The following is a 126099-nucleotide window of genomic DNA, read 5'->3' on the forward strand; positions in this document are numbered from 1 at the left end:
TTGTTTACACTTCATACACTACGCTGACTTTATGTTTGCACCCCTTAATTAAATTATTGTATTTTGAATTTATTTACAATTTTAAATAAAAAATTTCTCTTTTATAATTTTTTTATTTGAATTTGTTTACAATTTAAATAGAGAATTGCTCTTTTATAGAAAAAAAAATCACTTTTATTTTATTAGGGGTTCATTTTAAATGTATCTAGGGATTAGTCATTTCAAACTGAATTTTTCCTAGATACACAATACACGTGTCATGCTATTTTATTTCACAATTGAATCCATTTCATTTTAGACCTATTTTGAATATAAGGATTTGTGCTAAAGATTCAAATTCCATATTTGAATACACGAATGAATGAGGTAAAATCCTCGCATCAAAATTATTGTTATTTAGTCTGACCTCTAATTTAATTGGGACAACCCTGCATTGAATATGTTCTAAATATGTTTTAGCTCCAACAAGAGTGATTTGTTACTTTCCCTCTCAATAAAAATATACCAATGGGTACACGTACACTTTCCTTTTTTTTAAATGCTTGGAAGAAAACAGATTGTGTGGTTGTTGACTTGTTGTGTATTGTGTGAGTGTGGGTCTAGCGGGGAATATTTTGATATGTGCAAGTCATGTGATCAAAATGTCAACATATCTAAGTATAGTATAGTATAGTATAGTATAGTATACATACTAAAAAAAATTCTCCAAAATTTAGTGCAAGGACTAGGGATGGCAATTTGACCCATACCCAGAGGGTACCCGCAAAAATTACCCACAACGGGTAGGATAAAAACCCGCATTTTGGGTACGGGCACGGGTATGGGTAATTACCCGCAAAAATGAACGGGTATGGGTGCGGGTGCGGGTACGGGTACATTAGTACCCACCCCGCCCCATACCCGCATAATATATATTTATTTATTTTATTTATATTATTATATTATAATATATATATAAATCAATTTAAAACAATACAACTCTACTAAACTATTACATATTTTTAATAAAAATGTTTATTTATAACATAATATAAAAATAATGTGAATATTTAACATAAATATGAACTTTAACATAAGGTTAGTAATAATTTTGTTTATAATTTTTATTAGTCAATATTAAAATCTTTGAAATTTTTTTAATTCTATTAAAATTATATGATATTTTATAATTGATCAATTTATTTTTAGTAAAAATGCGGGTAACGGGTACGGGTATGGGTACCTAGGTACCCATAGGGTATGGGGACGGGGCAAAAGTTGTTACCCACGAGGGTATGGGGATGGATACGGATATTTTTTCAATCTGCGGGTATGGGGATGGGTACTATAGTACCCTACCCATACCCTACCCATTGCCATCCCTAGCAAGGACATGCCCACATATCCGTCCCTATAAATAAATATGGTCATATTAGAATTTGACTATACTTATATAAAGAGATGGAATGAATTAATATATGCAATAGAATGGAAATGAATGAACCAATGAATTGGTCCAAGTGGTAAGGGTCTTGGTCCCCTTAAGCATGTGGTCAGGGGTTCGATTCATGGCTCATGTGTATGAAGAAAATTCGGTTGGGAGGGGAGAACCCACCTTGTGTGCCCCACAGGTTCCCTAATGGAGATTAGTCATCGCTTATGGCGTTGGAAACTTCGTACCAATATCATGGTAAAAAAAAATGGAAATGAATGAAACGAATTAGTGTTTCACCAATCCATACAATGCATGGTTGTTCCCTTTATAATTTTAGTGGCAAAGAGGGTAGGTTTGACAATTAAAGAATTGATAATATATCTATATCTATCTCCATCTCATTAAAGAGCTGAGGGGTATGTTTGATGCAACTGTGTATGGCTCACATTTACATACGTTCATGGTGTTTACGTTACGAAAGTTGTGTGGAAAAGAAATCAGAAGGATAGACATCTACATTTCCTTCTCAATAAATGATGATATAAATAAATATCTTTATATAAGTATCTAGTATTGAAGCCACTTTGGTCAAGTTGTGAGGGGTTTGAGTAGTATGTTAGAGCATCCACAATGGAAATACTCATTTTTGAGTACTTAACTGGGTCTCACGTGTACACATCACCCATTTATAAATTTTTAATAATAGTACCTAATAAGTACACAATCCCTCCAACCCGACATCTCTTAAAAGTTCTAAATAGACCATACCAATAACACATCTCACCAATAACTATACATCATTATAAATGAGACTCACGAAAATAAAATAGGTACTAATACTTATTGTAGAACTAGTACCTATTAGGTACTCAAATAAGTATTACTCCAATGGTAGTACTTAATAAGTACTATGAGTACATAATAGATATTACATCATTGGAAATGATCTTATAGGTCATGAGTTCGATTCCCACTCATAATCAAAAAAAAACTTACTAATATGGGTTTCATTATATTAAATCTAGAACTTACTAGTATTGGTTTTGTATCCATTAAGACAGTGGTGGTTGTATGTACCAAAAAAAAAAAAAAAAACAGTGGTCAGGGACGGATCCAGAAACTTATTGCACAGGGGGCCGAAAATAAGAACAATTATTTTGAGCCTTAAACATATTTTTTGTTAGTCATTTTGATTTTCAAATTTATCTTTCCTTTGTTAGTTTGGTCCTCAAATATGTTTTATGTTAGTCAGTTTATCCAAAAATTACTAATAATAGACATATTTGATAATATTTTGTAATTTCAATACATTTTATTTGACAATTAATATTTCATATATTTAAGGACCGATATATTTTATGTTAGTCATTTATTTTTACCATAGTATAATTCATAATATTAAACTAAAATGTTATAGATAGATAATTGAGACATAATAATATATATAGTATATACATATATGAGGGGGAGGGGGAGGGGGAGGGGCCTTGGCCACCGCCTGCCCCCCTTTGAATCCGTCCCTGACAGTGGTGGTTGTTGGATTCTTTTATCGGAGGAAACTATCGTCATCATGTGCATGGTCTCTCTAGGCTCTAGCTCATTGATTGCATTTTATCTTTATTTATTTATTTTATTTTGTGGCTTTATGTAGCTTTCCATTTCATGCTAGCTAGTCAGCCATGATTCATGACCCTACTTTGTGTAATTGTATAGTAGTTTCCAACTTTCCATTTCATGCTAGCCATGGCTTTTTTGTGTTGTATATTTTCCCTACGTGTACTGTATACTTTCCATTTCATGGTAGCCATGTTGTTTTAATAATATGATTTAAAAAAATAGAAAATAGAGAAAATATATTGTTTAAGGCTCACCTTAAACAAATATATGAATGTAATTATGAGTTTATTTAAGGATTTCTAATTTAAATTAAAAAAAATATACTTTTGATACAAGTGAGACATGATAAGAGTGGGTATCAGTGTCCACATTATTCATAAGGGAATAAATCCTTAATAAAGAGAAAATGAAAATTCAACGAAAACAAATATTAGACGTAGTTAATAAAAGGTCAAGAATTCACTTGTGCATAACTCTAAAGTCTACAGCCTTGTAGTGTTGTGCACCAAAAAGAAGTGTGATAAGTTGAGAAATATAAACTTCATCCAACAACCACTCAAAATTATAAGATCAACTCCGAAAGAGTATTACAACAATAATAAACCTATACATTATGGAAAATTCTATGGCGCGGCCACTTATTTGAACCGTTTTGGTGCAGTTTTAATCTGACCAATGAGAATGAAGTATTGACTAACTTTAAATTATATGGTACAAACCACTTATATGGTATCTACCATGTATCTTTATATCAAATAATATTTCAACTAAGTCCCTATCATATTAAAAGTTATAAAACTACCCCAATATTTAAATTATTTTTTATTTTAATTGTGATTGTAAAAAAAAACAACAAAGTCAGTTTCTTCTTTTGAAGTTTCATGACTTTCTACGATATCAAAAAAAGGAAAAGAAATTGAAACTTCTCGGTTCATCATCACCTGCTTTCATCTCTAAGTCTCAAAATCACTGAAATTGAAACTTCTCTGTTCATCACATGCATTCATCACCCTCATCATCACTAAAATTGAAACTTCTTTGTTCATCATCTGCGTTCATCATTGTTTTCGCGAACGGAACTCCATTCGATGGCGAGATTGGAAAAGAAGTTTGTGTGTGATCTATCGAAAAGACAATTGCTAAGGTAAATACGAAACTGACATGTTTGTTATATTTATGTGTAATTATTTATTAAGAATCAATTTGATTTTAATTTGGGAATTAGGGTTTATGCTTTAATTTGTTTTCTGTATATAATTTGTTGTCTTTGGGATTTTAATGGAATAAAAGATTCTCTGGAACAGGAAGAAGAAGACACTTCGCCAGATTATAAATCAGAGGTTGCAGCTTATATGGCAGCGTCAACCGTGACATATATGGCAGTTTATCACATATATTATTTAGGGATTTACGCATGATTTTTTTTTTTAATTGAAATATTGATGGTTTTATTTAGGATGATTTTTTTAATTGAAATAAAATTTGTTTTTTGTTTGTAATTTGTAAATGAATATTTACTTGATGGGAGACTTATATGCAATAAATAAAAGTTTGTTAAAAAAAAGAACTCACCATAGACTTGAGTTGATGTGAAAATTAAAATGAATTCTATTGGTTAAAAAAAAAAACTGCACCAAAACAGTCCAAAAAAAGAATGTACCATGGAATATCAATACGCAACCAAACAAAAATATGATAGATAAACTTTAAATGCTAAAGAGACAAATACAAACCAACACTATCAAGTAGCCATCAATATAGCTAGTGAAACATTAATATAAAATTAAACAACTTTTCAATTCAATTCAATTCAATTCAATTCAATCTCTAACTTTAAACATGATAATGAAAAACAGGACAATGCAATGCAATACAACTTATCACTTCAATTCAATCTCTACTTTTCAAAATGGTAACGAAAAACAAGGACAATGCAACACACCACACTTAAATAAATGTTTGATAAATGCAAAGAACTAAACTTTTCATATATCCTCATAGAAGTACTTTTTGAAAAGCTCCAAATGTGCCATCTGAAAATGCAAAGACACAATAACAGAACCATCTCCATCAGGACTAAGAGTAATGTATGCCCTATCATGTGGAGACACACCAGCATAACCAAAGTAAATAGGCTTCCCATATCCAAAATCAGCTTCATAAAAGGGCATTCCTGTCCAACTAGCTACTTGAAAATTTGGATTTCCAAAATATGGTGCTTTTTCAGTTTCATCACCAAGAAACAATTTCATTGCATCATCCATCTTTCTAAAACTTCTAATAACATCAATTTGTGACTTTATAAAATCATCTTTAACTAACTCAGTTCCTTCCCTTATCTTTTGTGCTACATAGCCTAAAGGCTTTGATGTGATTTCTCCAACACATCCTTTTGTTGCAGTTAATGCCAAAGCATTAGCAAAAAAGTTTTGAGGAAGTGGTGGATTAATTCTTCTTCTAATATCAGCATGAAAACGAACAACGCTTTCTTGATCGTCTTCAAGCCCGCGCGCCTTAGATGCACATCTCCATAGATGTGCACCAATTGCTTCAAATTTACTAAAAGGCCTTGAACCTTTTTTCTTCATTGATAAAAAATCATTGGCTTTTTTCTTTAACTTCTCAACTTGATCATATGAGAGTTTCAATAATGTTGCTGTTGTTTTCTTCTTTCTTTCTTCACTTGTGTCTTTTCTTCCTATAATGAGTGGAAGAGGCTTCAATTCGATGTGCTCGAAACGTGGTACTTTCGAGGGTGTGTGTGAAAATTTGATTAATGTTCTATCAAGAAAAGGTAATTCATTAGGCTCTAAGGTTTCGCCACGTGCTATTTTCGCCCATGAGTTGATGAATTTTACGGCTCCAGTGCCATCTGATAAAGAATGGGAAAAGGCAACACCAAGTGCAAAGCCTTGGTTATTTTTGAAACTTGTGAGTTGGACAACAAGAAGTGGCATTTCTTGAAAGGGTTGATTGTAATCGATTATTGGAATAAGCTCTTTGGTTAAATCAGAAGGTGAAAAGTCACCATAATCATGAATTGTTTTTGTGGTTTCAGCTTCAAGCAAAATGGCTCCTTTGGCATTGAGATTCAATTCAACTCTACAACTATCAACTTCTTCATCTGAGTAACACAATCTACCAGCTATAGGATAGTAGTGAACTAGAATTTTGCTTAGAGAGTTTTTCAGTGTTTCTATGACATTTTCTTGGTTCTGATTTGGTTTGTAAATGTAAATGGTGGGTGTGTGATGTTGAGTTGCTACTTGATCTTTGTCAGAGAGCCATAAACGGCCTTGGGGTGTTGGTTCTTCTGGAATCACAGTGTAAGAATTTTTAATGGTAACCATTTTTGTGCTTCTTGCTTTCTAAGGTATTATGGTTTAAGTTAACATGGCTATAACATTATGCATGCGCATATATATAGGGAAAAACAATTATGTGTCCTTACTTCTTAGGCACATGTTAATGACTTCAAAAAAAATCACCACATATCTAATTCACTTTTTAAATTTTTTACAAATTAATTTAACAAAACTAGCTTGCCTTTAAAGAAAGTGTTTTTACTTTTTGATTCTTAACGTGTACTCTTAGAACACGTGTTAGCAAGACTATATATATATATATGGTACATATATGACAAATACTTGTATGTTTTCTTTTATCGATGAGTAGAGTGCAAACTGCAAAAAAAAAAGCTGATGAGTATAATATAGTCGGTAGAAATATTTATTATATATGTAGGAGTCAAAATTCGAACACAAAGTTATCTACTTATTTATTTTAAAGATAAATTTCTAGTCATTATATATACTACTTAATCACTTAATCAATAAAAGAAAGTGCAAAAAAAGATATATTAGGTAATATACTTGGAGACTCAGACTCTTGTATCAAATTAAATGTTAAAACTCGTATGCGCTAAAACAGATATATGTTAGCTTGAATAGTATGCTAGAGATCATTGGTTCAATCTTCAGCTTTGTTGTAAGTCAAAAAAAATCTGGTTTTTCTTTTAATTTAATATTAAAATATAGGCACAATCTTCCAAAATTCTCTCATGCAAAAACCAACTTGCAAACACCCTTCAATAAATTTTCCTTATCAAATATTGATGTATATTACTATAAACACAAAGTAAAAAATAATGATTTTTTTTTTATTGATTTTGAGACAAATTTTTTATTGATAAAAAGTATTGAATAGATAATGGTACACATAATATTAGTAATTAGATGTACAATTGAAAAAATATATAACTAATATCATTTTAGGACACTCCTAGCCATTCAAAAGAAAAAAGGACACTCCTATTAGTTCTTGCTTGATATTTGCTTCGCTAGCTTTAGAGTTATAAATTTGGGTGCGTAGTGATAAAAGATAGCTAACCAATAGTAATGAACAGTAAGAGGTTTGAGCTCTTAAGTTGGTAGTTAGAAATTTGATTTCTACTCAGGTGTACAAAAATTTAAAATTAATTGAGATTTTCAGTGTCATAAAGAAAAATTTAACAATGTTGGCATTTTACGTATAAAAAACAATTGAATTGTAGTATGAATATTTAGATATTAGTAAATAAAAAAAATTAGATATTTGTTGAGAATTTAATTTTTAGCGTGTGTTTTTGCATGTGTAAAAAAACGTGATTTTGCATGCTGACGCGGAAACAAACAGTAACCAAAATTGTAAATTGGTCAATATACCTCAAAAATTTCAAAAAAAAATTGGCCGAGGATTAGTTGTTTGATGATATTGATATCTATTTCTGCTTCTCATTAAAGAGCTGAGGGCAGGTACGAGTATGATACTGTACAAAGTACGTATGGCTCACAAATACATACGTATTCTCTACCCGACGTTAGGTATGATACAATACATATGTCTCGATTTAACTATGGGTCTTGTTAACATGTGCCGGCACATGTTAAGATATACCAAAATAGAAATTCAATATTTAATGATACAAGAAATTTAATGCTTCAAAAGTCAAAATACACAAATTAGCATTTAATAATTTCTATTTTTGTTTTCTTAACATGTACCCTCCTTAAGAGCACACGTTAACATTCTCCTTTAAGTATTCATGGTCCTTCTCATTAAATGTCCATTAGTGTCAGTCAACTATCAACTCGTCCATAAGGGGACATAATTATATGTGGGCTCAGTGTCTTAAAGAACAGAATGACAACAAACAATCCCCAGTCAAATTTCAATTCTAATATTATATTCTTCGTATCTTGTTACTTTGAGAAAAAAATTTACACAACAATATATGTTGATTTATATTACCAATAAAATATTTAATGTCTTTTTTTTATTATATCCTTAACTATTTGTTATTTTTTTTTTTCAATACTTCAATTTACTTTTTCCATATTATAAATAAAAGACAATTTTGTAAATCAATTCATAATCTCTCTTTTTCCTACAACATTAATTATCTTTTTTAATATGTGTAAAAATGTCAAAACGACATATATTGTGGTACGGAGGGAGTAGTACTGTAACAAGCAGTGTTAAACTGTTGGACAAACTTTACTTTTATCGGTGGTATGTAGGCGACAAACATCACTCTAGTCTTAAATTATCATACTTGATAGTCGAGTCTGTTGTGTTGTTTGAGTATCGACTAATTTTATATTTCATGGTGCTTCTCTGAGGCAATTCAGTTAGGATAAAATCTTGTGTAGAATCGCACCTAACAACACATATTTAGTCATAAGCTATCACACAATGACACCTAATTAAATCTAATAAAAACAGAGAAATGCTTATTAGTACGACTAATAACAACAAGAAATGTGGATGGTAGTTGTTTGGGCGCCTCGGGCAGAACCGGTTTTGGAGGTTTAATCTGTAGAGGCGATGGTAGACTTGGGTTTTTTGAGCATCTTGTGTTATTCAGATTTTCAAACGGTCTTGAATCTTATTTTGAAGGGACATAGCATATATCACTACTACGCTGCTGTTATTAGTTATTACTAACATCCGGGATATGCTGAAGTTGAATTGAGACGTTACTCTATCTCATTCTCTCCGGGAAGAAAACTTCAGTGCTGATTGGCTAGCTAAGTTGGGTTCGGCGAGTGATACCAAGATAAAAATTTGGGAGTCCCCTCATGTAATGGTCCGTTTATTTCCATGGAAAGAAAGTGAGAGAAAAGAAAATTACGCAAATCAATGCATAAAAATGGGAGGAAAGTTCATGCATTAATTTGCAAAATTTTCTTTATTTTCACTTTCTTTCCAAAAAAATCAATCGGATCCTTAAAGAGCATTCTTCTGTTTTATGTTTAAGGGTGCTTCATCATATAGCTTAGTTTTCCTTTTTGCCTTTTTTTTCTTCTTTTTAGCCAATGTACCAAAAAAAAAAAAGTAACAAGAAATCTGAAGAATTAATCCTAACCCCCCATTCAATCACTAGCCTCCTGTGTATTCCTGTGTATCCTAACAAGAATTTCATTTCCTTTTCACTTTAAAGATCAATTATTGCATGTACCAAAAAAAAAAATCAATTATTGCCTTTCGTCGCTATCTGCCTCGTACTCTCTCCGATTCTTATTATAAGAAGTTTATTTTTTAGATTCATAAAATATTGAATGTATCTGATTCATATTATTGACTAGATACATCCAACATTCTATGAATCTAAAAAATAAAAACTTATAATAAGGATCGAATGGACTAATAAATAGCATAACACCCATAAAAAAAATTATCTTTTTGTTAAAGTAAATGAACAAAAATCTAGAAAATAATCTAGAAAAATTATCTTTTTGTTAAAGTAAATCAACATAAATAGCATCACACATTCAAGACTGTGCAGTTACCCCCTTTCTCTGTCAATTGCATTGGTCCACTATCATATTCCAAATTAAAATATTCTCTCATGTAACCAAAAATTTCAAATTAAAATAAAAAAATTGCAAACAAAATAAGAAGCAAGTTTTCTTATTTTATCAACCAAAAAAGTCCAAAACCGTAAAACAAATTATGAGATAATAGCTGTTAAGCTATAAGCTATAAACTATAAGCTCAAACGATACTTGAAATAGCATCTCAAAAAATTATAAGTTAATTAAAAAAAATTTCTACTAAACATATTTATTTTTTTGAACAAGCAAATAAGCTAGTTCAATAAGCTAACACACGCATGATTTTCTTGGTTTTAAGTTTTAACCACGCAACATAAATTCCTGCATGAAAGCATAAATCGATTTGAGAATCTGACACCCATGTTCTCTAAGGTTACTAAAAAACAATATGAATCAATTACACATGTTGTCATCTTTCTATATGGATAGAAGAAAAATTGACATAGAATATAACATTTGTTTCATCCTTCGAGAATTTATTTTTTGGTTATGCTGGTCGGTGTTCCTTGAGCACTTGATAAAAACATAATAATGTAAGTTTTATCATTCGGTGTTCCTTGCAGCTTTTTTTGTTGATTTGGGAAGGACAACTACGAGTGCTTGTTTTCGTAATAGCTCCGGTGAGTTTACTGCTGGATTCACGCAGTGGCAGCAAATGATTTTATCAACGGAGAAGGGTGATTCATGTGCATTATTGCAAGCCATGAATGAAGCTAAGCATAGGGGTTTTGAACGAGTCACATTCGAAAGTGACTCTGAAGTGCTGGTTGAGACATTTGGTACCAAGAGGCGAGGCAACTCAGAGTTTCTTTCAATCGTTAATGAAATTATCTTTGTTATGTTATCTTGTGCAAACTATTTGAAGTTAAGTTTATTATGAAACAGATGAATTTGGTTGCTCATACCCTAGTTAGGTGGCAAATTCTTGGACTAGTTTCCATATAATTGAGATTGTTCCGTCATGTATTGAACTTTTGGTGATTAATGAAATGCATTAAGTTTCTTTCGTTCAAAAAAAGTCAAGAGTCTTGCTAACGAGTGCTCCCGGACACTCTTTAAGCATTCCATTTAAAGAAGGAAAATGTTAAATAGTGCGTTTGGTGCACTAGTTAAACACATAAATAAGAAAATTTTATCTTGAAACTCGTGCATTCAATGCATTGAAAGTGTAAAAAATTGTTTTTATCAACATTAACTTTATGTTTTATTTCTATTTTTGTTATGCTTAATCAGTGCACCGGGTGCACTGTTTAACATGACCCTTTAAAGAAATATTTTAGTCAAAAAATTAAACACTACAATTTTCAATACGTTTGTATATATTCTTTTCTTCTTTTTTAATATAATAAAGAGATATAGACAAAGGATGAAGCCGAAACCTGCTTTGTCCCCTAATGTCTAGATGCTCTTCGCCTTATAAATAAAGGGTCATGCTAACAGTAATTAAATCTTAGAATAAACAATACTTGACTTTTAAAATGATAAAATGCACAATTTTTGACATAAAATTTACTATCTTTAAACACTAACAAGTGTCTTAAGGACATATGTTAACTTTTCTCTAATCAATTTTCAATGAGTTGAGTTTACGTATTCACATAAAAATTATATTACTCGGGAACACTTTTAGCATTTGCCAAAGGTTAATCTTTCATAGATTATAAAACATAAATAAATTAATCTTTGATAGATTTTCATCACGTTTATTAAATTATTTTCAAGTACAATAATTAAAGTTCGTCACAAAAAAGAAAGTAATAATTAAAGTTCGTATCCACATAAATTGAGATTAAATTAAAGCATTAAAATAACGTGACAATTTTTTGGATGCATGAACTGACCCATTTCTTTTTTTCGACTAAAGCTGACCCATTTCTCTAACACACCAATTACGTGACATTTTTTATGTTTACATTTTGATGTATTGATTTGACCCAATCTCAAATTGATGAGGAGGACAAGGTACAATGTCAATACTCAATACAGTGTCAAACTGTCAATACTAGTACCCTCTTGTGAGTTGTGACCCATAAATTGAAGAGGTAGTCTAAAAATGATTATAGAAGAGCAGTAAAAACACTACTTGTATTTTTTATGAGTTTAATCGAGATATACCGACTGTGTAATATAGTTTTACACATTCATCCAATAAAAAATTATCTATTTATCATGTTATATCAAGAAATTGGGATGCAGTGGAAATGATATAGCGAAAAATATAGTTGATATTAGTTGATAGTGTAAAATTATATTACCCCGTTAATAGATATTCATTTTTCTTATCTTTTATAAAAATATAGTTGATATTGGGTTATGATATGGCGAAACTATCTATTTTGTTATGTTCTTTTAATAAAAAAAATCAATTTATTTTGATAAAATTGTTTTTCATATGTATTCTGGAGTTCATCATAAAATATAAATTAAATAACTTCTTATACATTAGAATATATAGAGGATAAAATAGGTTGGGATTTAACAAAAGTACAATATAATCAAGGCTCATCTTATTAACATGCATATATGGTGAAGAAAAAAATAGAGATTAAAAAAGCTTTACCATTATATATAAAAAAGGATAAATATGAATTATAAGTATTTCTCCTTCACACATTCTCTCCAAACCGTTGAAGTAGTACAAAGATTCCAAGGCACATGGTTTCTGAAATGGGGGTTTTGAGTTTCCAAAGATTTTCATCATCATGACATGGTTTGGATTGAATTCAAGAGTTATGTTATGTGAGAATGATTTTTTCAATGTTAATTTTTACTACAACAAATTAAATACTAATGTGAGATGCCAGAAGTTGTTTGATCACAAATTAATCATTTTCAAAATCTTTGTACTAAACCTTGATTTTCGATATTTATATATATAGTTTGTTAGTAACTTAAGGGAGTTAGTTAGGGATAGTTACTAGTTTATTAGTAACTTAACCAACAAGCAACATATTATAAATAGTGGTGTAAAGTGACATTGTGATTAAGTGTGATCAATAACAATAATTTCTCTCTCTCTCTCTCTTAATTCTCTCTCAATTATGTGTGTATGTTCTTGATTTAATTAAGTTCCAACACAATATTCTTTGGTCTCTTTTTTTTTTTTTTTGGATTTAAACATTACCAACTAGAATGTATGAATATGCTACTCTGTTTCATGTGGTGTGTCCATATCAACATGAATTCTGATTAAAAACAGAGGGATATACATAGTTTCATGATATCGGTAACTTAAGCAAGATTTTTCAGTCTGAGATTTGAGATTAGTGGGTGTTTCACTTAGTACTTAATTACTCAGTAGAAGTTCTCGTGTCTTGTGTTGTGTGTGTAGACTAAACACTTCATTTTAACTTCATCATTCTTATTCATTTGTTCTTTGTTGCATGCTGCACCGGGCCTTACATGTGTTGGATTTTGTTAATAGAAAATGTTAGGGTTGTTTCTATGCCTTACATGGGTCGTACTATTCTATTTTATTATGTAAATAATGTATTTAAGTCATTGTTACTGTCAATAATATTTATTATTCTTATTGTTTTCTCCTATTCTTTCATCTAAAACCAACAAATTCAACAAATTTTTTCTATAGGATCAACAAATAGAACTTCTGTTGCAACTACGGGTCCTAATCTTAACAAAACCAATATTTCAACCATATTGCATCATTTCAGACTCTAGGTTCCGAATTTAACCGATTTCAGTTAATTTCATTTCGGATGCCATGATATAAGAGTGATGTATAGCCCCATTCATCCAAATGGCTACATGGTACACTCTTACAACCTGCTGAATTTTACTACGGTAAGCAATATGTATGGAGTGGAACATTAATTTTCAAAGCATTGGATACCATTTTTTCTTCTTCACTTCAATGTTCTTTAACTAAAACTTTCATCCTTTCTTTATTTCTTTTATATCACGGCAGTGTTCTTTTTTATCATAGCATTGGCACGTGAATTGACATGAATGACATGAGAAATTTAATATATAGGGAATTTTTATTTTTCGAAAAAGAAGTGAATTGAGATGGTGATGGATCATGGAGTCCAAGTTGAAAAGAGTTTGTATTAGTGACAAAAAATGCATGTTATAAATTGTAATTAAGCTTGATGAGTATCAACATATAGGAAAATTCTAGCATGGTCCATGGGAATTAGTATTTAGAAAATATCTAAAATATTATCGAAAAAATATGTTGATGTTAAAAAAAATAATTTAAATGGTCATTCTAATTAATTGTTGTGTCTTTTAGTACTCCTTTTTATTCTACAAGCTAGAATGTCATATTCAAAATGAAATCATGAAATTAAAGTGATGTAGCCACATTCATAGAAATGGCTATCTGGGATACCACTCTTACAATAGCTGAATTTTACTACTGTAAGCAATATGTATGGAGCCTCAAATTTCAAAGCATTGAATACAATTTTTTCTTCTTCACTTCAATGTTTTTAACTCAAAACTTTTACCTTTTCTTTATTTCTTTTATATCATGACAATGTTCTTTTTTTATCATAGCATTGGCACGTGAATTGACATGAATGACATGGAAAATTTAATATATAGGGTATTTTTATTTTTTGAAAAAGAAGTGAATTGAGATGGTGTCGGTGATGGATCATGGAGTCCAAGTTGGAAAGAGTTTGTATATTGAAAAAAAAAAATTGATGACTTTTAAACCGTTGATGTGTCCTGTATTATATTTTCTCTTATACTAATTAAAAATAATTAAAAAAATTGTTGAGTAAATTCTAATTGGTTAAATAGTTAAAGTAAATGTCCATTTCCAACCTCACTATTTACACACACATGTTCATTTTTATCTGGCCGGTCGTGAGTTTATGAAGGCCTTATGCAAATATAAAAAGTGGCTCTTTAATAAATAAAAATGCAATTTTTTTTTTCAAAAAATTATTCTTGATTTAAATTACAAATAGCAAAAAAAAAAAAAATAATCATCTCTGTAATTAACGTAAAAAGAGTCATAATCTAATCAATAATAATAAAATATTTTCTAACTCTTAAAACGAGTCATTTTTGGAACATTTTTTGAAGGAAATTCGTCAATTAAGTAATGTATTAAATTTTACACTCCATAGTTTATTAAAACTACAACTCCATAAAAGAGATTATGGACCTAACAATGGTACTTTTGCAGTTTGTTGTATAATATATTAATTTTTACACCCCTAATTTACTAATATTAGTATACTTAAAAATATTGAGGCCTTTATTTTTAGGAGGCCCGATGCCACAGCACATGTTGCACATGTGTCTGGGCCTTTATTATTTTTTTAGTGTAAAATCGAGTTTGAAAATCTCTAGAAGATAGAATAATCCAAGATAGATGATGTGCACTTGAAGACAACAAATGGAGAAAATAGGATTCCAAACACATGTGTTCCAAAAATTAATTATGTTCCAAAAATTATCTTATATAAAGATCCACAAGTTGTTTTGATTTTGGTCATTTTAATTATTTATATATAAACCATGATAAAGATTGCATTACCTAGCTAAGCCAACTACTTTCTTAGAGGTACGTACCAGCATTTTTTATTATGAGCCCCCAAATAACTAAATATTGTTCATGCATGCCTATGAGCACAATAGCAGAGTGCACTCTGTTACTGAAACAACATATAAATAAACGGTGAAGGATAACATGAATTTTGAACAGGAGGGAAATCAAATATATAAATTTCCAGCATAATATAATCATATTTGTTCTCTACGAGAATTTATATTTTGAAAATATTGAATGATTTTTTTATTTTCAATTCCAATAAAAGTATATTTCTCTATAAACAATTAGACATTCATATCCATTCAACCATTGATCTCTCATGCGATTTTACAACCGATTCTTAATAGCAGATAAAGCTCTTCCAAGTTCCAACGATTGATTCTAAAAAAATAATTCTAAAAACAAATATACCAATGAGTGCATTATGTTTTCTTGTCTCCAGTAGCTTTATATGCAAAGATCATTGATTCCTCCTAGTTCTGAAAATTTATCTTCATAGCATATTATTTCTATAATTTTATGATATCCACTTTTGCTACGTCAAATTTTTCCAATGGATAGAAAAATAATAAATCAGTTTATTCTTCTATAAAATTCATTTAGATACCTTCATTGAATATGCTCTAAATATCTTTTTAGCTCCAACAAATGAGCAATTTGTTACCTTTGCTCTTAATAAAAATATGGATCATGCTATAGTGTGTTCGAGACATTTGTTAAGCATGCCAACAAAGAAAATAAAAAATAAAATTAATATTAAAAAGATAACTTTTAATACTTTTAAGGCTTAATTAGTCTTTTGGTCCCTTAAAGACATTTTAGGTTTTACAATGGTCCCTTAAAGAAAAAAAAGGTCCGGATTGGTCCCTTAAAGACACATATGTTTCTCAATTGGTCCTTTCCGTCAATTTTTTACAAAAAACGTTAGTTTTAGTTGACTGGATTGTGGATGCCATTAAGTGTAAGTGGTCTACCAAAAACCTTATTAATTTTTAAACTTTTAACCATTGGAATTTTTTGTTATATTTGAAGTTAAAATTTAACGGAAAGGACCAATATGACAAACATATATGTTTTTAAGGGACCAATCCGGATCTTTTTTTCTTTAAGGACCGATCTGAGAAACCGATCTATTTGCTACAATTGAAATTCACACAGATTTCACACTATTTTAAATCTGAACCATTAACTATAGATTAAACGATTCAAACGATTTCACACTATTTTTATTATGAAATCACACAGATTTCACACTATTTCACAGAGATTTTACACTATTTTAAATCTGAACCACACAGATTTCACACTATTTTTATTATGAAATCACTTCAAACGATTTCCACCATACAAATAGAATATATTTCCGAAGCAAACAGGTTGTGTGGTTGTTGTTGTTGTGTACTGTGTACTGTGTGATGATGATGTGGCCGTAGAGAGACACACGTCATGTGATCAAAATGACAAGATATATTTATACTATACTCACTCCGATCCTTAATATAAGAGGAAGTTTTCTTATTAAATTCATTGGAAATATAATGTATCTAGTCTATATTACATACCAGAAACATTAGATTCTCAATGAATCTAAAAAGCAAATTTCCTCTTATATTAAGGATCGGAGGGAATAGTATACAGTACATCCTAAAAAAATTCTCCTAAATTTAATTTTGTGTAGGCACATGCACATGCACATCCCATCAGAGAATGGATTCCCTCCTGGAGGTGGTCCAGTTACATCATCACAGTCATCAATATCTTTTTTGAAAAACATTAAAATTGTAAATGGAATAAAAATTAAAAAAAAAAAAAAAAAAAAAAAAAAAAAAATGGAATAAAAATTGAAGGTCCACACTACCTCAACATCGTACATCCGTTCCTGCATAACAAACTAGGAGTAATATAGGGTCATGTCCTCTAACCTTTTGTTAAGCATATAATAAAAAAAACAAAATATTTGAAAATAAATTTTTACACTTTTAATTTATTTAATGCATAAATTTCAAGACAAAATTTCTTTATTAATATGTTTAATTAGTACACCAGTCGGGAGTCTTGTTTAACATTTTCTTAAGGTCATTATGAGAATTGAGAGACTCATACTTGATAGTTGATAGAAAGAGATAGAATTAATTAATGTTCCATTCTATTAATAGAATGAAAAGAAATGAAATGAATTAATGTTCCATCGTTTGAATTTTAAGATAACAATGGAATAAAATAGGTTGGAGTAGATTTCATCACAATTTAGGAACCAAGACATAAAATGTAAAATATATTCTTTTTTTTGGTTACATAAATGTAAAATATATTGAACTCCATATTAAAATATCTAAACAATAGAATGAAAATTTTATTTTATTCCACTTCACTCCCTTCAATTATATTTAAACAAGTCAGAGTATTTCCTTTATAATTTTATTGGCAAAAAAGAATTTTTGAAATGGTTGTCGGTTGAGAGTAGGTTTGACAATCAATGAAATGGTTGAGGGTAGGTTTGACAATCAAAATAGTTGATGATATGTATATCTCCTTATCATTAAAGAGCTGAGGGTATGTATGGCTCACAATTCCATACGTGGTGTTAATTTATGTTACAAAAGTTGTGTGGAAAATAAATGAGAAGGATGAATCTCTATCTATATCTCCTCATTAGGTGAAGACAGGGACGGATATAGATGGGGAAGACAGTGGCCAAGGCCCCCTCCCTCTCACGTATCATTTATATGTATACATTCCTCCGCTCTAATTATATATATATGGAAAATAATGATATTGTGAATATACATATGTAAGCTCTATATTAGCATAGATTATATACATTAATTAAGTAAAGACAGTTTTATTTTGGTTTGAACTCTAAACTTTGCGATTATGTGTAAATTTCGGTAGCGTTTATTATTTTGTCTAGTGTCTAAAAGGATATGATTATTTGTATTTGATTGACAAAAAAAAATTTACACCAACATCCAATGAAAATAAAAAAAGAAATTGTTTAAAGTGGGGTGTAGTAGAGTGATTTGGCAAAATAAACGGTTGTTATTGTATGTCGGTTCATATCCTATTTTCTCTTAATTTTATTATATATTACTACTATTTTTGGCCCCGGTACGATAACTTTCTGAATCCGTCCCTGGGTGAAGATATTAATTTAACAGTTCTGGCGAAGAAGTCCATAACAGTTTTTAAGAAATAAAACAAATTTTATGATGAGGCTTTTTTAAAGATTATAACAAAAAAAAATCATAACATTATTATTTTTTATTTAAATTAAATTTTTAGACTTTTCAAAACGAAAAATACATTTATAAAATTGTTTTTTTACTAGATTATTAAGTTGTAATTAAAGGCTTGTTTACTTATTGAAAATCAAATATGAAATTAAAATAAACTCAAGCATTCAAATACTTAATTTCGAAAAAAAACACATAGGCTCTTTTTGGCAAAAAGAACGGTTAGCTGATAAGCTAGCTTATAGCTGATGGCTGATGGTTGGTAGCTTATAGCTGATGGCTGATGACTGGTAAGCTAATTGAAGTGTTTGGTAAAGTTAGCGGTTTCAACTAACTGATAAATGTAAAATGACATAAAATGACATCTTTAATTCAATAATATTTAAGATACTTAGAAATTTATTAATTTAATTAAATATTTTAAATTTATTAATTTAATAAATATATCTTTCATATGTTATTATTAAATTAATTTTTATATGCTATTTATCAAAAAATAAATTTATATGCTAAATTTTTATTAAATTTTTAATTCAGTTTATATACTTTATAAAAACTAAAATTAGCAATAAAATATATATATATTCACAATATAGCATAGTGAATGTAAATTATAATAAGCTACCTATAAATTGATAAAAAAAATAAAATAATAATAATAATAGGCGCTAGATATATAGCATAATAGCAGCAATTAACCTCTATAAAAAAAAATATAGCAACAACCTTATATTATACTGTATGGATAACAAGGTTAAATTATACTGTATTAAACTACTTATTATAGGCGAGGCGTGATATATATATATATATATATATATATATATATATATATATATATATATATATATATATATATATATATATATATATATATATATGGGGAGGGATCAAATTACACCGGTGTAACATTTGAGTAATGTTACACCGCTCAATAACGCTTTAACGAATACAAATTTTACAAAATCCACCGTTGGATTGAAAGTTTATATCGTATAGATCATCCATATTAATTTTTACAAAAATCTAAAATCGTTTGGTATGTTATTGAGACCAATCAAGATTAATGGTTTATGCGTTTTTATTGAATACCGTTCATCTTGATCGATCTCAATAACATATCAAACGATTTTAGATTTTTATAAATTCTAACATTGATGATCTATGTGATATAAACTTTCAATCCAACGGTGGATTTTGTAAAATTTGTATTCGTTAAAGCGTTATTGAGCGGTGTAACATTACTCAAATGTTACACCGGTGTAATTTGATCCCTCCCCTATATATATATATATAGCAGCAATCTTAAAACATATATTTACCGAGTTTATTTTAAATTATAATGATAATAAATTACAAAGGGTAAATGTGAATTTTCATTAAAATTATAAGGGTAAAACTTGAAGAAAAAATGATAAGCTAGAAGCTAAGAAGCTACTTGAAATAGCTTCAGTAAAATAAGCTATAAGTCAATAAAATAAGTTATAGACTATTTCTGAAAAGACTGTTACTAAACAAGTCTTTTAGCTTATAAGCCATAAAACATAAGCTATAAGCTAGTTTTTTGGCTTGCCAAATAGACCCATAAATTATGCCCCTTTTTGTTTTTTTAGCTTTGAGATAGTTTAACAATTAATTTTCAAATATTTAATTTATTGAATTGAGAGACTCAAATATTTAATTTTCTATCATTGTCCACTGGTTTACTTGAATCTTGTCCTGAAGGTTCAAATATAAGTATGAAGGTTTACGAGTTGGTCGAATGTAAGCCGGCCCAATTAAATTGTATTGGAAAGAGACTTGAGGCATTGTTGAAGAGAATTTCTTTTGTCACCCATCCATCTTCTCGCGCGCCCTACGAATTTACCAAAATACTTTTGTCCGCTATTTAGGTAGTGGATACACCCAAAGATACCCTACCATATTTTTTTATAACGTCTGCTACTTAAATAGCAGACGGCATATTCAACAAATTTTCAAGTTTTCTCACTTTTATAACTTCCGCTACTTAAGTAGCGGAAAGGTAAAAATGAAAATGTGTAGGGTGCGCGAAAAGTAGGTAGGGCGACAAAAGAAATTCACATTCTTGAATATATTTTTTTGTTTACAATTGAATATATTATATATATCATATGATTATAATTTTTGTTTTTTTTTTCTTATTTTGAAAAAAGAAGTTGTTGAACGTATTTCCGAACAAAATTGGCCCAATAATCTTTAAGTCCAAATCAGGACGTCCATTCAATAAAATCTGAGTCCAATGCACATAGAATGCTTCCAATGGGATTGTAGTTGGCCCATAAGATTCTATATTCGAAGAGAATTACGTTTGTCATTTTACTGCATTTCTTGCGCGCCTTACGAATTTATCAAAATACCTCCGTCTGCTACTTAAATAGCAGATTCTACATTTAAAATCTTGAAATTTTCATGGTAGGAGAGTGTGTTTTTCTCAAAAATCTCATTTTTACTAGTTCTTTACTTAAGTAGTGAATGTTATAAAAATGAGAAAATTTCATGTTAGGTTTTTTTTTTCCTCAAATTTCACATTTTTATAACGTCCGCTACTTAAGTAGCAGATGTTATAAAAATGAATTTTCATGTAGGTGTTTTTTTTCTCAAAATTTCTCATTCTTACAACGACTGCTACTTAAGTAGCGAAAGGATAAAATGAGAAACGCGTAGGGCGGACGAGTAACGGGTAGGATGACAAAAATAAATCTCATATATAAATTCTTGTTTTGCGCATGGAAGTAGGTGTGACAACAATTAAGTATAGTTTAATAGTTTATTTTAAATAAATAGTTTATATTATGTCAATTTATCTTTTTAGTCTTCGTGGTTGTATTTAAGAAGGATTTAGCCTCATTTGAGAATCAATCAAATATTTTATCAAACAACTTTCATCTCTCTAAAGCCTTCGTGGTTGTATTTAAGAAGGCTTTAGCCTCATTTGAGAATCAATCAAATATTTTATCAAACAACTTTCTTCTCTCTAAAAACTCGGAGTCAATACTATGCATACTATGTTTGCATATATAATCTCTCCTTGGTAATAGATTTTATTCCAAATCATTAATTAGAATCCCTACTATATATTGGGACTTTGATTTTATCGGTTCGTCCCTAGAACCCACTTTATCCGTTACAATTGGTATCTAGAGCCCGAAATTTGGCGCGCACCATGGCTGCTACGCACCATGGCTGCTAAACACAAATTGGTGAAAATTTTGAATGCACTTGATGTGGAAGACAAGATGGAGATGGGTTTAAAACGTTTATGCGGAATTTCCTGCCAAAAATAGAACAAATCCGCACCAAACTTTCCTGATAACAATCCGCAGGTAAGTCTGCAGTAATACCGGCATGTAATTCTGCAGGAAACATGTTTCCACAGATAAATCCATAGACTTCCGCAGGAAACATGATTCCACATAAATATCCGCAGGAACTTCCCATTTTGTTTTGGTCAAGAGTGATATTTTGATTTTTTTTTTTACAAAATCAAAATGAACATTAAAAAACTATCAAAATGACATTAAATCACATCAAAACAAAACAGAATAGAGAAATTATTACATTTACATAATCTTGTTATTACTACATTCCATGAACTACACAATAATAGTTGTAAATGAAGCCAAATTTTCGCCCTCAAGACTTGCTGATAGCTTCACATCTATTTCCTTAACCTACAAGTCAAATAGAAAATTATTGAATGCGAGGATAAGACTACCTTCCAGCACCAATAACGCAAATTATAATGTAAGAACTGAAATTCCTACATTGTGTGGATGAATACAAACAATTAAAACAACAGTTTCATCCTAGGATTTGTGTGAATGTCCTTTCGATCAATCAACTAATTTTTAAGTATAATAGTGCACACATGGACAGTTTATTAGGTAGCATGACATGTAGTTTAAAATCATTCCAAACTATGATTTCACATTAAATTTTTTTTTAAGGGACTCAACTACCAACTATGAAATACATAAGGTCCAATCAAAGAAGTACCATGAAATACAAAATTAGTCGATACTCAAACAATACAACGGACTCAACTACCAACTATGATAATTTGATACTAGAGTGATGTTTATCGTCTTCAACCATCGATAAGAGTAAAGTTTGTCCAAGAGTTTAACATTGCTTGTTATAATTAGAATTGAAATTTGACTGCGAGTTGTTTGTTGTCTTTCTCTTCTTTATGACACTGAGCCCACGTACAATTCTGTCCCCGGTTATGGACATCGAAGGAAAATAATGGACAATAGACATTTAATGAGAAGGAACATCAGTAGTTAAATTGATGCATCATCATTTATAATAAGAAGTCCTTTCATCTTGATCTCAAAGTCAATAACAATAACTCACTCCTCTAAAAGTAGAAACAGTTTTTTAATCATTAACATATGCCTAAGAACAGATTATAGTTTTTCCCTATATATAATGTTATAGCCATGTTAACTTAAACCATAATACCTTAGAGAGTAAGAAGCACAAAAATGGTTACCATTAAAAGTTCTTACACTGTGATTCCAGAAGAACCAACACCCCAAGGCCGTTTATGGCTCTCTGACAAAGATCAAGTAGCAACTCAACATCACACACCCACCATTTACATTTACAAACCAAATCAGAACCAAGAAAATGTCATAGAAACACTGAAAAACTCTCTAAGCAAAATTCTAGTTCACTACTATCCTATAGCTGGTAGATTGTGTTACTCAGATGAAGAAGTTGATAGTTGTAGAGTTGAATTGAATCTCAATGCCAAAGGAGCCATTTTGCTTGAAGCTGAAACCACAAAAACAATTCATGATTATGGTGACTTTTCACCTTCTGATTCAACCAAAGAGCTTATTCCAATAATCGATTACAATCAACCCTTTCAAGAAATGCCACTTCTTGTTGTGCAAGTCACAAGTTTCAAAAATAACCAAGGCTTTGCAATTGGTGTTGCTTTATCCCACTCTTTAACAGATGGAATTGGAGCTGGTGGATTCATCACCTCATGGGCGAAAATATCACGCGGCGAAACACTAGAACCTAATGAATTACCCTTTCTTGATAGAACAATAATAAAATTTTCACACACACCATCGAAAGTACCGCGTTTTGAGCACTTGGAATTGAAGCCTCTTCCACTCATTATAGGAAGAAAAGACACAAGTGAAGAAAGAAAGAAGAAAACGACAGCAACATTATTGAAACTCTCACCTGAACATGTTGAGAAATTGAAGAAAAAAGCTAATGATTTTTTATCAATGAAGAAAAAAGAAGGGTCAAGACCTTTTAGTAAATTTGAAGCAATTGGTGCACATCTATGGAGATGTGCATCTAAGGCGCGCGAGCTTGAAGACGATCAAGAAAGCGTTGTTAGATTTCATGCTGATATTAGAAAAAGAATTATTCCACCACTTCCTCAAAACTTTTTTGGTAATGCTTTGGCATTAACTGCAACAAAAGGATATATTGGAGAAATCACATCAAAGCCTTTAGGCTATGTAGCACAAAAGATAAGGGAAGCATCTGAGTTAGTTAAAGATGATTTTATAAAGTCACAAATTGATGTTATTAGAAGTTTTAGAAAAGTGGAAGATGCAACGAATTTGTTTCTTGGTGATGAAACTGAAAAAGCACCATATTTTGGGAATCCAAATTTTCAAGTAGCTAGTTGGACAGGAATGCCATTTCATGAAGTTGATTTTGGATGGGGGAAGCCTATTCACTTTGGATATGCTGGTGTGTCTCCACATGATAGGGCATACATTACTCTTAGTCCTGATGGAGATGGTTCTGTTATTGTGTCTTTGCATTTTCAGATTGCACATTTGGAGCTTTTCAAAAAGTTCTTCTATGAGGATATATGAAATATTTAGTTCTTTCCATTTATCAAGCATTTAGTTGAGTGTGGTGTGTTGCATTTTCCTTGTTTCAGCAGCTGTTTTGATGGTGACTTGCACGGTTTTTTCAATAAATTCAAGATTTGTTATTTACATTGTACTAGCTACTTGATACTGTTGGTTTATATTTGTATCTTTTGCATTTGAGTTTATCTATCAGATTTTCGTTTGGTTGTGTCTTTTATAACATTTATGTATAGGATGGTTATTGTTGTAATACTCTTTTAGAGTTGATCTTATAATTCTCAACTTCGAGGACCCGTTGGTCAAAGGAGGGGGGGTCCTTCTTTTGAGACGGAGCCGTATGACGCGAGAGTCTCACGTACGGTTCCTTTGAGATATCGCACTTCTTCAATATTTAATATATTTTCTTTGCATAAAAAATTTATACTACTCACTAAATATTTACTTGTATATATATATTTTTCATTACATGTCTTATTAATTTTTTTTTGAAGAATATGTATCTTGTTCAAAAATCGACTTATTAGGACCCTAACATTAGTGGTGGCCATTTGAAGACACAGTTTTGCTCTATATGGACGACCCAACACAAGAAATAGCTCTGGGAGAAATTAAACTTAAACCTTAAAAGGAGCGCATTCTAAAGTTTCAAATTTTCACCACCAAACCAACGCTTGTTGGTCACATGGACTACAGTTTAAAAGTTGAAACTGGATTTTTATCATTGAAGCCATTTAAAGCCGATACCAAGAAATGTGCATTATTGAATGTCAAACCAGTTACTAAAACCAGTTTTTACCTTAACTAGTTTCAAAAACTGGTATTTTCCAACAGTTTAAAAACACAGGATCTAAACAAAAACCCGATTTTTAAAACCAGTTTAAAAATTCCTGCATTGAAATTTGAAATTGTTCTGATGACATACCTATAAAGCTGAAACTTTACATTAAAAAAGAAATATATTCAATAAATTCAAACGAAAAAGAAAAGCTTAACATCACCTAATGTTGTATAATTGTATTGTAATAAGAAGAATGATGGAGTTATTATCTTGTTAATTGACTGGGCCTATACATCAATACTATACAAGAAAATAAATAAATAAAAACAGAAGCATTCTCCGATGTCTATGGACACAATCATCTGCAGTATTGCCGAAAGTTGCATCAAAGGGCTCCTTCACAGCCTACAATTAAAATAAATTCAAATACAATATTAAGAAAAAATCAAGAAAGAGTATTTCTTCAAAAACCTGTCTTCCACGGACAAAAGCATACTATAATAAGCATGAAAGTTAAACACCAATATGCCTCCCACCACCAGAACTTTTATGAACTCCCTCTTAAACAATTCAGGTTAAAGTGCATCAACCCTCAAATTAAACATCACATCAAACATGTAACCATTTTATATTTTAACCTAAATATTATCCTAATTATCTATAAAATCATAGATAACTGTGACATGTCTTGTGTAAGTCAAACAAATTGGGACATCAACAACCAAATTTCAGCATATTCAACTATCAATTATTAGCATTAGATCAAAATATACATATATTAGATTATAACATAAAATAGTATCCCTAATGGAGGGAGTTTACCCATTAAGAAATGCAACAATTAAGTACCCCATTGTGGCCTAAGTCCCAGGCACAAGTACCTGCACATGTACTCTTTCTCTTAATCATACGGTAGAGCTTATTGTTCCATTGACAGAAACATGGAAAAAAGGAGTTTTTTCTGGCTTACGTGGAAAATGGATAAGTAGCAGAAATCATATGCGCTTAGACAACCTTAATCCCTCACAACCATGAACTAAATTTCTTAGTATGAACCTGCTCAATGCAAGAAAAATAATGAAATAATGAGTTATTAGAAGAAACAAAAGGCCTTTGTTTCTGTCAAAAGTAAACGAGTTCTAACACAGAATGCACTTTGGCTTACATATAGTGCACAAAACAAGGACACTATCATACTCTCAAGGTATTCGGCTACTGAAAAGATACAAACAGGATCAAGCATCTATGTCATATACCAGAAAAAGATTGAAAGTGAGCCATGACGCAACAAAACCTTAGGCCATTACCTACACATGCAAAGCGGTCATCGTCTCTCGATCACTACCAAGCATATAAGCCTTTATTCACCTTATACTTAAAGTAATTGCGAGCTGCGTGTTTATTGGGATTAGGCTACTGTGGATATAAACTTTGTATATGTCAACTCTTCTAACTGATGCAGCATTAGTTGCAAAGCCATTTTATGAGAAAAATGGCAAAAAATGGCTTTAAACAAGATTATTCCTAATACCTTATACAGAAACTAAGTGAAGTCTCCCAACTCAAGGCAATATATTTATGGAAAATTGTAAGATGGAAGTCAGCCCAGTATCCCGGATGTGTAACAAAAAAGAGCATTTTGGACTTGTGATATCTTGTTTGATTTTGGGCCAATGCATTGTGGTTCTGTTTCTGTATTCTTTATCTATTAAGCTAAAGCTATTTGACTGCGACTCTACGAGGGTGTGAAATGTATTTTAGCCCACGTAACTAAATCTCATTATAGTTGCTGTCTCTCTCTTGCAATTAGTCTCTATTCAACTATCTACTTTTATATGACTATACAGTAGTCAATAATAGGAAACAACAATTGAAAGAGAGCATAAAATACCCAGCACCCAGAAAATGCATTTTTAATTGAGTATGAAATTCTAATTGTTAATTACAAGAAAAAAACGTTCATCATAGCATATAGAATTCACGCTTTCAAAATTGGAGAAAATACACAATATTTCTAGTATTGCTGATAACTAAATAGAACAAAGAATTATAGCAGAGAATGAGAAACATGACAGCAAAGATGACAACAATTCACAAGGAATAATATTGATTTCTAGAAACATCAAGTTGAAACGGGAAGAATCATGCAATTATCGACACTGATGCCTAAAGTCCTTACAGTAAATTTTATGTGATACTTATCAATCCTTCGCTTACTTATAAGTTATAAGTAAGGGAGTCATAAGGGTGGTTGGGAGAGAGAGATAAAGGAAAAGGGTTCATATCCCACTCTCCACTAACATCTAACAATTTATTAGCATTTGCCTTTCCAAAAAAAAAAAAACCCTATAATAAGTAGTATGGCTCAGTTTAGGTTAGTTTACATCTTATAGGAACTTCTCAAGTGAGTTAAGCATTTAGTTCCTAAAGAAAAAGCTGTCATATGTGTATAGTTGCTTATGAACAAGTTAGATAGGACAGTTTCAATTTATACAAAAAAAAATCATTTAAAAGACCAAGAGACATTGTAAGAACATTCCAACATTTCTTTTTTACAAGTTCTTGTTGAAAAACTTATCCACTATAGCAACAGAAACAAAGTTGATGTGTACATTAACAACAACAATAATATAATACAATTTGGAGTTTTTGTAGAAATGCATCTACAACAGTTTGAAATCACACACCTTTCAATCCAAGATTAATGCTCTGTTGTTGTCGACACGCAACCCAACCCATTCCGGAGGTGGCCAAAACAACTTGGAATAACAAGGGAAATCAGACAAAGGTGAGATCCGACGTTGATCCAAGTGAAAAACACTAATCCCAAACTCAGTTGAATGACAATTGCGATCCATAAATATCACACAATTCCCATTGCCATTACATTTAGAAGAAAAAACACAATCTTCCCCCAAAAACAAAACCCTATCCCCCAAATTTCTCACCTCCACCCACTTCTTCTCCTTCTCATCAAGCCTAAACACATCAAATTTCACAGCTCTCTCTGCTACAATATCATTACCTGTTTCTCCATCATCCAAACTATAATTCCCAAGACAAGATAAATATTTATCCACCAGTAACAATTCACCATCACTCTCCACTAAAAATTTCTTATCTCCCCCAAACACAGCCTCAGCCTCCGCCACCAAATCCAAACTTAAATCCGGTTCCACTGCAACAGTCCGACCAGTACCATCAACTGCAATAGGCCGCCCATTAAAAACACAGACATCGTCATAAAACATCGTCGGCATTTCAGGAATTATCGTCCACTGCTCATCACCACATCGGAAAATAGCAAGTTTCCCGGAAACATGAATAGTGAGGAGAACAGAACAAGGATCATTTTCATTTCCGCTATGACACGTGTCATAAACAACGAGTTTTTCCATGTAGAGTGAGGTGTTGTCGTTGATAAAGAGAGGAGATTGAGAAGGGAATTGACCGATGACGAATTCGCGACCGAGATCGATGACAGAGAGATGGTTGAAATCGATCACGTGAGGGGAATGAAGAGGGAATTGTTTGTCACGTGAGAGAGGATGCCAGAGATGAATTAGGTCATGTGAATCTGGACCAATTTTGATTAACCAAGGTTGTAGGGTTTGTTGATTTGGGGGTGGAGTGATGAGGAATAAGGTTCGTTTGGAGAGAGGGAATGTGGAAGCGTTGTTGTTGTTGGAATTGGAATTGGAATGATCATCGATGTTGTTGGAATTGGAAGGGGTTGGGAATTTGGAAGGTAAATTGAGATGGTGATGATGATTTTTGGGAACGGAAGAACGCCATGATGAACAAACGGAACGAAATCGGAGTTGATAGAATTCGCTGTTGAGTTTTTCGGATATGAATTGTAGAAGATCTTTAGGGAGTTGAGTCCAGTCTGCCGCCATGAATGGTGGTGGTGACGGTGGTGGCGGTTGTTTGCCTCTGGAAATTGGAAAGTAGAAGACGGTGATGATGATTGACAAAACAAGGAAGGCAAAAGCTAACATTTGCTCCGACATTTGTTTCTCTCCCTCCTATTCCAAGAAATTTTATATAGAAACACTTTCAAAAAGGGAAAATGTTAAACAGTGCTCTCAGTATACTCTTTAAGCATCTAAGTTTTTGTTAAAATTTTATGAAAATGTGTGAATTCAATTTATTGGAAATCGAAATGTTTCACTTTTTGGATGAATTATTTCTTTGAATGAAATGCTTAAAGAGTGTCCGGTGACACTATTTAGCAAGACCCTTAAAAAAATTAAGCAACCAGAAAAATGCTTCTTTTCGTCCTTTTTATAAGGAATATTTTGGGAAAAAATATTAGTTATTTTTATAAAAACTTTGACCAATTTTCCACTTATGTCCTTATTTTTTTATGAGAGAGAATTTAAAAATAAGTAAGTTAGTTGAATCAAGAGTAATTAAATAAAGGTATATATAGAATAAATTTAAATTTTTATGAGTATTAAATGAAAATAATCATTTACGATGTGTTTCTTATAAAAATAACTGGAGGGAGTACTGATCTTACCTGATCAGAAGAGTGATCGCGTCTGACGTTGCTTCGTTCAAGCCTCTGGAGGGGGTTATGTATTTGCAGGTGCTCCGACGCTCAAGTCAGTGAGAGTGAAACAAAGATTTTCTATGCGTGAATGAATACGTACTTTGTGAGGATTGTAAAAGTTGTATGTATAACCCTCAACGCTGGGCCAAGGCCCTTGACCATCAAGTGGCTGCCGGAAAATGGCTGAAGAACTATGATGAGCAGTTAATGCTCATCATTCCGGTGGTCAAGCGTTATAGTGCGTGGAGACACTGTCACCGTTGACCAGAGTTGGTCTTTGTGGGATGTTCCAGATAGTTTACGAAGAGAAGACAGATGCGAGACAACAGAGGATGTGGGAGCTTGCTATGCCAACTATCTTCCCCTTGCTTCACCTGACAAAATGAATCTAAAGACCACTAAATTGAAAAGTATGCTTAAATCATATATATATATATATATATATATATATATATTGAACAAAACTTAAACTATAAAGGGGAATGAAACTCAATAGGATAGAATATGCTTAATCATACATATGGAACAAACCTTAAAGATGTCCCTCGAATATTTTTCACATGCTTGAGGTTACATACATTGTAGGGATTCCTTCTATTTATGGGACATATGCATAGTTTCTTATCTCTATACTTCATTTTGGTTGTGGTATGATCTTAGGTGTTGTGGTAGGTTGTTTTGTGCTCGATAGATTTAGGATGCTTCAAATATTTTGAAAACCATTTCAAACAATCTTCTTACAGAATTAAATTTAAATCTATTATATAATTGAAGGGAACTCAAAATATTTTACACTTTCATTCAGTGTATACTTTTTGATACTACAACTGTATAGTAATTTGATGATGTTTCAAATTCCATATCTTCATACACACATACATAACCAAGTGTTAGACGATGCAGAAGTTACTTGTGTTATTGAAACAACAATAACAAAATATTTAAGATAGCAGAAATGTATACAAGGATGTGTGGTATGAATAGTTTAATAACAATAAATAACTTGTCCCAAAAAAGGGGAGGTATGTTCAAAATAATAATTATACAAAGAATAACAACCTTAAAAATAATTTGATTCTAATTTGTTCTCTTCTATATAATCCATCAACTGCACAATAATTTAAACGTGCATGAACAAATATCAAAAACTGTAGCATGTAAACAAAAGAATTACATTACAATCAATCACAACAACACAGTTGAGTGGAAACTGACAAGTCATCCAATCTACCAGATTTTATTTTCTCTAGCAGTTGATTCCACACACCTCAGAATCAGGACCGGTGACTCTTGTCGTAAAAGGGTCTATTCGTACCCACAAAAGTGAAAAAATGGAAGCAAGAAGAATAGACCAAACAACCACAATGGTTGGAGTTCGGTTCTGACGTCCCATGAGACCTTTGAGGAAAGGGTAAAGATGGATGATCACCCAAAATGCGAAGAAAAGTTTACCGAAGAGTGGTCCCCATGATTGGTAGCCACTGTTAACTGCATACGAGATTCCTGCAACAACTCCAACTAAGTTTATAATGAGAAGAGTTGTGGGTGGAATGAGAAGTGTTGTCCATTTAAACATGTATAGTTCTGCAGAGTCTCCGTCTTCATCTGATGCCTTCGAGGTAACAGTGAAGTTTGTGTCAATTCCAGCAAGTACTTTGAGTAAACCTTGGAACACAGCAAAAAGATGAGCTGAAACACCACCAATAACCCAAAATTGTTCATTTCTCCACCATTCATCAATTCCAACACCACTCCACCTCATCTCCAGGATACCAGTTGCAAAGATAGAAAGAAAGAGAGATATGAACCATATACTTGCAATGTTACTAATCTGCAAGCAAAATGAAAAAAAGAAGTTATAATATTACCAAAAATAGGCAGAATACTGTGACACAAGATCAAATTGAGAGGTTATACATTTGCATATGAGATTAGACATTTCAAATAAGGACAGTATACAAATTAAGACTACAGAAGAAACAAGCTATATACTATATTTAGTTTAAGAAGAAATCACAAACCTGTGGAATAATGAACTTGTTAGTCAAGAGACAGACAGCAGGTAAGGTACAGTACATGAGAAGGGGAATGGAAGTGATTGGATAGATTGTGGTGTTAATATAGGCAAACCTTTCGAGCCACTTTAGCCTTCCACTATAACCATACCATATGGGGCAATGTCGACTAACTAGAATTTCCACTGAACCTAAAGCCCACCGAAGCACTTGGTTCAAACGATCGGAAAGATTGATAGGAGCTGAACCTTTAAATGCTGCAAGTTTAGGCATGCAGTATATAGACCTCCATCCGCGGGCATGCATCTTAAATCCAGTAAGAATATCTTCTGTGACAGAACCATAGATCCATCCAATCTGTGGAATATAAGACAGATAATGATTATCTTCAAAGATAATTGGATAAATAAGCTGAAAATGAGATGATTGTGGTGTTTTATACCTCCTGTCCCCATTCTGATTTATCTTCGTAACCACAACTGATAACATGAATTGCCTCCTTGAGGAGAGTTTCTGGAGTTGCAGACTGAGGAACACCTCCATTTTCCATAAGTGTGGAGGCAACAAAAACAGCAGACTGACCAAACCTTTTCTCAAGGCTCATTTGTGACATGAGTAGTGATTTCTCATCATCAAATCCAGCACCTGAAAATAATGGTTATTTTAGAAAATTTTATGTACAAAGTATACACCAACGAATTTATAAATAATCAAGAAAAATAGCAGGGTTAATAAAAATATTCAAATTTCATAGTTATACCTTCCACCCCTTCTTCTATATCCTCTAGACTAAAGATGGGGACAGTTGGATCAGCATGCTTGCTAGATTTCTTGTTTTTTGAGCCTTTCTTGCTAGATTTTGAGCTATTTTTTCGATCTCCACAGCAAAGTGACGAAATAATTCCAGCCTTTTTATGCTTGGGTTTAATAGGAGGCTCATAACCATATAAAGCAGTTCTATTGAAGACACATCCAGTACCCACATAAACAGGGCCTTGAATGCCATCCAATCCTCGCAAATTTATCTGTACAAATAGAGACAAGATGGCAAAAATAAGTATTATATATAAAACCATTCATGAATAATGTATTCACCTAATGGCTTAAGCTTTGGGAAAACTTTGTTCATGACAAAGCTCCAAACCAACAAAAAGATAAATTTTCTGAAAAACTTTGTGGAGCAATTTTTCCCAAAAGTGTACTTCCTGGCGGCATAAAAATATTCACATTTTTTCTGGATACGTACATCCAAAGTGATATTGGTAGGTGTAGAAAGTTCCTCCCCATGCTTTGAGCCCAAAGGGCTCTTGCATGAGGGGATAATATTGATATAAAACTATTTGTGTGTCTTTACCTAATAGCTTAAACTTTTGGGATAGAAGGTTCCTTACAACGAGGGTTGACTCATTCAGCAAGAAACTGGATATCATTATGAAAAATCTTTAACCTAAAACATAACAGAAATCAGATGAATATCCTGGAAGACACTTACATCGAAGAAAACCGTATTACGATTGGCATATCGATCATTCCTATCAATACCATCAAATCTCTGTGGAAACTGAACATAGCAAACATTTTTTCCAAGGTTGGGATCCATCATAAAACACATAGCTTCTCTCAAGGCTTTGCTGTTGTTTATGTAATGATCACAATCAAGATTCAATAAGAAAGGTCCATTAGTAAGGACAGCTGAAACACGAACCTGAAACCAATATATTGAACACCAATTGTTAGATAAGTAAGACATGTAGAGAAAAGCAAGGGCCTATTTACTAATAAAAAACATTTTCATTTTAAAAATGTATGTTCATTTTAAATTGCTAACAAGAAAATGTTAGATCTATGTTGTGAATAATTGCGATAGAGAGAAGATAGATGGTTAGCAAGGAAAAGGCAAATTTCAGAAACAATGAAAACAGTATTTTGGCATTTTCAAATTTATTTGAAGATGATAAATCTATTTATGAAAATTGTAAAAGAAGGTGAGGGAAGCATAGGATTTATATTCTAGATTTATATTCTATCAAGTTTATTAGTTGAACTAAAAATGAACAGAAAACATGGAAAATAAAATGGCCCTAAGTTTTTAGAACTTTCTAAGGTTACTCACAAGTGCATTCATGGCACCGGCCTTCTTGTGATGTTGAAACCCTGGACGCTTTTCACGAGAAACATAGACTAAACGCGGAAGTTCGTTACCATCGGTATCAAGTCCTCCACTTTGGCCCAAGAAAACCTGCAGATAGAGAAAGGAATTTAGTAAATGAAATGCTTAAAACTTCCTCAAACTCCCAACTTAAATTTAATAAACTCATAGCATAAAACTTGCTATTTGTCAAAAAGTTGAAAATATACATAAATATTATTTACAAGAGTAAACTCTTTTTTATCCGAAAATCACAAGTGCAAACACTAGAATCGATAGGTAATATACCAAGGTTGACCCCTCTAAAAATTTAATACATTTAGGTTGATGAAATTTTGAGAAAAAAAAAAACAGTTAATTAAGCAGAGAACGGCATTTTAATGATTTTATCTTTGTCATGAGAATTCAACCAAATACATATATAAATAAGTAAACTAACTACCTGGATCATTCCTGGATGGTCCCTGGTGTTGTTTCCAGGCCAAGGTGTACCATCTTGCATCACCCATCCTTCTTCAGGAACTTTTACTGCTTTTGCAACAAGTCCATTGATACGAATTTTGAATTCTTCATATTCTCTCTGTGAAACAAAAAGGAATGATCATTAAAACATTATGGTAAGTGCTGAGAAGCATGGCTTACGGTATCACACACACACACACACATGCCAAGACAAAAGAATAAATATAATCAATTTGCAAGTCAATCTTCTTTACCTTCATTGCTCTACGATCTTTGACAAATGATGGTTGGACCTTATCTTTCAAGTAGTCAATTTTCTTTGAAAAGTACCACTCAGGTGCTCGTGGTTCAATGGCATATTTCTTAGCGAAAGGAACCCATTTCCTTGCAAACTCTGACGTCTCGGCAAGAGATTCAAATGTCAACATAGCAGCACCATCATCAGAGACATAACAGGAAACCTTATCCACTGGGTAGTCAACAGATAGAATTGATAGTACAGTATTGGCTGTCACAAGTGGGGGCTCCTTTAACGGATCAACAGTACTGACGAAAATGTCAACTGCTGCTAGCTGTGACGGTTCCCCTTCCCGATCATATCTGCAACTCACATCAATTATGGCACAGTTTAGATCGGTTTCTAGTATATGAAAGCTTCTCAGATGAAAAAAAAATTGTAAAGGTATTCCCCAAAAAAAAAGTTTATTATAAAGGTAAATGAGAAAGCTTATGAACAAATTGAGATGAAGAAACAAAGTTTAACTTGTGCGATATGAAAAATACTCATAGTGATTACAAAGATTCTCTTAATGTTTATATTTCTGCAAGTGCTTGCTTGTTGAGAAGTTTACCTAAACTAGCTCTATTAAATAAAAGAAATATTATCATAACAAAAGAAAAAGTATAAACATGATTTCCTTATAATATAGAAAAGAGGCTAAAAAATCAAGGCTTTACCTTAGTGAAAGCCTGTCAAGATATGTTTCACGGTTCACAGGAAGCCATTTGGGAAATTGATCCAATATCCAAGAAAATGCAAACCAAATTTCACAAATCACTGATATTAACCACAATGCATAAGCATTGCGTACAGGATTTGTGATTCGGTAGTGCAAGAAAATGCAGAGGATAACAAGCCGTAGAACAATAACCATACGGTATGGATTTATCCTAGATGATGGAATAGAAACCTTCCTGGAGAGAGGTTGCCGAGCTTCATCATTCCTGTATAATGAAAACAAAGTGTTCAGCACTGAAACTAGAAAACAAGGGACATACATTGTGCTCATATAAATACAAAAAGATACAAGTTAATGAATTTGTTAATTTAGCACAAAGCAATAAAAGATACTTTTAGCACAAAGTACTCACAACAAGGAATCATCGAATAGCACATCAGTACTGGCATCAATATCTCCTATTCCTCTTTCAGAAGTAGCCTGGCCCGTGCTCATTGGAGCAGTATTCTTATTATCGTGTTTCATTTTCCAGCCATCAACTCTTTCTTTCCATGCTACATTGCCCAATCCCGGTTCAACAACCCTGATATTTGCTGCACAAGAAATAAAAAGAAACGCCTAAAATCAATATCAGATAGCAAAGACACTATGTGAAAATGTGCATAGTTTGAGAGGGAGAGGAATTACGTGATTGATTAAGATCAGATGAATATGATGGATTATTGTGAACTCGTTTCCCACGAGTATTTACAGGAGATGCCATTGACAACCTCTCAGGTGAGGCTGCAGATAATTCTCCAGATACCTGAAAATGAAGATATAGCAAATAATGTTTAATTCAAAATCTGTTGGGAAATATTTGTCCAAGTTGATATTATGTATAAAATATATTATAGAGGAAACTAGTTGAACAACCTCTTGTGCACCGGTTAGCCGAGGAATGTGATTGTGAGAAACTTCCTTATCATAATTTGGAGCATCAACCTCCTCACCTCGCCCATATGCCATTTGCCAGCTCAACATGCGCTCTGCAATCTTTTGCTTTTGGCTCTGAGTTTCTGAATTGTACTTGAAGTCATTGGTATCATTATCAGCACCACCATCCTCTTCCCGATCTCCAAGAATTGCAGGACTACCTGAAATCAATTAAATAAGCATGGTAATTACCAGTTACATTAGAAATGGTAGAGGATAACAGCAGACGTGATACCATAGAAATATGTTTTGTACATTAATAATATTTATCATGCAGGTATACAATCTTAGTGATTAAACAAAAGGGAAAATAAAAGTATCAGCTTATATTAATCTAATTATTGAGTCACGTATTATAGATCAAGCAGTTGAAATAGGTAATCAAATACACATAAATTTGTCTTTGAACTATCCATGGACTTCAGAGATTTGTCTCGAGTCAAAGGTATTTCACAAAAATAAGAACCTATCGTCTTTCTCACCCATATGTCATGTCATATCATATCATATCAAATAGGTTAATTATGAAGCTTTAACTATATACTTTAAGAAAATTAATATTACATTATGATAAACAATAGATTTTACCTTTATGCTTATTGTACCGAGTTTTGCACTGGGGGCACGACTGATTCCCATCTTTCCTTTCATACTCATAACACGGCCTACAGACAGGGAAGGCACAAACACCGCAAGCAATAAATGGATCACCATTAACAGCGCTACCGATATTATCACCACAAATCTGGCAGATTTGGCTACCCAACGCCTTCATCGGCTTGTCCTGAGTATTGCAAGTAATACCAAAATTCATCAGTAAGAATCAATGATTAAATAGTTTCAAGTCATCCCAATCAACAACTTCTTAAACTATTGAAGTGAAATCACATAAAAAAATTAAACTCACCCCAGCTTCTCCTTCTGAGTCCATCATAGTCAACTACTTAGCTCTTAACAGATCCCAATAAGGAATCAAATAGAGTAATTCAAACTCAACACGTTACACACATCACTTCAAATACTATTACACTTTCTAATCGCCAAGAAAATCGATTTCAAAGATTACTAATCCCACTTCACAAGAAACTCCAGTAAAAGTTCAGATCTGTATTAAGAAAACAATGAATCAGATCACTAGATTCCAATTCAAGTAAGCATTATCAACAATTTGCAAAAACGAGAAAAAAAAAATTAGATCGTAAATTGTAAAATCTTCAACTTCAAATCAATGATACAATTTAGCCAATTAAACAAAACCAAAACAAACATGCATAGAATTACCTCAAATAAGAGCAACACGAAACAGTAATGAATTTTGATGAGAAAAAAATGGGAGAAGATAGAGAGTGTAATGAAAAGAGACTTGGATCCAATATAAATTGACCGACGGAAAGAGAAAAGAGTCGCAACAAAAGAACAAAAATATTGTTTTTCTCTCTCTCTCTCTAGATTCAAGGGATTTTGTTTGATTTTATAGTTCACTATTATGTGTATAGCTGTAAATGAATAGATAAAAGAAAAATACAGAAATGACATGTAAAAGTGATAATGCAACTACCAAACTTATAATAATGGACTAAAATGCTGCACCGACAGGAGGAGAGTGAGAATTGAGAACAAGGGGGGTGTGATGTTGATGCCTCAATAATTATTTAACTTAATTCAACAACAATGCATTGATTTAGAACTATAATAATGATGATTTATACATCATATATTCCTTTGTTGATCTCTAAATTTTATTTTATGGAAAAAAAATAAGATGAGGTGATTGTATCAGAGTTCAAAGTAAATAAAATAATTCGAAAAAATTAACTTATTTTTAAGGAAAATAGCGAAATTTGAATATCGAACATTAGACTTTTAATTCTGTTTTTTTATTATTAGACTAAGCTTTTCGAATTTTGATCGGTAAATTTTTTTATTTTTTATAAAATTGATCCTTAAATATTTAAACATCATCACATTCTTAATAAAAAGTATTCAAAAAAAATTATTATTATTATTTATTATTTTCATAAGGGGGTGGAGAATTTGTCAACAAAAAAAAAAAGAGACTGAGAAGGAAATGGGTGGACAGTGGACTCACTCCAAGTAGACAACAGCTGGAGTTGGAACATAAAATTTGAGACACGGATGCTAACTCAGTAAATGGATGTTCTTTAACTAAAGAGATACTTTGTCTTCAAAAAAACTAAAGAGTTACTGAAAATGGATGTTTTTATTGGGGTGGTAAAGCGGTCAAATTCGTTAATTTTAGGCTTAATTATTAAAATGGTCCCTTAAAGATATTTTTGGTTTCAGATTGGTCCCTTAAAGAAAAAAAGGTCCAAATAGGTCCTTAAAGAAAAAAAAGTCCGAATAGGTCTTTTAAAGACATCTCCGTTAATCAGTTTGGTCCCTAAAAAGAGGTCTAAATAGAACCAAACTGATTAACGGAGATGTCTTTAAGGGACCTATTCGGACTTTTTTTTCTTTAAGGAACCTATTTGGACCTTTTTTTCTTTAAGGGACCAATATAAAACCAAAAATATCTTTAAGGGACCATTTTACTAATTAAGCCTTAATTTTAGTAGATGAAAAGTGTAATTTTTTGTTAAGTTAGATTTAAATAAGTTAATCAAAACGAGCTTTGTCCGTTAATTTTAGATAAAAGAGTGTTTTCGTTTTAAAGAAAATAATGTTTTGTTAATTTACGCAAATGTATGAAAAGTTTTATTTCGTGTTGCAATTTGAAAGTGTGAAATTTTATTTGACCGATTATAATATTCTCAATTATAAGGGCTCAAAGTCCTCCTAATCAACGTAATGTTTTCAATCAGCATTGAATCGAAAAGCAATGATAAGAATTTTATGACTAATAAAAGACGAAAATGCAGTCTTTTGCCCACGAATTTTTGAAAAGAATTGACAAGAAGAAAGTTGCAAGAACAAATAAGATAGTTGAAACTTGAGAGAAGAGAGGATGAGAGTGTGAATGATTCAAAAAATGAAGAGATATTTATATACGAGAACAAACCAACTGATTCGTCGGATAAAATATGACAGCTCTACAAAGTCAATCAAGAAAGTTCACCATCCAAGGGTCAAGACTCCTTGACCACCGACCATCATCGACCCTATTCATATTCTTGGTCACAAGCAACAAGAAATGTGCTTCAAGTTTTAAAACTCGAGCAATATATTTATGTATATTTATGAAAATTAGAGAGTGCAAGAGGCTTAGGGGAGGAAAAAGTCAAAAGATATTAAAGAGGAAAAAATGTCAAACCAAATATAAATAGACTTCCTATTAAAGGTGAGTGTAAGTATTCCAATTGCCGTCGTATTGACAAAAAAAAGAGTAAAATTAATGTTGGTATACAATAACTAAAAAATTACATGAATTCATAAAAAAAAAATTGGAAAAACAAATAATGTGGTATGGATTCGATCGCCGACCGTATGGATTCGATCTTCCTTATCAAGTTTCGATTTTTATTAATGGGTTTACTTTGTTTTTCATACTCATTATTGTTTCCACAACTGGGTCTTTTTCTTATTTGTGTAATTCTGTAATATTGTTTACTATATAGAGTAGAATTTTAGCTCTGTAATTGCATTTGAACTATTAGTTAGATAATTAAGGTTGTGTTTCATCGGATTATGAATGAAAAGGTAAAGGAGAGAAATAGTTTTGTTTTTTAGTGTAGAAAGTTGTGCATTGTGTATAATATTATAATCATAAAAACTAGAATTAGGAATTAGTATTATCAACTTTATTATAAAAGGGTTTAAGGGCTAAGGGTTTATTAAGAGTTTGGGCGTAAAAGGTCCCGGGTTTGAGCTAAGGGTTTAAGAAGGTCCCGGGTTCAAGTCCTGGTGAAGGTGAAAATTACTAATATTAACTGTTAATTACTGACTTTGGCCGTTTCAAAAAAAGAATTAGGAATTAGTATAATAAAGTGAGTATTATTAACTATTGATCGACAAATAAAAAACGAATATTAATGGTATATCTAAACAAGGCTGGTTCTATGGTACACAAGTGAGATAAGTGTTTTACCATGCACGAGTTTGTTTTCCGCCATTAAAACCAGGGAGATATTGTGCGGACTTATTGTTTCTGTGGAGGAAAACAAATTTGTGCATTGTAGGTACAATATTATCTTACTTGTGTATCATAGACTTAGCCTTAAAACAAATCATAAGTTTTTTGAAATAACACCCTTTAAATTTCCGTTGGTTTAAAAATTACTTAAGTTATTGAATATTTAGTTCAAATGACTTTGCCTTACAAAAAACCCTTCATCCAAAACCATTCAAGCACGTAGGTTATGTAGGGTATTTGGAAGATTAAGGGGACCTGTTACTGTTTTATTCTTTACCGTTTCTCTACATGTCCTTGCTTGTTCTGAGGAACTTTTTTTTAGTAGTAAACTGTGTAGGTGATATGGAATTAGAGACTGTAAGTAGTGTATGTAGATTGTAGGCATTAAAGTTATGTATGTGTGAAAAGGTTTATGTCCTTTCCTTTCTTCCCTCTCTTTAACTTGAAAAGGTTGATGAGAATATGCGATACTTCGGTGTGTATTAATAGTTTAGACATGTTATGTAAGATGTCTTAGTCTTGTGTTTGATAGGCTGCTAGAGTTGTATATAATTTATATGCATAAGTTTTAGTATTGAAGTTCATATTTTCCTATGAGGTGCAGACTCGTGGAATGAATTTGACTATTGTCCATTTGGGCCAAATTATGAATTATTCTGAGTTCTTGACAATCAATAACATTATGTGAAAACTCTGTTGGCTGTCTCAATGTTTGTCGCAGTTGATAATGTTTTCAGACTTTTAATTGATATAGATCTACCGATGAGTCACAAATTTGTTGAAGAATCTTGGAAACCATGCAACCTTCCCTCTTGATTGAAAGGGAAATAAAACTACTGTAGTTAGTTATAGTTTTCAAATGATGTTCTGGTTCAAATTATGAATCTTTTCAGATAATGTGATTTGATGAGTTTTTCGGTTGGATTTGATTATTTTCTATTGTGAGAATGTTTATGAAATGCTTCATAATGAAGTGAATTTATAAACTATCTAATATTTCGAGAAGTTCTCAAGCTTTCTGATTACTTTTGTGCCAACTAGTTTTAAACGAACGGTTGAATGGTTTGTTTGGAATAGATTGCATTGAGTTTTACATAGTTTAATGCATGTCTATTGAACTTATGGCTTATTTGTAGAGATAGAAGGTTTGGATTAGTTACTTGAATGCATCATTTGATTATGATTTTGATTGTCAATTTAGTATCAAATATTAACCTCTCCAATTTAGTCCCTTAAGTATATAAAAATAATAAGTGATCCATAAAGTTATGAAAACCATCATTATAGTCCCTATGAAAATCTCTCAGGTTAGTCCCTAATATCATAGCAGGGACGAAAGTGCTAGATTTCACATACTTCAGGGACCACTTTTTTATTTTTATTTTAGGGACTAAATTGTAGTGATACTTTAGAGACTAAATTGGTGATTTATTCATCTACATAATGCTTATTAGATAATTAGATCATCCATGGGTTGTAATATGATATGATTTTTGCTATCTTTTCAGGGTTACAGAAGAACTACAATCAAAGGTTCTTCCAAAAGACATACCTAAGAAGGATAACCACTAGTGTTTATGCTGGGGAATAGGATGTTTAGCAATGAAATTTTCTTTTTATATGGGTTTCTCTTGCACTGTATTTGAAGTTTTGAACACAGTGCTTTTGTTTTTATCTAAAATAAATTTTCCATTGATGTATTATGTTCATATAAAGTAGTTTTTTTTTTTGGGTTTCTCTTTGTTTTCGAAAACCTTTATATTCGGATTAATATCTATGAATAAAAAGGAAATTATGGTTATTCCACATTCTTATCATATAGCATATTTGCATGATTTGCTTGAATCCACTCATTACAACAATAGATTGAACTCTGATGATCCTGTTTCATTCTCTTGTATGGCTTCTTTTGTTATGATTGTTGCATTTTCATTTGCTTAAATTGTTTTTCATCTTATACAAGCTTTTGTGGTCTTGCACTATTAGACTGTCAAGTTTTACTACTTAGCACACAACTTTTTATAGAACTAGGCTAAATTAAACCAGTTTTCCGGAATTCGACAAATTCATAATTTAAACAGATTGAGGGCCCGTTTGAATTGACTTATTATTGAACTTATGAAAAATACTTTATGCAAACAAAGTTTTTATGTTAATTCATAAGTTTTCACTAATGAAAATTATATCTTCATAGTTATTTTTTTTTATGGTAGAGAGGGCCTAAGCCCCGAAAGGAAAGATTACACGGAAATCGTTCTTGGGGTGGTTAACCCCAATTCATCAGCTAACAATAACTCCCTAATTGGAGTAGGACAAAAATAATAAAATATTATTTCGCGATCTAAATGACAGCCAATACTTTGCCAACACGTTTGCACACTTGTTTGATTCTCTGTAATCATGCTCAATTTTGATCTCCCAATCTGATTCTAGCATTCGCCTAATGTGTTTCACCAACAGTAACCCAACCGGGCTACTAACTCTGCAAGTCTTGATTGCCTGAGCCACTACAATAGAATCAAACATTATGCTCGACAGCCATAAAACCCAACCTCTTCGCATAACTAAGAAGAGGTTGGGACCAGTTGTTAACTAATCTTTGGATTGATTAACTAATCTCCACATGTTAAAAACTGCCTCTAAAGTCTGAACTAGTTTTAAATCGAGTCACAATTAAAATCCAATAATTCATTATTTGTGATAAATTCTATCATTAAATATTCACCAAAGGCACAAGCTTTCTAAACGATTCGTCCTGTCAAAATGCAGACGATCCAGGCGTTTGATGATATCTTGGTGCATGGTTTGATCCACTTTTAGAGGAGAAAATAAGTATGGAGGTATTAAATTAATTTTGACATGTTTAATTATTTTCTCCATAAATGATAATTGATTCTACTTTGAAGCTAAAAATTTGAACTTGAATTGATTTTTACACTGAAATGTATTGATCAACTTATTTCACATTAATGTATTTAAACATAAGTCTCTTTACCTTCAACTGACTTTTAGACATAATCAACTTTACAAAATTAATTCATTCAAAATCAGTTTTCGTAAGCCATAACGAAACACACTCAAAAGACAAACAACACTCCACATATGTGATTTAATTTCTGGCAAATGCTACAAAGATAGATCAGTCAACTCCATAACATCAACATGTTATCAAATATAGATGTCAAAAATTGATAATATTTAGAAAAAAATAAACAGACAGCTTACATAACAAGTAAAAAGTATTATCCATACCGATGATAAAATTTAAGTTACAAAATGTATTATCCAACCGATGATAAAATTTAAGTTACTGATTCAAGAAACATCAAACTACACTCAAACAAAATTTAAAACTCTGAAGAACGATCTGATCCAATTAAACAATTGCCTGGGACTTATTTAAAATAACTCCTTCGTATTTAACTTGGAACCATTTCATTGCATCGTCCTTTGTGACACGGTGCTGGATTCAACCACGTGCCTTGCAACGGCGACGACGTCCAACACGGTAACCAGGGCGCTCCAAGACAACAAAGAAATCCATACCATAAATACCAGTAGAAGGATCATACCTGAAGCACATTTTTAAACATGAATATGGTAAATAAATCATCATTTGAATAAGAGAACAGAGATGCAGAGGAAAAGGAATCGATAAACAAAGACAACCATAGATTGAATTCCTTTTTTAAGAGGAAAAAGGTATAATGAGAAGAACCATAAAATCAAACTGAGTTAGAGATGGTTCGGATAAAACATTTCAAACTATTTATACAAAACAATTTGTTGGATATAAATTTGGTATTTATCAATTAAATATAATTGGTGGGTCCAATATTTATTTGGGGGTAATATTGTTAAAATAAAACCTTCAAAGGTGGCGTCGAAAGCCATCTAGGTCGAAGCCAAAAGCGCCTCGAAAGATATGGATAACGCGTCCAATTTTGGTCTTGCCAGGAAGTTATCGAAAGCGCGAAATCGAACCGATGGAGAGTTGGGCCAGGCCCAAAGAAGGAACAACGAATGGCCCAAGAGGTCTTGGCGCGCGCTGAAGGAATGAAAGATGAAAGTGGAAAACGTGGTCGACGTGGCAAATGGAGGAGCGTCCAGATGATCGAAGAACAGTTACCACTTTGTAGTAGTATTTATAGTAGTTTTTCATTCAGAACAAAGGTCACAAAATTTATACAAACATTCTCTCTAAAAATTCTAAGTACTCAGCGATCGAACGAACGGAATTCGAAGGAGAAATGTATGTTTTGTGAACCATCTTTATTTGTAATTGTTTTTCATTCAATGCAATGCAATTTGTTTTCCAGTAATTTTTTCTAAGTCTGAATCCAGATACTTGCTTGAGAAACTGCTACTTCGAGGCGATTCGAATTAGTTTCTCTTGTATGCTTTAAAATATTTTAATTCCTAAATGTTCGTTTCCTTATTCAAACGAACCTTCAAACAGTTTTCTTGAAACGAATAAACACAAAATTGTCCTGAGATTTACTAGTTGATCTCGCGAGTTTAAATACTTAAACTAGCGGTTGTTTACCAAATTCCAACGTAAACAAATTGGCACGCCCAGTGGGACGGGTTTTGTGTTTGTTAAAGTTGTGTTTATTTTTATATTGTGGAATAAAAAAACTTGTTACTTGCATATAACTCATGATAAGTTAGGTTATGGTTAAAACTACTCAGAGATCTAATCCTAGTAAAACTCCAAGTTCTAGTGCGATGAGTAGTGAAGCAAGTTCGAGTGGTGGAGTCGATCCACCTCCACAAAGTTTGGTAACATCTGAGTTAGTGAATGTTCCAATATTCTCCAGTCCAACCATTTCGACTGTGCATGATGTTATTCCAACTTTGCCAATTCCAACTATGGCAATTCCGTCCGTAACTGCTGGTTTTGGACGTTCGAAACCACCATCAGGTCAGAGTTTTATGTATGGGCCTCCCCCTACACTTGGTTTAGGGATGCCAAGTTTCGAACCTGATAGGTATACTTCGTCAAGGGTAACTCCCACACCCTTAACGACTGCATCTGTGTTGTCTTTGAGACAACAAATGGATGAGAGCAACCATGAAATGGTTAATCTCTTAACACAACAAATGGGTACTGTGTTTAATCCATTAATTCAGAATACCAACGAGAGTTATCAAATGTTGGCATTTCAAATGAGTCGAATTGCAGATTTTTTTGGGACACCCCCACCACCTCCTAGAGTAAATCCCATTACTCCACAAGTAATACTACCTGCAATGTCTTCGACTCCAGTGCAGCAAAGGCCAACCTATGTGGCTACTGAAACAGTTCCTAACCCAACACCTACACCAGTTGTACAAGAGGAAACCTATTATCCTCACGAGGTTAATCAAATGCCTCAATTAGTAAATCAAAACCCTCCTGTTATGAACCCAAATCCACAAGTGGTACATCAGAACCCTCCAGTGGTAATGGTTAGGAGGAACCAGGATCCTGACGAGGTAGTGCGAGAGGTGCAAAACAATAATTTGCTTGGCCAACACAATTTGGCTAACATGGTCGAAACGATTTTGGCCCAAAACGGCCTAAACACGGGTTGTCGAAGGCCAAACTTTGTCTCTGCCTTCACTGAATATGTGCTGCAAACCGAGTTACCAAGAGGTTGGAAAGTCCCAAAATATACTAAGTTTGCCGGGGACACTAATGAGTCAACCGTAGAACATATTGCCAGGTATCTAGCTGAGTCTGGGAATTTGGCGAATAATGAAAATTTGCGAATGAAGTATTTTCCTAATTCGCTTACCAAGAATGCATTTACTTGGTTTACAACTTTGCCTCCCAATTCGATCAATAGTTGGGCCCAATTGGAAAGGATTTTCCACGAGCAATTTTATATGGGCCAAACCAAGATAAGTCTGAAAGAGTTAGCCAGTGTAAAAAGGAAAAACCAAGAGTCAATTGATGACTATTTAAATAGGTTTCGTTTGCTGAAATCCAGGTGCTTTACTCAAGTGCCTGAACACGAGCTAGTGGAAATGGCTGCTGGTGGGTTAGATTATTCAATTCGAAAGAAATTGGATACCCAATACCTTCGAGACATGTCACAGTTGGCTGACAGAGTGAGACAAATCGAAAGGTTAAAAGCTGAAAAAGTTAGAAATTCTAAGTTTCAGAAAAAGAAAGAAATAGGTTTTGTCGATTCCTATGATAATGAAATTGATTATGAAATGAGTGATGAATACTTAGATTTCGATGATAGTGATATTAATGTGGCTGAATTAAAGCCTGGGCCTCCTTACACTTGCAAATTGTTGAGGCCGTCGAATGGAAAAAATCCTATCGAACCAAAAAATGATAAGTTTGTTACGAAGACTTATACTTTCGACATCACTAAATGTGATGAGATTTTTGATTTATTGGTGACTGACGGCCAAATTATTGTGCCAAAAGATATGAAAATACCACCAATAGAACAAAGAAAGAAAAGAGGTTATTGTAAGTTTCATAATTATTTGGGACATAAAACTTATCAATGTGTTGTTTTCAGGGATTTGGTGCAAAAAGCGCTGAATGAAGGAAGGCTGAAGTATGCTGATAAGGCAAAGCCTCCAATGAAGGTAGATTCAGATCCCTTGCCACCTGCAGACGCTACCTATGTCGAAGTCTATGACTGCAACATGGTTGAAGTGATAGACGCTGCTGCTCCAATCAAGGCTGTGCCTGAAGAGGAGTATGAAAAGAGGGTACGTGAGGTGTACCCCAATGCTGAGGAAGAATTGGTGGACTTCCTAAATAGGTGCAAGCTGAAGAATGCTGAAGTGATGCTTTGCCCTAGATGCAGTGCTGTGTGTGACAAAGAGGCTACTGCAGGCCTTCAAAGTGTTGTACCTTATGCTGAAAACAAGAGAAAATGGCCAAAATCTAGGCCAAATCAAAAAGCTTGGCCTTACAAAGGGGCCAACTGGGGAAAGCCTATTACCAAAGGCCTTTCGATCCATCAGAGGCTAGGCCCCCAAAACACTTTCAAACCATCTGGGAGAGCACCTGTTAACCAATGGGTGAGTGGACAGTATGTCACTTTTAATCGAAGGATGATGGAAAATGGAAGCTCTAGCAATGTTAATGTGAACATTGTATCTGAACCCAAGGGTTCAAAAGTGGTAGCTGGGAAGGAAACAGTGAATGCTGCCACTGAAGTCAACAAATACTCTTATAGGAATAACTATAAGGGAAAGAATCCTATGACCCGCACTCAGTGGCGAAGGTTCCAGAGGAAACAAAAGTTGACAGCAAAAGAGGCTGAGGCTGGGGGCAAGGCTGTAGCAACCCAGAAGGCTGAAAAGGTTGAAATGGCCAAGAGGCCAGTAAAGGAGAGGCTCTCCATAATATTGGAAGAGCCCATAGCTGAAAATGCCCAAGGAGGGGCAGAAGATGAGGATGACATGGAAGATGATGATCTCCTGGATGAGGGGTCTGATTTTGATGTCATGGTCAATGTGGTGTCGATTCTGCCACTGGAATATGATATACCTACTGAAGTCAATGAATTGGAAGAGGACTTCGAAGCCCTTAATTTGGCTGATCATAAGCCAATGTGTTATTATGTTATGCAAAATGGTTGTGTTGAAGAGCAAAAAGCTGTCTTCGAAAAGCCAGATCTGGGAATGCAGAACCACTTGAAGGCTTTGTTCATTAGGGCAAAAGTCAATAATGTGGGAATCAATAAAGTCTTAGTGGATGGAGGAGCCGTGGTGAATATCATGCCTCACTTCATGTTGAAGAAATTAGGTCTCTATGACACAGACCTTCATTCCCACAATGTGGTGTTGGCCAACTATGAAGGAAAAACTGGTCATTCCCTGGGGGCAGTGCAGTTGGAAGTTTGTGTTGGTAGTACAGTTCGAAAGACCTTGTTTATGGTCATAGCTGCCAAACCTAATTACAATTTGTTATTAGGTAGAGAATGGATACATGGTGTTGGAGCTGTTCCCTCAACCATGCACCAAAGATTAATCATCTGGAGAGAAGATGGTTTAGTCGAGAACGTAGAAGCAGATCAGAGTGCATATGTTTCAGAGACAGGCACCGTGACTTTACAGAATTTCGACAAAAACCTGGCCTCGATTGCTCCTTGTGGTGAGCAAGATGCTGCCTTCGATCCAAATGAAGTGGTATCAAAAAATGTATACCACTCAGTTAAGTTGCATCCAACCCATGGTTTTTGTTGGGAGAGGGAAGACATAGAGAAACCCTTGTGTGAGGATGCATACCCACCAGTGTCTGGATGGGTCAACCATGATGAGTTTGATGATTGAGTCCCCAGCATGGGATCGAATTACGGCTTACGCAGCCGAGAATAGAATCAAAATGGCTCTTGAGGCCATTAATGTTCAAGAAAATATGGCTGTCGAAGCCAATGATAACTTAAGGGACAAACTGGCCTTGGAGGTTAGTGAAGTAAATGATGGAGAGAAGCAAAGGTTAGATTGCATCTATGATGATGAGCCTTTGGGTTTTGAGAAAGATCCACATAGTTCGATTCAGAGAATGCAAGCCCAAGATCCTTTGCAGGAGGTTGATATTGGAGATGGCTCTGTTAAAAGGCCAACTTACATTAGTGCCAATATAGACCCAGCCCTAAAAGAAAAAATGGTCGAGTTGCTTAAGAAATACAGAGACTGCTTTGCATGGGACTATAACGAAATGCCTGGGTTAAGCAGAAATCTTGTGGAGCATAGGCTACCCCTTCGACCAGATAAGAAACCTGTAAAGCAGCTTCCAAGGAGGTTTGCACCGGAAATCATGACAAAGATCAAAGCAGAAATTGAAAGGTTGCTCAAATGCAAGTTCATTCGAACAACCAGGTTTATATTGATGATATTGTTGTGAAATCCGCTTCCCAGGATGAACATATCGAACATCTTAAAAAATCGTTCGAAAGAATGAGAAAATGTGGATTAAAAATGAATCCACTGAAATGTGCTTTTTGTGTACATGCAGGAGATTTCCTTGGCTTTGTTGTGCATAAGAAGGGCATAGAAATTAACCAAAATAAGACAAAGGCTATCATGGAGACAGAACCTCCAGGAACGAAGAAACAGCTTCAATCTTTGCTAGGAAAGGTCAATTTCTTGAGAAGGTTTATATCAAACCTAAGTGGTAAAGCTCAACCTTTTTCTCCACTGCTGAGGCTCAAGAAAGGTGATGTATTTGAATGGGGAATGGAACAACAAAAGGCATTTGATGATATTAAGGCATACTTGTCGAAGCCTCCAACTTTAATGCCTCCTATTCGAAACAAAGCAATGAAGTTGTACATCGCAGCATCAGATTCGACTATTGGAAGCATGCTCGCACAAGAGGATGAAAATGGCGTAGAAAAGGCTATTTATTATCTAAGTAGAATCTTGAATGATGCTGAGACTAGATATAGTCCAATTGAAAAGCTTTGTCTATGTTTGTATTTCTCTTGTACCAAACTTAAGCAATATATCAAACCAGTTCATGTTTATGTTTATTCTCATTTTGACATCATTAAGCATATGTTGTTAAAACCAATTTTGCATAGTCGAATTGGGAAATGGGCTTTAGCTTTAACTGAATATTCATTGACTTACCAACCCCTGAGGGCTGTAAAGGGTCAAGTAGTGGCTGATTTTCTTGTTGACCACTCGGTGACTGAGACCCCAATAACATATGTAGAACATGAACCTTGGATGTTGTACTTTGATGGCTCGAAGCACAAACATGGTACAGGAGTTGGAATCTTAATCATTTCTCCTTTAAAGATTCCAACAAAATTTAAGTACAAGATTAATGGAACATGCTCCAATAATGAAGCCGAGTACGAGGCTTTAATTGTAGGTCTAAAGATTATTTTGGACTTGGGGGCAAAACATGTTAAAATCAGAGGAGATTCTGAGTTAGTAATAAAACAATTGACAAAGGAATACAAATGCATTCAAGAACATTTGATGAAATACTTTGTCATTGCCTTCTCGTTACTAAAACGATTTGATTCGTGTGACATTCAACACGTGCCTCGGATCGAAAACCAAGAAGCAAATGACTTAGCCCAAATAGCTTCTGGTTATAAAGTAACAGGGAAAAAATTAGATGAGATAGTTGAAATTAAAGAGAAACTAATCTCAAGTGAGGTAATACCCCATCAGCTGGGGGCAAATGAACCAAATGGCGAAAGGGAGTCCGAAATGGCTGATGCACACTTTGATGAAGTAATGACTGAAGTCTTTGTGATTGACAATTTGGCTGACACGGATTGGAGACAACCCATTGTTAAATATATAGAAAATCCAACAGGTACAGCCGATAGGAAGGTTAAGTATAGAGCTTTGAATTACACAATCATGGGAAATGAACTATTTAAGAAGACTCCTGAAGGGGTTTTGTTGAAATGCCTAAATGAAAACGAAGCGTATGTAGCAGTTTCAAATGCCCATAGTGGAGCCTGTGGTGCCCATCAAGCAGGCCACAAGATGAAATGGCTTTTGTTTCGACAGGGTTTGTATTGGCCTTCCATGCTTAAGGACTGCATAGAATATGCGAAAGGTTGTCAAGAGTGTCAAAAACACGCGGGGATACAACACGTCCCTGCCAGTGAGTTGCATTCGATTATCAAACCTTGGCCTTTTAGAGGCTGGGCTTTAGATTTAATTGGTGAGATAAGGCCCGCGTCATCCAAGAACCAGCGCTATATACTAGTTGGGATTGATTATTTTACCAAATGGATAGAGGCTGTGGCCCTAACAAACGTGGATCAGGAAACAATGATCAGTTTTATCCAAGACCATATTATTTATAGGTTTGGGCTTCCTGAGACGATCACTACTGACCAAGGAACGGTGTTTGTTGGTCGAAAGATGCAAGATTTTGCTGAACAATCAGGTTTTAAGCTAATGACTTCGACGCCTTATTATGCTCAAGCAAATGGCCAAGTTGAAGCAGCCAACAAGGTTATAATTAGTTTAATTAAAAAGCACGTTGCCCAAAAACCAAAGAATTGGCATAAGACCCTGGACCAAGTCCTATGGGCATGTAGGAATTCTCCTAAAGAGTCAACAGGTTCGACACCTTTTCGACTAACATATGGTCACGATGCCGTGTTACCTGTTGAAATAATGATGCAGTCGATTCGAGTACAAAGGCAATGGGAACTACCTCCTGATCACTATGAGAACATAATGTTAGATGAATTAACAGACGTGGATGAGGAAAGGTTGCAGGCGTTAGATGCTTTGATTCGACAAAAAGAACGAATTGCTAGAGCATATAACAAAAGGGTTAAATCCAAACTCTTTGACGTAGGAGACTTAGTTTGGAAAGTCATCCTCCCCATGGACAGACGAGATCGAGTCTTTGGAAAATGGTCACCCAATTGGGAAGGACCATTTAAGATTTCTCAAGTTTTGTCAAATGGAGCTTATGAGATTGAAGAGTTAACTCCTGAGAAACGTTCAGTCAACATGAATGGCAAATATTTAAAGAAATACAAGCCAATGTTGCAAGAAATAACCATAAAAAATGAATAACGCAAGAATAAAATTTGCGAAATGGTAAAAGGAAATGCCAATAATCAAGTTTTATTTCATATAAAATCAACAATACAACCAATCATTCAAGAATGTTCAAGAAAATACAAGAAATGGTTGAATGTTGAAAGATAAACACTTAGGGTTTACCCTGAACCCGAGTTCCCTCATCCTTTGAATCAGAATTGGAAAGTTCTGAGATCTGAGAGTCTTCATCCTCAGAAGAAGGAGTTGGAGTTCCTGGGTATTCTTCATCAGGCTCTAGGGTACTGAGGAACTTGAGGTAGTCTTCATCTTCATCATCTGAACTAGAGCTTGAAGAATCAGAAGAGAGAATGATGGTTTCTACTACCTTGGCGGGTGCCGGCCTAGGGCGAAGGATTCTAGTGCGTGGAGGTTTGGAAGCTGGAATCTTGATTCGTCCCCTTCCAAGAGGACGTGGTGTGCTTGAGCCCGAGATAAATGGAAAGAAGGATATCCATTAATATTTTCAAAAACGCCACTTCCTCTTGCGATAGACACAGTCGAAAATGGCTTTTTTGGGGGGCAATTTGTTGGATATAAATTTGGTATTTATCAATTAAATATAATTGGTGGGTCCAATATTTATTTGGGGGTAATATTGTTAAAATAAAACCTTCAAAGGTGGCGTCGAAAGCCATCTAGGTCGAAGCCAAAAGCGCCTCGAAAGATATGGATAACGCGTCCAATTTTGGTCTTGCCAGGAAGTTATCGAAAGCGCGAAATCGAACCGATGGAGAGTTGGGCCAGGCCCAAAGAAGGAACAACGAATGGCCCAAGAGGTCTTGGCGCGCGCTGAAGGAATGAAAGATGAAAGTGGAAAACGTGGTCGACGTGGCAAATGGAGGAGCGTCCAGATGATCGAAGAACAGTTACCACTTTGTAGTAGTATTTATAGTAGTTTTTCATTCAGAACAAAGGTCACAAAATTTATACAAACATTCTCTCTAAAAATTCTAAGTACTCAGCGATCGAACGAACGGAATTCGAAGGAGAAATGTATGTTTTGTGAACCATCTTTATTTGTAATTGTTTTTCATTCAATGCAATGCAATTTGTTTTCCAGTAATTTTTTCTAAGTCTGAATCCAGATACTTGCTTGAGAAACTGCTACTTCGAGGCGATTCGAATTAGTTTCTCTTGTATGCTTTAAAATATTTTAATTCCTAAATGTTCGTTTCCTTATTCAAACGAACCTTCAAACAGTTTTCTTGAAACGAATAAACACAAAATTGTCCTGAGATTTACTAGTTGATCTCGCGAGTTTAAATACTTAAACTAGCGGTTGTTTACCAAATTCCAACGTAAACACAATTTAAAGAAACTAAACCACAACAGAAACCTAAACCCAATTAGTGTTGGTACTTTCTGTTGTGGAACTAAATATGGCTTAAACTTTCACATAACACTGTGATGTCGCAGCAAAATCTCTGCTACTGCAGCCGCCACCAGAAACGGATACGGCCATATCAGATCATAAACAACCACAATAACCGTATTACAAATTCAAGTTGTCATCATATCAGAATATACAATCTCTACATATCAACAAATCAAATATGTATATCAATCAAATAAGAAGTCTCTTTCAGCATAAAATAGAAGTGTTTTTTCAGCTTACTTGATTCCCAAATCAATATGTTCCTGAATGCCAAAGCCAAAACAACCAGTATCACTGAAGTTTCTCCTCAACAGCTCATATTCCTTGACCTTCAAACCGCTCTCCAAAAGCTGCATTGCCTTGTCGCCTCTAACAGTGACGTAGCAAGCAATTTTTTCGTTCCTTACCAAAGGAACGGACGGTGTACCTAGCTGTCAATAAGAAAAGAGTGAAAGAAGAAACAATCAGAACACAAACACAGCCAAAAATGTCCAGTACACGTGCAAACTATGTCATGAACTTGTGACTGTTCACTGTCGTGGTTAAGCTAGTCTACTAACAATTTATCATGTATCTCACACGCATCAATTTTTATTATAAATCTGTCATAAAAAAGTTAGTTTAGAGTATTCAGAAACAAGGCTGGAAAAAGAAAGAAAAACATGTAAACAACTGTCCGATTTTTTTCAAACCTAAAACATAATAACTTAAGCAACCATTTCATCGGAATTATTATGTTTCTCGCGCTCTTTGATTTCCAATTATCAAACTGTCCTTAACAAATCAGATAAGAATATTTATAAAAATGTAAAATAACTGGTGAGAAGATAAAGGCCAAATAATAGAAAAATTACCTTTAGAGAAAACAGGAGTTTGGCCACTAAGCTGTTCAAGAACCTTGGCAGCCCTGGTGAGACGATCTCCACTTTCACCGACTGAGATGTTCAGTACAAGCTTTTGCACTTTGATTTCCCTCATTGGATTTGAAAGTTTCTTCTCGGAAGCCTATATCATTTTCATCATTGATTATTATATTTTAAACAAACAGGTTGAAAGAAATTCATTTGTTCATATGGATGTTATCATACAACATTATGATTAAGCATCAAAATTCAATTTGCAATCATTGTTTTCAAATTGAACATTATCTACAAAGTCAGAAACATAGAATATCATATCAAACATTCAAAATATCAAGGAACATGATAGATACCAAAGCAGATTAGCTACTCCTAGACATTGGCCTTGCCATGGATTTAGTTGATGATGTCAAAGCTCGGTTGGCCACATTGAGAGAGAGTGGTTGGGATGATTTATTTGATAATGTCCAAAAATTTTGTATTGCTAAAGGTATTCCGGTGCTAGATATGAATCAAGAAATACCGGTTCGGGGTCGTTCAAGGTTAGAAGGAAAGACTGTCACTAATCTTCATCATTACCGTGCAGAGATTTTTTATGTTGCTATTGACAAAATATGTGTGGAGATGGATCACCGCTTTAGTGAACGAAGTAACATTGTGCTTAGTTCTTTCTCATGTCTTGACCCCAAGAATTCTTTCTCCAAGTTTGATGTTGATAAACTTGCTCGTCTTGCTGATATTTATCATGAAGACTTTTCTAATAATGACCGTGGAACAATAAGGGAGCAACTTGAGACATATATAGTTCATGTTAGAAGACATGTATCATTTTCTACTTGCGAAGATGTTCAAAAGTTTGGCTTTGAAGATGGTTCAAACTGATAAACGTTTCGTATTTCCATTGGTCTACAAACTTATTGAGCTGGCTTTGATATTACCGGTGTCGACAGCATCCGTTGAAAGGGCTTTTTCAGCAATGTCGATTATTAAGAATAAATTGCGCAACAAGATCAATGATGAGTGGTTCAATGACTTGATGATATGTTATACCGAGCGGGAGATATTCAAGTCACTTGATGATATTGATATTATCCGATCCTTCACCGCAAAGAAGTCTCGGAAAGGGCATTTACCTCCTAATTTTATGTAGTATACTATTGGTATGTTATATTTTATCCCTCTTATTTGACTCATGTTTTGTTGGTTTTTTCTAGTTTTTTTTTTGTTTTAACTCATGCTATCCAAAAAAATATTGTGGTTAAAATTGTGCCCAAGCTCCGCTATAATCCTGGCTCCGCCACTGGTCATAGTGATATTGCATTATTGTGTTTAGTTTCAACTGCTATTAGATATGATAAATTTTTCAACTACCGCTTATAGAAATGAGTAAATACCAAGAATGCTTATATTCTTTGCTTTGTCTCTTGAATCAATTTAGTACCTTGCATTAGAGACACTCCAAAATGCTTGCTTGATGTAATTTTAGAGTGATTATAAACTTGGTTGCACTTGTACATTCATTTGTTTACCAAACCTTATGATGCCATTTAAGAGAGACGATTTTTGGAACAAAATCAACCTCTCCTAGTGTTTGAATTTGAAATGCTATTTTCTTTATCTGTTGTCTTAAAGCACAAGCTACGAAACTATGATTGCAAACTCTTTTTTTTCTTGTTTGCTTTATTAGAACTGACATTGTGAAAAATGTTGTTCTGATTTACTTAACTAGGCTTGATCTATCCTCGCTAGGCTATGATAGCTCATCCTTCATCTGTATCTATTTCGAAATTTTCTTCGTTGTGCATAACTCATGTCTGCATTACTTTATTTGTAATTCTCAGTTTTAGAGGTAGAAAATTGATATATTAATTTAATTATATAAAATTTTCCTTGAAATTTATTTATTACAATTTGGTCTTTCATTTAGTTCTTAACAGAAAGCCTTGTCACTTTATGCAGGGGGGAAGCAAAGAAAGAGGACGTGAGTCATGAGACACAACATATGCTCAAAATGCGGCAGTATGCAACAATTTTCTTTTAATTTTTTTCATTGATGTGTGTGTGCCTAAGTTTTGTGCCTATATCATTGTGCCGAGTTAAGAGTGCCTCAAGAGCCTCCACAGGTCTGTTCTTTTTGCAAACCTCTGTAGAAATGTCAATCTCGCAACTCTGACATACTTGCGTATTGATTATACTGTCTACACAACACAACCTCCAACTCGGCCTTCTGCATATTGATTATATTGTTTGCATCAGTTAGTAGTTACAGTCTGTTACCCGCTCGTCAATCTTTTAAGAACCAAGTTTTCTCAGAGTTTCAGTTATTGACAAGGTGCTGAAATAATTCTTTGATATGGGCTTCATAATATTTTGGTTGCGAAGAGATAAGGTTTGATATCTTCATGTGCAAAATGAATTTGATCTTCATTTTTGAACAAATGATAGGTTTTATAGAGGTGTCTTGTTGGACTGGATTTCTCATTTCTGATGCCGTTTGTTATAGCTTATTTTTAAAAAAAATCATTTTTTTATAAAAATAATCACTTTTAATTGTTTTGCATCTGTTTGTTACAGATTTTTAAAATAATCAGAAGCTAAAAATAATCAGAAAACAGCTAAAAATGAGAAGCTACTAAGAGTAGCTTATAAAATAATAGATTTTTTTAGAGGAGAGAGAAAAGAAATATTAAAAGAAAAAAATTATTTATAATTAAAAAAATCACTTTTATAAGTTCTATCCAAACAAACTAAAGATTATTTTATTTTAAAAAAGTGATTTTTATTATAATAAACAAACACAAAGTAAATTCAACTTTTCTAAAAATCTCTAAAAATTAATCTCTAAATTATTTTACATCAAAATCACTATTTTTATTACGACTCTCCTACACTTTCTTAGTAAAAAAGTATCCAAATGTTAGAGTCACAGAGATATGAAAGGAAAATAGATGAAGGGGTTACAAGGAGTTATATATCACTTCTTTGTAAAATCTATCACACATCTTTAATTAGGATCCAATCTTGCTCTTTGTTCGGAGACATGCAAGTTACTAAACATTGACATGCTCTTTCTTATTCTCTAGCTATTTTTCTCTGTTCTTTTAATCCATTCTCTAACTACTTGTATATTTTTATATGTTAAGAGTTTCTTTCATGGTTTAAGGTCCGTTTGGATTAACTTATTTTTGAGTTTATGCAAATAAATAATCTTAGTCGGTCAGCACTAAATTTAAGGTGAATAAAATGGCTATAAAACTAATGCCGGATCAGTTAGAACAGTTTTATAGTTAGAATGATTATGTTCAGATAGATACACAAATACTTAGGTGTAAGGTGAATAAAGCTTAGATTCATGACTGATTTGCCTCACTTGCCTAACTATATACATCATTTTGAGATGGGTCAGGCTGCTACTGCATATTGCCTGCTAAGCTTAAGCTCATGATAAGGGCAGGTTTCAAGGGAAAGTATTGTCCTTCATTTTGATGGTGGGAGACCTATGTTTTGAATCCTAAATCCTAATTGATTCACCCTAAAGTTCTTTCTTAGAAATTTTCACTTCATGTATATGATATATGATATTTTTGTTTCAAAATTTCATCTACAGTTTTTGTAGTGAGAGAATCTTTAGGCAAATTTTTTTTATTTTTTTTATTTTTTTATATTGTAAAAATCTTAACTCATTTTATTCATCAACATAGTTTCAATAATGGATGATATATAATCAAATTCTTGGCAACTAGTAAAAGACAAGCCGCTCTTTGCTAACAAGTGAGCAATATTGTTGACTTGTCTCATAATAAAGCTTATCCTAAAGTTTGATAATGAACTTAGAAGCTTTGCACGTGAATAACATAGTGCCAAATTTCCTAGGAAAATCTAGTTTACCTCTAATGTCATCAATCACTAGCTTGCAATCTAGTTCTATAACAATGTTAGAAAATCCTAAATTTCGTAACCGAGAAATAATGATTTTAAGGCCCCACACCTATGCTTCTCGTGGAAAGAGATTGCCATGATTCCACGTTGTTTGAACACGAATGAATTTTTCTTTAGCATCCCTTTTTCTCCACCATATTTCAAAGAATCATCATTGAATCTTCGACTACGCGTACCATGCCTAAATATTAACATACAAAATAAAAAAAACTAACATTACTAAAAAACAAAAAAAGAAAAGAAAAAGAGAAGTATATGAGACCTCGGCCTCTGAGGCCGCCCTTTTATATGGGGTCATTGATATGGTCCAAAGCCTAATGATTCGTTTGGTTGGTTTTATAGAAAGAAAGTAAGAGAAAAGAAAATTACGCAAATCAATTTCATATATTGATTTGTTTATTTTTCTTTCTCCAATTTCTTTCCATAATACCGAACGAAATGGTCATCACTATATTACTCTTAACAAATTTAATTTTCTTTACAGTAAAAAAAATAATTAATTTTTTTTTCCTCTACTCACAAGAAACAAAAACAACTAGTAGAAGAAAAAAAGAGAATCATGGCGGCGGCAGCGGCGGCAGACTGGTCCAAACTCCCAAAAGATGTTCTGAATCTGATATCGGAACGACTCCCCCACGATATCGATCAGTTTGTTCCCATTGGCGCAATTCCTCGATAAATCGCCATAACACTTTACACTACTTCAAACTCCCAATCTCCAAATACGATATCGATCTCTGGAAGTGTATGTATCACTTTACGCATCAACAACACCGTTTTGGCCACCTCCAGAGTGGATCGTCAAGAGCCACATGGGTAAACCTAAAAAAAGTATGTTATCTTGCATTCAAAGATTTCTAATGTGATAGTGATATTGCATTATTGGTTTCCGTTGTTAGATTTCATAATCTTTTCAACTACTTATAGAAATTAGTAAATACCAAAAATGCTTATATTAGTTGCTTTGTCTCTTGAATCAATTTAGTACCTTGATTAGAGACACTCCAAAATGCTTGCTTGAGGTAATTTTAGAGAGATTGTAAACTTAGATGCACTTCTCTATTCATTTGTTTACCAAACCTTATGATGTCATTTAAAAGAGATGATTTTCGGAACAAAATTAACCTCCCCCAGTGTTTTAAATGTTATTTTCTTCATCTGTTGTCTTCAAGGACATGTTACATAACTATGATTGCAAACTCTTTTTTTTCTTTCTTTCTTGTTTGCTTTATTAGAACTGGCATTGTGAAACATGTTGTTCTGATTTACATAACTAGGCTTTATCTATCCTTGCTGTTTCTTGTTTATTTAGATTAGGCTATGATAGCTCATCCTTTATTTGTATCTATTTCAAAATTTTCCTTGACATTATTTATTACAATTTGGTCTTTCATTTAGTTCGTAACAGAAAGCCTTGTCACTTTATGCAGGGGTGAAGCGAAGAAAGAGGACGTGAGTCGTGAGGTCCAACATTGGGTTCATGCGCAAAACGCGGCAGTATGCATCTTTAATCTTTTAATATTATATCTTGTCAATATGGCAGTGAAATTGCCAAAAGTGTTCTATATATTTCCCACAAGACATCAGTATTTTGTTTCAGCTCATGTTTGATATTTGAAAAGAGTTATAATTTATAATTGGTTATTGATTTTCACCCTTTATTCATGTGATTTTGGTCAATAAATCTTATTATATTTTCTTCTGTACTTTAAAATTTACCGAATGAATGAACGGTCAATGACGCAGAAAATCACTTTAAACGAAAAATATACTTTATTATACAAGTAGGCTAACTTCTGAATTACACTCATAACTCATGAAGGCTAAGTTTAATTAGAAAAGCATAGCTTATCTTGGTACTATAAGGCCCTTTTTCAAATTATTAGATATTAGATGCATTTGTTGCTACTTTTCAAACAAACTCTTATTTAATATCACTAAGTGCTTTGAAATATAAGAAGTCAAAATTAATTATATACATATTCAAAAGATATTTTAGATATATAGATAGTATAAAATACACTATTAACTTTTCTTTTTTTGACTCAAACTAGTAACTTTTCTTTGAGAGTGAAATATGCAAAAAGTAGTTATATTTAAGAGACAATGGAGTAAATCGTATACAATAAACCTGAACCTCACGAGAATCGTCATCTTCTTCACCGACATCTCCGTCATCGTCTTCCCTTCAGATCCATTGTGTTCTCGCCTGGCCCCAGCTCCATCCTTCTCTTCTTCTTCTTTAGTTTCTCATTTCTCCAAACAAGAAGAGAATTGGCAACATCATCCATGGCGGCAGAGGTAGACTGGTCTGAACTCCCAAAAGAGCTTCTCAATCTCATATCCCAACGCTTCGACGTCGATGTCGATCTCATTCGCTTCCGATCTATTTGTTCCAATTGGCGGCGCTCTTCCATCTCAAATCACCATACCAACATTTTACCCTTCAAGATTCCAGTCCCTAAATTATCATTCTACGTTGATCCCATCAACAACAACAGCGACACTTCACCATTATGTTACTTCTCCAAACAAAGTATCTTCCTCATCAAACCACCACAGCAACAGCAACAAGATCAAACCCTACTTCGTCCTTGGTTGATAAGAACTCGCCAAAACTCAATTGGCAAACCCAAACTCATGCACCCATTCCTCCTAGATTCCAATCCTGTTCGTTTCCCTTACGTGCTCGATTTCAACAAATTCTCCGTCCTCCATTTGAGAACCAACTTTATCCCTGACACCGACATCTCAATGTACAGTCAACCCAATGACAGTTACTACCATTTCCCTGAAAAGGTTGTTGTTGTCACGTGTCATGGACAACAACCTCTAGTTCTCGGAACGTTCCCCTTTCATACCCCTGAACCTGTACTGTTCAAATGTGGCGATGAGAATTGGAAGGGCATTCCCAACATGTTGTCTACCTTGAAAGACATATGCCTTTTCAAAGGGCAGCCTTATGCGGTTGACAATATTGGACGGACAGTTAGGGTCGGATGGGACTCAAGTGTCCAATTAGTGGCTGAACCTTTGGTTGGTGGTGGTGGACACATAAAATTCTTAGCGGAGAGTGAGGGCGATTTGTTGTTAGCAGACGTTTATAACTGGTTATATACTGGATTCTCTAATCATTGTCCTGTAAGGATTGATTTGTTTAAGCTCAATGGGAAGGAGGAGAAGTGGGTCAGGTTGACGAGTTTAGGGGATAGGGTTTTGATACTGGGGGAGGGTTGTTCTTTTTCTGCTTCTGCTTCTGATTTGCATATTGCTCATGGGAATTGCGTCATCTTTATGGATAATATTTTCCACCAGTTTTCATTCTTGCCACCTAAGACTTGTATTTTGCACTTGGATGAAGGTCGGCTTTCGCCTTTGTCCGATTATCCTGAATATGACAACTTGTTCTGGCCACCTCCAGAGTGGATCCTCCAAAGTTGAATTTGTTATTGAGTATGTTATCTTGCATCGAGAGATTTCTAATGTGATATAGATTATCGTGCTTACTTTATGTTGTTAGATTGGAATAAACTTTTCAACTAGTACTTGTAGATAAAGAAAAAATTGAAATGTTGTTACATTGACTATGGGTATTCTAACTAATATCTTTGTAAATAAAATTTTCATTTAATTTTGTTTTCCATATGCAACTAGCTTTTACTAAAATCTGGATATGTTTTATGCATTTTGTTTTGACTCATTGGTGGGATGACTTATATTATATATATATATATATATATATATATATATATATATTCGGGACATCACCATGGCAAGTTATTATTATGATGTTTCTAAACTAGATGTAACAATCTTGATGGGTTTGATTTTCTTCTTTTATTGTTCTTTTTGCAGACTAGCTATATGTTTACCAGCAAACTCCTAATTCGTAATTACATATTCAGATGCTGGAAAATGAGGTGGAATTTGGATTGCCGGATAAGCGTTCTAATGGTTTCTTCAACTATCCTATGTAAGAAAGTTGTGGTTATTCAGGGTTTGTTATGTTATTTTGATGTGATGTTGACCACTTGCATTATTATGGTCATGTAAAATCGAAACTTGATTGGTCAGTTACATATATATCTAAGCTTAGCTTACTTAAGGTTGGTCTTGGTTATGTTATTTTGTCGTTGAACGCCTGCATTGTTATGGTGCTGTATAATGTTTAAACTCAATTCATCAGTTATAGTTATGTCTCAATTGAGTTTACTTAATGTTGATCTTCTGTTATGATTTTACAAGTTCTTCGTTTCTATCAAATGACTAAAAACTGTGTGACTTTCTCAATGGATATGGACCAAAAGTAATTGGCTTATTAAGTAATTTTCAGTTTCCACCATACATGGTTGATATATTGAAAGATATAATTTCTAAACGATTATTCTCGCACATTATTTTCTTGACTTTTCTCAGTGAATCTTCTAATATTTTCTCTGCTTGCTAATGTAAATCAAAGCTGACTTTCTTTTACCGTACATTGGTTCTTTAAATTATTCTTGCTTTGTTAGTATGTGGTTTCTGGATTTCATTCATTGTTATGTTATTATTACTACCTATCATTTTCGAAGTTGAACCCAGTAGATATAACCCACACAGCCGACTAATTAATTTTTTACGACAGCACACTGCTGACAAAGATTAATCAAATGAAATTTAACTATCATATTATATTTCAAAAGTTAAAGATATATAATATGATGGAACTAGACACCGCCACCTATAATGTAATGCATGCAGACGAAGGAATAAATACTTCTGTCAATTTTGCTGCAAGTCTTTACCTATGGTACATTTTGATCTGTTTTTAGCTGTCAAGTCTTGATTTTACTGTAGCTATCTAATTACAATATTTTGTGATGGCATGATCTCGTGTTTTGTTATCTAGGACAAGCAAAGAGCCTCCACAAGTGTTGTCACTGTCACTGCTTGAAACTGAGTATTTTATGTTGAAGCAATTTTTTCTTAGGCACAGTCATAAATTACAGGTGTTAGGCACACGTACATAATCAAAATAAAATTAAAGAAACAATGATTAAAATTATTTAAATTGATGTAACTATTTTATTTTTTTCATTGATGTGTGTGTCTAAGTTTTGTGCCTATATCATTGTACCTAGTTAAGAGTGCCTCAAGAGCCTCCACAAGTGTTGTTACTGTCACTGCATGAAACTGAGTGTTTGATGTTGAAGTAATCTCCTCTCTGTATGTCTTAGTTTCCTTTGATTGAAAATATGAAGCAATTTTCTGTTTTTCTTGACAATTTTCAACTGTGTGTCTAGTTAGAAGCCACTTTAACAATTTTCCCTCTGTAGATACCTTAGCCGAAATGATACATGTCTCTGTGTTCGATTTTTCAAAATCTTGGTATTCACAATGTAATTGTTCTTTTAGATAAGGCTAGGTCTGTTCTTTTTGCAAACCTCCGCAGAAATGTCAATCTGACCAAAATATATCGGTGAATTGCATATGCAGCACCGACAATGCTTTTGTTTTCATGCCTTCTTTTTGTATTTGTTTGCAGACATGCAATAAGTTAATGAGTATACAATTCTCATTGCACTTCTAGAGTGCCTTGAACTCTCGTAACTCTGATATACTCGCGTATTGATTATACTGTCCACACAACCTCCAACTTGGCCTTCTGCATATTGATTATATTGTTTGCATCTGTTAGTAGTTACAGTCTGTTGCACGTGCTTGATTAGTTTCCCTCTCGTCAATCTTTTAAGAACCAAGTTTTCTCAGAGTTTCAGTTATTGACAAGGTGCTGAAATAATTCTTTGATATGGGTTTCATAATATTTTGGTTGCGAAGAGATAAGGTTTGATATCTTCATGTGCAAAATGAATTTGATCTTCATTTTTGAACCAATGTTACAGTTTATTTGGTTTTATAGAGGTGTCTTATTAGAATGGATTTCTCATTTCTGTCTCCTACAGACTTTCTTAGTAAAAGTATCCAAATGTTAGTCACAGAGATATGAAAGGAAAATAGATGAAGGGGTTACAAGGAGTTACATTTCACTTCTTTGTAAAATCTATCACACATCTTTAGATAGGATCCAATCTTGCTGTTTGTTCTGCAGACATGCAAGTTACTAAACATTTTTTTGATACATACAAGTTACTAAACATTGAAATGCTCCTTCTTATTCTCTAGCTATTTTTCTCTGTTCTTTTCATCCCTTCTCTAACTACTTGTATTTTTATAAGTTCTCAAACAAAAATTGTATTTTATAAGTTGTTTTTTCATAAACTACCTTGACAAACTTATGAATAATACGAAAAAACTTATTTATTTGCATAAACTCAAAAATAAGTCAATCTTAGCAGGGTCTGTAATGATATTGGTGCAAATCGCACAACACGGACCCAAGAGGAATGTAGAATAAGCAGTCACTTGTATAGACAACATAGAATTAGTTTTGTACTTTGTTGAGTATGAAGTAAAATGGCTGGAAAGTTGAAAACTACTAAAAAATCGTTGCCTAGGTGCGGCTACAGTACCGGTACCTGATCGGGGTACGACATTTTTAGAAAAACTGATATACGTGTATAGACAACATAGAATTAGTTTTGTACTTTGTTGAGTATGAAGTAAAATGGCTGGAAAGTTGAAAACTACTAAAAAATCGTTGCCTAGGTGCGGCTACAGTACCGGTACCTGATCGGGGTACGACATTTTTAGAAAAACTGATATACGTGTATGAGCTTAAATTAAGGTATGGGTATGTACCCGGTATTGGTACGGATACGTACCCGCTAATAGTACTCTTCATCAAATGGAGTACCCGTGCATCAAAGCCAAAAATATTTCTTTTTCTCTAGACTTTCCTCTCTTTACTGGGATTCAATTCTCTTGCTTCACTTCTAATCAAAGGTTGGTTGTGTTTGTGTCTGCTATCATTTCCAATTTCTGCATGTCCCGTTCATCATCCGTTTAGTCATTATTATAATAATCTTATTGTCAAAGTAGGAACCTTATTGTCATGTTTTAGTGATTATAACCAAGCAAACATTTGAACATCACTTTAGTGATTATAACCTTATTGTCAGCCAAAGTAGTCCATATCATAGTCAGTCACCCACTAAACTTAAGGTACATGGAAATAATCTTGTTTATAGTATATTGTTAAAATGGCTAAAACTAAGGCTGGATCAATTAGAACAGATTATCTATACAATGATTAGGTGTAAGGTGAATAAAGGCTAAGATTGATGGTAGTGGTTTAAAGACAATGACTGATTTGCTTCACTTGCCTGGCTATATGCCTTATTTTGAGATGGGTCAGGCTGCTAGCCTGCTACTGCATCCTGCTAAACTTAAGCAGTATTGATGGTGTTGTCCTTCATATTGATGGTGTGAGACCTATGTTTTGAATCCTAAATCCTGATTGACTCACACCGTTAAGTCGTTTCTTACAAATTTTCAAACCATGTATATGATATTTTTGTTTCAAAATTTCATCTACAGCAAATTCTTAAAATGTAATTGTCCATCCAACAAACTCACCAATTTGGTCTACCGATTTAATTTCCTATCATATAAAATAAATTGATGTGAAATAAATTGATGTGACACATGAAGTGACTCCTTAACTTTCAAAATAACACTTTTGACTCATAAATTTACAAATTTGCGATTTTTACCCCTAATCAAATCAACATACATATGACAAGTGACTCACATGACATATCAACATGTTTTGTTAAGTAGACAATGACTCACATTCCACACCAGCATGACTTGCTGCTACATATAAAAAGAATATTTAAGTTTTTTTTTTTTAATGAAAGAATCTTTTAGGTAATTTTAATAGGTTTTTTTTTAATTTATAATAAGAGGATTTTATTAAGGAACTAGGTGGGGAATGGAATAACCACTACAATCCAACAAAAAGTAAAGCACGTAAAAAATCACAAGCAATATCAAATAAAGCAGAAGAAAAAGAAATTTTGTGGCCTTTCTTGGTTAAAAATAGTAAAAGTTATTTTAAATTCATTTTTTTATAAGAAAAAAAGTCACTTTGACATTCAATAACTTAAATATTCATGCTAAAGATTTTAATTTAATAAAAATCACAATTTTTTTAAAAAAATGTATCTCTCAAAAATAATTTTTATGAAAAGATGCCGGAGAATGAGATAAAATATATAACAAAATAATAAAATTCTTAGAACGACATTTTAAAATAAACTATTTGAATCAATTTTCATACGAACCTTCTATAAAAAAATTATTTATTAAATTTACTCCATTTAATCTTAAATATAAGAGAAATTTTGATTTTTAGATTTATTGAAAATTTAATGTATTTGGTCCATAATATATATATTAAGATTTATAAAAAAAATCATTTTAAAAAAGCTAAACAAACTTGCCCTAAATAGTTTGGAGAAAATAATTAGGAGGTTGCAGTTGATTTTTATATATATTGTTTTCTGCAAACCATTGACATCCAAAAAACCTCCAGACCATCATCCACCATGGCGGTGCCAAACTGGTCAGAACTTCCATATGAGCTTCTTAATTTGATATCACAGCGCTTCGACATCGAAATTGATCTCATTCGTTTCCGATCAGTTTGTTCCAGTTGGCGCTCTTCCTCTATCCAAAATCATCATCATCATCAATGCGGTTGCGGTCGTGGATGCGGTTGCGGTTGCAGGTATTGCGATTGCGGCTAATGCGGACACTACGATGCAATTGCGGCTTGCGACGTGAAATAATTTTTTATCCGCACAAACACAGAAAAAATACTATAATTATTGTAATTCCTTATATATCTTTTACTTATAATTCTATATAAATTTTAATTCATTTTTAAGTCATCGAGACATAAGAAGACATAAACTCTAAAATGAAAGGACATAAAGGAAAAAATAAAGGTGAGATTCTCTGAATTTTTACGAAAAGGAATATTGGATTGAACCGTTGCGGCCGTTGCAGTCAAAACTCCGTTGTGTTGCGGTGAAATGCTGTTGCATTGCGGTTGCGTTGCGGCATCACATGTGATTTGAGTTCACACCGCAATTGCGGTCCGATGCGGTTGTAGTGCCTACCGCATCCGCAATATTGCGGCCGCATCAGGTGATGCGGTCCGCAATTTAAAACCTTAAGTCCCTCACTTCCAATTCCCATTGGAGGACAACAACATCACTTCATTGTTTTACCTCTCCAAGCAAAATATCTACCTCATCAAACCACCACCACAACAGCAACAAACCCTACCTAATCGTTCTTGGTTGATCAAAACTTACATCCACGACCACAACTCAACCGGCAAAACCCAACTCTTACATCCACTCTTCCCAACTTACTCACCTTTACCTTTCCACCACGTCATTGACTTCAACAGATTCTCCACCCTCCATTTGGGAACCAACTTCACATTCCCAATAGACAATCCATCCTATGGTGGTGAGGTGATCACTACATTTATCCTAAAAAGGTCGTTATCGCCACGTCTACTTTTGTACTTGGATGGATGAAGGTCTACTTTCGCTTTTGTCTGATGATCCCGAATATTCCAATTTGTTCTGGCCACCTCCAGAGTGGATTTTCAAAAGCTGCTGAATTCGTAATTGAGTATGTTATCTTGCATGGAAAGTTTGCTCACTATATTTGTTAATTAGATTGGAATAAACTTTTCAACTTATACTTGTAGAAAAGAAAAATTGAAATGTTGTTACATTGACTATGAGTTTTCTAACTAATATATTCTTTGTAAGTAAATTTTCACCAGCTCTTTTGTTTATTTATTTTTTCATTTTCAACTCGCATTTACTAAAATATGGATATGTTTGATACATTTCGTTTTGACTCTTTTGTGAGATGACTTATATATGATAAAATGTACGTATGAATATATGCATGACATCACCATGCCAAGTTATTAAAAATTATGTACTTCAAGTTCAACCTTTAACTTTTATCAAAAGTTTGTTAACCTTCAATGGATGTGAGCGAGAGAAGTGAATAGATTGGAAGATTAAAATATAAGATTTGTATTTAGTTTGAGAGTAAGGGCAATTTAGGTATTATGATAAAATAACAATGACTTATTGGGTGTAATCGGATGTTTTAAGGGTGTAACTAGAAAAAATCTTCTTCTTTTTTTTTGACAAAAGCAAACTTAATTCATATCATTCATCAAATAGTTTTCAATACAACGAGGAATCGACTCAAAAATATAGCGACTAGACTTAGAATAGGCCACTCTCGCTAAAGAATGGGCAACCATATTCGCTTTGTCGCTTGACAAACTTGACCTCAAAGCTTGGATTTAAAAGTAGTAATCACTTAATGCAAGAAATCAACATACTAAACTCAGATATTCCTATTCGTCTAGATGAGATAGCATCAACAACAATTTTTGAGTCACTTTCAAAAATGACATGGGATAGACCTCTTTGTATCATTTCCTCCATTGCTTCCTTGATGGCCATGACTTCTCCCTCTATTGTGTTGAGCTTAGTATACATAATATTGGTCCCTGCTATTATGAACCTTCCTTGATGATCACGTGCGCACAATCCCCATTCCGTCGCTTTCACCGTATCATAAAAACTCGCATCAACATTGCACTTAACTAATCCGGGAGGTGGGTTTCTCCACTGCTGCACTGTATGAGCTGTTTGTTGATGCTGAGCACGTGTAAATTGCTGCTGTGTATGCAAGGACTGCTGCTGTTCATTTGATAGCTGCTGCTGGCCATGCCTTTGGTGCCTCTGCTCATGTTGTGACTGATATATATGCTGCTGTGGGGTAGAGTATTGCTGCGGCCTGTGCATTTGTTGCCGCTGTTCCTGAGTTTGTTGTTCTTCAAAGAGGCCTTGTACCATCGCCCATTCGTTCCACATGTGTGCCGCTTGCATACCAATTTGTTGAGAGAGGTGGGAACAGGCCAGGCCGGCCTACATGGCCTTAAGGCCTAGCCTACATAGGCTCAGGCCAGGCTAGCCTATTTCTTTAAATAGAGCAGGCCAATGCTTTTTTATAAGCCTATTTAGCTAAAAAGGCCAGGCCGCAGGCCATTAAAAAAGCCTTTGAGGCCTACTAGGCCGGCCTATTTAAGTTAACATGAATAATATTTTTATTACGATTATTATTTATATATTAAAATTTATACTTTGATTAAATTATAAATCTATTAACTTTTTAAGTAATTTAAGTTTATTAATCTACATTAGTTTTTAACATATATAAATGTATTATTATAAACTAGAATTGAAATATGATGACATATATAGTCAAATTCTCTAAAATATCAAATGGAACATTATTTTATTAGTTCATAAGTATATTTCAAAATAAATATAATTATTTATTTAAATATGTTCATATGAAATAGGCTTTTAAACAGGCTAACAGGTCACATCAGACTTTCAAAAGGTCAGGCTCAGGCCTAGAATTTAAGCCTATGATAGGCCACAGGCCAGGCTCAGACCTTCGATTTTTTGACAGGCCAGGCTCAGGCTTGGCAAAGCCTAGCTCGGCCTAGCCTATTCCCACCTCTTGAGCACTTGATTTGTTATTGTTCCATACATAATTGTTGTGATTTTGCCATATATTCCATAGCAAAACAGCCACTCTCCCAGCCACCTGTGTACTTTCATTCCTGCAAATATCAAAGATTAAATCTTTAAAAGTATGACAGTGATTCAGCCTTGTTTGCATAATATGGTACAACCCCATGACATTCCAAGCATCTTTGATTCCTTCACAACTAAATAACGAATGCCACTCTTCTTCCGGTTCCCTTAAGCATATTGGACACTCTTCCGAACACATAACAAAGCGACTTCTCAATCGCATACGGGTCGGTAGACATTCCTTACAAATTCGCCATAACAAGTGCTTGGCTTTTGGTGGAGCTTGGATCTTCCACAAACTCCCCCATGTATTTCTGTTGGAACAAGTTAACAACTTGTATGATGAACTTGATATTGAAATAAACACAAGTGAAAGAGCTGGAGTGTGTGAATTTGAAAAAGGTACACAATCAATAATTATGGTGAAAGAAGACACGTGTCATCACGTTATTGGCTAGCTACGCCACCCAAGCATTATGTTAAAAAAAATTAACGGCAAAGACCAATTTTGATAACGAAAAAAATGTAGGATTTTTTTCACCATAAAAAAATGTAGGGACTATTCTTAATTATAAAACAAAATGTAGAAACTAAAAACATATTTAAGCCTAAATTTTTAGGCTAAAGAAACACTTACAAACTGAATAAAAAAGTTCTGTCAAAAAACTAAAAAAAGTAAAAGCGCACTCTACAAAGATAAATCATATACTTCATAAATTTTTCAATAATTTAAACATACAGATATAAATAGAAAATAGCAATTAAAATATAGTTTCCATTAATCCGAAAATATTGATATTGTTAAGTTGAACAACTTTACTAGGTTCCAATCCGAGACCTCTCAATGAGTGTGAATTTTAGTGGTATATGCTATTTTGGTTACAAAAATAAAATAATTAAAGGGTTTTCAGTGTGATTGGTTAAGTCTCACATCGACTATGTATGAGAAGAATATTGAATTTAAGTGATCCATTAACCTAATGCCTTAAGTTTTGGGTGTAGTTGTGGTGTCTCTCTCTTGTGGGCCTGGAGCACTGACACCATTGTTACTCCGGAACTCCCTTGGACTCCCCAACACGTGGTATCATAGCCATGGTTCGCTTGGTGGGGATGCGGGAGGGGACTCTGGTACTAGATCAACTAAAGGATGTGGGAACTCACGTTTTGGGGGGAGAATGTTGAGTTTCAACTGTGAATGGTTAAGTCTCACATCGACTATGTATAAGAAGAATGTTGAATTTATAAGACAGGTGACTCATTAACCTTATTATATCTTAAGGTTTTGGAGGAGATATGACGTCTTCCCCTCTCGTGATCCTGGAGCATTGACCCAATTATTTCTCCTGAACTCCCCCGTACTCCCAAACAAAGTGTTTAAGTAAATTGAAGGACTTAAAATCCTGACCAAAAAAAATAAAAAAAAATTGAAGGACTTAAAAGACCAACAAGTGTTGCTTAGTGGAAGACTGGACGATCATAATGTAAAGAATCAAAATTCGAATCTCACAACCAAAAATAATTGTTATATTTAGTATTAGGGGTGGCAAACAGGCGCACCGATCGAACCCCGACTCCTGCACAATGTCTCTACCAACTTAACTAAGCTCACAAGTACAGCTACCCACAAGCTTTATAACCCTTATTTAGCATCTGACACACCTCAAACAAGAAGAAAGAAGAGAATGAGATCAGCGCGAAGAGAAAAATAAGAAAAAAGAGCAGAATCACCATCATCATCCATGGCGGTGGTGGCAGATTGGTCTCAACTGCCGAAAGATCTTCTGAATCTAATATCGGAACGAATCGACAACAAATTCGATTTCATTCGCTTCCGATCAGTTTGTTCCAGTTGGCGTTCTTTTTCCATCCCAAATCACCATCACATATCTTTACCCTTCAAATTCCCAAACCTCAAATACAAACGAAATATCTTTCTCATCAAAGCACCACAACAACAAGATGAAACCCTAATTCGTCCTTGGTTGATTAGAGTTACTCAAAATTCATCTGGAAAAATCAAACTATACGAATCCCCACTCATCTCATTTGAATTGCCTTCCACTTTTTCTTTCTCGATCGATTTGTACAAATCCTCCGTCCACAATCTAGGAACTGATTTCATCTTCGACGAACCCTACATTCAACCTGAAAAGGTCCTTGCTGTTACGCCTCTCACTCTCGCCATATTGCTCGATAACGGCCATCTAGTACTGTCGCGTTGTGGCGATGATTGTTGGACAGGTATCCCCGACGTATCATCGTTCATCGGAGACATCGGAGACATCTGCATTTTCAAAGAGCGGATTTATGCCGTCGAAGAAAAGAGTAGTAAGACAGTTACAATTGGTCCAGAAGACTTGAGTGTCAAGTTAGTGGCTAAAGATGTACATGGAGGACGTCCGGACATACAATTCATGGTAGAGAGTGAGGGTGAGTTGTTGCTAGTAGACGTCTTTGAGTCTTTTACTGATCTCGGCTTTCAGTTGCAAGTAGACGTCGATGTGTTCAGGATTGACGAGAAGGAAAAGGAATGGGTGAAATTGAAGAGTTTAGGGGATAGGGTTTTGTTCTGGGGAAATGGATGTTCGTTTTCTGCTTCTGCTTCTGATTTGTCTGTTGCCAAAGGGAATTGTGTCATCTTTATGGAGAATGTCTTCTTCAAGAAAAACAAGATATGTGATAGTAGCATGTGTGTTTTTGACTTGGATCAAGGTCGGCTTTTGCCTTTGCGTGATTATCCCGACTATCTCAACTTATTCTGGCCACCTCCACCGTCGATAGTCAAAAGCATGCATAAAACTAAAAAGAGTATGTTATCTTGCATTAAAAGATTTCTAATGTGATAGTGATATTGTATTATTGTGTTTAGTTTCCGGTTGTTAGATATGATAGACTTTTCAACTATTACTTATAGAAATGAGTGAGTACCAAAAATGCTTATATTAGTTGTTGTCTCTTGAATCAACAGTCCCTTGCATTAGAGATAATCCAAAATGCTTGTATTGTTAACTAAACCTTATCTTGTCATTTAAGAGCGATGATTTTAGAGAGATAATGAACTTGGGTAAACTACTCCATTCATTGTTTACTAAACCTTATGATGTCATTTAAGAGAGGTGGTTTTTGGAACATAATCAACCTCTCCAAGTGTTTGAAATCATATTTTCTCCATCTGTTGTTGTTAAGCGCATGCATGTTACATAACTATGATTGCAAACTCTTTGTTTCCTGTTTGCTTGATTAGAACTAACAATGTGAAAAATGTTGTTCTGATTTACTTATCTATGGCTTGATCTGTCTTCATTCTTTCTTGTTTATGTAGATTAGATTAGGTTGTGATAGCTCATCCTTCACTTCTATCTATTTCAAAGTTTTCTTTGTTGTGCATAAATCATGTACACATTACTTAAAGTGTAATTCTCAGTGTTGGATATATAAAACCATTTTATCAATTGAGTTTTATAAATTTTCCTGGACATGATTTATTAGAATTTGGATCTTCTCATTATTTCTTAACAGAAACTTTTGTCACTTTATACAGGGGCGAAGGAAAGGAATAGGACATGAAACACAACATTGAGTTCACGCACAAAACATGGGAATATGAAAAGTTAGCCTTTAGGTATTATATCCTTACAAAATGGCAGTGAAATTGGCAAAAGTGTTTCATATCTTAGTTAGAATGTACTTAATTTTTTTGCATATTTAGATATCTTAGCATAAATGGTTCATACATTGTTATTTTCGATTTATAAAATTTTTACCGAAAGAAGGACGCCAATGGTTCATATATTGTTATTCATAGCATGAAAGGGTTTTATTATTATCTAAACAATTATCAAAAACAAGCTGAGTTGAATTGCGTATCTGCACAGGTCAATCTGAATAAGGTTGAATAAGTTATTATTATAGAACCCAATGTAAGGTGCTGCACCAATAATCTTTTAAGAATCAGGTTCTCAGAATTTCAGTTATTTTTCTTATTATGGATAAGGTGTTGATGCTGAATAATACTTTGATATGGGTTCTATAATATTGTGGGTGAAGAGATAAGGTTGAATATCTTCATGTGCAAAATGAATTTCATCTTCATTTTTGAACAAATGTTGCAGGTTATTGGGTTTTATAAAGGTGTCATATTAGCTTCGACTTGGTGTGTGTGTGTATGTGCGTGTGTACTATTTATATAATGAATCATGGATTTCTGTTTCCTAGAGACTTTCTTAATAAAAGTATCCAAATGTTACTATGTTAGAGTCAGAGAGATATGAAAGGAAAATAGAAGGGATGTGAAACAAGCCCCCCTAGTTTTGTAGCCCGAACATGCACAATCTATCACACATCGAGTCCCTCTGGTTTTGTATTCTCTACCTTTTTTTGTTTTCATTCCTTCTCTAACAGAGAGATATATAAGGAGTTACTTTCATCATTTAGTAGGGTCTGTATTGATATTGTTGCAAATAGCACTAACAGATAGACCCAAAGAGGAAAATAGATTTGGCAGTCACTTGTAAAGACAACATCTTAATCAGTCTCTTTGCTATACTATATACATATAGAGTTGTTGGTTGGACCAGACGACTCTGTATTCTGTTAGTGGTTGAACCTTTGGTTGGTGGTGGAAACAGAAAATTCTTAGTGGAGAGCTAGAGTGATTTATTGTTAGTTGATCTATATGAGTGTTTATGTGTTCAGTTCCCTGGTCATGATCATGTAAGGATTGATGTGTTTAATGTTATATTTCCTATTATACTCTTAACTATTTATTACTCTCTTCTTTCAATTCTCCAATTTATTTTTTTCATACCATAAATGAAGGACAATTCTGTAAATCAATTCATAATCTCTCTTTTTTATACAACATTAATTATCTTTCTTAATATGTGTAAAAGTATTAAAGCGACATATATTGTGGTACAGACGGAGTACATTATATGGGTCAATATGTGCTCATTGATTACTGTTTTCATAAGTTACAGTGCAAATGCACATACTAGTTTTTCAAATTTTCTTTATATTGTTGTGTACTTTAATATAGCCTATCAGTCAACTTTATCAAAATTCAAAAGATCTCTTAGAGTATCTATCTTGTTCAAAAACAGCTATAAACTTGTGATAGTTCATATCATTGGTAACTAAATTCTTAACTCACTTGAGAAGCTCCCGTACTTGATTTTCTGTCGAGATTATTACACACTTTACTCTCTAGTGTCTGCACACTTTTCTCAACCCATGATGAAAAAATAACTTTTTTGTTACTTCTGTACTGACTTTTTTGCCCCATAAAAATATGAAATGAATGAGAGAGTACCATGGTAGTGGCAGTACCTGATGGCAAGTTTGAGGGGTGACTTCAGCTGAAGGTTTGGCATGTTTTGGCTGAGAGATGCTGGCATGCTGCTTTGATTGGTCCTTCTGAGAGGAATTGATCCTTCAGAACACCTTCCATTTTTGTGCCAAAGCTGATGATTTATAGATTTGGAATTTGAAGAGACTTTGTTCTCTCCAAAAGTGTGCACTTATGGATGAAAATTTAGCCTCATCTGCATCACAAAATGAACCACAAAATGAAGATATAACAAATGCAAGTTAAGCTAATCAAGTTGAGAATTTTGAATAGTAAAGCCTTAGATGATGATAAAGCGAAGTAGTAAAGTTCACCTGAATTTTGTGATTTTTGAGGTCAGGGTGTTAAAAATTGGTTGGTGTGAAACGCAAACACAATAATCCGTCGTGATTTTGCACAAGTTACTGAGTATAGTTTTTGAAAAATGACGATGAATCACCGTAATTTTGATATATTCACTGTGATACCAAAGATACACTTCCCAATAAACTTAGATTAAATTCTTAGCGTTTTTTAAAAAGTTTAAAGTATCTCAAATCTACCAAACACAGAAGAACCTATCACAACACTTGTATCATTCCCATACAACCAGAATGAAGTAGATTATGGTATACCTCAGATTATTGTCTTCTAAGTAATTCAATCAAAATTGTCTTCTAAATAACCCGAACAAAATTTAAGTTAAAGTTGGTTATAACTCATCTTAATCTATCTCTTACTCTATGTAAAATATGATTGATGGAAAGTAGAAATGTTTTTTTTTTTCTCTTATAATTTGAGACAAAAAAAATGAGTCTTTTTGTTTTAATTTAAACTGTCCAATATAAAATTGATGGTTGAGATTAAACAGTGTCAACTCGTGCAACATAAATCCTATGCGTTTGATTCGTAAAATGATAGGGACTAGACAAGACTATACAGGACAAAACAAGATAATACAGGACAAGACAAAATTGTATTGGAGAGAGATAAGACGATAATATTTTTATATTAAAAAATAAAATGAGTATTTTCGTATTTTTTATAGTTGTACCGTGGACAAAAAGTTATCTTGTTTTTGTCCTGTCCCTTACTTACTACTTAATTTGTCTATTCCCATAACCAATTTCAAATTAAACAGGGTACAACAAAAAATTGTCAATTCCAATTACTTATTTTTTTAACATGTGAAATGCACGATTGATTAGGGTGGATAAACTTCACACACGATTTGGGCGGGAATACATTTTCTTTTTTTTGACAAGGGCGGGAATACATTTACAAATTACAACTACAAACTGTAGTTATGATACATTTTCATTTTCATTCCTTGCGTTGCGTGCTTCATCTTCTTCTCAAATCACAACAGCATCTCTCTGACTGAGTTCCTCTTTCATGGCGGCTGACTGGTCTCAACTCCCTAAAGATCTCCTCCAATTAATATACAAAAAATTGAACAACCAATTCTATCAACTTCGTTTTCGATCTGTCTGTTCACCATGGCGCTCTTCCATTTCCAAAAACCATCTCAACAATTTACCTTCCAAACTCCCATCCTCCTCCAACTCCAACAACACTTCCAGAAAATTTCCTCTCTCCAAAAGATCCATCTTCCTCATCACTCCACCCCCAAATCAACAAACCCTAAACCCTTGGTTAATCAAAATCGGTCCAGATTCCAATAACCAAACTCATCTCTGGCATCCTCTATCACGTGACACACAGTTCCCTCTTCATTACCCCATTATTGATTTCAATCAACTCTCCGTCCAAGATCTCGGACACGAATTCGTCATCGGTAACTTCCCTTCCCGGCGTCCCTTTTATATCAACCGCAACAACTCACTCGATCCGGGAAAGGTCGTTGTTTGTGACACGTGGCATAACGGAATAAATGATTGTTCTCTTCTCCTTACTATTCATGTTAACGGTGACCTTGCAATTTTCCGATGCGGTGATGAGCGGTGGACATTGATTCCTAGCATTAGCGAGTTTTCTTACAGTGATGTATGTGTCTTCAATGGGCGGCCTATGGCGATTGATATTTCTGGTCAGATTGTTGAGGTGAGACCGGACTTAAGCTTGGATTTGGTGATGGAGAGTGGGTTTGGTGAAGAAAAAATGTTCTTGGTGGAGAGTGATGGTGAGTTGTTGCTAGTCAGTGGCCATCTGTCTTATGATTGTGATGACAGTGTTTTGGATGATGATGGTGAAGGAATTTACGATGGGGCTGTGCAATTTGATGTGTTTAGGCTTGATGAGAAGGAGAAAAAGTGGTTGCATGTAAAAAATTTGGGGAATAGGGTTTTGTTTTTGGGGGAAGATTGTGCATTTTCTGCTTCCTTCATTGGCAACGGGAATTGTGTAATATTTAGTGATACTGTTTTTCACAGTGTTCATTCGGCTGAGCTTGGGATTAGTGTTTTTCACTTGGATGGACGTCGTACTTCGCCTTTGTCTGATTTTCCTTGTTATTCTAACTTGTTTTGGCCAGCTCCAGAATGGGTCGAGCTGCTTACTGACAACAGCAGAGTTTGTGTCTTGGATTGAAAGGTTTGTAGTTCTACGAAACACCAAATGATATTAATTTTTATCAATTTTATGTTAATGCTGAAAGGATGAAAATGATGGTGCTGGTGGTGCTACTTAATTTTAGTATTTCCCAAGGAATTGTCCAAAAGTTGAAATTAACACCGCAAGACACTTCAATGTATTTGGTTAAATTAGGAGACCTTAATGCTAAAGAAGTTTGCAAGTAGGGACTGCATGATCACTAGGATTTCTAGAATAGTTGAAATGTTCTTAAATTGACCTAGTTTTTTTCCAATTTATATAATATAGATATATCAGGTTCTTGGATTATTAGGGTACTAGGGGTATGTAAGTCTTATTCAAGTTATATGACTGCCCACAAACATGTTTTGAGCCTACTTGTGTTTGCTACGTCATGTCTCACCTTCAAAACATTTTCTAGTATGTTTGCAGTAGCCGTATATCTTGCATGTAAGACAGTTGCCTTGTTATGTACACTCTAAAGTGCATTTGTGTTGATCCCTTTTACTTTTGCAGAAACAAACTTGTTTCTTTTAATAGCTCATTATTTCATTACTAATAAATTTAGTTCAGTTAATGTTTGAACATGGTTGTGAGGGATTTAGGTTGTGTAAGTTCTTCTACTAATCCATTTTCCATATAAGCCCAAAAACCTTTGCAATTTCTTCATGCTTCTGTCAATGGAGCAGGCTCTTTGATGGGAAACAAAGAATATGTAGTGAGCAACAAATGCGATATGTACTAACATATTTGTTATGAAGCCACTGCTTCTGCTCATAATGTTTGTTGAGTTGCTTAGAACATCTTCACCACAACTACTCTTATATTGCTGAGGTACTTGTTACTTGTTAGGAATCTTAAACAGCCATATAACCGTTCTATTGGTCCTGACAGCAACAATTTGCTATTGGGATCAGTTGCTATATGTTTTTGAATATAGGTTAAGAACTTCATATAATCTTACTACCAAAACTTTTAGAGTATACAAATCTACAGAGTTGAGTCAGATGTTTTGTAATATTTTATCAGTCTTTATCATCATTTTTCTTTGATGTGTGTTGAGTTAAACAAGCAATTGGTAGAAACAATTCTTCCATGTCTTTCTGATCTAGAATCTCTATCTTGTTACTTATTTAGCTGTCTATTCAATCCCTTGTCTTTGGATGAATGATTCAATTATGGAAGTTGATTAGGAACTAAATACTTAACTCAGTTGAGAAGCTCAAGCTCCGATAAGATAGAAAAATGAACCAAACTGGGACATATTACTTCTAAATAAGGGATTAACAAGTATTGCATAAGAACTTAGGTCTTTGTCATAGTTCATTCATTTAAACTTGAAACATGGAATGACCTAAAAAATTATTGTGCAATTTACCTTTACAATGATTATTTTTTGTTCCAATTGAAATGAGGTTGATTTATTCTGAATAAGAATCAACTATCAATAGTACCTCCTGCTACTAAGAAAACGATGTCAATACTTCATAAACATTGATTATTTTTTATTTCAATTGCTTTCAAATCATAGATGTATAATGTATTGAATCATCAGCTCTTAATTTTCCGTCGAGATTATTGCACACTTTACTCTCTAGTGTCTGCACACTTTTCTCAACCCTTGATGAAAAAATAACTTTTTGTTGCTTCTGTAGTAACTTTTTTTCTGCACCATAAAAATATGAAATGAGAGTACCATGCTAGTGGCAGTAACTGATAGCCAGTCTGAGGGATGATTTCAGCTGAAGGTTTGGCATGTTTTGGCCGAGGGATGCTTGTTTGATTGTTGTTTCTGAAATTTTGGATATAGCCAGCCCTTAATATGTCATCCTTTTTTGGTCCTTCTGAGAGGAAGTGCTCCTTCAGAGCACCTTCCATTTTTGTGCCAAAACTGGTTTATAGGCTTGGAATTTGAAGAGACTTTGCTCTCTCCAAAAGTGTGCCCTTCTGGATGAAAATTTAGCCTCATCTGCATCACAAATGAACCACAAAATGAAGATATAACAAATGCAAGTTAAGCTAATCAGCTTGAGAATTAGATGAGATAAAGCGAAGTAGTAATGTTCACATGAATCTTGTGATTTTTGAGGTGAGGGTGATCAAAAATTGGTTGGTGTGAAACACAAGTTGTTCACGTATATAAACACAAGATTAATACAAAGGGTGAATTGTCCTAGAAAATTCTAGGACACTTTAGAAAATGATTATTACAATACACCGTTTTATCCTAGAATGGATACACATTCAATAATATTACTATAAGGACTGTGCATTCACAAACCCACAAAGTTACAACACTATCAAAAATGAACTATTTTTATGAGTGGCCCCAAGAATCTTAGATTAACACTGGCTTCAAAAGTTTGAAGTATCCCAAATCTACAAATCATAAAAGAAAGAAAGAACCTATCACAACACCTATATCATTCCGGTATACCAGAATGAAGTAGATGATGGTAGACCGTACATGATAGTATTGATTAGCCGTGAGTACGCTATACAAATGAAATGAAAAATCATTCATGTCCCATTAAACAAACTTTTACTTTGTCCAAAAATTAGTTGAAACTTGAAATGATTTCAATTTCAATGGTTAAATTAGCGCTCTTATTAATATCAGTAGAGTGGATTCATTTAATAAGAGTATGTCAGTGGTAAAATAATACTAGTACCACTACTAAAGTTGCATTGATATTGAACAAATTAATATGCTGGTTTTTGAGCGTAACTCGTTGTGTCATTGGTCCTTTAATATATTTAAATTGCAAATATATTTACAAGTCATTTTAGATGCTATAACAAAACTTTGTAAGAAAATCTCTCGAGAAATCTATGAAGATTAAATTAATTATCAATGACATAATATGTGTTTTACTACCAACCACAAATTTAATGTTGAACGCATTGTCTTTTTTATTAGTCTTTTTGATGTTAAAATATATATTTTAGATAATCAAATTAATGCTCAAATGTGTGTTTTGTTTGCCAATGTAGCTTATTACTAACTAAAGATGCAATAGGATGCGTTTGCAGTTTCAATAATTCACAAACAAATTATTGTCTTCTTAGTAATCCAATCAAAATTGTCTTCTAAACAACCCGATAAAAATTTAAGTTAAAGTTGGTTATAACTCATCTTTATCTTTTGCTCACCCATAAACAAATTACTAGTACCGTGTAAAAATGATCGTAGGAAAAGAGAAATGTTGGTCTTTTTCCTCTTATAATTTGGGACAAAAAAATAAGTCTTTTTTTCTTATGATTCGGAACAAAGAGAGTACCACTTAAATGATAATGTAGGATAATAGTATGTGCTATCAGGGGAAAAATGATTTCTTTCTCTAATAGCATGACACATTAATAAATCTGAATCATTTGATATTGTTTTAATCTAATTAACGATTGATATTGAAAACCCTGTATAACTACTTGTAACACAATTCCTAAATACTTTATTCGTCCCAAAATAGAAGGGAAAATTTGTTAAATAAAGTTGATGTATTTAGTTCAAATTTTTAATCAAATACATCAATTTTCTTTAAATTTTCCGCCTATATTTTGAGACGGAGCTTCACACAATTTGGGCGGGAGACAGGGGCGGGAATACATTTTTGGTCTTACTTATATAGATAGATAGATACATTTTCTTTTTCATTGCTTACTTCATCTTCTTCTGAAATGAGCGGCACCCTCTGACCGAGTTCATCTTTCATGGCCGCAGACTGGTCTCAACTCCCTGAGGATCTCCTCCAACAAATATACCAAAAATTGAACAACCAATTTTATCAACTTCGTTTTCGATCTGTCTGTTCACCATGGCGCTCTTCCATTTGCAAAAATCATCTCAACAACTTACCTACCAAACTCCCATCCTCCTGCTCCAATTCAAACAACACTTCCATAACATTATCTATCTCCAAAAGATCCATCTTCCTCATCACTCCACCCCCAAATCAACAAACCCTAAACCCTTGGTTAATCAAAATTGGTCCAGATTCGAATAACCAAACTCATCTCTGGCATCCTCTATCACGTGACACACAATTCCCTCTTTATCACCCCATTATTATTGATTTCAATCAAATCTCCGTCCGAGATCTCGGACGTGAATTCGTCATCGGTAACTTCCCTTCCCGACGTCCCCTTTATATCGACTGCAACAACTCACTTGACCCGGGAAAGGTCGTTGTTTGTGACACGTGGCATAATGGAATAGATCGTTGTTCTCTTCTCCTCACTATTCATGGTACCGGGGAACTTGCAATTTTCCGATGTGGCGATGAGCAGTGGACGTTAATTCCTAGCATTAGCGAGTTTCCTTACACTGATGTCTGTATGTTCAATGGGCGGCCTATTGCGGTTGATATTTTCGGTGAGGTTGTTGAGGTGAGACCAGACTTAAGCTTGGATTTGGTGGTGGAGCATGGGATGTATGGTGGAAAGAAAAAGGTCTTGGTGGAGAGTGATGGTGAGTTGTTGTTGTTAGTCAGTGGGCATTTGTCTTATGATTATGATGACAGTGTTTTGGATGATGATGGCGAAGGAATTTACGATGGGGCTGTGCAAATTGATGTGTTTAGGCTTGATGAGAAGGAGAAAAAGTGGTTGCATGTAACAGATTTGGGGAATAGGGTTTTGTTTTGGGGGGAAGATTGTGCATTTTCTGCTTCGTTCATTGGCAACGGGAATTGTGTGATATTTAGTGATGCTGTTTTTCGCAGTGTTCATTCCGCTGAGCTTGGGATTAGTGTTTTTCACTTGGATGGACGTTGTACTTCGCCTTTGTCTGATTTTCCTTGTTATTCTAACTTGTTTTGGCCAGCTCCAGAATGGGTCAAGCTGAATATTGACAACAGCAGAGTTTGTGTCTTGGATTGAAAGGTTTGTTGTTCTACAAAACACCAAATGATATTAATTTTTATCAATTTTATGTTAATGCTGAAAGGATGAACGTGATGGTGCTGGTGGGGCTACTTAATTTTAGTATTTCCCAAGTTGAAATTAACACCGCAAGACACTTCAATGTATTTGGTTAAATTAGGAGACCTTAATGATAAAGAAGTTTGCAAGTAGGGACTGCATGTTCACTAGGATTTCTAGAAAAGTTGACATATATGATGTATATGCTTGATGATCCTGATAGTATGTTTGCAGTAGCCGTATATCTTGCATGTAAGACAGTTGCCTTGTTATGTACACTCATTAGTTCATTTGTGTTGATCCCTTTTACTTTTGCAGAAACAAACTTGTTTCTTTTAATAGCTCATTATTTCATTACTAAGAAATTTAGTTCAGTTAATCTTTGAACATGGTTGTGAGGGATTAAAGTTGTGTAAGTTCTGCTACTAATCCATTTTCCATATAACTTATAAGCCCAAAAACCTTTGCAATTTCTTCATGCTTCTGTCAATGAAGCAGGCTCATTGATGGGAAACCTAGAATATGTAGTGAGCAACAAATGCGATATGTACTCACATGCTTGTTATGAAGCCACTGCTTCTGCTTATTATGTTTGTTGAGTTGCTTAGAGCATCTTCACCACAACTACTCTTATATGGGTTATTAAGTAGGTTTCACTTGCACACATAGCTAATAATTTCTTATGTTTACTTTTTCTTTAAGTTTAAGTGTCTAATAAGAACCTCATCCCTGGAACTCAACACATCCAATAAATTTACTAAATGGACCACACTAATAACTCATCAATAGAAAGATTACCTACTTAGGTTCGGTACCAATTAGGCTACAATGGGGTATTTATATGGTACTATTTCTCATTGTGTAAGCAGAAGTCTTGTGTGGACACGGAACTTAGGCACGCCTTTTAGGTTCACACACAAAAAAGAAAAAATGTAGATGAAGAAAGTACTTTTTTGTGCATGCGCCCAAATAATTTTTATTTGTGATTGTGACCACCCACATATTTCTTTTGAGTAAGCTCCCTCCATTGAGGATAGTCTTATAAGTTATAAAGTCTGTTTGAATTGTCTTATTTGAGCTTATCTTTCTGACATAAGTAGCTATGAAGATGTTTGGGAGATCTTATGGAAATAGGTTGAGTGTCCATAAGATGTTTTCAACTTATTTCTATAAACTGTTCTGGATATCTTATAAAAACAAATTGTATCTTATATAAAAATAGCTTGACATTACATACACTTGTATGATAAGCTTTTATCCTATAATCGCATAATTTAGTTGTTTATCCAAACAGGACCATAATCATGTGTCTTTTGATCTAATGTTAATAAGCCAACTGTTTCTGCTCACCAGAGTAAGTTAGCCAAGTCAACTTGGTTGTTGATGACCTACTTTTCTTGACTTACACAGAGAATGCCACAGTTCTTTTATGATTTTATAGATATTAAAAATCATATGGATAACATTCAGGTTATAACATATTGATGTGTATAAGATGTTAATGTTAATTTGAGAATTGATGCACTTGAACCAGGGAGTCCATGTTTATTCCTTTCTTAAAAGTTTTGCTGATGTGAATATTGGGGTTTAACTTTTATGCTTATCACAATGTAGTATATTTTGTCCGTGGCAGATATATGTATTTAGGAAGAAATACTTTTTCTTGATTATTTTATTCCTTTCTTAAAAGTTTTGCTGATTGTGGTTTAACTTTTATACTTTTTTTAGTGTATCTGTTGCCATCAGTGTATCCTAATTCCTACAGAAGTTATCTTGCAATTAAAATAAAGAAAATTCTATCGAGTGTCCCCGAACACTCTTTAAGGTGCTTAAAGAGTGTCCCGAGGGCACTCGTTAGCAAGACTCACTTAACTTTTAAACGTAAGATTTCAGTTTTGCTAGTATGTCATAATCATAACACTTTAAGTTTTTAAAGATGTTTATGTAAAAAAAATGGTTTTCAAAGTTTGCAGTTTATAAACTGAAACTGATTTTATAAAATGGGTCGATATTTATAAAATTTTATAAATATCAGATGTACTCCATAGATTAATTTTGCCTCAACTCAAAATTTTAAGATCCTATAATAATAGTTATATATTGTCGATATTTATAAAATATCAGATGTACTCCATAGATTAATTTTGATGCTCTATAATAATAGTTATATATTACCAATGTTCATAATATATCATATGTTTAGTAAAAAAAAAATCTAATCAGGTAAAAAAATATAGGCAAAATTACACTACAGGTCCTTTATCTTATTTTTTTTGTAACAATTTGGTCCTTTATCTTTTTTTTTTGTAACAATTTGGTCCTTTATCTTTTTTTTTTGTAACACTTTGGTCCTTATCTTATTTATTTATAAAAAATAAAAACCAACGTGTTACAAATTAAAAAAGATAAAGGACCAAACTGTTACAAAAAAGGGGACTAAAGTGTTACAAATAAAAAAAAATAAAGGACTAAAGTGTTACAAATAAAAGATAAAGGACTAAAGTGTTACAAAAAAAAAAAGATAAAGGACCAAAGTGTTACAAAAAATAAGATAAAGGACTTGTAGTGTAATTTTGCCAAAAATATAATTACATATTTCTTGATTAAGAATTTTCTTTCTTCCAACCGAAGTTTCTCCATATGCATGAACCATGAAATCGAATTCATGATCACATATTTAAGGGAACCAAAACTATTACCATTTGGACCAATTCATTGTTTTTGCTTCTTATGTTACTTATAATTTAAATAGATGATAGATGATGATTCTTTTTAATTTTTTAACATTTTAATATCAGGGTTCATTTCTAATATTGGCTGCCTCCAGACTCCGGCCATGGGTGTGTGATGTGTAATGTTAATGCAAGTTTCTATGGTTCAACTTATGCAACGGATTCGGGGTGATGCATATGACAGGATCACTGCGGTTAGATTCATTCTTGCATGTTCTAATTTCCCCCCCAATAGAGATTTAAAATAATTGAAGGAGAAATTATGATCATAAAAAAGCTATTTGCGAAGTGATTCAAAGATGCATTTCTCATATTTATCAACAAAAATAAAGAGGCATTTCTTGAAGTAATTCTAAAATTGTAGTTGATGCAATTTACTCTAGGAGTGTCGAAATTTTTGAGTTTAACATTTTAACTTCTCATATTAATTTGTTGTTATTGTTCCTTTCCAAGTTTGTTAAAGTTAAACATCGAGTGAATATAGTTGTTCATACCTTAACTAGGGTGACCTATTCTAGGACTAGTTGTTATCTTTATGATTTGATTCTTCTTTGTATTGAGACTATTTTGATTAATAAAATGAATTAAGTTTGCTATTTTTTTAAAAATAAAATAAAACAATTTATACTTTTTCTAAAAATCTCTAAATTATTTAATATCAAAAAAGAAAATAGAATATGCACATAATGTATAAATTAAGTTTGCACTAATGATTGTTGTCAAAAAAGTTTGCGCTCATAATTTTAGGAAAAATTCTCTTTAGGTCCTCAATGCTCTAAGGCCTCTCAACGTACTTTAAAAATTTGAGGGGTCTTAAAGCATATCAAGAGACTTAAAGATGATTTTTCTAATTTTAGAGAACATTTGTTCTGGATTGGGCCAAAGTCCAACTCAAATGGCCCATTTTTTTTATAGATCTGGTCCATATTTTATATCAACGTATCTGTATCTTAAATTTTCTAAAAATATCGTACCGTGTACCAGTACTCGTACCGGATACCGGTACCGTACCCGTATCCGAATATCATGCCAACGGTTACAAATGTCCTTCCTATATAAGGATGAAGACTTTCATGCCAATATACGATTGATTCACTTTTTACTTTACCTTGATCATATATTGACTTGATCATCGTCGAAGAATACTAACATGTTCTTTGCTGGCAGTTTCACAATCATGAACCATATCTAAGGACCTGCAACCAACCTAATTGCTTGAAATCTCACCGTCAAAGTCAATTTCCGTTTGTGCATATTATAATTTTTTTTATACATTTGATCTTTAATATACATTTGATTGATATTATAAACTGGATCCAATTTTTGTTTTTGTTTTCACTATTCGGTCAATTAACTACTCTGATTCGGAGGTCAGTTCTAACATAAAGTGGTTTCAGTCCTCCTAATCGCAGTTGCGGGAAATCAAATGATGATTTTCCCTACCAAATACAACGTCGATCACCACTAGACTAACTAATGATTGATACTTAAATACATCAAACATTCTATAAATTTACAATTATTTTTTTTGACTTTCCCATCAGTTTAATTCGATTCGAGTGTCAGTGCTGATATGCTCGTTCCTAACGTCAACAAGTAAGGTAAAAAATAATTTTTTTCTTATAAAACTAAGAGAGTATATAACAAACTCCCGCTAAAGGAGTAAAAAGTTTTGAATGGCACCGATAGACGACTGTTCACTTCATATATAACCACCGTGTGTCCTTCATCTTCTTCATCACAACCACCCCTCAATCCAGTTCTTTGATTCATGGCGCCGCCAGATTGGTCTCAACTCCATAGAGATATTCTTCAACACATATCCAAAACACTCAACAGCGAATTCTATCAAATCCGATTTCGATCCGTTTGTTCATCATGGCGTTCTTCCATTCCCAAAAATCATCATCATCATTTCAATTTACCTCTCAAATTCCCAATCCCTTCCGATGATGATTCCAATTCCAATTCCAATTTTCATCTCTCGAAACGAAACGTATTTCTCATCACTCCACCCCCAAATCAAAAACAAACCCTACACCCTTGGTTGATCAAAATCGGTCCAGACTCAAAACAACAAACTCATCTATGGCATCCTCTATCACGTGACAAAAAACTTCCTTTTCATTTCCATGACGTCATCGATTTCAATCAACACCGCGTTATTCATCTCGGAACCGAATTCGTCTTCGGTGATTTACCTTCTTCTCTTTACCGTAACAACATTGAAAAGATCGTTGTCTTTGACGCTGACACGTGGCATATCGGAAAAGGTAAAGTTTCTTATTCTGTTCTTCTCACTATTCATGTTTCCGGGAAACTTGCTATTTGCCGATGTGGTGATGAGCGTTGGACTGTAATCCCTGGAATGGCAACGCCTTATGATGACGTTTGTGTCTTCAATGGGCGGCCTTTTGCGGTTGATAGTAATGGCCAGACTGTCGCGGTGGGACTTGATTTAAGTTTGGAGTTTGTGGCGGAGCCGGTGTTTGGGGGGAATAAGAAATTCTTGGTGGAGAGTAATGGTGAATTGTTGCTAGTTGATAAGTATATGATTAGTGTTCAGCATGAAGGTTTTTTGGATGATCATGGAGATGGTGTGGGAAATTATGAGATTGGATTTGGAAGGAAGAGGGCTGTGAAATTTGATGTGTTTAGGCTTGATAGTATGAGGAAGAAGTGGGTGGAAGTGAGAAATTTGAAGGATAGGGTTTTGGTTTTGGGAGAAGGTTGTGCTTTTTCTGTTTTGGCTTTGGATTTAGGTATGAAAAATGGGAATTGTGTGATATATAAGGATGAAGCATTTCGCCATGTTCATGTCACCGGGCTTGGGGTACGTGTTTTTTGCTTGGATAAACATCGGATTTCACCTTTGGTTGATGTTCCTCATTATAATAAGTTGTTTTGGCCACCTCCAGAATGGCTCAAGTTGCGATGGTAACAACAAATATCTTGGATTGAAAGGTTTGTGATTTGAAATTGCTGAATTTTGCACTTATTGGTTAGTACTACGCGCTGAATTGTGCTGGAAATAATCAACACTTGCACTTTGTTTCTAGTTGATAAAATTTTAACATGGGAATTGTAGAAAAAGAAATATCAAAATGTTCTTACAATGTCTTTTGGTCTTTTAACTGATTACTATTTGTTCATTAGCAACTTTAAACTTATGAGAGCTTTTTCATTAGGAGCTATATGCTTAACTCACTTGAGAAGTTCCTATACGTTGTAAAGTGTAAACTAACCAAAAACTGAGTCATACTACTCATAAAAAGGGATTTTTTTTGGTTTGGAAAGGCAAATGTTAGTAAATTGTCAGATTTGTTAGATGTTTGTGGCGAGTGGGATTTTAACCCTGCTCCTATATCTCACTCTCCCAAATCAGACCAACCTTATGATTCCTTAGGGATTGACAAGTATTGCATAAGATTTATTTTACTTTTAAGAACCATAGGTCTTTGTCATAGTTCATTCATTATTAACTTAGAAGGGATATACAGGGTAATATTACAGACCTGAAATATGGAATGCCATAGAAAAGCATTATGCAGTTTAACTTTACAATGATTTGTTTTTCTCCAAGTGAAATGAGATTGATTTATTCTAAATAAGAATCAACTATCTGCTTTAAAATGCCTTTTGACATTGAGCTTAATCTGGAATTGATAGTACCTCCTGCTACTAAGGCATTGGTGTCACATACTTGCATGTTTCTGGAATTAAATATTCTTCCTTGTAAATTCTGTCTTTTTTACTGTCATGTTTCTCATTCTCTGCAATTATTCTTTGTTCTATTTGGTTGTCAGCAATACTGCAGCTCATCATGTTTGTTGAGTTGCTTAGAGCATCTCCACCCCAACTTATCTCACACAATAACTGTGCATTCTTATATTTCATCAATAATTTATTTATTAAATTATATAATAACTGCAGCTCATCCCTTAAACCTGCCATGCTGACCCCGCAAAAAACATGAAAAAGAGTACCCAAGCAGGTACTTGTGCCGGTTAGGTACCATTGTGAATTATGCCACAATGGGGTACTTAGTTGGTACCATTTCTTAACGGGTAAACTCCCTCCATTAGTGATAAAATTATAAGTTATATTCTAATATATTTTGATCTAATGTTAATAAGCCCACAGTTTCTGCTGACAAGAGTAAGCTAGCTAAGCCGATTAACAAATTGTTGGTTGAATATGCTGAAATTTCGTTGTTGATGGCTTAATTTTCTTGACTTACACAGGGTATTCCATTGTTTTCTATGATTTTATAGATAAAAATAGGATAACATTTAGGTTAAATATAAACTGGTAACATATTTGATGTGATGATTAATTTGAGGGCTGATGCACTTAGACGTGAATTGTTTAAGAGGGAGTCCATGTTTCTTCCTTTCTTACAATACATTGATCATTTCTTCTAGTTCATAAAAGTTCTGCTGGTGGGATATTTGGGTTTAAGTTTTGCGTTATCACAAGATAATATGATTTTGTCCGTCATAGATAGATTTCTTGAAGAAGATATACTCTTTCTTGATTATATATTAATATCGCATTTGAATTCATTTTAATTGTAGGTTGTAAAGGAGCCCTTTGATGCAACTTTCGGCAATGCTGCAGATGATTTTTGCCCATAGACATTGGGGAATTGCTTCTGGTTTTTTCCCCCTAGTATTTTCTTGTAAAGTTTTAAATTATGATGTATAGGGGACTTAATTTGGAACAATGTGATTTAGTCAATAACCCATATACTGTCTCCATCATTTTCTTGCTAGTACAAAGCAAGTCGTTTTGCAATTCTTACTTTTGAAGCAGCCGTACATTAAAATAAACTTGTTTTTAAATCTAAGAGTCTGTTTTGGAATGTCAGTTTTTAAAACTAGTTTCGAAAAATCAGTTGAAAACTGATTTTGATAATTGGTTAGTCACAAGTCATTTGGTGTTTGTAAGTTTGCATAATCGGAGCTTCCCCGCCACTTTTGTTCCCCCGATACTTTTGTTCCATTTGGTGTTTGTAAGTTTGCAACTCTATGCCTTAACAAAATGAAAACATCAGAGCCTTATTTTGCAAAGTGACCAGCAAGTGAATGGGGGAAGTGTAGCGTATAGATGATGGAAGATGAGATGCATATGAAAATTAATTCACTGTGTTGAGTAATCTACCCGGTGTAAGAAGAACATCTACCCGGTGTTTATTGAAATTCTGTCGAACAAAAGGTGTTTATTAAATTTCAAATAGATTATTGAAATTGAAAATAACATAATAGTAACACTAGTTTGAAATTTCAATTCGCTTTCGAACTCGACAGCGAATGAGCTTCTTTCATTTGACTTTTTTAGCGAGCGCCTGTAAACCTATGAAGGTGAAAAGTGAAACTACCATCTACATAACTCCATCTACATAACTCACTTGATAAGTTACCATGTGATAGAAGCTAAATCAATTTGTGGCAAATTCTTCAACCTTGATTGACCCTAACTACTATATATTATGGGATTGAGTTCCTAGTCAGTATCTAGTTTGTGCATAGACTTGTTTGGTTTCAGTTTTGGGGGTAGAAACAAGTATTTCATTGGCATGTTTCTCAGTTACCATTGACGATTAATTTTCTATATTTAGTCCTCGTAAGATTGAGCAGATATTATTTATAAAATGCCCTGAATGCATCTGTTCCAATGGAATAACTTGGAACACAAGCTCCAGAAGGACTTGAACAGAATAGGGGAATTTAAAATAAAAAAATAGAGAAAAGGGAACAGTTATATGTGCATGTGGAAGTGGCATCGTGTGTAGAGTGGGGATAGCCCAGTATTTTTTCCACAAAAAACTGATTCCATTCTTATCCTTGGACTCCCCCTAGGAAACAAACACACTCTTAGTAATGCGATTTTTCTTCCTGAAACTTTTTTCACAGCAAACATGGTAGACTGGTCTAACCTCCCAGGAGAACTAGTCATACTAATATCAGAAAAGCTCGACAGCGAATTTTACATCCTTCGCTTTCGATCTGTTTGTACTACATGGCGTGGTTTGGTCCCTAAACCTCACAATTTACCTTACAACTTCCCAAAAAACACCGTAATCTCAATCCCTAGTTGCATCTCCAAACGCAGTTTCTTCCTCATCAAGCCACACAATCAATTTCCATGGTTGATCAAAAGCAGCCAAGATTCACGTCCCAAAACCCGTCTCTGGAATCCTGTATCATTTGACTCATGTTTCCATTCTCTGTTTTTTAACTACCTCAACTTCACACAATTCAATGTCCTTGATCTAGGTCATTACTTTGTCCACCATTATTATTTTTATCCGGTGAAGTTAGTTGTTGCAACATGGCAAAGGAAAGAACAACCTCCATCTCTTCTCACTTTTAACCCTACTGGTCAGCTTGCCATGTTCCGAAGCGGAGATCACCAGTTGACGTTGATCCCTGACGGAACGGGCTACATTGACATATGTGTTTCCAAAGGACGGCCTTATGCTGTGGCTAGTGATGGTCGGATGGTCACAATTGGACCGGACTACAGTGTGTGCTTGGCTGCGGAACCAATACTTGGTGGAAACAACTTCAAATTCTTGGTGGAGTGTGATGGTGAGTTGTTGCTAGTTCAGTTTGGTGGTGGGGCTTGCTCGCTCAGTTTTTGGGAGCACGAAAATGATGTTGATGACAATGACTGTAAAAATGCGGATCCGAAGATTGATGTGTTTAGGCTTGATAAGAAGAAGAAGAAGTGGGTGGAGTTGACAAGTTTAGGGGATAAGGTTTTGTTCTTGGGAGATAAGTGTGGCTTTGCTGTTTCTGCTTCGGATTTGTGTGTTGCCAAAGGGAACTGTGTGATCTTTGAGACTAAGGAAGATATCCTCAAGCCATTAGAGTGCGAGATGAGTGTTTATCACTTGGATCATAAAGGTTGGATTCAGCCTTTGTCTGATTATCTTGGTTATTCCAATTTGTTTTGGCCACCCCCAGATTGGACCGGGTTTCGTGACTTTCAGAAGCAATTGCTTTCATTGAAAGGTTTGTGTTGTGAATAATCCTCAATGACATCTTGGGATAGTTGTAGATGTATTTCTACAAAAATTCAATGATATTATTATTTTGTATTGCTTGATTGGATAAACGTAGTTTTACAAACAAATAACTTAACTAACCTTTGAGTTTTCTTATGAAAATAGATCCTAGTTCAGAATCTCTCTCTCAGTCAAAGTTTGCTTTTGATCCACTGTCTTCAGGTATCAACATGTTTTTCGATAATTTGATTCATCGGTAGTTGTAACTTGTATGCTATGTTCATATTTTTTTTCCTCAATACTTCTGTATTTTATGAATGCTAATTTTTATGCATAAATTCCAGTAGTTCTTGAATTTCACATACCGTTTTGCAGTCTGTCCCCTCTCACTGTGTTGATTCGTTGTCTGTTTTTCTGGGATAAAAACGAACGGAAAGGAAATCTATGTATAGTAGTTCAACCAAATCTTCCGAAAGTTCATTTACCTCACATGTCTTGCTTTTTTGTCTATGCAAAGAAACAGTGTGAAGTTTTGCTGTGTTGAAGATTATTTTTATATTTTATAAAGAGATGTACAAGGAAATGGATATGTTGGAATGGTTTAGTACAAATTAATTGTTCATCCAATTTGTTATATATTTTTCATCTAATTTAAGGTTAGTTGAAGTTTCATAAGTGCATATAGAACAGCATTTTATTGTGGCAGCTGAAAATGCACTGTTACATTTATTGATGTTGATCTTCAGAGTTTTTCCTATATGTTTTGGCATGTTAATTGAATTCATTACCATATTTCAACTAGCTTATATGCAGTTAAAACAATTATTTATTAGTATTAGAGATAGAAAATCAATTTATCACTACTTTTATAATTTTTCCCTAATAGAAAGCCTTCTCGCATTACGCAGGAGTTAGAGCAAGAAAGAGGCCGTGAGACGCAACATTGGCTTCACCAGCAAAATATGGGAATATGCAAATTTAATCTTTTATTTTTATTATTATTATTATTATTGTGACAATATTGCAGTGAAATTACCAGAAGTTGCTGTATATGTTTTATATTACACCCTTTGTTCAATTACTGCTTCCCTATAAGTTGCTGTAGAAAATGCACATTGCTTACACCCATGGTATGTGCATTTTTAGACATACTCTTGAAAATGCAGATTAAATGACTTTTTTAGTGTTAGATGAGTGCTTTGTGGTGATTTGGTGGCAAGTTGAGATTATAGGGAATCTTTTATTTTCATTGAGTGATTTTATTGTTGTTGTTTGTATGAAAAAACTAAAAAAGAGTACATCCGTTTACAGTCAAACTTTAATTTAACACTAAATCTCAACCGTCTATTTTTTCTAATCATAGACTAATAATAGTTTCCTATATTAACATAAATGAGTATCTATCTAGGAGATCCCTTATTTTTTGTGAAAATTTGTTGTTGTTCAATATCCACCGGCATCATTACTATTTTTCCGTCTTCGTTCCCTTATTTTTTGAAATAAATTTCATGGAAAGATGTAAAAGCATTTTTATTGGTTATTGATTATTGTGAAAAGAAGAGAAAGTAAATTCAATGCAATTTGCATTTAATTTTATGAGAATAAGTAAAAATAAATCTTGAAAATGATAAAAATTTAATTTTTTTTAGCTTATAATTTGGGACATGAAAAAATGATTTTTTTTGCTTATAATATGGGACGGAGGGAGTATCATAAATGGTTTTTTTTGTTTGTTACAATATCATAATGGTTGAAACTATTTAAAAGATTTATCTTATACAAAAAAGATTTATTGAAAAAATAAAATAAAATTTGCTATTTAAGAAATAGTAGTTCAAGTTTCAACCGTCTAGCATTATTTTATTCTAGGTTTTTTCCCTCCTTATACCGTCACGACATAACAAAGAAGAAGAATAAAAGAATCAGTAACACAGACGAATTTCCACCAAAGGATCTTCCATGGCGGCGGAGTCAAACTGGTCTGAACTACCAAAGGATCTTCTATATCTGATATGGCAACAAATCGACAACGAAACCGATCTCATTCGCTTTCGATCAATTTGTTCCCATTGGCGCTCTTCTTCCATCCCCCCAATTCAGCATTCCAATATTTTACTCTCTAAATTCCCACACCTCTCTAAATTCCCATTCAACTTCTCCAAATGCAGTTACTTCCTCATCAAGCAACCACCACAGCAGCAACAAATAGCCCTATTTCGTCCTTGGTTGATTAGAGTTACCCAAAACTTATCTGGCAAAACCAAACTATCCGAATTCCCACTCCTCCCATTTAACTTAACTTCCCCTTTTCAATCCTCCCTCGACTTGAACAGATTCTCCCTCCTCCATTTGGGAACTAATTTCATCATTGACTTCAAAGAACTAACTCTCTATAGATACATGTTCCCTAAAAAGGTCGTTACTGTTACACCTCTCATTCTCGCCATATTGCTCGATAACAACCATCTGGTACTGTTGCGTTCTGGTGATGAGTGTTGGACGGACTTGTTATCGTCCATCCAAGACATCTGTGTTTTCAATGGGTGGATTTACGCCGTTGAAGTTGGTGGTACGACGGCTAAAATTGGACCGGAGGACTTAAGTGTCCAGTTAGTGGTTAATCGTGTTCTTGGAAGATCGGGAGACATAAAATTCCTGGTGGAGAATGAGGGTGAGTTGTTGCTAGTGGACATCGAAGAGAACTTTTATTTTGATTCATCCCTTGAGTATACCTTTGAGGATGCTTTAACAATTCATGTGTTCAGGATTGATGAGAAGGAAAAGGAATGGGTGGAATTGACGAGTTTGAGGGATAAGATTTTGTTCTTGGGTTATGGATGTTCGTTTTCTGTTTCTGCTTCGGATATTTCTGCTGTCAAAGGAAATTGTGTCATCTTTATGGACGATGTCTTTGAAAACAGCAGGATATGTGACAATGGCATGTGTGTTTTTGACTTGGATCAAGATCAACTTTCACCTTTGAGTGATTATCCTGACTATCTCAAATTGTTCCGGCCACCTCCAAATTGATTGTCAAAAGTTGCAAGCCTAAAATTTAAAAGAGTATGCTATCTTCCATTGAAAGATTTCTAATGTGATAATGATATTCCACTATTATGCTCAGTTTCTGATGTTAGATTTGATAAACCTTTCAGCTAGTACTTATAGAAATCAGTAAATACAAACAAAACAAAAAAATTTATATTAGTTGCATTATCTCGTCTCTTGAATCAATTTATATCCTTGTATTAATAGAGACATTCGAAAATGCTTTGTTGAGGTAATTTTAGTGAGATAATAAATTTGGATTCACTAATCCATTCATTGTTTACCAAACCTTATGTAGTCATTTAAGAGAGATGATTTTTTGAACAAAATTAACCCTCTCCCATTGTTTGAAATTCTATTCTCTGCACTTGTTGTCTTCAACCATATGTTACGTAACAATGATTGCAAACTCTTCGGTTTTTTGTATGCTTTATTAGAACTGACATTGTGGAAAATGTTGTTCTTATTTACTTATCTATGACTAGATCTGCCCTCGATGGTTCTTGTTTATTTAGATTAGGTTATGATAGCTCATCCTTTATTTGTATCTATTTTGAAGTTTTTTTCGTTGTGCATAAATCATGTCCACATTACTTACTGTGTAATTCTCAGTTTTAGTGGTAGAAAACCAATTTATCAAATTGCTTTATATTTAGTTCCTAACAGAAAGATTTGCCACTTTATACAGGGATGATGCGAAGAAAGAGAAAACGTGAGACACAACGTTGGGTTCACGTCCAAAATCTGCAACTTTAATGAGTATACAATTCTCCAACTCTACTGCCCCCCAAGTAAAAGCGTTGTCAATATGGCTGTGAAATTGCCAAAAGTGTTCTAAGACATGATATTTTGTTTCAGTTCCCAGTATTGTGCATGTTTGATATATTGTAAAGAGTTCGAATGTCTAATTGGTTATTGATTCTCACCCTTTATTTATTCTATTACTGTTCTTGCTTACCTATCTTATTGTTATTATCACTGCTAAATATCTAATATCTTAGTTAAAAGCTACTTCAAAATGGTCCATGCATTGTTGTTTTTTATATTCCAAAATTTTACTGAATGAAGAACCAATTAAATCCTCCAACTATACACTATTTGCGTCACAAGTATAACTTCATTCAGCATGAAAGGGAGTTGAGTTGAATTGCATATGCAGCACCAATAATGCTTTTGTTTTCATGCCTTCTTTTTGTATTTGTTTGTAGAGAATGTAATAGGTTAATGAGTGCAGATTAGTTTCCCTGCCTATCAATCTTTTAAGAATCAGGTTTCTCAGAATTTCAGTTATTTCACTTATTGTTAATGATGGATCAGTTACAAAATGCCGACCTATACAAAGATTACGTTAATAGCAAGTAACCTAATCCCAATAAACACACAAGTGCTTAGGTGCAAGGTGAATAAAGGCTAAGGTGTTTGGTAATGGTGGGATGACAGGGTCCTATTTGCCTCATCACTTGCCTGGCTATGTACATTTTATTGAGATTGATCTGGCTACTATTGCATATTCATTGTAATGCTTAAGCTATGATAAGGGATGGCTCTACCGCTCTTGAAGGGGAAGTGATGTCCTTCATATCCTAGTTGAGTCGCCGTAGAGAACACACGCGTTTTCAATCCACTACGATGCATAACCTGTATGAGGTTGTTGTAATAGAATTTCAAAATCAGCTGTATGTGTTTCAAATAGAAAACATTATGCTTTCAACTTGAGATTTAAGTATCAGCTGACACTGATAATATTGCTTTTTTAATTGCTGATGACTGATATCTAAGCAGTTTATGATAAAGTATATCTAGGAGGAACAAACAGAATGAGAGGTAGAAAAAGAACTTATAGGTTTTATGTAATTCTTATTCTAGTTATGTGGCTGTTCACAAGCAATTTTTTGTATGATAGTTGCCTTGTATCTGTGTGAGATCCCTCCTACTTTTGACATAACTGAGCTTTTGTCACTCGCATTATTTCATTTTTTTTTTGGGTTTACAATGGAACCAATGAAGATCGATGGATACCACCCAAATCCCTCACCGTTGAACAAATCCTAATGGCTTCATTATTTCATTATGTTGTTTGCATTTGAGCAGGTTTGTACTAGAAATAGTTCAATTAATGGTTGTTTGCATGAAGAGGACATTCAAATTATTCGCAAGATGGAACAAAAAAAATAATTATTTGCAAGTTATTGTATCAATAACTTCACTGTTTCTGCTCATAATGTTTGTTGAGTTGCTTAGAGCATCTCCACCCAAACTTCTCTCACAGATGGGCGTTAATTAAGTAGGTTTCACTTCTGTACACAATAACTTATTTTTACTTGTTCAACTTAAGTGCCTAATAAGCATCTCATCCATTAAGCCTGCAAAAAGCAAGAGAAAGAGTACTTGTGCTGAATAGGTACCATTGGGAATTAGGCCACAATGGGTTACTTATTTGGTATCAATTGGACTTAGCAAAAACAAATTTATTTTTTATTTAATATTCAAATACTCATGCAAAATAATTAATAAATTCACTAATAAAATGAATTTACTTATAAAAATGCTCACATGTGGTGTTGTGTTATACTTAGATCGGTGATTATTAAAGTTTTGAAAACTCCAACGATGGTGATATTGATGATGAAATAGTAAAAAAAATTAGATTTTTTTTTGGTTTATTTTATTCTTTAATTTTGAATTCATGTTTAGTAATATTGTCGTCCCTATGAACTTACTAGTGGGTAGAAGATGAGTTTACACGTCTCGTTAACTTAGTTCAATTGGTAATGACATTGAATAATAGATGCAAGAGTCGAGGGGTCGAACCCAGTTACAACACCCTGCTGTAATCGTAAGTCGTAACAATGGTCTAGTAAAAAAATTTGTTTCAGCAGTTTAGCATTAGTTTTTGTTAGGGTTCTATTTCTCTCTTATCGTTACTAAAGTTCAAAGAAGAACAAACTTTCTTAACTTAGTTAACTTAGTTAGTACGACATTGCATTATATACGCAAGAGATACGCAAGAGGTTGAAATTTCTCGGTGCACTTAGCACTTTATAGTAATTAGACTATTTGAAAAATAAATTAAAGAAGAAAAAACTGTACCAAGTTATAAAATTTCAAAGAAGAAAAAGAATCAGCGCGAAACAGCAGGAGGAGCAGAATCATCCATGGCGGCAGACTGGTCTGAACTCCCAACTGATCTTCTGAATCTGATATCGGAATGCATTGACAACGAAATCGATCTTATTCGCTTCCGATCAATTTGTTCCACATGGCGCTCTTCCTCAATCCCAAATCACCATACCAACATTTTACCATTCAACTTCCCACTCCTTAAATACGTCCGTAGTTCCGACTCTGTTTCCGACGACGACGTCTCCGATTCCATCGACGACTACGAATTCTCTGATTCCATCAACATCAATGACACTAAATTTCCATTTTCATACCTCTCCAAACGCAGTATCTTCCTTATCAAACCACAACAACAACAACAAGATCAAACCCTAATTCTTCGTCCTTGGTTGGTACGAATTACTCAAAACTCAACCGGCAAAACCAAAATCTTCCAACCAGATACTGTATTTGATTCACTTTTTCCTTCTTTTCATTATTCCAACATGCTTGACTTCAACGAACTCTCCGTCCTTCATATAGGAACCAATTTCTTCATCGATAACGACGACTTCACATTCCCCGATCAATGCTATGACTACTTGAACCCTGATACGGTCCTTGCTGTGACGTGCCATGAGAAAAAACCTCTGGTACTTGCCGCATTGTGTTTTGTTACCCACCGGCCGTTGCTTTTTCGTGGCCTTGACGAGCTTTGGACGCCGATCCCCTTGTCAACTTTCTATGGAGACATCTGCGTGTTTAAAGGGCGGATTTACGCAGTCAACTTATTCGGCCGGACAGTTGTGGTAGGACCGGAGTCGAGCGTCCAGTTAGTGGCTCAACCTATTGTTTCTAGTGTGACCCAAAAACTGCTGGTGGAGAGTGAGGGTAAGTTATTGTTAGTGAACATGTGTGAGTCTTATCCCGATTTCTTCGGTATTGATTTATTTGAGCTTGATGAGAAGGAGAATAAGTGGGTGAGGTTGATGGATTTTGATGAGAAGAAGAATGAGTGGGTGAAGTTGAAGGATATAGGGGATAGGGTTCTGTTCTTGGCGAGTGGATGTTCGTTTTCTGCATATGCTTCGGAATTGGGTCTTCCCAAAGGAAACTGTGTTGTGTTTTTTGACGATTCTGTTCTCTGTGTTGGCAATTTGAATCATGGGAATTGTGTTTTTCACTTGGATCAAGATCGGCTTTCACCTGTGTCTGAATATCCGGAATATTTGAACTTGTTCCAGCCACCTGAGTGGATCCTCAAAAGCTAAATTTGTAACACGGTATGTTAACTTGTATTGTATTGAAAGGTTTCTAATGTGATAGTGCATTATTGTGCTCAATTTATGTTGTTAGATTGGATAAACTTTTTGACTAATACATTTACTATAAGTATCTACACTACTGATTTTTCAGGACATTCATTTTTTATAAATGCAGCTAGCTATTACATTGGAAAATATGTAATACATCACCATGTCAAGTTTTATTATTGGTATGATGTTTCTATACTAAAGTAACAATGTTGACAGGCTTCATTGTCTTCTTTTATTGTTACTTTTGAAGACTATATGTTTACCAACAAACTCCTAATTCCTAATTACATGTTCATATGAAATGATGCTGAAAAATGAGGTGGAATTTGAGTTGACTGATAAGTGTTCCGGCGGATTCTTTAAGTCTACTTCTTAAGCAATTTGTGATTATTCAAGGTTTGTTATGTTATTTTGATTTTATGTTGACAACTTGCATTATTAGCGTTGTATGTAAAGTTGAAACCTAATTGGTAAGTTACACTTGTATCTCAAGTCTCAACAAATTTTACCTTCTCTGGTGTTTTGGGATTTTAATGCCAATGTTACATTATTAGATACAAATAATTATAAGACCTTTGGTTCTTTCTCCAGTACAATCTTTCTATCAAATGACCTAAAACTGTGAGTACTGAATGGCTATTAACTCTTCCCTATTTTTAAAAGGCCATTATAAACTTGGATTGGGTGTACAGTACACCGTGTACTGCTCCGTTGTTTACCAAACCTTTTGTCTTTATTTAAGAGAGATAGTTTTGGAATATAACTAATCCTTTCGCAGTGTTTGAAATCCAATTTATCGATCTGTTGTCTTAAAGTGCCCTATGTGTTTTACTTGCCTTGTTACCTAATTATGACAGAAAACTCTTTGGTTTCTTGCTTGCTTTTTTTCTATAAATAACACATATAAGACTTACTTGATCTGTCCGCTTTTCTTGTTTACTTATATTAGGTATTGAATATTGATAGTTCACCCTTTTTATTTGTAGCTATTTTGAGATATTCTTCGTTGTGCATTCATAGGGTTTTTGGTATTATGGGGTGTCCAAGTCTCAAATTGAGTGGCATGAGATGCTTGATGGAGTAATTAAGTGGTTTGGTTTGTTTTCCATTGATAGCTAGCTTTTAATGTAGAGTTCCTTAAGTGCTTGAATACTTATCATGCATAAATAATATACTAGAGATAGAAAGAGAACTAGGGACACAACATCTTTACTCGGATCTTTTACTGGTATGACCAGAAAATCTGACATTTATATTGCCGAAATTATTCAAAGATTTTTAGTTGCCACTGCACGTATTTTTCTGATGGGTTTATGAGTCTCTACTTTGGAATAGACATTGTGAAAAATCAAGTTCTAAACAACTTATCTATGACTGGTTCTGACCTCTTTGTTTCTTGTTTACTCTTAGATTAGGTTCTGATAGTTTATCCTTTTTAGTAGTATATCTAGCTATTTGGAGGTTTTCTTCATTGTGCATTGTTAGGGAATTGGCTATTGGGTGGGAGTGCCAAAATCTCACATCACATTGAATTGCATTGAATGTTTAGTGGAGTATTTGTGTGGCTTGGTTCTTTTCTCTTGATAAGCCAGCTTTGAACAGAGGATTCCTCAAGTGCTTGGATACTGATCTTGCATAGATCATGCGTAAATTTGCCTAGACATTATTTATTAGGATTTTGAACTGGTCTAACAAAAAGCCTTGTCATTTTGAACTGGTCGTACGCACGGGTTTTACCCTAGTTTATACTAAAATAAAATAAAATAGAGATCTAAAGAATAAACAAAATACTGTCAAAATTATAAAAAACAATATTATAAAAAATAAAAAACAAATTAAAGCATTTATTTAGGTGTATCAATAAAAAAAAGTTGAGCTGAGTAAAAAAAAAAGGAAGTTGAGCAATTCTGTCAAAATTTAAAAGATTATTTAGCAATATTATTGTCTAGCATTAGTTTTTGTAGCAATATTACCGTCATTAAAATACAACAAATATATTTGTTAAGATATGCCAAAATTAAATAATCATTTAAAAAATTGAAAATTAATAAAAAAAATAAAATAAATAGTTGACATGTGGTATAACTACTTATTTTCAAGTAGTATAATTTTTATTTTTTTTTCCTTCAAAAAAAGTAGTATAAAATAAAATAAAAGTTTGTTTCCAAATATCGATTCAATTTCTTTTTTTATTTGGAATCAATATCGATTCAATTTCGTTACTATTATTTACTAGACTAGATGTGTATTGAATGATCGTAGAAATTAACTACTTGAAAAAGTTTGTTTTTAGCTGTCTAGCATTAGTTTTTGTTAGGGTTCTGTATCTCCCTTACCGTTACTAAAGTTCAAAGAAGAGAAAATAAAAGAGAATGAGCGCGCGAAACGGCAAGAGGAGCAGAATCATATCCACGGCGGCAAATTGGTCTGATCTGCCGAGGGATCTTCTGTATCTGATATCTCAACGCATCGACAATGAAATCGATCTGATTCGCTTCCGATCAATTTGTTCCAATTGGCGCTCTTCTTCAATCCCAATTCACCATACCAACATTTTACCTTTCAAGTTCCCACTCCTTAAATATGTTCTTAATACCGAATCTGATTCAGATGATGACTTCTCCGATTGTATCAACGACTACGAATTCTCTGATTCAATGAATATCAACGATTCAAACTTTCCATTTTTATACCTCTCCAAACGCAGTATCTTCCTCATCAAACCACCACAACAACAACAACAAGATACAACCCTAGTTCGTCGTCCTTGGTTGGTACGAATTACTCAAAACTCTTTTGGAAAAACCAAAATCTCCCAACCAGACACCTCATTGGAGCCAATTTTCCCTTCTATTGATTATTCCAACATGCTTGACTTCAACGAATTATCAGTCCTTCATTTGGGAACTGCTTTCATAATGGAGGACGACAGAGACCTCTGGGATCCATACTATGACTACTTGCACCCTAGAACAGTCCATGCTGTCACGTGCCATGGGAAAAAACCTCTGGTAGTTGGGGCAATGTGTTTTGTTACTCCTCGTCCGATGCTTTTCCGTGACAATGATGAGCGTTGGAGGCCGATCTCCTCGTCAACTTACTATGGAGACATCTGTGTGTTCAATGGGCGGATTTACTCAGTCAACGTATTCGGCCGGATAGTTGTGGTAGGACCGGAGTCGACCGTCCAGTTAGTGGCTCAACCTTTAGTTGATGGTGGGAGCCATAAACTGCTGGTGGAGAGTGAGGGTAAGTTATTGTTAGTGAACGTGTATCAGTCTTATCCCGATTTCTTCGGTATTGATTTATTTCAGCTTGATGAGAAGGAGAATAAGTGGGTGAAGTTGAAGGATATAGGGGATAGGGTTTTGTTCTTGGCGTGTGGATGTTCGTTTTCTGCATATGCTTCCGAATTGGGTCTTCCCAAAGGAAATTGTGTCGTCTTTTTTGACAATTCCGTCCTCTGTATTGGCAATGTGGAAGATGGGAACCGTGTTTTTCACTTGGATCAAGATCGGCTTTCACCTGTGTCTGAATATCCCGAATATTTAAACTTGTTCTTGCCACCGGAGTGGATCCTCAAAAGCTGAATTCGTAACAGAGTATGTTATCTTGTATAAGGTTTCTAATGTGATGGTGATTGATAGGGCATTATTGTGCTTAGTTTATGTTGTTAGATTGGATAAACTTTTTGACTAATACATTTACCACAAGTATCTACACTACTGATTTTTGAGGACATTCATTTTTTATAAATGCAGCTATCTATTACATTGGAAAATATGCAGTACATCACTATGTCAAGTTATTACTCCCTCCGGTCCTAAATATAAGAGAAAATCCACTTTTTAGATTCATTGACAATCTAATGTATTTGGTCTATATTATAGGCTAGATACATGAAATTATCAATGAATCTAAAAATAGATTGTTTCTTATATTTAGGACCGGAGGGAGTATTATTGTTATGATGTTTCTATACTAGAAGTAATAATGTTGACAGACTTCATTATTTCCTTCGATTGTTACTTTTGAAGACCATATGCTTACCAACAAACTCCTAATTCCTAATTACATGTTCATATGAAAATATTTCGAAAATTGAGGTGGAATTTGAGGTACCAGGAAAGTGTTATGTTATTTTGATTTAATTTTGACAACTTGCATTATTGGTGTTGTATATGTATAGTTGACACTTAATTGGTCAGTTACACTTGTATCTCAAGTCTCAACTATTTTACCTTCTCTGGTGGTTTGGGATTTAATGTCAATGTTACCTTCTTAGATCAAAAAAGAGAAATAATATTTTCTATCAAATGAGCTAAAATTGTGAGTGCATTATTTGGAATGAACATAGTGAAAAATGAAGAAACAACTTATCTATGACTGGTTCTGGCCTCTTTATTTCTTGTCTACTTTTACTTAGATTAGGTTCTGATAGTTTATCTTTATCCTTTTTATTTTTGTAGCTATTTGGAGGTTTTCTTCGGTGTGCATTGTTAGAGGATTGGCTATTGGGTGGGGAGTTCCAAAATCACATTGAATAGTATGGAATGTTTAGTGGAGTGTATTTAGGTAGGTGGCTTGGTTCCTTTCTCTTGATGAGCTAGCTTTGAAAGCAGGATTCCTCAAGTGCTTGGATACTTATCTTGCATAGATCACGCGTAACTGGTTGTTTAGTTTCTAACAAAAGCCTTATCATTTTATGCAGGGGCGAGTAGAGACACAACATTTTGGGTTAATTAACTCACTGCATTTTCTTGACTTTTTCTCGCCCTTTATTTTCTTGACTTTTCTCGGTGAATCTTATATTTTCTCAGTGAGAATTTGGAACTAGACATCACAACCAGTACTTTAATGCTTATAGTTAAGGAATAAGCTCTATTATTAGTTCAGGTGCAAGTCTTTTGGTTATCCATCTTCTTTTTAGCTGTCAAGTGTTGATTTTAGTGTCTGTATCTGATTATAGTAATTGGCGACGGCTTGATCTGATATACTATGTTATCTATTAGAACGAGTAGACTCTCCGCACGTGTTGTTACTGTCACAGTGTCACTGCTTGAGTTAAAAAGAATCATATGATCCCTGGATTAAGTGGGAATCGAGCATTAGGAACTTAATTAGCTCTTCTAGGTAAGTGGTGATGGGGATTGAAGTCTGAGTCAGATTCTGTGGGAATTGTTCCTTATGCTTAAACGTGGTCACAATTTGGAGTCTATTGCGAGTTTACTGGGGAGGGGTGGGTGGGCGGGTTTGACGAAAATTAAAATTTAGTGAATGAAATTGGAGATGGGCTAGGTTCTGGTTGGATCTGTGGGTAGTCATTTTGCATCACCATATATATTTCACACACCCTTTTCTATTGTACTAATTTTTGGTATAAATCCTTGCTTCGGAAACACTCTATTTAAGAGGGAAAATCTCTCCTGCCACCTCGAACTCGAGACATTATTTGAGGGGAATCAAACTCATTACCAATTAGACCAACGCATCTAGCAAATAATAGTAACGAAATTGAATCGATCTTCCTTGCAAATTGAAATATTCATTATATTGTTTGTACAAATGACAGAAAAAGAAAACCAGAACCATTTGTCCATCAATAGAGTACACATTCCTTGATTGTGTAGGAGATGAGTTCAATTCAAGGAAATAATTTTGATCCTACGTTCTGAGGAATATGATTGATAACCCAATGGCCAAGTCCAACCTTTCTCTAGATCAATGCTATCAACTAATTCATCTGGCATCTCAGCAAATACAAGGAATTGAAAGTTTTTCAAGTTTTTTAGGTCTTGAGGTATGACCTTCAATTGAGGGTTGTTTTTAAACCTGAAGTGTTCTAGACCAAGATTCTCTAGAGATTCAAGGTTGTTTATATCTTGTATTGCAACACATGATGCAATTCCATATTGTCGCTGCACGTGTGAACCGTTCAATCAAGATCGTACAACCTAAATCTATTGACCGCATACTTCACCTACTATTGGATTCACTGAATTTAGGTCCCTATTCGACACATAGTTTTATAATGACTTAATTACACTTTTGGTTCGTTATCTTTATTTTAGGTTTTAAGTTGGTCTCTTATTTTTTAAAAGTGTCAAGTTGGTCTCGTATCTTTTTTGTCATTCAATTAGTTAGTCCTCCCGTCAAATTTTTTACTATTAGCGTTAAATTTGGACACATGTCATCTGACCAAGTGTGGTTTCCGTTTGCCACGTGACCAATGTTAACGGTAATCGTAAAAAATTAGTGAGAGAGAAAAATCTTCCTAGTGTGCCCCACAGAATCTTCAAATAGATTATTCATGATTAACTGCAGTTGATGATATCAATAAAGTGTATGCCAACAAATCAACAAAAACTAAAAAAAAAAAAAAAAAAAAAAAAACTAAAAAAAGATACATATTTATTTTGTTAAGATAATTTATTTGATAAAAAAAATACAAATATTTATTGAAATATTTATGCCAAATTAAATCATCATGTAGAGATAATAAAAAAAAACAAATATTTGTTAAGATATGTATGCCAAAATTAAATAATCATTTAAAAAATTGAAAAAAATAAAAAAAATAACAATAAATAGTTGACATGTGACATAAAAAAACATTACTTCATAGTAGTCTCTATACACGCAATTTATTGAATGATCGTAGAAATTAACTACTTGAAAAAGAAGTCTAGCATTAGTTTTTGTTAGGGTCATGTTTCTCCCTTACCGTTACTAAAGTTCAAAGAAGAGAAAATAAAAGAGAATGAGCGCGCGAAATGGCAAGAGGAGCAGAATCATATCCACGGCGGCAAATTGGTCTGATCTGCCGAGGGATCTTCTGTATCTGATATCTCGATGCATCGACAATGAAATTGATCTCATTCGCTTCCGATCAATTTGTTCCAATTGGCGCTCTTCATCAATCCCAACTCACCATACCAACATTTTACCCTTTAAATTCCCACTCCTTAAATATGTTTTTAGTTCCTATCGCGAATCTGAGTCAGACGATGACTTCTCCGATTGTATCAACGACTACAAATTCTCTGATTCAATGAACATCAACGACACAAACTTTCCATTTGAATACCTCTCCAAACGCAGTATCTTCCTCATCAAACCACCACAACAACAACAAACAACCCTAACTCGTCCATGGTTGATTAGATTTATCCAAAACTCTTTTGGAAAAACCAAAATCTTCCAACCACAAGACACATTTGATTCACTTTTCCCTTCTTTTGATTATTCCAACGTGCTTGACTTCAACGAATTATCAGTCCTTCATTTAGGAACTGATTTCATCATCGAAGACGAGGATGACAAACACTCCGATCCACACTATCACTACTTGCACCCTAGAACGGTCCTTGCTGTCACGTGCCACGGGAGAAAACCTCTTGTACTCGGGGCAATGTGTTTTATTACCCCTCGTCCGATGCTTTTGCGTGACTATGATGAGCGTTGGACGCCGATCTCCTCGTCAACTTACTATGGAGACATCTGTGTGTTCAAAGGGCGGATTTATGCAGTCAACATATTCGGCCGGACAGTTGTGGTAGGACCATCGGAGTTGACCGTCCAGTTACCTGCTCAACCTTCCGATCCTGTGAGCAATAAACTACTGGTGGAGAGTGAGGGTAAGTTATTGTTAGTGGAGTTGTGTGAGTCTTTTCCTGATTTCTTCGGTATTGATTTATTTCAGCTTGATGAGAAGGAGATTAAGTGGGTGAGGTTGATGGATTTTGATGAGAAGAAGAATGAGTGGGTGAAGTTGAGGGATATAGGGGATAGGGTTTTGTTCTTAGGGAGTGGATGTTCGTTTTCTGCATATGCTTCGGAACTGGGTCTTCCCAAAGGAAACTGTGTTGTGTTTTTTGACGATTCTGTCCTCTGTGTTGGCAATTTGAATTGTGGGAATTGTGTTTTTCACTTGGATCAAGACCGACTTTCCCCTGCATCTGAATATCCCGAATATTTGAACCTGTTCTTGCCACCTGAGTGGATCCTCAAAAGCTAAATTTGTAACATGGTATGTTACCTTGTATAAGGTTTCTAATGTGATAGTGATCGATAGTGCATTATTGTGCTTAGTTTATGTTGTTAAATTGGATAAATATTTTGACAGATACATTGACTATAAGTATCTACACTACTGTTTTTCAGAAACTCGTTCATTTTTTATAAATGCATGAATAATTACTGTTGTTATGATGTTTCTACTAGAATTAACAATGTTGACATTCTTCATTATCTTCTTTTATTGTTACTTTTGAAGACTATATGTTTGCCAACAAACTTCTAAATTAATCATATCTGCTGCAATGTTGACATTCTTGCATTATTCGGATCCTCTGCAGCTATAGTTTCTGCTGCAACAGATAAGCGGTTAGATTTTTGTTATCATGCCTTACACACACCTGAATCTTTTTACTGAGTTAACACTTCCCCTTCCCAGCGTATTTCTTACTTCTTAGCCAAGCTCACTATCGTAAACGTCATGCACCAAGTGACCGAGTCAATTGGGATAATAAGCACCGACTCTCTGTAAGCAAAACAATTTGGGGTTTCGTATGTTTTTATCCCAATTTTTTATATCTTATACCCTAGTCGTTGGATAAATCCAACAGATTATATACGTGCAGCAGAAGTTGCAGCAGAGTAATTTGCTGCCGAGGATCCAAATGCATGGCCGCGCCTTACGAAGTATTTCTCCAAAAATAAACAACTTTGAAATGTACAAACTCAAATGACATGACATGGCACAATTGAAACAACAATGATATTTGAATACTCCATCTTTCAGAATACCTATCCAACAATTCGTTTTATCTTTATTTGTATCTTTGTATCACATCACCAACCTATCATATATATATATTTGATAATTCTCTATCATTTTCTCTCCTCAAGGTATATACACCCATAAGAGGTGTCCACCAAAATGATGATAAATGCCGTCTTTTGGATCTAGAATTAATGATCTTCATAATTTTTCTAACCTAAAAAATGACTTAATTAATATCAGCCTGATTAAAACAACGAAAAATACTACGCACATGGTATTGAACTGTCATCAATTAGGTCCCGTTTAAACAGTAAAAAGTAAAAAATATAATATCATTAATTTTGATTTTTAAATAATATCATCAGGTGATGTTTATTAAGAAAATTTATAATTTTTTTTACACTTATACACGGTCGATTATTCATGTGGTCATCTTGCCTTGTTTCAACTGTTAGCATTATTTTGTTAACATTACTTTACAGTTACTACAAAACAAAGAAGAAAACAATAGAATCTGGCAATCATCAATGGCGCTGGGGGCAGACTGGTCTCAACTGCTGAAAGATTCTGAATTTCATATCGAAACGAATGGACAATGAAATCGATCTCATTCGCTTCCTTCAATTTGTTCCAATTGGCACTCTTCCTCCATCCGAAATCACCATCATACCAACATTTTACCCTTCAAATTCACACTCCTAAAATATGTTGCTGCAACAAATTCCATCAGCACGAACGACACTGTATTCTCTGATTCCATCAACATGAACGACACCAACTTTCCATTTTCATACCTCTCCAAACGCAGTCTCTTCCTCATCAAACCACCACCACAACAACAACAACAAGATAAAACTCTAATTCGTCCTTGGTTGGTACGAATTACTCAAAACTCAACTTATGAAACACATTTTCCTTCTATTCTTCGTGACTTCAACGAAGCTCTCCGTTTTCCATTTAGGAACCGATTTCATCATTGACAACGATGACAAACTCCCTGATCAACACTCTGACTACATGGACCCTAAAACAGTCCTTGCTGTTACATGCCATGGGGAAAAACCTATGGACTCTCTACATTAGGTTGTGTTTCCCTCCGGTCTTTGCTTTTCTGAGGCCGCGATGAACTTTGGAGGTCGTTCTTTAAAATGTCAACTTTCTATGGAGACATTTACGTGTTTAAAGGGCAGTTTTACACAATTATTTTAAATGGTAAGACAGTTTCAGTTGGAGCGGATTCCAGCATGCAGTTAGCAGCTCAAGCTTTGATTGGTAGTAATAGGACTAAGACTCAATGGCGTAGAAAGCTGCTAGTGGAGAGCGAGGGTGAGTTGTGGTTAGTGGACTTTATGGAGTTTTTCCTGTTTCCGGTATTGATTTATTTCATCTCGATGTGAAAGAGAAGAAGTGGGTAATGTTGAAGGATATAGGGGATAGGGTTTTATTCTTGGGGAGTGGATGTTCTTTTTCCGCTTCTGCATCGGAGCTGGGTCTTCCAAAAGGAAATTGTCTCGTCTTTATCGATCATTGTGAGATCTCGAGTTCGAACCCGAATCATGACGTTCGGACTAACAATTTTGACATTTTTTTGTCGGCTAAGATTTATGGGACCAAAGTAGACACAATTACACTAATGAATTTCATAAATCTTTTATTTATGTCTATTTATAAATGAAGAGAGTGAATACAAGAAACCAGATCTGAAAAATATTTAATCTTTACAAAAAATGTAATTAGATTTACTTCATTAAGTGATGCTCCATTTACAATCTATGAGTTTACTAAACTAGTTCAGAACCACTCCATTACTTTATGTGATCTCCAATAAATATTTTAGTTTTTCCTATGATCGTAAAAAGTGATTTTTAGTGACAGGAGAGAGTATCGATGCTTGTCCCATTTTTACTTAAAAACAAAACCCCGACGGTAACGCACAGAAACCCCACTCACTACTAGTACTCCCGTATATGATGTTGCAAAGTGAGGCCGGCCGGTGAATGGCGAACTTGCTAACATCACCGCCACACAACAACATTCACTCCATTCGTGTACCGTCATTCACCACCGCACTCCTAAACCCTAATTCCTCTTTCACGTTCTCCGAACTAACTATCATCAAGCAATGGCAGATTGGTCTCAGCTTCCAAGCGAACTTCTGCAACAAATATCCCAAAAACATAATTATAGTGAACTCTACCTTCTTCGCTTTCGTTCCGTTTGTTCTTCATGGCACGAATCTTCTTCTCTCCCAAACTGGCATCACAACCACTTACCCTCCAAGCTTCCGCATTTCTCCTACGAAATTGATTATATTAGCAGCCTCCCTAAACAACCAAATATCCCTGTCACTATCATGAAACCACACCCAAGCTGGAACCGATCTTGCGGCCCATACTGTAATCACAACCACTCACCTTTGAAAATTCCGCAATTTCAAGACCCCTATGATCGTTGTCTCTTCAAACAAAACATCTTTCTCATCAAACCACCTACAACCCTAACAACACACCATTATAGCCCCCGGTTGATCAGAATCGGTCCATATGTATACGACAAAACTCAAATATGCCACCCCTTAGAGATTCACCTAAGATATCCTTTGTTTTTCGCTCCTTGCTATTACCTTCATCATCTTACCGACTTCAATCAACTTCCATTCATTGATATAGGACATATGTTCTACATCTACGACCCAAGTTTACATTTTGGAAAGGTTGTTGTTGCGACTTGTGAGATGGGACAACCTCTTGCCATTTTCACATATGATGTGCCCAAGATTTTCCAACGTGAGGAGAATTCTTGGATGTATATCCCCCCCATGCCTTAGTCCTTGTGGGGAAACATCTGTCTTTTCAAGGGGCGGCCTTGTGTGGTAGACAGCGATAGTCGCACTGTCATGATTGGGCCGGAGGATTCCAGTGTCATCTTGCTGGCCAACCCGGGGTTTGGTGGTCCTATTAAATTCTTGGTGGAGAGTGAATGTGAGTCGTTGTTGCTAGTGGATTCTCATGGAATTGATACTGGTGCTGATGATAAGGATATGAAGTTTGATGTATTCAAACAAGATCCTAAGATGAGAAAACCATGTTGAAGGGTGAAAACGTGCGTTTAAGGGATGCAAACGCCAAACCAAACCTACACATAGGCGTTTATATATAAATTATTGTATAAGTTGTAAGCTTTTTTATTTTTCCTTTATAAATTTCATAAATTATTATGAAAAAACTTATTGAAATTGGAACATTTTATACTTAACACGGATGCTTATGATATTAGTGTAGTTAATGTGCTATTTGCAAATATGAGTCAAAATATTATATGGGGGCAAAACAAAAAAAAATTATAAATAGGAGGGTTAAAATTTATTAATTTTAAAATAGAGGATAGTTTTTTTCTTTATTTACAATGAGCTAATGAACATATTACCAAAACTCTTTACCACTAGATCAAACTCAGTGACTTCATATAAATTCTTTTTTTTTTTGTCATAGTGGCTAGAAAATCCACCTTAAAGGTGAATAAATGGAGTGTCTCGGGTTCGAATCCAGACTTTGCACATATAATGCGATGTCCCTACCAACTAAGCTAAGCTCACGCGGGACGGTATAAATTCTAATTCAACAAAATATTGGATAAAACTTCAGATAAGCCTATTAATTAATAAATAAATAAAGAAAAATGAAGAACTCAATACAAATTATCAACAAAAAAAAATAAAATAATTCAGCCGTCAAACAAATTTTTAGGGTTTCTTTTGCTATATTACCGTTAATGAAAAAGGAAAGAAAAAAATATAAGAAAAGAAAAGAAGCTCGCAGCGCTAGCTATGCCGCTATCCATGGCGGTGGCAACAAACTGGTCAGAACTTCCAAAGGATCTTCTTGATCAGATATGGGAACGACTCGACAACGAAATTGATCTGATTCGCTTCCGATCAATTTGTTCGCATTGGCGCTCTTCCTCCATCCCAAATCGCCACTCCATTGTAATCGTCAAGTTTCCACTCCCCAAAAATATTCTTCCTGATCTCAACATCAAAACTTCATTCTGTCACCTCTCCAAACGCAAAACCTTCCTCATCAAACCACCACCACAACAAACCCTAGCTCGTCCATGGTTGATGAGATTCACTCAAATTTCAAGGGGCAAAAACAAACTCATTCATCCACTTTTCTCATATGACTCACCTTCAACCAATTTTCATTTGCCTCAACTTATTGATTTCAACAAACTCTCTGTCCTACATTTAGTTACTGATTTCATCTTGGACGATGAATTTTGCTCTAAATTTGATCTTGATCTCCCTAAAAAGGTGATTTCCGTTGAAAAACAATCTCTAGTTCTTGGTGTATCACAAAAGTCGGTGCTGTTCCGTTCCAGAAATCAGCGTTGGAGGAAGATCTTGAATTTCTCAATCACTGATGGAGACATCTGTGTGTTTAAAGAGAGGTTTTACGCGGTTGATAGATTTGGTAGGACATTTACGGTTAGACCGGATTCAACAGTTGAATTAGTGGCTGAACTTGATGATTTTGGTGGGAATAGAAAATTGTTTGTGGAGAGCGAGGGTGAGTTGTTGTTAGTGGACATGCACATGCACGAGTCTTCTCGTTTAAGGATCGAGGTGTTCAAGCTTTGTGAGAAGGAGAAGAAGTGGATTAAGCTGAAGAATTTAGCGCGGAAGGTTTTGTTCTTGGGGCATGGGTGTTCGTTTTCTGCGTCTACTTTAGATTTGGGTGTTTCCAAAGGAAATTGTGTCATCTTTATTGATGATGCCTTCCTCTCCTTTATGGATTTACATGGTGGGAAATGTGTTTTCCATTTGGATCAAGGCCGGCTTTCGCCCATGTCTCATTATCCCGAATATTTCGACTTGTTCTGGCCACCTCCGGATTGGATCTTCAAAAGTTGAGGATGTTATCTTGCATTGAAAGGTTTTTAATGTGATTGTCTCTTTTTTTTCGGACATATTTAATGTGATTGTCATGTTGGACTATTGTGCTTAGTTTAATTGTTACATTGGATAAGCTTTTTCACTAGTACTTTCATAAATTTAGAATAATTGAAATGTTGTTACTAAACTATGTGTAACAATGTTTATGGATTTGATTATCTTATTTTGCCGTTACTTTTGCAGACTATATCTTTAGCAATAGAAGTTATGTTATTTTGTTTTGATCTTGACCCACTTGCATTATTTTGGTGCTATGAAGTTGAATTTTAATTGATGATCATATACACATAGTTATATCTCAACTGATTGTTCCAATCTATTTGTTTAGAGGAAGCATCTTTCTTAGATCCTAAAAGACAGGTAATCTTTCTTAGTCATCTTTCTTAGAGGTATTATTCTAAACTTGGCTGTACTGCCTTAGTTTTCTTTGATTGAAATATTGGAGCAATTTTCTTGACAATTTTTAGTTAGAAGCTACTTTAACAATTTTCCATCTCTTGTTGTTTTAAATTTTTCAGAATTTTGGTATTTTCAATTTAAGTCTTTATTTAGGGAGCAGTGCTAAGGTCGCACCCTCTAACAGATTCTTTTAACACACACTAATCACAATTGGACACGTCATTCCATTTTAATTTCCCTTTATTTGTTAACCAGTAGTACAAATTGCTCAACAACAAAAAAGTTGTCTTACTTTTTTGTTATTTCTTTCAAAATAAATGCAAATTGTCGGTTCTTCTTCTCCACAAGGGTTCCATGGTTTCTTCCTTCTAATTTGTCCATGGCTCCTTCCCTTTCGATCTTTCCATGGCTCTTTGACTCTTTCTGATTTGTATTGTGCAAGCTCGTCGTCTTTCTCACAAAGTTCAACTTGACCCATCTCATTTTTGTTAGCCGCCACCATATCGTCTTTGTTGTAAGCTCTGGTGACCAATAATGTCTTGGTCAAAGTTCATGTTAAGAATATAGTTTGTTAGTTATAGCTTCCATTGAATTTTCATTAGTTTGTTAGAGTTGGTTATTAGTTGGTTAATCCCCAAAATTGCTCTATACAAGAGCCACCATTATACTATTTTCATAATTCTTTTATCAATCTATATTCATTCAATATGAATTCTTATGAGTATTTTTCTCATGAATACTCCTATGCTCTCTACCTTATGAATATAATCTTCACCTCTATGTTTTCATGATTCTTAATAGTTCATGTGGTCGTTGATGAGATGGATTCTGTTTTTTTTTTTGCAATATTTTCAAATCTAGTTGGGGATTTATCATAACTTGCACATTGATTTCATGATTCTTAGTAGTTCACGTGGTTGTTGACGAGATGGATTCTGTTTTTGTTGCAATATTTTCAAATCTAGTTGGGGATTCTGATTTCATGATTCTTAATATGAATTCTTATGAGTATTTTTCTCATGAATACTCCTATGCTCTCTACCTTATGAATATAATCTTCACCCCTATGTTTTCATGATTCTTAATAGTTCATGTGGTCATTGATGAGATGGATTCTGTTTTTTTTTTTTTGCAATATTTTCAAATCTAGTTGGGGATTTATCATAACTTGCACATTGATTTCATGATTCTTAGTAGTTCATGTGGTCGTTGATGAGATGGATTCTGTTTTTGTTGCAATATTTTCAAATCTAGTGGGGGATTCTGATTTCATGATTCTTAATATGAATTCTTACGAGTATTTTTCTCATGAATACTCCTATGCTCTCTACCTTATGAATATAATCTTCACCCCTATGTTTTCATGATTCTTAATAGTTCATGTGGTCGTTGATGAGATGGATTCTGTTTTTTTTGCAATATTTTCAAATCTAGTCGGGCATTTATCATAACTTGCACATTGATTTCATGATTCTTAATAGTTCATGTGGTCGTTGATGAGATGGATTCTGTTTTTGTTGCAATATTTTCAAATCTAGTTGGGGATTCTGATTTCATGATTCTTAATATGAATTCTTATGAGTATTTTTCTCATGAATACTCCTATGCTCTCTACCTTATGAATATAATCTTCACCCTTATGATTTCATGATTCTTAATAGTTCATGTGGTCCTTGATGAGATGGATTCTGTTTTTGTTGCAATATTTTCAAATCTAGTTGGGGATTCTGATTTCATGATTCTTAATAGGAATTCTTATGAGTATTTTTCTCATGAATACTCCTATGCTCTCTACCTTATTAATATAATCTTCACCCTTATGATTTCATGATTCTTAATAGTTCATGTGGTCCTTGATGAGATGGATTCTGTTTTTGTTGCAATATTTTCAAATATAGTTGGGGATTTATCATAACTTGCACATTTTGGAAAGTAAATTTTTTTATGTTTGAATCAATGATGGATATGGCAGAGACGAAAGGAATTGAGGATATGCAAATCTAAACAAGGTACATGAATATAGCTCCATGTATGATGGATGCATCACCCAATCCAATTATCTCAATGCTTTCGATCTGAATGCAACAAGTTGCATCACTTGGTTCAATTTGTTATTTTAGTCATTAAGCAACCTTTGTGTTACATTTGGTTCAATTTTTGTGAAAATATAAAATGGTTTCCATAATGAATCCGGTAACAGGTAAAAGAAAATTAAAATGGAATGATATGGCTAATTGTGATTGGTGTGTGTTAAAGAGTGTATCCTTAGCATTACTCTTATTTAGGTAGGTAAGGGACAATGACACTGTTTTGTCGCACCCCATTTGGGTCTTTCAAAAGTTGTTTGTTCTATTAGAAAAGATACAAAATCGAATGAGACCTACTAACATGTAATCACTCTCATGATAATAGAGGCTCTTAAAGTAAGGATTAAGTTGTATGCATGTAGCAACAGATCTTGGTGAGGCAGTATGTATAGTAACTGTCATTATAAAGGTACTTATTATTGCATTCAAGGTAACATGTTTTAAATGGGAGGCTTCAATGGAATCTAAATGGTAGCATGATACTGTTTTTGTGAGGCATTACAGCTAAAGCATTGGATTGAGCTTTTGCTTGCTTACTAATGTGGAGGTTTTGTGCATGTCAAATGGTCATATATGTGTTCACTGTTGTGTAATATATGTAAAGCATGATACTGTTTGAATTGGCTTATTTAAATTTATTTACTAACATAACTTATGAAAATCATAAGTTTTTTAAGTTTATTTTCATAAATTCTCCGATATAGTTTATGAAAACAACTCGTAGCATATAGCTTTCAACTAGCTTACAGCTTAACTTTAACAAACAGAGCTTAATTTGATCCACTAGAGCTTTGCTTTTGATTTGCAAAAAAAATCTTGAGGATTTTAAAAGACTTTTTGAGATTTTTTTGAAAGACAAAGATTTTAACACAAAAATTTGTGAGATTTTATAACACAGACTTTTGAGATTTCAAGGTAACTTTATATACTCTTAGGATTTTAATTACTCAATAAATTCGATACAAATTTCTTTTAAATAATCAATCAATAATTAATAATCAATGAAAATAAATCATTCCTTAAGAAAATCAATGAATCAAACAAAAAAAAGGAAAAAAAACTACGAATCATAAAAGAAAAAGAAAAAACAACGATGAAGAAATTGCAATTCTTAAGATAAAATCAACTAATCAATATACTATGAAAAAAAAAAACAACGAAGACTTTTTTTTATGAGAAATTTGTATCGAATTATTCTTTTGGTTGCTAGCAAATTATATTACAGAAATTTTCCAGTGGCATAGATTGAAACGAAACATATATAGTTTTTGCTTGTTTATTTTTGCGTATGGATATGATAAACTGGAATTGTATATGATAGTCATTCAAGAAGACGATTGAACAGTATAGGAGGTTGTAAAAGAAAGAACGTGAACTCCAATCTTGTTGGCAGAAAAAAGTCTACAGAAGAGAAGAAAAGTCTCGAGGGTTTGAGTGAGATTGTTGGATGACAAAAATATTTATATTTTCAACAAAAAAAGTCTGTCAAAACCATTCCACAAACAGTTATAATTTGGCTTTTTTTTTTTTGGTAAATAGACGAAATGACAAAGATATTATAAAGTCATACACAAGTATAATTTTTTTAAGCAGCAAAAATTCAAGATAAAAGTAATAAAAATCATGACCTAAAAATTAAATTTTGAGCTCATTTTTTGTGAAAAAACTTTCTTTGATGTTCTAAACATAATTTACAAGGAACTAAAAATATAATAAAAATTAAATAAGAAGTAAACTTAAAAGTATTATTTTATAGGGAACAAAAATATTTTTAACTCTTCTATTTTTAACGTGAGGTCAAATTAATGCTGAAAATTATGTCACCTATATATAAGTACATTATAGTTTACAAGTACATCATAATTTCAAAAGTCATATTGGTGTTCACTTTTGCTACTTTATTTGTTTGACTTTAGATCAACTCTCACCATCACTTAATTAGTGACTATGCTCAATATTAATAAGATAGCAACCTTTACCAATTTATTTGACTAATTCACATAAACAACCTTTGCTAGAAGGAACCATATAGTTTACTTCCACACTGATTTTCTTGTTAATCAATTCTACTTTGTTAGCATCATCTAGAACCAAAGAAGAATCATCATACATACATGGCTGCTGCTTTTGTAGGAGAAGCATTTCTTTCAGCTTCTGTAGAGGTACTCTTAAACAAGATCATATCTCATGAATTTCTAGATTTCTTTCATACCAAGGATCTTGATGTTTCACTTCTCAAAAAGCTGAAAATAACACTGTTGAGTCTTCAAGCTGTGTTGAATGATGCTGAGGAGAAGCAGATCAACAATTCTGCTGTCAAACACCGATGCTTTGCGGTGCAAAATCGAAGGTAGTTCTCAAAGTCAAACTGTCACTGATCAGGTCATGAATTATCCCTCTACTCATTTTAAATGGTATTCGAAATCGATCAATTCAAGAATGAATGAATTATTTGAAAGATTAGAGCATTTTGTATTGCAAAAAAATATCCTTCAACTTAAACAAGGTGTTTCTAATAGTGTTTGGCATGGAACTCCTACGAGTTCTGTTGTGGTTGATGAATCTTCTATTTATGGTAGAGACAATGATAAAAAGAAACTAAAAGAGTTTTTGCTGTTAGAAGATGGTGGTGGAAGTAAAATAGGAGTGATTTCCATTGTTGGTATGGGAGGGATTGGAAAAACAACACTAGCTAAACTTCTTTACAATGATCATGAAGTAGAAGATAATTTTGATCTAAAAGCTTGGGTATATATTTCAAAAGATTTTGATGTTTGCAGGGTTACTAAAGTAATTCTTGAATCTGTTACTTTCAAATCTGTAGACACAAATAACTTGAACATTCTTCAAGTGGAATTGCAACAAAGCTTAAGAAATAGAAGATTTTTACTTGTACTTGATGATATTTGGGATGGAAGCTATGTTGATTGGAATAATCTAATGGACATTTTTAGTGCCGGCGAAATAGGAAGTAGAATCATCGTCACCACACGTGATGAAAGTGTTGCAAAGGCCATGCAAACTTCTTTTCCTATCTACCATTTGATGCCTTTGGCGAGTGAAGATTGCTGGTCTTTAATTTCAAAACATGCATTTGGAGGATATAATTGTAGCAATCAGTCGAAACTCGAAGTTATTGGCAAAGAAATTGTGAAAAAGTGTGATGGATTACCGTTAGCTGCAGTGGCACTTGGAGGTCTTCTTCGAGCTGAGTTATTAGAAAATTGCTGGAACAAGATATTAAAAAGTAACATTTGGGATTTACCAAATGTTAAGGTACTTCCAGCTTTGCTATTGAGCTATCATCATCTACCTTCTCCTTTAAAGCAATGTTTCGCTTATTGTTCTATTTTTCCGAAGAACTACGTCTTAGAAAAAAAGACGGTAGTTCGACTATGGATTGCAGAAGGCTTTGTACATCCGTCAAAAAGTGAAAAGACTATGGAAGAATTGGCTGATGAGTACTTTGATGAACTAGTATCAAGGTCGCTGATACATCGATGGTTGGTCAATGATCTTGCACGCTACAAAATGCATGACCTCATTAATGATTTAGCTACAATGGTTTCATCTTCATACTGTATCAGGTACGAGGACCGAAAATTACAAGAAAGTGTTGAAAGAGTGCGTCATTTGTCGTACAATAAAGGCAAGTATGACTCTCTTAATAAATTTGACAGCCTCTACGGATTGAAAAGTCTGCGTACATTCATATCCTTACCATTAAGACTAGAGTGGTTGTCAGAAAATCAATATGCTAGATTTGTCTTATCAAACAAGGTAGTACATGACATGTTACCTGCAATACGACCACTACGTGTGTTATGTTTGTCACACTACAATAATATCACAGGTATGCCTCAAAATCTTGGAAACTTGATTCACCTGCGGTATTTGGATCTTTCTAACACTAGAATTCAAAGCTTACCATATGACACATGCAAGCTCTACAATCTGCAGACCTTGTTGTTGTCCAAATGTTGGTTACTCACTGAATTGCCTGAGGATTTAGGAAATTTGATTAATCTAAGACACCTTGATATTAGTGGCACAAACTTGAAGTTCTTACCTGCAGAAATCGGCAAACTGCAAAATCTTCAAACTTTGTCTTCCTTTATTGTCAGCAAACCGAAGGACGGTTTGGAGGTTGGAGAGCTTAAAAAATTTCCTCATCTACAAGGGAAACTTTCCATTTCAAAGCTACAAAACGTTACCGACCCCTTTGAAGCTTTTCAAGCCGATTTGAAAAGCAAAGAGAAAGTTGATGAGTTATCATTAGAATGGGATTATGGTACTACTTTTGATACACAAATTGAAAGACTTGTACTTGAACAACTACAACCCCCCACAAGTTTGAAGATACTAACCATAAAATCATATGGTGGAACTAGCTTTCCAAATTGGTTTTGTAGTTCCTCATTTACTAACATGGTATACTTGTGCATAAGTAATTGTGATCATTGTTGGTCACTTCCACCGGTTGGACAATTACTTAGTCTTAGAGAAGTCAACATTTCTGGTATGAAATCAGTGAAGATTGTTGGTGCTGAATTCTATGGTAGTAGTTCTAGTTCCTCTTCATTTCAACCATTTCCCTCGTTGCAAATTTTGCGCTTCGAGGATATGCAAGAGTGGGAGGAATGGAACTTGATTGGAGATACAATTACAGATTTTCCAAGTTTGTTGCATCTATCTCTAAAGGATTGTCCTAAGCTCAAAGGAACTTTGCCTATAAAACAATCTTCCTCAACTTTTGAATTATCTGGCTGTCCTCTATTGTTTCCAAACCCAATGCTTAAACTCATAGAAAACTTATCAATAAACCTTCATTCATCACTTCGGCTAAACTGCACCAACTTCATCCTAGACTTAACCCTATCAGGAATTCCTTCATCAGCTTCCTTTCCAAGAGACGGTCTACCTACAACGTTGCGATCTCTAACTTTACGCGATTGTGAGAATCTAGAATTCCTTACTCGGGACTCCTTATGCAATTACACGTCACTTGAGGAATTGGAAATACACAATAGTTGTCATTCACTGACATCTTTTATTTTAGGCTCTCTTCCTGTGCTCAAAAGTCTTAGAATTAGGCGTTGCGAACATCTGAAACTCATTTCAGTTGCAGAAAATGCAACACAAAGTCTCTTGTTTCTTCAGTTATTTAGCATACATTCATGTCCTCAACTTGAGTTGTTTTCCATGAATGGATTTTCCACTCCTAACCTCACATATTTAGCTGTGTCAATGTGTGACAAGCTTAATTCACTTCCAGAACCAATCAACATTTTCACTGGCCTAAAAGGATTAACTATTCAAAATCTTCCAAATCTCGAGTCTTTTGCAAATGAAGGTTTACCTGTCAATTTAAAAAGTTTTACCCTCTGCAGTCCCGGAAGTTCTTGGTTAAGAGCTATCAGTGAGTGGAGTTTGCAAAGGCTCACTTGCCTTACAACTTTGCGCATTGGAGGTGATGATCTTTTGAATGCACTTATGAAAATGAAAGTTCCGCTGCTTCCAAATTCTCTTGTGTCACTAAAAATATATAATCTTTCGGATGTAAAATGCTTGGATGGAAAGTGGATGCAGCATCTCACATCTCTTGAAAATCTTGAGATTGCATCCTGTCGAAAACTTGAATCTTTGCCGGAAGAGGGACTTCCTTCATCTCTTTCTGTATTGACCATCAATAGGTGTCCTTCATTGGAAGCAAGTTGCAACAACAATGGAGGCAAAGAGTGGCCTAAGATTGCTCATATTCCATGTTTGATTATTAATAGAAAAGTGATCATATGAGTGTCGAGGTGAGTCCTTGTTTGTTTCTTTTCCATCATCAGATATTTACTTATAAAAAATATTTTTCTACAACAATAAAAATCTAACAATCATGTTTTCAGGAGATGAAGGCCTAAGTGGATGAAAATATGAATTGAAGACAAAAGTGAGGCATGTTAGTATTGTAATGATTCTTCTTTAAACTTGTTTTAGAAGAGCCAAATGCATATGGTTCACTCTCACTGCATTGACCTCTACAAGATTGGATTTACTTATCATTTTTACTGCATATTTGTATATACTGCATAACCTGCATGAGCAAGGCCCCGTTTGGATTAACTTATGCAAAACAACTTGTGCAAATAAATAAATTTTTATGTATTATTATAGGTTTGTCAAGGTAGTTTATGATAAAATAGATTATAAAAATACAATTTTCGTTAGTGGAACTTATAAATTAACATAAAACATTATTTATTTGCATAAGTTGTTTTGCATAAGCTCAAAAATAAGCTAATCCAAACGGGGCCAAGTCATGTCTATGCAGTATGATTCAGTGTTTGTAACATGAGGCACAAATAAATGGAACAAGTTGAAGAATCCATGTTTTTATTGGTTGGACCGGGATTTGCTGCAGTGCAAAAATACAGTGTTTTGCATCTTAGCTGTTGATTATCAAATCGGACGGATCAAATTAACTCATTTACAAAATTCTTAAAAGTGATCCTAACCATATGAATCTGATCGAACGGCCCTTAGCTGTTACAACAGGAAATCCGTTTCCTTATTGGTTCTAAATATTGGCAACTTATTTGTGTAACATAATAAAGATTGAACTTGAAGTAATGTATATTAGATACCAAGTACTTATCTTATTTTCAAACTTTCGTGAAGAACCATGTCCGTACAATTCAAAAACGCATCAATATGGTTCACAAATTTGCATGTGAAAATGAAGTTAGGCAAAAATGAATGGACTTTTCAATGGTCTAATTATAATAATTGGCAGCAATCTAAACAGATAAGATTGGCTTAAAATTATATATGGGATGGTATGGCATGGTGCTGATTAAAATTTGGTGCATTTTAACCAAATTTTCGTGCATTTATATGCAAAATTGTATGTACATTATGATCCATTCAAGAGCCTAAAACATTGAAAATTCGAAAACATTAACTACAGTTGATTTCTATAAAAAAAAAATAATATAAAGGTAATGATAACTAGTGCTCTAAACTAGGGCTCTAGACTAAAGCAATTAGTTAAATAACTAAAAAAATTATATTTTTAAAAGTTTGACTACGTAAATCTTAAGATATTTTTACTATATTTGTTTTTTTTAACTAGTGTTCAGAGACATTAGTTAACTATTTTGCTTATCAAAAAAACGAGGCATTAGTTAATATTTTTCAAAAAATAATACTAAGATTCTGGAGAATTATTCACGAAAAAAGTAAAATAAGAATTATTCATATCATAACCGAAGATTTTAAACAATAACATTTTGTTTTATGTCAACTTTTTTAAAATATTTTTTCCTATCGTTTAAGGTTTTTACACAGATTTAAAAGACAACATTTGTATCTACTCTCTTGTCTTTTTCATAACAATAACAATTGTTTTACATATTTCCATGCAAGTTATTTCAAGAAAAATAAAAAAAAATTCAAATTATTATGTTTTGATTTTTCTTAATAAACATGTTTGTTAATGGAACAAAAGTTTAATATAACCCTTATAAACCTATTTTAATTGGAAATAACCTATGAACTACAAGTTAATCTTATAGCTTGAATTAAGTTTATTAGAAAGAAGAAGAAAAAAGAAGTTAAAGTTTGAGAGACAATCCGAAACTGAGAAGCAAACCGAAAGCCCCATCCCTATGTATGCATCATTTCTTATTTGATAATTAAGCATTACATCAAATATTTTAGGTCATAGACAATGTGTTGCTTCAATTTTCTTCCCTAAATAATTAACACACGCAAATCCCATTCTCTTATAGCTATAGCCACACAATCTTAACATTCTCTATTGCCTTTTCAGCAACACATTTGCCTCAACCAAAACCACTTCCAACTTTCCTCCGTATCTACTTTTACCAAACTTATCCTTAGTTAATCCCATACACTAACTAATTGCAAATGCTAAACAAAAAACTTACTAATAGTGTTAATGAAATACTAATAGTGTTAATGAAATACTTCTCTGTCTCATATTATAAGCAAAAAAAGTTTTTTTTTTTGTCCCAAATTATAAACAAAAGTAACTTACTTTTAGCATTTTCAAAATTTACTTTTACTTATTATCATAAAATTTAATGCAAATTGCATTTAATTTACTCTCTCTCTTCTATTTCTTATAATCAATAACCAGTAAAAATTCTTTTTACATCTTCCTATGAATCTTATTTTAAGAAAAACATAAAAAGTCATACTTCATATTATCAAATTCTACTTTTCTTAATAAGTATGAAAACTATTTTTAAGGTAGTTTAGTGGTTAGAATTTCATATTTCAATATGAATAAGTTGAATGTCCGAGTATCAGAATTCAAATTTCAACTCTTGTACTCCCTCCGGTCCTTTTTATAAGGAACATTTTGGAAAAAAAATTTGGTCCTTTTTATAAGAAACTTTGACAAATTTTCAAATGTTTTAAATGTTCAATTTCACTTATGCCCTTATTTATTATGAGAGAGAATTTAAAAATAAGTAAGTTAAAGAGTAATTAATTAAGGGTATACATGGAATAAATTTAAATTTGTAAGAGTATTAAATTAAAATAACTATGTTAAATGTGTTTCCTTGGTCCGTGTGATTTTTTCAAAGTGTTCCTTATAAAAAGGGAGCGAGTATATAAAATGTGATGCCTCAAGTTTACAAGTAAAGAGACAAAATGTACTATTTTAATTACACTAAAAACGTGTGTGTAGTAAAAGAATATCAAGTAATTTAAAAGTCAAAGACCGGAGTAAAAAAGACGAAGAGAAACACTAGCAAGGTCGTTGTTCCTTATTTATAGAATATGTATCCCTAAGAGTGGATACCTACCAGTTCCATTTTTGCCAAAAAGAATAAGTCAAAACTAAGACCGATGTGAAATAGTATGTATTAACGCACTATACATGGAAACGACTATGAACACTAAAGTTATACTAAAATATTTAATTTATACAGTATACACTCACAATATAATTCAACAAAAGAAGTTTAATAATGCATTCAGCAAGTTATACTTTTTCACATTTTTTTTTTATAATCCTCTGGTTCATAGGAGAAATGGACCCTAATAGTCTAGAATTCGGCCGCGGGTTAAGTAAAGTCTGGCCAAGAAATTGTTCCACCCAAGAATCGAATCCGGGTTTTTTCGAAATCCGTTCTTTTTGGTGAAGTTCATTAACCACTTGAGCTCAATAAGTAACGACTTATATGTTGCAAGAATATAGTTATTTATCTTAAGTAGGTCCTTTAAGTCCTATTAACTATTAAGTACACGTTATATGTTTTCTACACATTATGCTACAAAATTACTTATGTTTTGGCTATGTTATTGACATCACATGAATGAGGTGGGCCACTTATATTATCAATACCTTACGTGTATTATAGCTTGTTAATTTGATGCAAGCAGTCCACAAAATACATATGTATTATTGGCTACATTGTTGTCAGTGTTGCATGTCATGATCGGAGTTCGAATCACAATACTCAATTATATGTGTGAGTTTTTAATGACTTACCATTTCGTCTATCTATAAAAAAAATTGATACAAGCAAATAAACTAAGATGTTAAGGGTCGACATATTGATGACCATCGATTAGGGTTCAAGGAAGAAGACATTTGTTTAGCAAATGATAAGACATTGTCCATGGGTATAGTGTCTATTGACAATGCACTAAATTAAATAATATGGAGATACATAACAAAATTAATAATACTAACATTAGCTATTTTTTTTATAAAAAAAAACAACAGCCACATCGAGTTTGTGGCCATCTTTAGAGATTGCCTTTATCCAAAATGGTTAAGATCACATTTCTAATGGTCAATTGTAATTCAACTTACAACTATATCTCAAAAAACCCAATGTTGAACATCTTCGTTATAAAAAATGTGATTTTAATTAAATATTAAACTTAAATATACTTTTTATTTGTGGTCTTCCTGTTTATTTTTAGGAATTGATCACCATACATTATTAATTATTTTCTACAATATTTGTCCTACGCTTTTT

The 126099-nt window shown here is 33.8% G+C and overlaps 14 protein-coding genes, 1 long non-coding RNA gene and 6 pseudogenes across 20 annotated transcripts; 16 read left to right on the forward strand and 5 right to left on the reverse strand.

Moving 5' to 3' along the window:
- Positions 1-4757: 4757 nt before the first annotated feature.
- LOC123912697 (spermidine hydroxycinnamoyl transferase-like) lies at positions 4758-6433 on the reverse strand. Its single transcript, XM_045963251.1, has one exon. The coding sequence runs from the start codon at positions 6379-6381 to the stop codon at positions 5017-5019; it is 1365 nt and encodes a 454-aa protein (XP_045819207.1). The 5' UTR covers positions 6382-6433; the 3' UTR covers positions 4758-5016.
- Positions 6434-23031: 16598 nt separating this feature from the next.
- LOC123912696 (spermidine hydroxycinnamoyl transferase-like) lies at positions 23032-24762 on the forward strand. Its single transcript, XM_045963250.1, has one exon. It carries the CDS (start codon positions 23175-23177, stop codon positions 24540-24542), a length of 1368 nt encoding a protein of 455 aa, XP_045819206.1. The 5' UTR covers positions 23032-23174; the 3' UTR covers positions 24543-24762.
- A 717-nt stretch (positions 24763-25479) lies between these two features.
- LOC123912698 (F-box protein SKIP23-like) lies at positions 25480-29376 on the reverse strand. Of its 4 annotated transcripts, XR_006811440.1 has the most exons (4): positions 28008-29376; positions 26291-26376; positions 26143-26201; positions 25480-25725 (listed from the first exon to the last, which is right to left on the reverse strand). XR_006811440.1 is itself a non-coding variant. In XM_045963252.1 (2 exons), exon 1 carries the CDS (start codon positions 29331-29333, stop codon positions 28011-28013), a length of 1323 nt encoding a protein of 440 aa, XP_045819208.1. In that variant the 5' UTR covers positions 29334-29376; the 3' UTR covers positions 25480-25725; positions 28008-28010. The 4 variants fall into 4 exon arrangements, 1 of the variants encoding a protein (XP_045819208.1); XR_006811441.1 differs by lacking the exon at positions 26143-26201; XR_006811442.1 differs by lacking the exon at positions 26143-26201 and having other exon boundaries at positions 26202-26376.
- A 1472-nt stretch (positions 29377-30848) lies between these two features.
- On the reverse strand, positions 30849-38019 carry LOC123913957 (cellulose synthase A catalytic subunit 3 [UDP-forming]). Of its 2 annotated transcripts, XM_045964899.1 has the most exons (15): positions 37720-38019; positions 37346-37543; positions 37027-37222; positions 36379-36599; positions 36151-36268; positions 35876-36056; positions 35462-35728; positions 34759-35104; positions 34485-34622; positions 34007-34132; positions 33386-33598; positions 32654-32918; positions 32336-32538; positions 31900-32250; positions 30849-31709 (listed from the first exon to the last, which is right to left on the reverse strand). In XM_045964899.1, the coding sequence occupies exons 2-15, from the start codon at positions 37370-37372 to the stop codon at positions 31125-31127; spliced, it is 3237 nt and encodes a 1078-aa protein (XP_045820855.1). In that variant the 5' UTR covers positions 37373-37543; positions 37720-38019; the 3' UTR covers positions 30849-31124. The 2 variants fall into 2 exon arrangements, with proteins under 2 accessions (XP_045820855.1, XP_045820854.1); XM_045964898.1 differs by having other exon boundaries at positions 37027-37543; positions 37720-37898.
- A 5711-nt stretch (positions 38020-43730) lies between these two features.
- On the reverse strand, positions 43731-54470 carry LOC123916328 (annotated as a pseudogene).
- An 80-nt stretch (positions 54471-54550) lies between these two features.
- Positions 54551-55599, forward strand: LOC123915319 (annotated as a pseudogene).
- A 3159-nt stretch (positions 55600-58758) lies between these two features.
- LOC123916866 lies at positions 58759-62478 on the forward strand. Its single transcript, XR_006812270.1, has 3 exons — positions 58759-59086; positions 59686-59752; positions 62111-62478. It is a non-coding gene; the product is annotated as an uncharacterized LOC123916866 (long non-coding RNA).
- LOC123916864 (F-box protein SKIP23-like) lies at positions 59759-62070 on the forward strand. Its single transcript, XM_045968438.1, has one exon. The coding sequence runs from the start codon at positions 60545-60547 to the stop codon at positions 61694-61696; it is 1152 nt and encodes a 383-aa protein (XP_045824394.1). The 5' UTR covers positions 59759-60544; the 3' UTR covers positions 61697-62070.
- Positions 62479-68556: 6078 nt separating the features above from the next.
- On the reverse strand, positions 68557-69102 carry LOC123915320 (probable serine/threonine-protein kinase yakA). The gene has a single exon (XM_045966454.1). It carries the CDS (start codon positions 69100-69102, stop codon positions 68557-68559), a length of 546 nt encoding a protein of 181 aa, XP_045822410.1.
- A 2412-nt stretch (positions 69103-71514) lies between these two features.
- On the forward strand, positions 71515-74621 carry LOC123916865 (F-box protein SKIP23-like). 2 transcript variants are annotated; one of them, XR_006812269.1, is made up of 3 exons: positions 71530-72660; positions 73394-73474; positions 73965-74576. XR_006812269.1 is itself a non-coding variant. In XM_045968439.1 (2 exons), the coding sequence occupies exons 1-2, from the start codon at positions 71592-71594 to the stop codon at positions 73417-73419; spliced, it is 1095 nt and encodes a 364-aa protein (XP_045824395.1). In that variant the 5' UTR covers positions 71515-71591; the 3' UTR covers positions 73420-74621. The 2 variants fall into 2 exon arrangements, 1 of the variants encoding a protein (XP_045824395.1); XM_045968439.1 differs by having other exon boundaries at positions 71515-72660; positions 73394-74621.
- Positions 74622-76525: 1904 nt separating this feature from the next.
- Positions 76526-78270, forward strand: LOC123918999 (F-box protein SKIP23-like). The gene has a single exon (XM_045971218.1). The coding sequence runs from the start codon at positions 76574-76576 to the stop codon at positions 77726-77728; it is 1155 nt and encodes a 384-aa protein (XP_045827174.1). The 5' UTR covers positions 76526-76573; the 3' UTR covers positions 77729-78270.
- Positions 78271-81407: 3137 nt separating this feature from the next.
- LOC123919000 (F-box protein SKIP23-like) lies at positions 81408-85711 on the forward strand. Its single transcript, XM_045971219.1, has 2 exons — positions 81408-82612; positions 85450-85711. Exon 1 carries the CDS (start codon positions 81443-81445, stop codon positions 82607-82609), a length of 1167 nt encoding a protein of 388 aa, XP_045827175.1. The 5' UTR covers positions 81408-81442; the 3' UTR covers positions 82610-82612; positions 85450-85711.
- Positions 85712-87033: 1322 nt separating this feature from the next.
- On the forward strand, positions 87034-90232 carry LOC123916948 (F-box protein SKIP23-like). Its single transcript, XM_045968536.1, has 2 exons — positions 87034-88347; positions 89961-90232. The coding sequence occupies exon 1, from the start codon at positions 87155-87157 to the stop codon at positions 88322-88324; it is 1170 nt and encodes a 389-aa protein (XP_045824492.1). The 5' UTR covers positions 87034-87154; the 3' UTR covers positions 88325-88347; positions 89961-90232.
- Positions 90233-91234: 1002 nt separating this feature from the next.
- LOC123915321 (F-box protein SKIP23-like) lies at positions 91235-92419 on the forward strand. The gene has a single exon (XM_045966455.1). It carries the CDS (start codon positions 91304-91306, stop codon positions 92417-92419), a length of 1116 nt encoding a protein of 371 aa, XP_045822411.1. The 5' UTR covers positions 91235-91303.
- Positions 92420-94246: 1827 nt separating this feature from the next.
- LOC123916648 (F-box protein SKIP23-like) lies at positions 94247-96398 on the forward strand. The gene is made up of 2 exons (XM_045968164.1): positions 94247-95458; positions 96132-96398. The coding sequence occupies exon 1, from the start codon at positions 94355-94357 to the stop codon at positions 95423-95425; it is 1071 nt and encodes a 356-aa protein (XP_045824120.1). The 5' UTR covers positions 94247-94354; the 3' UTR covers positions 95426-95458; positions 96132-96398.
- Positions 96399-98536: 2138 nt separating this feature from the next.
- Positions 98537-103451, forward strand: LOC123915903 (annotated as a pseudogene).
- A 3170-nt stretch (positions 103452-106621) lies between these two features.
- LOC123915322 (F-box protein SKIP23-like) lies at positions 106622-107878 on the forward strand. Its single transcript, XM_045966456.1, has one exon. It carries the CDS (start codon positions 106622-106624, stop codon positions 107876-107878), a length of 1257 nt encoding a protein of 418 aa, XP_045822412.1.
- A 1295-nt stretch (positions 107879-109173) lies between these two features.
- LOC123915324 lies at positions 109174-110043 on the forward strand (annotated as a pseudogene).
- A 725-nt stretch (positions 110044-110768) lies between these two features.
- On the forward strand, positions 110769-111737 carry LOC123915325 (annotated as a pseudogene).
- A 747-nt stretch (positions 111738-112484) lies between these two features.
- Positions 112485-113577, forward strand: LOC123918368 (F-box protein SKIP23-like). Its single transcript, XM_045970392.1, has one exon. It carries the CDS (start codon positions 112485-112487, stop codon positions 113556-113558), a length of 1074 nt encoding a protein of 357 aa, XP_045826348.1. The 3' UTR covers positions 113559-113577.
- A 4514-nt stretch (positions 113578-118091) lies between these two features.
- LOC123918731 lies at positions 118092-122761 on the forward strand (annotated as a pseudogene).
- The last annotated feature ends 3338 nt before the right edge of the window (positions 122762-126099 follow it).

The sequence above is a fragment of the Trifolium pratense genome, linkage group LG3 (assembly GCF_020283565.1).
Source record: "Trifolium pratense cultivar HEN17-A07 linkage group LG3, ARS_RC_1.1, whole genome shotgun sequence".
Lineage (NCBI taxonomy): Eukaryota > Viridiplantae > Streptophyta > Magnoliopsida > Fabales > Fabaceae > Trifolium > Trifolium pratense.

Excerpts from the sequence above, each read along its gene's own strand:
- LOC123912697 (XM_045963251.1), bottom strand. The coding sequence starts at position 6,381 with ATGGTTACCATTAAAAATTCTTACACTGTGATTCCAGAAGAACCAACA.
- LOC123912696 (XM_045963250.1), top strand. The coding sequence starts at position 23,175 with ATGGTTACCATTAAAAGTTCTTACACTGTGATTCCAGAAGAACCAACA.
- LOC123912698 (XM_045963252.1), bottom strand. The coding sequence starts at position 29,333 with ATGTCGGAGCAAATGTTAGCTTTTGCCTTCCTTGTTTTGTCAATCATC.
- LOC123913957 (XM_045964898.1), bottom strand. The coding sequence starts at position 37,252 with ATGAATTTTGGTATTACTTGCAATACTCAGGACAAGCCGATGAAGGCG. Across the intron at positions 34,133-34,484 it reads ACCATCCAGGAATGATCCAG|GTTTTCTTGGGCCAAAGTGG; the intron begins GTAGTTAGTTTA and ends CTCTATCTGCAG. Across the intron at positions 31,710-31,899 it reads ACAAGTTCATTATTCCACAG|ATTAGTAACATTGCAAGTAT; the intron begins GTTTGTGATTTC and ends TTTTGCTTGCAG.
- LOC123916864 (XM_045968438.1), top strand. The coding sequence starts at position 60,545 with ATGGCGGCAGAGGTAGACTGGTCTGAACTCCCAAAAGAGCTTCTCAAT.
- LOC123915320 (XM_045966454.1), bottom strand. The coding sequence starts at position 69,102 with ATGGTACAAGGCCTCTTTGAAGAACAACAAACTCAGGAACAGCGGCAA.
- LOC123916865 (XM_045968439.1), top strand. The coding sequence starts at position 71,592 with ATGGCGGTGGTGGCAGATTGGTCTCAACTGCCGAAAGATCTTCTGAAT. Across the intron at positions 72,661-73,393 it reads CATGCATAAAACTAAAAAGA|GGGCGAAGGAAAGGAATAGG; the intron begins GTATGTTATCTT and ends CACTTTATACAG.
- LOC123918999 (XM_045971218.1), top strand. The coding sequence starts at position 76,574 with ATGGCGGCTGACTGGTCTCAACTCCCTAAAGATCTCCTCCAATTAATA.
- LOC123919000 (XM_045971219.1), top strand. The coding sequence starts at position 81,443 with ATGGCCGCAGACTGGTCTCAACTCCCTGAGGATCTCCTCCAACAAATA.
- LOC123916948 (XM_045968536.1), top strand. The coding sequence starts at position 87,155 with ATGGCGCCGCCAGATTGGTCTCAACTCCATAGAGATATTCTTCAACAC.
- LOC123915321 (XM_045966455.1), top strand. The coding sequence starts at position 91,304 with ATGGTAGACTGGTCTAACCTCCCAGGAGAACTAGTCATACTAATATCA.
- LOC123916648 (XM_045968164.1), top strand. The coding sequence starts at position 94,355 with ATGGCGGCGGAGTCAAACTGGTCTGAACTACCAAAGGATCTTCTATAT.
- LOC123915322 (XM_045966456.1), top strand. The coding sequence starts at position 106,622 with ATGAGCGCGCGAAATGGCAAGAGGAGCAGAATCATATCCACGGCGGCA.
- LOC123918368 (XM_045970392.1), top strand. The coding sequence starts at position 112,485 with ATGGCGGTGGCAACAAACTGGTCAGAACTTCCAAAGGATCTTCTTGAT.